This window comes from Anser brachyrhynchus (assembly GCF_964034855.1).
Source record: "Anser brachyrhynchus genome assembly, chromosome: 2".
Lineage (NCBI taxonomy): Eukaryota > Metazoa > Chordata > Aves > Anseriformes > Anatidae > Anser > Anser brachyrhynchus.
In genome coordinates this window covers 35674359-35818537 of record NC_137695.1, presented here as the reverse complement: position 1 = coordinate 35818537, position 144179 = coordinate 35674359, and the positions used below count along the sequence as shown (strand labels likewise).

General features: G+C 41.9%; 3 protein-coding genes and 3 long non-coding RNA genes across 30 annotated transcripts; 3 read left to right on the top strand and 3 right to left on the bottom strand.

The window, feature by feature from the left end:
• Positions 1–36535: 36535 nt before the first annotated feature.
• On the bottom strand, positions 36536–74560 carry SNX10 (sorting nexin 10). Of its 8 annotated transcripts, none has more exons than XM_080580977.1 (7): positions 74412–74560; positions 58502–58557; positions 50079–50165; positions 47978–48078; positions 47198–47296; positions 39199–39414; positions 36536–38753 (listed from the first exon to the last, which is right to left on the bottom strand). In XM_080580977.1, the coding sequence occupies exons 2-7, from the start codon at positions 58523–58525 to the stop codon at positions 38675–38677; spliced, it is 606 nt and encodes a 201-aa protein (XP_080437103.1). In that variant the 5' UTR covers positions 58526–58557; positions 74412–74560; the 3' UTR covers positions 36536–38674. The 8 variants fall into 8 exon arrangements, with proteins under 8 accessions (XP_080437103.1, XP_080437104.1, XP_080437105.1 ...); XM_080580978.1 differs by having other exon boundaries at positions 74417–74557; XM_080580979.1 differs by having other exon boundaries at positions 74462–74557.
• Positions 74561–74611: 51 nt separating this feature from the next.
• Positions 74612–89205, top strand: LOC308190067. 2 transcript variants are annotated; one of them, XR_013946829.1, is made up of 4 exons: positions 74612–74749; positions 81160–81546; positions 84571–84874; positions 85144–89205. It is a non-coding gene; the product is annotated as an uncharacterized lncRNA (long non-coding RNA). The 2 variants fall into 2 exon arrangements; XR_013946830.1 differs by having other exon boundaries at positions 84285–84874.
• Positions 88800–102555, bottom strand: CBX3 (chromobox 3). 5 transcript variants are annotated; one of them, XM_080580984.1, is made up of 7 exons: positions 101631–101724; positions 100212–100262; positions 99638–99706; positions 96212–96354; positions 94638–94803; positions 93149–93243; positions 88800–91516 (listed from the first exon to the last, which is right to left on the bottom strand). In XM_080580984.1, exons 2-7 carry the CDS (start codon positions 100233–100235, stop codon positions 91390–91392), a joined length of 624 nt encoding a protein of 207 aa, XP_080437110.1. In that variant the 5' UTR covers positions 100236–100262; positions 101631–101724; the 3' UTR covers positions 88800–91389. The 5 variants fall into 5 exon arrangements, with proteins under 5 accessions (XP_080437110.1, XP_080437112.1, XP_080437111.1 ...); XM_080580986.1 differs by lacking the exons at positions 99638–99706; positions 101631–101724 and adding an exon at positions 102244–102555; XM_080580985.1 differs by lacking the exon at positions 99638–99706 and having other exon boundaries at positions 101631–101738.
• On the top strand, positions 101795–116224 carry HNRNPA2B1 (heterogeneous nuclear ribonucleoprotein A2/B1). Of its 13 annotated transcripts, none has more exons than XR_013946826.1 (12): positions 101795–102055; positions 106580–106690; positions 107507–107653; positions 109144–109354; positions 109671–109772; positions 109863–109943; positions 110498–110560; positions 111043–111162; positions 111421–111543; positions 112268–112350; positions 113673–113803; positions 114649–116224. XR_013946826.1 is itself a non-coding variant. In XM_080580973.1 (11 exons), the coding sequence occupies exons 1-10, from the start codon at positions 102026–102028 to the stop codon at positions 112327–112329; spliced, it is 1050 nt and encodes a 349-aa protein (XP_080437099.1). In that variant the 5' UTR covers positions 101795–102025; the 3' UTR covers positions 112330–112350; positions 114649–116224. The 13 variants fall into 13 exon arrangements, 10 of the variants coding, with proteins under 10 accessions (XP_080437099.1, XP_080437097.1, XP_080437096.1 ...); XR_013946827.1 differs by having other exon boundaries at positions 109863–109952; XR_013946828.1 differs by lacking the exon at positions 101795–102055 and adding an exon at positions 102668–103048.
• On the top strand, positions 103055–105544 carry LOC308190069. Its single transcript, XR_013946832.1, has 2 exons — positions 103055–103308; positions 104091–105544. It is a non-coding gene; the product is annotated as an uncharacterized lncRNA (long non-coding RNA).
• Positions 112534–132442, bottom strand: LOC308190068. Its single transcript, XR_013946831.1, has 4 exons — positions 132342–132442; positions 132106–132214; positions 123109–124435; positions 112534–120880 (listed from the first exon to the last, which is right to left on the bottom strand). It is a non-coding gene; the product is annotated as an uncharacterized lncRNA (long non-coding RNA).
• Positions 132443–144179: the final 11737 nt, after the last annotated feature.

Below are 144179 nucleotides of genomic sequence, written 5' to 3'. Positions count from 1 at the left end.
CAGGGACAGTGTCACACAGGTAGCAGAGATGGTATGACAACTTCCTGCACAAGTTTTGCTTGTATTTGTTGTCCCATGGCTAATGGGAAGGGACAGGTCATTTGAGTGTTCTTTTTTTCCTGGCAGAAAGAACATGACCTAGGAGAAACCTGTCTCAATAGGCTGTTACAAGCAGATTGAAAATGGAGCTTGTGTACCTTGTCGACCATCCTTCTGTGTCAAGAGAATGGATTATATAATAGATAAAAATAAAGAGAATAGATTAGATAACAGATTAGAAGCAAATCCTGAGAAGTGCTGGACATGCCTAAAAAATAAAAATAATAAAAAAAAAAAATGGGCAAAACCTGCTCAGAAATGCTCCTGGGCTGAGAAAACCACACAACTCAAAGGTAAGTACAAGAGTACAAGGAAAGGCTGATAACGCTGGAGCTGACTACTCTAAAGAATCAAGTACCTAACTCCAAACCCCAGCCAATGCCCTCTGAATCATATTTCATTTTAGGAATCCCTTTGCTCTGGGGATTAGTCCAGTCACCTCACATGTCACAGCCCAAATCCATAGGGAACAACTACCAAAATAATTGTTTTGACCAGGTGTCATAGACTGTAAGCTTTTATCACAGTAGCCTGTGTACTTGTGGCATAATAGGAGATTAGGACTCACTTGAGAAAGAAATAGCTTGTCATTCCATCTATCAGAAGGTTGTACAAGAGACCAGCATTGCCATCATCATGGAATAGGAGAGAGTTTGAGAAGGGACAAGGAAATTACTGGAGCTATTGAAGAGACATAGATCACTCCCCTACTCACACCTGGCCAGCTACTTTGACCATCAAGTTAAGGCAGAAAACAGCATGACAGATTGAGGATATGTCTATGTCAAACTGTGAACTCCATTTGGTTCTATGAAACGTGTTTTGTGTCAGTGCCTCTCTACAGCGCTGTGACCTTCACTGAAGAATGTCACCCCATGTTGGACTGCAAACTCATTTGTAGATTACAGCATACATTTTACTGCAGACACAAACAAGCTGTCAGCCACGAAAAAAATCTTTCCTGTGGGAACAAATGTATTTTACTGGATTTTGTCTTTGAATTTTGTCTTTGAATACCTCTCCCAACAACACCTAAGGAGGAGTTTGATGGGAAAGCCTCAAAGAAGGAGCATATGAACAGAATAAAACAGAGCTCAAATGCAGAAAGGCTGGAAGAAAACTCACTGAATCTTGGGTTTGTGCTCGCCTCAGGATCAGACTGCAGGAGAGCCATGTTCAGGATTTGTACTGTTTCTGGAGTGATTTGTTAACACTGAAGTGTTTTGGATTAAGGACTTCATTCCCTCCTGATGCACAGCTCCTGGGATGCTGCTAGAGTTTCACTGCACATAGAGTCTAGGAAAAGGGATCCAAACAGCTGGGGAATCAGGAAAGCAGAGTAGTTAGTTTAGAGGTGAAAAGACCACGATGGTGAATGTGCTGCACTTAGAGGATCATACCCACAAGACCCAATACTAGGAAAAGATCCCAGTTTCTAGACATGTATCTTAGATCACAAGATATATCCCAAAAGTGTAAGTAGCCCTTCAGCCACTGTAGATGACTCTGACCATTGCCCCTCTACCTGTCTGCTGCTCATTTCTCAGACAGTACATCCAAAAGTGAAAGCTATGGCTTGAAAGTTGAACCAAGAACCTCACCTTGTCTTCACCTGAGGAGGGAAAGGGCATTTACATGCTGTTCAAATAAATAAGATGGATGTATGTCTAATTCATGGGGACTATTTGTAGAGTGCTCTGCTGGCCATAACAAGTCATGACTATCAGGAAACCTTTCCATGAAATGCTGTAGCACAATCAGTAAGCACTGCTCCTCATGATTTTCTTCTGCTGCTTGTTCTGCCTAAGAACCAGTGAGGTTTGTGAGCAAAATGTGTGAGGAAAAACTGAAGAACTGTTGCATTACATTAAAATGAAGTGAAACAGTCCCTTCTGCAGTAGGTTTCCTCTCCCTGGTGTCCCTGCTGGGACTCCAAGCCATTACCTGCAAGTTTGAGTTCAGATTAAAGAGCCAGCATTTCCCTGTTTTAAAAGTCCATTTTTGTCCTTTATTTCTCCTGTGTGGAGGAAGATGACAGAAAACTGCCTCCGAGCCAGAAGTGTACAGTACTGAGGCAGCTTACCCAGCACAGACAGCACACCAGGAATCCTTCTGTTCTTGTATCGTGTCTGATTTTGGTCTGAAGGATTTGCAGAAAAAAATCCTGGGAAGAAATAGCATAGTCATGGCAATTTATTTCCCCAATTTTAAAGACCCACTTCATAAACATAGAGATGGTAAAATCTAGCCCTTTATTTAGTCTCTCTCTGGACAGACATGTCTGTATGATGAAGGGAGGCATTCAGTGTCCACATCAGAAAGCTGCATGTGTCTTCTTCTTAGATGCCATGAGAGAGAAATGCCTTTCATTACCAGTCTAGTGCAAGGAACAAGAGGAATAAGATAGGGAGTGAAATATAAACAGATAAACTCACTGTGAGTCTGGATGTGTATTTTTTTTTGAAAAAATTCTTGGGTGGACTAGAGTATCCAGCAATGGGATGAAACAGACAGATTTATTTATTTTATTTTTTTGAAATCCACAACCACATTTCCAAACCAATACCGCCTTACCAGTAAGAAGGATGTGAGCTAGGACAAGTATTTACTGTCAGGTGTAATACAGTGAAACACATCACATTTTATCCTCCTTCACCTGATTATTTCCCCATTGTGTTGTTTATCCTTGTGCAATGCAGAGTTTAGGACTCTGAGCTGGAATGTGCTTTCGGTGGTATTCTTTAGAGTAGGAGAAATTTATTTGAGCCTATCTAGGTAATTTGAGGGTTTCGCTTCTTCCACTTGCACCCAAGGGCATGTTGCTGCTGAATGCATCCAGGGCAAGAGACAGTGAAGCATGACTTACGATGCCTGTTGTCAGGACAATCAGGTTTAGCCTAAAGGAATGGAAGGGCATAGGTTGAATAAAGGCAAAAGACGCTTACGGAAGTTCACTGGAGCAGAGTAGTTGTAACTGAGCAAAACTTCTCAGTGGAGCATAACAGCAGCCACCAGATTGCAGTTACTTTTAGGTTGAAATAGTGTGTAACAAACAGCACACATTTTTCAGTGCAGAAGAAATGATGGCATCAGTATGAACACTGTGTGAACAGCACATGTTTTACAAAATGGATATATGGAAAGGTACTTGAACTTACATACGACTTGTCACAGAAGGATGTGTTTGACAATTAATACGCACTTGTGACAACACTGACATGCTCCTGGTGTTGCATGTATGTTCTTCCCAAACAGGTTAAATCAACATTTATCAGAGGCATGTTCCAAACTTCAGGCACCTGAAAATATGGTGAGCCTAAATTATCTTTAAAACAAACAAAACACTAAATATACTTAAACATACGAGACGTGGGATTTATTATAAATAACAATGGTTATAGGTAATGTATATTAAAGCTTTTTCAATTTTTTATGCTGAACATATAGTATTTACGTATGTGCTGCTGCTGCTACCTCTTTAATACTAAGGTACACTGGGAGCCGCATAATGCCAAACCGTGAATGGACAGGACTAAAATGAAAACCGTCCTTCTCCCTCTTAGCATATTTGCTGAACAGCTGAACCTCACTGGACTGGATCCAGCCCTCACTGAAGGGAATGGAAAAGAACAGCACAGCCAGCTGGACCGCTTATCCCAAACCAGGCAGGGTTCGGCAGCCTGTGGATGGCCCCACAGGGCAGGACTCTGCAGCTGGGGAGCTGTGATCGGAGGACATACAGTGGTCTTTGTAGTACATGCATGTAATGCTGCTTCTGAGTTTATTCCTCGTGTCTCTGGAAGAACCAGCCTTTTATGTCCTTAAAATGCTACACTCCCACTTCTCCTCCCTTGCCACTGGGCCACAGGTTTTAAAAGTATAATTTGTCTGATAATACAGTAGCATTTGGTCCTCTTTTTCTTTAAGTGAAAAGTTTCTTTACAAAAGGGAAGAGAAAAGCACAGACTTATTCTTAAAGAATCCCAAGAACTTGTCAAAAACAACTACAAAGTTAGGGCATGGATTTAAACTTTACTTGTTTTTCTACAGCTTTTTGCAGAAAAGGTGAAGTGTCAACATTTGCTTTGAATATCCAGACTGTGAGTATTAAATGTTAACAATAAAACAGTCAGATGCTTCATGCTATTCAAACTAGGCTTGATTCTTCAGAGCTTTATTTTATGGAAGGCTTTTTGTGGATATATAGAGAGATGTATACGTGCATGCGGATGCTAAAAGACAGACAGACACACATTCACACAGGCAGCATTCATCCTGCAAAGACTGCACCTCATCGGGGCTATACGGACGTCAGTGGGCTGCCGACCACCCCTGGGCACGCAGCCAGCGCTGTCCCTCAGCGAGACCTCCAGGCTCACAAGCATCTTGTCAGCCAAGCGTCTTCCCAGAAAGATGGGTGATTGGCACAAGGTGTTGGATGCAGATTTGGGATCCTGGACCCCATCCCAGGAAAGCCATCAAGCTGGGAGTGTGGATGTGCCAGTTATGGGGGCTCATTTTTGGCGATGCAAGTGGTGAATGCGAACGACCCAAGGAGGCTGGGCTGCACACAGACGGTGCTAGGGTACCGCTTCCTTTGAGCGCTGCCGTAGCAGTGGTCTGACACAATACATCTTAAGGAACATTTATGCTGTGTTCACTGCGCATTCAACTGTGGCCACTTCAAAGGTTTAGCCAAGTATTTTATGGCCATGGTAAAGGCTTCTTATTGATTTAAATTGCAAGCCTGGCTCCCGTCAGCTTCACTTGAGGGCAAAAATGCAATAAAATATCCCACAGCAGAGAGACAGACGTATCGCATTGAAAATCTTGAGAGATCCTTTTTACTATAATCACCTTCAGCGGCATGCTGTTTTCCTTTTTTTTTTTTTTCCTTTCTCCTATAAGGACAAGGTTATCTTAGAGATGTGTCCATCTCTATAGATTTGGGAGGGGCCACACTTACAATCTGCTGGCGGGTCTGTCCAGTGACAGGCATGAACCAAATCCCGTGGGGTTTAGGTTTTTCCCTATTTGTCAGACACAGGCATGACATTGCCGGGATGACATTGATAGATTGGCAAATGCTACCGTGGAGTTACACAGTTTGGTCGTACGGTCATTTGCATATGCAGCGATCAAACCCCAAACGACTAGGAGATGTGCGAGGCAGGGGGGACCCTGAGTGTGGGGGACCCATGCCCCCCATTTGGGGACCCACTGTTGGGACCGGGGGACACCATCCCTGCTGCAGTGCCTGGGGAAGGAGAGATGTCCATATGAAGCATTGCTTGTCATGTTCTTGCCGTGGTGATGCTCTGGTGCAGCTGCAAAGGAGGTCTCCTCGTCGGGGGGCCGTGAGGAGACAGGCGATACTTGCTGTGTACTTCACAGGCAGTTTCTTTATAATAATTTACCTGAAATGCACCCGAGGTGAAGATAACCTCCGGACACATCCGGAAAATAGCAAATGACTGCTACGTATCTGACATTTGAAATAACATGTTTCTGGAGAGTTGACATTACAAGAGTCATTTCACTTCAAAATGTTATTCCTAATGTAATTTTTTCAAATTCATACAAGGCACTCGCTAGGATTCTAGCGCAGCACCGGAGTCGCTCGAAAGACAGAGGTCAAATTCATTTCATTTCTTTTATGTTTTCCTCTCCCCGCTAGATGAAACAAATGATTGAGCCGGGGACGCTTGGCAGGTCGGCGGCCGCGCTCGGCGGCGCCGTCGCGAGATCGATTTTTCCCCGTCCGGGGGGCGAGCTGCTTGGCTGACATCTGTCGCCGTTGTCATGGCAGCCCACGGCGCGGCCGGGGTCAGGCCTGACAGGGAGGCCTCCCCGCCTCCGCCCGCCGCGCTTCAAGGTTAACAGCCAATGGACCAAAGAAATAGGCAATTATAGCGCAGTCAATTCTGGTTAGGGAAATACCCGAGAAGTAAATATATCTGATAAGCGGATGGAAATGAAGCGGCCCGGCGTGGGTTATGGGGGCTGGCGGGGGCCTCACTGCCTCGTCCTGCCTCTGGCCCAGTGGCCTCCTTCGCCTGCCTCCAGCTCTGCCCCTCACAAAGGGTGGCTTTCCTCGCTTGCCCAAGGACAAGGACGGGCTCCATTTGCCAAGGGAGACAGGCAAAGGGGTGTCTCTCCCACCGCCCAGTCCTGGGGAGAGAAGACGGCTGAGGGGCCGCCGCCATTTTGCACCCTGCACTGAGGGCGAGGAGAGAGCTTTCATGCTGAGCACAGGGCATCCTAAAAACCTCCTGCGGCCGGCCCGCAACCTCACACTGGCTTTGATGAAACACCATTGCTGCTTATGATGGAGAATGCTGTATAATTTTTAATTGGTTTTCTTGAAGCAAGACCTGAAAGGTGAAATGTGCTGGAATAGGTTGCACAGAGAGGTTGTGGAATCCCCCTGTTTCGAGATCTTCAAAAGCCATCTGGACGTGGTCCTGGGCAACCTGCTGTAGGTGTCCCTGCTTGAGCAGGATGACCTCCAGACGTCCCTTCCAATCTCAGCCATTCTGTGATTCTGTGTGGAAATAAAGCATGGAAATTTCCAATTACAACAAGCATATCTCAGGAGTGCAGCTCCTGGCAATGTCTCCTCACAACACATTGAAGTTCATTATAGCAGTTATATTTCTGTCACCTGCCCTTGATGGCATCCCCTCGCTGCTAACCCCCTCCCAGCAAGCTGCAGCCAGGTTGTCTCACCCTTGGGCACTTTTAGTCACAAGGCAACCCACTCAGGTAGCCCCAGTGCAGGCAGGGACGGAACTGGATGGACTGGGGATTTGGACTGGCATGACAGTCCCCAAACGTGGGATTGCATAAAGACTGCAATCCCACAAAGAGGGAGAGCCATGATTCATATCTACATGGTGCAATTATACCTAAATACCATTAAATTATTACTCCATGTGACTATATAAATGTATAGCTGTACATATGTGTATGTCATAATGTGGGTGTCTGTTCTGTTGATGGCCTAGCCATCACAGATAGGCTGGAAACACTTTTCCTCTACCTCTCCACGCCTGGAGAAAGCACCAACCCCCCATCCCCAAGAGCTGCAGGGACTGCACTGTCAGAAATGCTTGCATTGGTTCTCGTACTGTGGGTGTAAGCCTGCCCAAGCCAGAGCCCCCTGTCAATCACCCCCAGCTCCCAGGGGGACCGGCGCAGCAGAATGGGGGCTTGTTTGTCTCGGCAGCTGCAGCTACTCCAGGAAGACCGTCTCCGAATCAATGAAAACATTCAGTTTTAATGACCGCAGAAAATAAATCCCGCAAGATCATGAGTTTGTTTCAAATGGTGCATCAAAAGCAATGCTGGCATTTCCTTCTGAAGAATTTTTCCCAGCATCTTGGTGTGGTAACCATCTTTCTCCCTAACCTTCTGACTTTAATCCAGAGCTGTAACTGGAACAAGATGAAACTTTCCATTTCTGACAAGAGTACGGCAAACAAGAGCTAATGTGAAATTTTCAGAATCAGACCCAGTTCTGAATGGCTTCCCTTTCTGCATGCATAGGCCAGGATCCCTTGTGTCTGCAACTCAGGTTGATTCATCATTTCTTCTGCCCATATATGTTTCTTGCTCTGTCACCTACAGGGCTCCTGTGTCGCCCCTCCTGTGCTCAGCCATGTGTGAATACAGGGGTCAGGGCAGGGAGCTGAGGTACAGATCACTCCTCTAGCCTTAGTGCAAAGGTCCAGCTGCCAGTGCTCTGCAGAAGTGGTGTACTCAGGGCCAGAAAGCTTCTTGCTGGCATTTATGAGACTAAACTCCTAACCTCTTTCCTATCACTTTTTGGATTTGCCTTGCACACAAAATAAATTACTTTTGTGTATGTTGTGTTTCTAAAGACATTAAAGTTTGGGAAGCCAAGCTTTGCTCCTTTTTTTTTTTTTTTTTCTTTCCTAAGGCTTTCTTCAGATTTGCCCTAAGCAGTCTTTTCCACCGAAAAATAGCTTACAGAGAACAAAATGCTGTTCACCAGACTTGTTATTGATGACAAAGGGAAGTACCAAATCCTGAAGATTTTTTATTTTAGTTATTAGTGTCTCAGCTGTCATCCTGGTCTGAGATTCTGCTGATCTTCTGTTGCCCTACTAGCTTTCTGTCAGTCTCCTCAGCATACTGCCTGGGTACCCAATTATTTGACATTGCCCCTCAGATGCCCTCTGGACTCATTACATGGCCATTAATGTCTCTACGTTACTGTCTCCATCTGCTAAGGAATTACTTTCAAAGTATACTGTGTTTTCCCTAAGATCTCCCTGTGGTACACTAAAAAAGAAATATTTATACCTAAGAAGGTCACCACCTCTATTTAGTCACCTGTTGAATGGATTCAAGATGCTTTGATTGCAAGCTTTCTGGGGCAGGGCTTGCCTTTGTGTCACTTGTAGATATTCAGTGCCTAGTGAAATGATCCTGTGCTTCAGAGGGTGTCTTCATCTACTGCTGAAGCAGAAATAATAAACACACAAAAAAAATATGCTTCCCAGATCTGGGGTCAGAGTGATACCATTTTTCCCCATTTTGGTCACATTTGTTGTCCCACAAAAAAATGATTCATGAAGTCATTTAATTTCTCAATCCTTTATGTGATCAACACAGTGAAATTTATAATGCCCATATACTCCGTGGAAGGCACCAGCATGTTGCAGCATTTTAACCTTTTAAATATTCTGTATTTCAGCTGGCTAGCCATCCTACCTCTTCTGCACAGTTCACTGCAGCTGTAAATAGTGGAGGAAAAAGAACAGACACCCAATCAAATTACAGAAAGCTGAAAAGGTCAAAACTGTACAATTTACTACTACCTTTTCCAAAATACATGAGGCTTTAAGATCCCATTATTTTCTCTTCAAATGCTTAATTAAAAGAACCAAAAATTGTTTAACAGAAGTACGTTTGTGGAAAAATTAGTAAGGCAGTCCTCGTATGAGAAGTGTCACCAGCGTAACTGTTTCTTTACAGTCTTAATGTCAACTACTCCTGGTCTTCCTTTGTTATTAAGAGATGACTTGATGCGTGCCAGGTCCTGCAGCTGCCTTCCCTGATTTTTGGTGGAGCATCACAGCAAGTGGCCAGACCTCAGCCCCTTACCCTTCCTCTGCCTATCTGTTCTTACATGCGATTTGGTGATAAACTGGCACCTTTCTTCAGGAAGAGAAATTTTGCAAACATGCAAAGTTTGCTGCACAGCTTGCATCATACTGGAGGACAGTAATAAGTAGGAAATGAAGAAAACAAGAAACTGCCTTGAGCTTTTGGGACACCTAGATAACACTACCAGCTGCGTTCACTTGAGTAATATGCGTGGAGCCTTCTTTTAGCCTCTGTAAGTGACATTGGAAAATAGCCTTCCATCCATGACTGCAACACGGCCATTTGTTTTGCAAGTCTGTTTGGTCTTTTTCCTGTCAGGATCAATGTCTATAGAATTGCAAGAGCCTCCTCATCCTCTCCCCCTAGCTGTCCTTCCATCCATTGTAAATAATTCAAATGATTCCTGTCGCAGACAGAAGGCAGCATCGCTGCTCTCCTCCTCAGTGCATAAAGAAATAGCTCAAAGATGACAAGCTGCCACAGCTCTGTCGCCCCCAGGTGTGGGCTGCTGTCCTGGGACTCCGTGAATTGCAGGCAGAAAAGTCATTTTTGCTCTGTGTAGCTTATTCAGCCATTTCAGCGTGTGGAAAAGAGACTTCTGCTACTTTGCCATTTTAGCTGACTGTTCTTTTCTGTGAAAACATTGGCAAATAATCGTTAGGATGTATTTGCTCTGAGACTTCGCACTTTTTTCTTTCTGTTGAAATCACATTTATGTCACGTTATGAATTTTCACATGGATATCTTTGACAGTAAGTTAAAGCAAAAATAGCAGAAAATGAACAGAAGATAGACACTGTATTTTTTACACCACATGTGAAATAGGGAAAGAGGACAAAAATAAATGTAAAAGGCGTAATGGAAATAACTTCTCTCCTATTTTTCCACACCTATCTAATGGAAAAGTAAGTTTAAAGAGTACAAGAATAGTATTCTTTCTGTCAGGCTCTAGGTATATTTTCCTACTAAGGAAAAAGAAGTAAAAGCATGTGGAAGTTTCCTCATTTGTTTTTTGGATTTTTTTTCTTTCTTTTTCTTTTTCTTTTTCTTTTTCTTTTTCTTTTTCTTTTTCTTTTTCTTTTTCTTTTTCTTTTTCTTTTTCTTTTTCTTTTTCTTTTTCTTTTTCTTTTTCTTTTTCTTTTTCTTTTTCTTTTTCTTTTTCTTTTTCTTTTTCTTTTTCTTTTTCTTTTTCTTTTTCTTTTTCTTTTTCTTTTTCTTTTTCTTTTTCTTTTCCTTTTCCTTTTCCTTTTCCTTTTCCTTTTCCTTTTCCTTTTCCTTTTCCTTTTCCTTTTCCTTTTCCTTTTCCTTTTCCTTTTCCTTTTCCTTTTCCTTTTCCTTTTCCTTTTCCTTTTCCTTTTCCTTTTCCTTTTCCTTTTCCTTTTCCTTTTCCTTTTCCTTTTCCTTCTTCTCCTTCTTCTCCTTCTTCTCCTTCTTCTCCTTCTTCTCCTTCTTCTCCTTCTTCTCCTTCTTCTTCTCCTTCTTCTTCTTCCTTCTTCTTCTTCTTCTTCTTCTTCTTCTTCTTCTTCTTCTTCTTCTTCTTCTTCTTCTTCTTCTTCTTCTTCTTCTTCTTCTTCTTCTTCTTCTTCTTCTTCTTCTTCTTCTTTCTTCTTCTTCTTCTTCTTCTTCTTCTTCTTCTTTCTTCTTTCTTCTTCTTCTTCTTCTTCTTCTTCTTCTTCTTCTTCTTCTTCTTCTTCTTCTTCCTTCTTTCCCTTTCCCTTTCCCTTTCCCTTTCCCTTTCCCTTTCCCTTTCCCTTTCCCTTTCCCTTTCCCTTTCCCTTTCCCTTTCCCTTTCCCTTTCCCTTTCCCTTTCCCTTTCCCTTTCCCTTTCCCTTTCCCTTTTCCTTTTCCTTTTCCTTTCTTTTTTTTTTTCTATTTGGCCCCAGACACATACATGGGGAGGATATAACCGTAATGGGGCTTGGATGGAGGGGGTCCTGCTTACATCAAGTTGACTGAAGCATTGTGGGGCTCTGTTTAGCCAAGAGGGACTGAACCCAGCACTGGTATGCATTTGTGCTATCACAAGACAGACGTTGGTCATACATGCCAGGGAGCAGACAGCAATGTGTGCAGTAGGCCAGTGGGCAGGGATTTTCCTGAGGTTACCTTCAGGCTGTGTACTGTATGAGGATTCACAAATATGACATGTAGAATAATATCATTGATATAAAGATACCGCTTCCAGATTTCTTGACATGCAAGCATACCAGCTTTCTATTCACTGAACTCAAACCATTGCAGACACAATTATCAGGTATGCTATTTTGTTTGAAAAACATCTAAACCTGGATTTAACATGCCTGGTAATGGAGAAGTGTCCCCAGCTTCCATTAAACCATTCTCAGGGTCAATTACTGTCTGTGCAAACACTGCAGTATTTACTTGATAAAAAAAAAGCTTTTGTCCTCAACTTTAACTTGTACCCATTTCTTCCTACTTCCTACTTCACTTCTTTGTGTCTCTTTTTGCTTCCTCATCTCCTTTTACTCTCAGCTATTGTTTTTCTTCTTCATCTCTGTCAGCTTCACTTCTTACCCAACTTTGATCGTGTCTGTCTTTTCAGCCTTTTTCTCCTTCTCCATTTCCTCTCACAACATCCCCACTTCTGAATTGATCTGCTTTGCAGAATTTCGTTGTGTCTGAGTACAACTGTGGCACACAGCCAGCTGTGATTTGGTCACCAGCAATTTGTTGCTTTACCATGATGAAATCCTGCCACAAACAGAATTCCATCATATGAGAAGAATTTCCTGTATGGAAATTATAGATTTGGATGAGAAGGATATTTCTACTGTGGTAACCCCTCCATCTCCACCCCATTCTTTGCAGAGACAAAAATTGCATTTACTTCAGTGTACGAGAATGCCAAACTGGTCCTTTTGGAGAGGGGAAGAAGTAGTGCAAACTACTGGTAATCAAGATAAATCAAGCCATGACGTAGAACATAAGCACTATGCTCCATTCAATTCAGCTAGGGAGCTCAACTTCTTCAGCACTGTAGGTTATTTTCCATTTGTAATTAGAGCAACAAAGAAACAGCCTTTCCCTGTTCTGCTCCATCAGCACAGCCCCAGCAAACATCCTCATTTTCAATAACTCTTCCCCTTTATCTCACTCTGCCTGATGCCTAATAAGCTGATTGCTATTTACTTTGGACCAACAGCTAATCTGTTAATGATTGATTTTAAATTTTTACAGCCATTTGTCTTTGGCAGGACTCGAGAGTGTGAGCAGCAGTCTTTCCTACCTGATGAATTGGCTTTTCCTTAAAAAAAAAAAAAAAGAAAAATAAGATTTAAGTCAAAAGTCTTCACTGTTATGTTTTGCTGACAAACAGCTGATATGCAGTGAGCAAAGCTTAGAAGAAACAGCAAATCTTCATACAAAATTCATCAGCCTTTGAAACCATCAGCAAATAATATAAGTGGACATTTTGTTAATAGTTGTAGAGGGGTAAAGACCTACTTATGAAGTAAAACATAATTGTACTATAAATTCACAGGGTTTAAAATTCTTAATTAACAAAATTGATGCTCGTAACCAGGACTAGGTAGGGGAATATGAACTAATACAGCTACTGTCCTCCAAAATGATCTAAATTGTATACCATATGATATATGTATTACCATGATATATGCCTAAAAGTGAATTTCATTTCCCATTAAAGGACTGCCAAATAGACAGTAGTTATTTTAATTGGTACAACACAGCAGTGCTGTGCAATTTAATCGTTGATTCTAAAAATGGAAAAGTGAATAATAACGGCTTAGCCTGTATATTCTGAAAAGAATAGGAAAAATTCTATACCAGGAAGCTATGCATATTTATAAATGTTGTTTCTTCAATGAGCCACTTAGGGATAGGCTCTGCAAGGAAATAAATCATGTTTAGAATGACTATAGCACGTCTCACCCGTAGATCTCAAAGCACTTTACAAAGCCAGGCAAGTTGCATGATTATAGTTTTGCAAAGGGGAGAAGCCAAATATCAAATGGGCGATTTCCCTAACATCCAGAAAGACCCAGATCCTGATTTTGGTTCAAGACCCACACTGGAACATAAACCTAATCCAGAACACCTGTGAAGCCACTTTATGCTAAACTATCAGTAAGTTTTAACAATAAATGTCTATTAATCAGTGAATGACCATTCTCTGTGTGTGCATATATATATATATATGCCTATTTTTAAAGCTTTACATGTGTGTATGTATACGTGCCCAGGATACAAGTACCTAATCAAGGATAATCTGCCAGAAACAAGAAGGCGAGGATCCAAGTACATAATGAAGGATAACCTGACAGAAACAAGGAGGCAAACTAACAGGTTGTGCAGCAGGTCTGACTCCTCACTGGCAATGAGATAGCAGAGGAAAAGAAGGTAGTTTGATTTTCTTCAGTCCCACAACGCAGCTGTGGTACCACAGGTAGCCTCAGACAGGCCAGAGTTAGGGAAGTCTAAGGACTACTCCCAGCTATCCCCAAAAACAGGCCAGTGCAGATGGAAGTTGTGATCCACTATTTCCATATATACATTCTGCATAATTTGGCTGGAATAAATGAGCTGTATCCAAACATAAACATCCCAAACCTCTCAGCTCCTGGGCTCAAAGGTTAATATCTAACACACAAACTTTGAACCTATGGCTGGCTTAAAATGAAAAGTAGCATTTTCTTGAAGAAAATAAACACAATTGTAATTAATACAACATTTTGGTAACAGCAGCACAGGGCACTGACCATCAGTATGAAGGTTTTGTGTTCCAGTGACTGGTTGCATAATTGCAAAGCACCAAAAAGGACACACTGAACTGCTTGAAGGATGGAAGTTCTAATCTCATTAGTATTTTAGATGCCACAAGACGTGGAAGCTCCATCTGCTGCCAGCAATGTCATGGATAGAATCGGGACGGCTTGGGAACAGGACTCATGGGCTTCCACAATGGTCTATTGACCTTCTGGTGAAGCAGATACCATGTGACAGAGATTGCCTATCTCAGCAGACAGGATGGAAACAGGAGAAAGTGTTAAATATAACCAGGTAGACAGTGATGAATTGACATGCTGAAAAATCGAACGCTTCAGTAATCAGCCTAAGGATCTGATATCAACAACATTTTTCAGTTTTGTCCGAATTCATTGAAAGGTGTAGTTTAGCAAGCTCACTTCTTGTTGGTAAGACCTTTCATCTTTATGCAGGTTTTCTGATTGGATTCTGAGACGTCACCACTGGGCTCCATGTCATTGCTGTTCTTTGCATAGAAAACAGACAAAACATTTGCATGGGAGTACAATGGCCTGCACAAATCCAGAAATGGCTTGACTTACAACATCCATTAAAAATTTATGACCTTTCCCTAGTTCCAGTGAGAAGTTAGGGCCAAATTTCATCCCAACATTTACAAATATGGTTGTGCAAAGCTTCCAAGTGATTTCCAAAACACATCTGTGGTCCTGATCTGACATCAAGTACACATCTCACCAAGAAAGAAGGAATCTGTCTTCAGGCTTTGCTGCAAGTTGGAGACAACATTTATTGAAGCAGGCTCCATGGCAGTTCCCCAAGAGAGGATTTCAGCAAACTGCAGGTGGCCTGGGGGAGCAATTTATCCATAAATATACTTTCACGGGTTTTTTGTCCAGTTTGAGGCGAGGTAATGTTGGGTACCCTCTTGCCAAGTTGGAGATGAGTTCCATCCTCACAGCTCTGAGTTCTTCCCTGGATGAAAGCTGTTTACTGAAAACTTGAAACAATGAAATATTGCAGGTATATTTAGCACAATGAAGGTTTTGTAACTATAACTCTAATTACAGAAGTCTAATGAATGTCTTTATGGCTTCATTAAATCTCTGGGATATTTATATTATCCAAAGAAATAATCTCCATCCATTAAGAGTGCATAAATCCTGAAGCAGAACTTTAAAAATTGCTATAGATATGCTTATTTCATTGCAAAACACGTATAGAGAATTTAAAGAAATCCATTAATAGGATTATATACCTTTCTTCTAAAATATATTTTGAGCATAATATTTTACTACAGAGGTCTGATTGCTAGCAAAGAAATGCAGGAGAAGACATTCTAAAGTAATTACTCAGATGGTCAAATGGACAAAAATTGTTCAAATAATGTTTGAAAGATCTTTCATAAGGGAGAATTTTAGTGTACTTTCTGTCTGTGTAAAGAAGCCAGGTTCCCTTCACCTCAAAATTAAATGCTAGGAGTGCAAATGTCAGAAATCTGGAAGTGTAAAAAAAGGAAAAGAAGGATTTTTTTTTTTCTCAGAGTATATTTATCTCGAGCGTGTGCACAGGCATTAAAGGTTCTTAGAACAGCTATAAATTGGATATGCAAAGCACCAGGTTTGCAACAAGATATGCAGTTTTTATGGAATTGATTCTGTCACCCAGACAAAGGGGCTGATGCCACCTGAGATGCCCTTGGGCAGCTGTGCTAGCCTTCATCTACCACTCCAGAAAGGCCTGGGTCTCCCAGGCAGCCAGAACAGCCCCCTCGAGTGGCCAAGGACATCTCCAATGGTACTAGACACCCCTGTGTGGATAACTGAACTTCACCCCACCTATCTTCAGACACATCTCATGCAGTGTTAGCCCAGAAGACATCACATAACTCAGTCCCTTGGAGCTCTTCAGGGCTCCGCTCTTCTTCAGATACCCACCAAAAAGTGGGTCTCACCAGCTGAAAAAAGCACTTCTGAGGTAGCCAGGGATTTCATGCTTTCCTTTCCCTTCCCCACTTCTGAGGAAAAGAAAGCCTCAGATCCTTACCTGCCCTGATTCTCTCTCAGATACAGTTAGATCCTGACTGCCAAAATGAAATGATACTTTCCCTTTTCTCTTCATTTCTCGGGAAGGGGAGATCATATATATGTATCCTGCCTCTCAAATCCTATATGGGCCACATCAGATCCATGTTAGGTTTTATACTATTGCATCATTTCCTACTAACATGGCAAATAAAAAACAAAGAGTATTCTCCCCAGACTGACTGGTGTAGCTAGGAACCTCCTCAGGAATTCATTGTAAAATTATATTTATATGCTAATCTCAAGTACAACCCAAAAGTGCATGAAGAGTACATGTCAGGTCCTCAGCACTGACTATTTTACTCTGCACATCTGCTTCTATTGGGCAGCACCATGTGCTTATGTAGGCATAGCACAGATAACTCTGCACAGCTCAACAAATAAACAAGCAAACAAATAAATAAATAAATAAACATTTAAAAAACATCAGATGTCTGGGGAGAAGGTAGAAATTTAGAGCTGTGTCTTCATGCTAACCATTCTCTTCATCTTCCTTAACAGAAAAACAAAAAAAAAAAGAAAAAAAAAAGATTTTTCTTGTGCCTCACCCCAGCCTTACTGAACTTAATAATAGTGACTCCTTGGATTTCAGACAGCTTGGGTCAGATCTTTAGTACATTTCTATATACACTAGGGACTGGCAAAAATGCCTTAGAGCAAGATATGTAAGTAGCTTGATCTGGTTAACTTATCAAAATGATTGCATAATTACTTTTTAATACGTAAACACTGGGCAGTGGAGGAGTTCTTGCCTATTTATGTCTTCAAAATGAGCCTATATACCTTTCTGGAGCATCCATTTTAACTAACTGTGGCTTAACACTTGGGGATACTTCCCTTTCTCTTAGCAGTAGTGAAAGGCTGCAAAGCTTTTCAGTGTTTGGTGTATGTGTTTTTTTCTTTTATATCTCAATTTCATGATGCACGTGGTTATGAGTGAAGGAGTGAAAAGGGCCGTTGGCTAAAAATGGTGCTAAGATTTGTGGGAGGGAAGTTCTTGAGCAGTAACAGTCTTCAAAATTATCAAGATAGGGTGAACTCATAGTATATATGCGTATGGAATGTGCTGGGAATGTTTGCAGTAGTAATAAAGATTGTCTCATACGGAGTTGGGTTGAGTAATTTCTACCTAAATGCAACAAGGACATCAGTTCTGATATTTGGGATCTCTGAACACTAGCATCATCTTTAATAGTCAGCTGAGATGGTCTGACCTAAACATTTGTTTGGAGGCATATTGTGAAGCAGCCAAAGACAGATTTTGTGAAGAGCTTTTCCAATGATTTTTTCCCATTTTGGAACACTTCCCACTTCATAGAGTCATAGAATGGCTAGGGTTTGAAGGGACCTTAAAGACCATCTAACTCCGACCCCCTGCCATGGTCAGGGATGCCACCCACTAGATCAGGTTGCCCAGGGCCCCATCCAACCTGGCCTTGAACACCTCCAGGGATGGGGCATCCACAGCTTCTCTGGGCAGCCTGTTCCAGAGCCTTACCACCCTCTGAGTGAAGAATTTTCTCCTGAAGTCTAATCTAAATCTATCCTTTTTTAATTTAAGACCATTCCCCCTTGTCCTATCATTATCCACCCGAGTAAAGAGTCCCTCTCTATCCTTTTTATAAGACCCTTCTAAGTATTGAAAGGCCACAATGAGGTCTTCCCGGAGCCTTCTGTTCTCCAGGCTGAACATCCCCAGCTCTCTTCTAGGAATGGGCAGGCTGGAGCAGATCACTCTTGAAAATCAATTAGTGAAATCCTGGGAAGGGAATACTCTTACCTCATGCATTAAGAAATATGGCAATTGATTAGACATTACTGATCCTTTTGAACGTGATTAAAGTAGTGTTATGTGCACTATAAATACGGTGATATCGTCCAATAAAATTGCAAACTTTATAAATTTTGTCATTCTAGGAATATAAGTAGAAATGGCTATTTTGGATTTAAGTTCCTGAATATTGTTGATGATCTCTGGATCTTCCTTAGTTTTCTTTGGATCTCAGCAGCATGCATTTTATCTCCAAAGATAAAATGAGGTCAGACTTTTCTGCCTGTGAAGGTAAAACTATGCAGAAAATGAAAATGCTCCTAATATTCTTAATACGCATCTTTCCTCTTGACTGTCAGAAGTCAAGGAATTTAAACTTTTTAGAAAATAGTATATTCTAATGGAATTTTTATAATGAACTTCAGTGGACCTGTGAAGCCAATATATTGCAACTTTAAACAGCCTTTCACCATAGGGTCCAATTGTCAATGTATAATGTATTAATTTAAGTTGTAATTGCAGTCAAAGACTTTCTCTCCTTTTCAATTAAACATACTCAGAGTATTATGAGTGTCTTCTGAGACAGCTCTGAGGAGGCTGATGGGCCTCCAATTTTAAATCTCTATTTAAAATTTTATGTTTTCTTTTCCGCTCATCTCTTGGAACCTTCAGTATCATCTTTATTTATTAAAAAAATCAAGCTCCCAACATATTTTCCTACTCTAAAGGCAAATCTACCTGCAATGATAAAAATGATCTGGCCCACTCTAAGTGCATTAACATTTACAAGTGCTCTGCACTTAGCAATTGCTGTTACACTATTACTTTCCATAGGTCCTCCTCTTACAGGAAAAGTGATAAGTGAATGACCACAGCTGGAAAAAAAGATGGTGTTGCACACATATGGGTAATTTTCTTTGGCAGTTGTTATCTGAGGCTCAATTTTAGAAATTTATGTTGAACCTGGTATGTTCTAGTGACTTCAGACACAGCTTCAGGCCACTTCAGTGGCCAGGCCAACTGAAACATTAAAAAGCTTGATCCACAAGTTGTGTTTCTAGATGGGCAGACATCTCATGAGTGTTTGTTTGAACATCATTCAAATTTTATTACTCAGAGCAAACATCAGTAGCGCTTATTTCTCCTTCATCCATAAAACACCCTTACTTTATTCTCTGTAAACAGTTCATCAACCTGCTCACTCTAATCCTAGATGCATTCACTGATGTTTATAATCCTGTCCTGTGCACACTTCAACCCATTTAATTTTGTACTATACCCCCTCTAATTTCATCCTAATATAGAAATCAGCTTAACTCTCGCAGAAACTCAGGAAAATTAGGAGAAATTATATAACACAGAAGTAATGTTCCACTAGGACATAAAGGTTGTCTTTCTTGTGGTTCACTAAAGCTACTCCTCTACAATGAAATTGGACCCCTATTTCTTTCTACAGAAACAACATTCACTGTAACTGCAGCTGCCATCTTCCAGACTTGCTCCTTTTTCATTTTCTGCTCCTGCTTCCATCTTGCGCACTGTGTTTCTCCTGGCCTTTTTCTATCAGTCTTCTGCGTCATTCCTTCTTTCAGAGAAGAAACAAGTCCATGATTTAAGATGTAACGCCAACTCAGAAATCTTCTCTGACACATCTGCTTTAGCAGTCAGAAGGGAAATTTCCAACATGAAGTGTGGTTTAGGCATCAGACTCCTTTTACCTGTCTGTGCAGGGGTTCTGCTGTCTGGATGGTATCAGGTAGAACCTGATAGCAGAGTAAATAGATAGCATGGCCCTGAAAGGACCTTTTTCTACCTTCAGACTATTGATTTTTTCTTTGACTGTGCCTCTCCTGGAGTTGGATTTACAACCTATTTTTTTGTCATCTTTTCCCCAGTCCTTGCAATTCTAAAGCCTGTGTAAGGACCAAGGCTGCTGCAAGCAAGAGACACTCTCTGGAGGATAAACACCAACACTGACTTCTTACCTGTTTCTGAAGGCTTTCCAGTCTTCTTCTGCATGGTCTTCATGGCTGTGGCACAGGAACTACTTATCCTAAACCTGTTAAACCATTGCTGTAAGGAATGCGACATATTAGAAAAGTATGCGTTCTGTCCTAGCTGCACATTGGTCATGGGTTTACCAAATCATTTCAGCTCTTTTTGTCCCAGTTTCCTCATCTGTTCAAGAGGAGGTTTACAAATATTGGAGAGGTATTTTTGGAGATGGAAGTCACAGAATAAATAGGCATTATTATGGCTTGGGTCTGCATCCCTTCTCATCCTGCTCTTCATCCCTTCCCATCCTGCTCTGTACGACAGAGAGTTTTTCTCTCTTGCATAAGAAGTTGATCTCTATCTGGAATGACTTTTCCTCACTTTGACTCTTGGCGCCCTAGATGACAGTGGCAAAACTTTGGTGTGACATCCTGCTGTTTTGTGAACACCGTATGGAGAAATATAAATGTGTATTTATCCACAGTTCATTTATACAGATCTGTATATGCATGTGCATACACAAATATAAGCTGTCCAGTCTACAGAACGGCACTGTTGAAGACATTCCTCAATTGGTAGAAAGGATGAGAAGAGTGTCCATGTTCCTGCAGCACCCAGAAAGGTAAATATGCCTGAAGTGGGCCAATTTGGGTTCTTCCACTAGGAACCACAACAACTCTGGTCTCAGTGGATCTGCGCAAGACACCGTCATTATCCCTGGATCATTGACACAATAGACCAAAACAGCTCCAGTCTATCGTGTCAATGTGCACTTAGGGAGTCCTTAATCCATGGATCATTGGCATACAATGCTGTAAAATCTCTGTAGGAGATGTTATGGTGTAGCGAGTCAATGCACACTTAGGGACTCCTCCATTTGTGAATCATTTACAGTGCATCGTGCCAATTTATACTCAGGGAGCCTTTAATCTGCAGGTTGGTGCATTTAGAGTAGCCCTGTATACTAAAAATACTTGTAGACTTGTTGTAGTGTAGACACAAAGTTCACTTTCTTAAATAAATTTCAGTGTGCTCAAAAAGGACCTCCTGAAGGCATACAGATTCCAGTGGCACAATGATGCATCATGTCATAAAAATCCATAGCTTGCTGGGTTCTAGGGAATCTTTCAAAATCTCATTGTAAGAACAAAGGCCAAAAAAAGCTGCAGCTGTAACCTGTGTGTTTCTGACCCTCCTGCAAGTTTTTAAAAAATGCTTGAGCCAGTCTTTTTAACATGCTGCTTACAAAATAAATTAATCCCGCGGGCCTTCTGTGCTAAAGGATCATTGATCATTTTCATAAGAGCACAGAAAGTATCCTTTTCTGCAAATAATGAATGAGTTGGTGATCCAAAAATGTGAAAATTGTGGTGGCTAAATACTTACCCAGGTGATGATTTTTATTTTTAAGTGGCCTTCAGTTTCACTGCCCACATTGGAGAACTTGCAGACGCCCAGCTACCTAATGACATCTGCTCTTCCAGTCAAAAAGCCATCATTTGCTCCTATGGTGTCGCAACCACAAGTGGATCCGGTTACTGAAAGCAGAAAAAAGACAGCTCTCCTTTTAAATATCCACCCTCCAGTCTTCAGCCTGGTATAAATCACTGTCATTCCATTGACTTCAGTGGGTTTATGCCAATTAACACCAGCTGACAGCCTAGCCCCATATTTAGTAAAAACTAGTTTCCAAGGCTAATGGGGTTGAATCAGACCTTTTGCTTACCAGGCAGCTTTGCCACAGGGAATTTTTTTTTTTTTTTTGTCTTTTCAAAAATTGACTTAAAAATTACTGAAGGCCAGTCTGACCTGCCTTGTTATTTACGATCCTGCGGTTTCTTTTATGAGGATGGAGTATGTCAGTGATGCCCCTTGCCACCGGTGAGCACCACTCGGCTGCTGCCTCCCTCCCAGCCGTGCACTCAGCAGGAGGGCACAGCACGCGCAAAACACGAACCTTCCTCACCTAGTAAGTCTACCTAAAGCCGAAGCCCTCCTCTTCCTTGAGACTATGACAAAATGCTGCGGGCTCTCAGCCTGGGATGAGAATGATGTTTTGGGGGGCTTTCCTTGCAAATCCAGCGTGGGAAAAGCGTGGCCACCCGGGTTGCTCACTGCTCACGACTCCCGTGATACCTGTGTGTATGTGGGCGCGGGTGGGCGTGCAGCAGCCTCAGCTGCGTGCTCCCCGGCTTGGAAACAAAAGCACTTGACAGGGGCAAGAGTGCAAGCGCAGCAGGAGCTGGGGAGCCAGCCAAGCAGTAATCCAGGGAGTCAGTAGATCAGCTGCGGGGCTGGGGGAGCGAGGGGGGCGGCGGGGAGGGAGGGGGAGAGCTGGCAGGTCTATTTGAATATCAGGCTCTGCCACACTCGGGGCTCCGCTGACAACTTCATTACCTCCGCGTATAAAAATGACTGCAGGGTAATGCAAATGGCTCGTGCGGCGCGCGCTCGCCCGCGTCCTGCGTGCCGGCTGCAGGCCGAGGAGAGCCGGCAATGACGGGGCCCGGAGGCAGACGAGCTTTTGTCCAATTTAATAGGATATCTCTTGGAGGCATGGTCCTCCCCTCCCGCTCCCCATGCATTATGGAGTCCAGTGACCCGGCTTTTCAGGCTCGGGGAGGGAGGGGGCTGTCTCCAGCTTGACCTCCTCTGTCAATCAGGGGAGAAAGAAAGCTGGGGGAGAGGGAGGGAGGGATGCCCATCTATGTATAAGAAATTTCTAATGAATGTTAAGCAAATTTCCTACAGCCTGACATGGTGATCTAATTAATATTATAGAAATGTCGACGGAATATCATTCCGCAGATAGGATTTATCACCTTGAACTGCTGCATAACTGATGGTGAAGGAATGGGCACCCCCGTCCCCCCTGATGCTGATTAAATTAGACATAAGCATCAATATGTTACTTATTGGAGACTAGAATTTCATGCTATTACTCTTCAGTTAATCAGAGAGCTGTATCTTTTTTTAAAAGATATCAGACTCCCAGTTCTGCTTGTCTGATAAAACAGATGAAGGGTTTGGCTATATGACACTCACTGTGGGGGGGAAAAAATCCCAAAGAAATGTGACCTCAAGCAGGCTGAGAGGTCCTGCGATGACCTTGAGGAAGCTCATCCTGAACGCATGGGACCCAAAATGCAGGGTGGCATTGATTCAGATGCAAGGAGCAGCAGCATCACCTTACTGCCCTTTTGCCGAGCATGAAAAGACCGGTGAGGAGGAGACCTGCCGTTCCTCTGCCCAAGATGTTTGGAGACAAGTACCCTCCTGCTGCACAGCATGCGGCCAGGTCCAATTCCCTTGGGCAAGGGCACCCAAGAGCTGCCTCTTTCTGCATCTTGCCCCTGCCAGCCACAGCCCACCAGGCTCCGTCATTCACCTGCCTGCCAAAGCCTACAGACCAAGCCGTAAGCTTTTCCCATGAGCAGTTTCATCCTAATCATTCATTATTAATGAATGTGAGTAGCAGATTCCTCTTTCCACGGCAGTATGTAACACCTCGGGTTGATTGTTTTCTTTCTCAACCTCCCTTTGTTTAGCCTCCGTCATCCTTCCTCAAAGGATGTGCGCAGGCAGCAGTTCCTCTCCCAGAAGCTTTGTTTGGTGCTGGGAGATCAGGGCACCTCGGTGCTGGAACAGCATCAACGCTGATACCAGCAGTGGAGATGACTGACTTTTCCTGTGTCTAATGCCTAACAGAATGATTATGCAAAAAAAAAAAGAATAAAATAAAATAGAATGCGTTAGCTGTCATTATATTTTGCAGCGCCGTGGCCATCAAAGAAGTCAGAGCTGCTCAAGAATGTGTAACTAGATGAAATGGGATGAGGCTGAGCATAGGAAAATTGTGACAGAATATCAGGAAACATTTCCTCACCGTGAGGCCTTCAATTGTGTAATGGTCACCCCAGGGAAGCGATAGAAGTCTTGGCACTTGAGTAATTTAAAATTAGACTGGGGAAAGCACAGGGGAATATCCTGTTGGGAGCAATCCTGTATTGATAGTTGAATAGGCAGAGTCACCTAATTGGTCTTTTCAGGCAGAAGTGGGAGGCTGTGATGACTGATCTGTCCCCTAGGCATTAGGTTGCAGAATGACCATTTTGCATCACTAAATGCCTGTTCCCGATTTTCTGGTTGGGCAGTTTAATGCATTTCTAAGCTTGACTAGCAGAGATGAATATTGTTGCATCTTACATGGGGCATAAAAATGTTCAGCTCGAAAGAAGCTCTTACGGCAGATAAGAGGATTTGTGATTCTGATCCCAAACGTTGTGATTAAAATCTAACAGTGTGATGCAAAATGTAATGAAGGGCTGTCAGTATCCTCTCGTTCATGGCTCGATTTCACAACCCACTTAATTTTGCAGGGCTACCAACAGCAGCGACCCTCCCAGCCCGCGACGCTTGCAAGCCCTACCTTCCCTTACAACCTTCTCCCTTGGGCCAGCACTAAGTGGTGGCGGGGCTGCATGGTCAGCTAGATCTCTAAAAATGCGAACTTACCCTGCGACACCCCCTGAAGACGTGCGCTCAGCCAAATCAGCTCTCAGAGCAGCTGCCTGCAGAGCTGCATGGATGCTGAGGCCAGCAGAAGAAGGGAGGGATACAGGAGAGCAGCTTCGGGTTGGGGGCTTTCGCTGACAGCCCAGACTGAGGCCAGCTTCTGCTGATCAGCAAGCCTGGTCCTCCTTATTTTAACGTTTTGGGAAAAAAAAATAAATAAAACGAGGCACAGCAAGCATAAGCACTTTGCTGTGTCCGTGTGGTCGGTCCCCAAGAGCTCTGGCTAACTCAGGACCAGAGTATGGTGCCCTCCCCTCTCATCTCCCCATGGAATTTGGGTCCAGCACAGATTTGCAGCGTGGCATTCAGCTCCTCTCCTGGAGCAGCCCAAGAGCTGGGCTTCCAGCCTGCGCTTTCTGCAGCCCAAGGAGATCCTGGGTGTCTCTGGAGGGCGCTTCACCTCCCGTGTCTTAGGCTTAGCCTCAAGCACCAGCTTTAGCACAGCATGGGTCTCAATGGCTGTGCAGGGAGCCCAGATGACTAATTCAGATGAGATACCTAATTTTCAACAGCTAAAGCAAGATGGGGTGAATGCCTGTCTTTGGATGTAGGGAATTAGCCCGTGAAGAGCTCGTGCTAATGATAAGCTTCAAAATGATCTTGAAATATTGTTTTAAATATACATTTAGCAATCAAATCTTCTTTTGGAGTGGGAGCTCTGAAAAATACCTTTTGGGACTGAGGAATGTTCTTCATGGTCCCACAATGGCAGTTCTCTCTCTCAAACAGGTGTTTCATCTATCTCACGCATCCCCCCAAGGTCCCAAGAGGCACAAACTCACAGATTAATTTTGCTTTGTTTTTTATTAACAAGGACTTTTTTTTTTTTCCCCTTAATCTGCAGAAAGCAGGAACAACTTGATGGCAAGCGAGGAGCGGGGAGGGCAACGTGGGCCACTGCCCGGTTGCCAAATCCAGCGGTTTGGCTCGTGCAGTCCTGACTCCAGGCAGCTCCTGGCTGTGGCCACCCACCTTGGGCAGCTCAGGAGGGTTCGTGATCACACCAAAAGTGCTCCTGTGTCCCAAGGGAAGTGAGAGCTGGGCCGTGCATTGGCTTGAAACGACATGCAGCTGCTGAAGAGCTCCGCGCTGAGGGCCGTCTGTTTGCAGGCTGACACCCAGCACACCTTCCCAGAGCAACTTAAAGACTCCTCTTATTACAGATATAAAGTGGCGACGAGGAGAACGGGTAGCGATTTACTAACACCCTTAAGTGATGAAATGCAGAGAGGGAGCAATGGTAACTTTCCTTCTCGGCGACTGCTCTAACCTACACTAATGAGTAGACTGTTAGGGATTTTCTTCACTTAGCATTTCTCATTATTAATAAATTTTGCACTGACAACTATAAAGTGAACACTTTGGATTTATGCACCTAACCTAATTACATATGCTGCATGTACGCATTTCATTATTTACTTGACAGATTCATTCCTTGATATCATAAATAATTAAAGAAGGATCAAATATTAACAATCAGATACACGTTAATTCTACTCAAATCTGGGGAAACAAACACATTTTATTTTCTGTTCAATAAAAACAAAATAAAATGCTTTCATTAGAAGGATTTAAAAAATAGGTAAAGTTCTCTACTGTCATTTTTATTTTGCATAGGGTGAAAATTAAAATGTCCAGCTGCTATCCAGTCCCTTTCCAGGAAAGCACACGGCAATTTTAATAAGCATAAAAGGTTAGTAATTCCTTTTTGACGGTTCCTAAATGAAACATTTTGCATTAGTGTTTGTCAGGAAACCTCAGAGGGATGTGACTTCAAATGTAAAGTCTGATCCCGTCCCCAGGAATGTCAACAGCAAATTCACACCGACTTCAGGCAGGACAGCATCCAGCCCATTATTTCCCACATGTTAGCAGTTCATTTTTTCAGCTTAAAACCCCAAATTCTCCCCCACCCACGGGGCTGCATCAGTTGCACGAGGGCCTGATCCTGCCCTGCACTGAGTGCCTGGGGGTGGAGAGGAGCCCTGCGTTCACAGCACCCCTGGGGTTCAGCCCCGCTGCAAACGCCAGGCGAAATTCAGCTCCTGCCCCTCCTGGTGCATCCCCCGTGCAGGAGCAGCCACCCAGGGCCTCCAGAGCCAGGTCCCTTCTCGGGATTGCTCCCACTTCAGCCCCGAGTTATAATTAAATCTTCAGGCGAATTATTTGTGACGGAAAGCTGCTCCCAGCCACAAACCCATACGAACTGTCTTGCTTGCTGCACAATTTAAATTGGTGCTTAAATATTTTTATACACGTTATTCAATATCTCCATTTGATCAAGAATATTCTCCAATTTGAACAAATTTACTTTTGGATATCACATCCCACGATTCCATCATTTTAAAGGTGTTAAAAATTCATAGATTGCCACATTATTCATCATGCAAGATTAATGCCAGCCTGACAGGTTTTGCAAAGACCCGTGTTTTTTCTGTTTTTTTTTTTCTTTTTTTTTTTTCCTAAGTGCATATAGCATATCTGCATGAGATGTACCTCAGTTGCTGAATATTGATTATTCACATCTCCTTTCTTATTTCTGATGCTAAAGAGAGAATATTAGGGTGTGATTGTCAGGGTTAGTGTCGCTCTGACCTACACGTGTACTATTAATAATTTATGAGTTGATTTGAAATAGATCTTGGTGAAATGAGCTGGCAATAAGCAGGGCTGTCTAAGATGACAAAGATTCAGAACAGGCCAACTCATGTACACCAGCATCTCAGTTTCAATCCGAAAACAAAATGAAACAAAAACTCCCTGTGCCTTATGCGGTAGTCGGGGATTTATTGCTCGAAAACACAAAAACAAAGCACTCTTCCACATTAAAAGTTACGTCTGGATGATGCAATAGACACGTTAGTCAAACTTCTTAAAGTGCTGAGCTTATTCAGCTACATAAATGCGTACAGGACGGATGGATGGGCAATAAAAGGCATGGCAAGCTGCTGGCCAGCCCCGCGTTGCCCGGCGAGCATCTGCTGACAGAGCCAGCTTGCAGCCTCCTGCCTCCAATCAAGGGTTGTCTCCCTGAACATGGAGATAAGAGCAGCGAAGGCCAAGCTCTGCAGGGGCAGCTGCTGGGCTGGGTCGAGGATGCCTGGCAGCTCACGGGATCAGCCCCACAAGCAGCACGGCGCCAGCTCGCCTGGGAGCAATGAGCCCCATCGGCTGCATTGGGTTTTTCTGTCTCTGCCTTCTCCTCTTCTCAGCTGCAGGGCTCAAAGTGTCCGTGACTCAACGAGGTGCATTTCTGGGTTCCTTGTCACAGCCACATCCCCTTAGCTGGGGTGGAAATATGCCACAGAATATTTTATGTTTTATTTTTTTACATGTTGTGATACAAAAACAAACGCGGAAAGCAAGCATATAACCGACCTTAACATTAAGGAGACTGCCACCTAAACCACAATCAGGGAACTGTTAGGCACAGGCAAACTAGTCACTACCTCACTCCAAACCTGAAATAAAGATGTTCAGCCACGGAAATTACATCCAGCAGCACAAGCTGCAGCGGCAGAGAGCGGCGCGTCAGCCCCACGCGGTGACACGTGGACAATGCGACGGGATGACACCGCTCCTCTCGGTGGGAGTGCTTTCTCTGCCAGTCTCCTGGGAGTTTTGTAGGAAACCTTCCCTCTGAAGGTGGCAGTGAGCCCTTTGGAGGCCTGATTAATATTTCCTCTCGGTGCTGCAGCCCGCAGGTGGCTGTTGTCTCGCAGCCAGCACTGTGCGCAGTAGCAGTGGGAGCAGGGGCTCAAGAAAATAAAAATCCTTTATCTGCCTGTGGGGTTTCTGCACGTGCACTGTGTCAATACCTGCCTCTGCAAGAGGGGAGCTTGAACTCCTCCGACCTGCCCAGGGAAACTGCAAAGCATCACACGATCCAGCAGTGGAAACAGGCAAGTGGCTCCCAGGACGGTGCCGCCTCTCAGCACTGCTCCCCGAGGAATTGCTGCTCGAAAAACCCCATCAAAGCAGCGCAAGGAGGGGACCAGCAGGAGCAGGTGACCCAGCCACAGGTCACATCCCCAGTACGACCCTCAACTGTGGAGGTGCCCAGGGATGTGGAGGACAGCGACACCCTGGGCTCCTCCTTGCCGTCTGGGAAGGACACAGAAGCGGAAAGCTGTGGAGGATATTCTCTAGGATCTACATTTCACTTCGGGAATCCATATCTTTGGGGCCTCCTTCTCACATTATCACCCCACACTGCAGCTGGGAACTAGGGCAATGGCTCCAAAGAAATTCCAGGTGCTGCGAAGGGTGATGGCCACAAGTGCAAGCACATCACCACCGACGCCGTGCACTGACTGCCCAAACCATTTTTCACTAAGTTTAGCAGCCAGGCCTACACTTTCTTGGGTTTCACCCAGGGAAATCCCAAGTACTCGGTTCACAGCCCAGCAAAATGCTTTGTAGGCTCGTAAGCCCAGAAATCTCATCTGCTAGCAGGATGCGGCACATCAGCGCACATCCAACTCATCAATCCCACATGTCAATGAATTTGCCATCCTCAGAAGGAAATGCGAGCCTCGCCTTTTCACAATGGCTCCAACATCATCCAGGAACAAGGAGGGACAAACTAAACCAAGGCATTTCCTAACGTGTCTCTTCTGTGGGAAAGAGGAAAGATAACATTGTACTTGGGGCTTTTGGAAAGGACGAGAGCTTGCTTATTTACAGGCAGTGGCCCGGGCTGATAAATGCGTTGTAGGAAGCCGTGGTGATTAGCAAGAAGCAGGGCAGGAGGGAAGAGCCCCTAAAGCTCCAGGCACAGCACAATGCTCTGGCCTTGGCACGGTCTTCGCCTCCTGCTCAGAAGTCACCGTCACTTGGTACAAACAACACAGAACTGGGCGCAAGCTCGCAGGGCCTTCTGGTGAAGCATCTCTGTCACCACCCAGAGAAAATAAAAAGCAAAATATGAAAGCAAAGTATGAACCTTATAAGATTCATCTTGGTTTTAATTAAACGGGTTGTTGCAATCTAGAAAATATATATATATATATTTCTAAATGTTTGGAGTCAATTTCTGAGACTTGCTTTTACAGTGGGATGGGAGGCCATGTCGTGCTTCCCATCGGCAAAACAAATCCGCCAGGTGTGAGGAGATCTGCACCAGCAGAACAGGGAACACAGCTTTTATACGGTGAGTTTAAAGCCCAGGTTTGCAGCTTTAGTTCACACAAACAGTCTTACCCCTGCCAGCAGTCCCAATTATTTTAATAAGTTCTCATGGATGGATGAGTAAAGACTGAAAGAGCAGGCCAAAATCAATCTGTCCTGTAGTTTTCAGCCAGTGTCAGCCCTTCTTCCTTCAGTCCAGTTCCAACGATAACACCAACATTAACGGGACTGCGGCACTGCTGTATGGGTCCCTCTGAGAAAATTCTGTCAGTGCAGCTTACTTAACCACCATAAACAAGGTGCCCTAATTGCCTCTTTCTTCTCACCTCTGTTTTTTACTTTATTTCTTTAATTAGCGAGCGGTACGAGTAACCCCCTGTTTTTCCAAACTGGGCATAAATCTCTGTCCGGAATGCTGCAACCTGAGGGATAATTAGGCCCAAGTTTCCAGATGCAACAGATGTCTGGGGGAGTTTGGTTTCCCAGCGCCGGAGTTCAGAGTGAAGCAAATTCCTTTCAGGTGTTTCAAGTCAAACATCAAAAACCAGGGCCCCGCCACTACCTCCTCCAAACGCTTCGTGCTGGTGGTGAGGGTGAGATTTTTCGGGAGGAGCTCAGCACTTGGTCCCTGCCGTCAGGGGAGAGGAAGGGTCCCGGCTCCTCCCTTGTCTGCAGCAGATCCCCCGGACATCCCCACGCGTCACCTCACCATTCCTCAGTTTCCCCAGCTGTAAAATAGCAGATCCTGTTTATGGCACGCAAGGCTGAATTAATCCCTCGTTGCAAGGGACTTTGAGAATTCAGGCAGGAAAGCTTTATCATAAACACAGAAGAATTAGTGACTTCCTATATCCAGCCATTGATATGCAGGCTGTGATGCCAAGGGGTTGCTTTGACTTCCTAACAAAATTCAAGCCATCCAAAAGTCAAACTTGCTTCAGAAGTCCCTTTTCTTGTGTGATTGTGTTTGCAGCATTTTGATGGATGGACAGACAGCCACACCCCACCTCCCTTCCCAGTGCCCTCGGCCTGTACAAACAGCAAGAGCTGTGGATCTTCTACAGAGGGGAAAACAATAAAGGAGAAGATTCATAGAAACAGCACATATAAGGATTTTTTTTTTTTTGCCGTATAATAGGAAGCCATCCTATTGCTATGTACAGTTTACTCTTCCACCAAAGAACTCTCTTGGGGCTAAGTACTGCTGTCCCAAGGTGGACATGCATAGAGTTGTTTTCCTGTTGGGGCACCCAAGGGCAGACATGTCAGGGGAGTGATGGTCTCCTTCAGAGGATGAGCCAAAGCAACAATATCTGGATAGACAGCCTCCCTATGCGAAATTTAGCCTTTGACAATAGCTCTCCCGACACCTTGGGTACCTCAGTCTCATAATATGAAATAATGGAGCCAGAATTTGGCAATCAAAAGCAAGAAATAGTCATGTATCCATGAAAACCCAGTGCAGGGAATGAGGGGCTAAAATATCTCAGGGGGTCCAGACCCAAGTGAGAGGTGTTGTGAGGAACTCAGGGCCTCATGGTCAAGTGTTTGACATCCTCACCTGACCCAGGCTTTTAAGAGACCTTACCTACATATGGCTGCTGGCAGAAAACCTTTTTTAGTGTGTATTGCTCACATAGAGCAATTGATCTTAGAGGTCTTTTCCAACCTAAATGGTTCTATAATTATTAACCATTATCATGCATTGAGGACTCAGGACTTAAAGTACACATAGGAACTCCAAAAACATGAATTTTTAGAATAGTAGGAAACAAATCTAGAACTTCATGCACCACTGGTTGTCTTTCAGAAACAGACATGCATTTTAATTGCAGTTGGAAATTACTGTTTGAAAATGTTCTTTAATTTAAAGCAGGTATTTTTCTGCTTTCAGGAAAAAAAACTAACCATAACACATTCACAAAGGCCACCTATTGGTTCAAACAAGAATATCATTTTTAATCTGAATGGCATTCAGAAGACAAAATTTTCTCAACTTCAGGGTAAGCAGCACAACGCTTTTTTTCCATTGACTTCAGCTGAACCAGCCACTGATACTTCTTAACCATTTCTACTCTGAAATTTCCATTTTGCATTTACACATAAACTGAACCAGGCCTTCTGTACTGGGATAAGGTACAAAATAGCCAAAGCAAAGATGGTTTTGTTCAGAAGGTGTAACTGTGGTGGGTTATTTGGTTGATAGTTTTCTGTACTCTGTTTCTGTACTCTGTTTTCACTCTGCGACTAACCATCAAAGAATAAACTTAGTGTAAGAGTCAGACCAACCACCCATCTCAGCTGATGACTGTTCTCTTACCTACAAGCAATAGAGGAGGGGAAGACACTGCTAGTAATGAATATTAACTATTTATTTTGCAAGCACCAAAGTCATGGGTGACACTGACAAGTTACACCGCTGTGGCGTATTTAAAATATACCCATGGAAAGAATCAGCCAAAGCACAAACACTTATAATCACAATACCCAGATGAGTTTTAAAATGCTTTGTTTGGTTCTTTTAAACAATGCTAAGCTCGGACATACGCCGGCACGTTTAATTTAACACGGAAATTAGTTCTGCCTGATCAACATTTTAACAGGAGGATTAGAGCTAAGTGTGTAGCTGCTGTAGAAGCCACGTGCTTTGCCGCTCCTGGTCACGAATAAACATGCAGAGACTGGGCTGACCAGGGCCCAGCCCGGCCATCGTCTGGTGGCTGCACGCAACGAGTGGGTGAGCTCGCCCTCCCGTCGGGGGGCAGCGTGGCACGAGCAGGTCCCCAGCACCAAGCACTCGACCCCAAGCTGTGGCTGGGTCCAATCGTCCCAGCACGATGGCAGGAAACAGCACCAAGGGGCCCAGGTGAGGCTGTCCAGGGGATTTGGGCCTCACAGCCCCGCTTGCTGCTTTCTGTCCTCAGCCGGCACCCGGCACCACTGCCTTGAATGGCCGTGGTTCTCCTGCCGGTCCCCCCTTCCTCGTTCGTGCTCTTCCCCCGGCTGTTATCCAGAAATGACCCACAGGCGGACGCGAGTGACCGCGGTGGGGTCACCGAAAAGCATCGAGCCAAGAAATGACCGGAAAAGGGAAAACGCCCCCGCCACCATCCAGTGGCAGCGGCCTGGGAGCGGGCACCCTCCTGCAGCAAGAACGCGCCGGTGCCTCCTGGAAGCCTGGGGGCCGCGTGCCCAGGGTCAGGCTGCCAGCAGAGGCCGCAGCACAGAGCCCAGGCCTCGCCCCAGGCCTCCCATGGGAGGACGGGAGCCCCAGGTGGAGCACAGCCCCCTGCCATCGCCTCCGGCCAGCACAGGACTGCCAGCGCTCGCCCTCCTCTCCCTCCCATGCTCCGCTCCATACACAAACACATTTCTCTTTTTCATTTTTTTTATTTATTTATTTTTCTCCTCTTTCCCATTCGCCCTGTAATGCCGAGCAGGGCTGCTGATTACAAAAGAGGCGGCTTGACTCCAGCAATAGGTCTTCTTCACTAATCCTCACTGTCACGGAAACTCCAGCTGCTGCAGGAATAAGAGGCTCAATCCATATTTGCCAGCTCTAATATGAAATCTGTCAGGGCCCAAATTAATGAGTTCCAAATTCCTTACATCACGATAACAGGTTAAGACTGGTCAATTAATTACACAAATCCTCCCCGACTCATTGTGCGTTTTCGGGCGGGATTGTGCCTTACGTAACGCGGCCACACCAGGCCCCCGACCCCCCCCGGTGCCATGGGGAGGCTCCGTCCTCCGGGAGGCCGTGGGGGTGCCCGGTGCCATGTCAGCCTCCCCAAAACCGCTCCTGTCCGAACGGGACCCGACATGATGCCGTACTCTGTGTAAATAGATACGTGCATGGGTAATGAAATAGGGTATGGCGAAATACATACGAAAAATGACATAACATTTCACAGAAATTTCACAGAATGTTAGGGAGTGGAAGGGGCCTTGGAAGATCATCTAGTCCAAGCCCCTGCCGGAGCGGGAACAGCTAGATCGGGTCACAGAAATAATAATAAAAGGATGAAAAATAAAGCAAAATAAAATAATGTAAAATAAAGTAAAATAAGATTAAAATAAAATAAAATAAAATAAAATAATAAAATAAAATAAAAATAAAAATAAAATAAAATAAATAAAATATAAAACAAAATAATAAAAAATAATAACAGAAAGGAAAAAGGAAAGGAAGGAAAGGAAAGGAAAGAGGAAAGGAAAGGAAAGGAAAGGAAAGGAAAGGAAAGGAAAGGAAAGGAAAGGAAAGGAAAGGAAAGGAAAGGAAAGGAAAGGAAAGGAAAGGAAAGGAAAGGAAAGGAAAGGAAAGGAAAGGAAAGGAAAGGAAAGGAAAGGAAAGGAAAAGGAAAGGAAAGGAAAGGAAAGGAGGCAATAAAAGAAAAAAGGGAAAAAGAAAAAAAGCAAAAAAGAAAAAAGGGAAAAAATGAGAAAAGGGGAAAAAAAAGGGAAAAAAAAAGAAAAAAGGGAAGAAAATGAGAAGATCCGATCAGATCGCGGCGGGGCTCAGCACCACAGCAGCCCACGGCCCCGCGCAGCGCCGCGTTCAGGGAGCGCGCATTGGGCGCGCGGCCCCGCCCCGCCCTTGCCGCTCCCGCTGCCCCACAGCGCCCCTGGCGGCGCGGCGGCGCGGGGCGGGGGCCCGGCGTCTCCGCCCCCTCCGTGCCCGCGCGGAGGCGCGCGCCCCCCCCCCGCGGTTGCCAGGGCAGCGGTTGCCACGGGTTACGGGAGCGGGGCCGCGCTCCTGCCTGCCCCCCCCCCGGGGGGGCCGCGGGCACACGCGTGGGGGGGGCGCGTGGGGGGGGGCACACGGGGACACGGGGGGGGGGGGGGCGGGGCGGGGCGGGAGCGCGGCGGCACCAGGTAGGGCCGGGCCGCGGGCACCGGGAGGGGGCTGGGGGGGGGGGGGGGGGGGGGGCACGACCCGGGGTGCTGCCTGCCGGGGCCGTCGTCGTCCTTGTGGTTTTTTTCCCTTTTTTCCATTTTTTTCCTTTTTTTTTTTCCATTTTCCTTTTTCTCCTCATTTTCCCCTTTCTCCCTTTTTTCCCCTTTTCCCATTTTTTTCTTTCCCTTTTCCCCTTTTCCCCCCTTTCTCCTTTCCTTTTTTCCCCTTTTATCCTTCTTCTCCCCTTTTTTCCCCCTTTCTCCCTTTCCCCCTTTTTTTCCTTTCCCCTCCCCTTCTCCCTTTTCCCCTTTCTCCCTTTCCCCTTTTTTCCTCTTTTCTCACTTTTCCCTACTTTTTCCTCCCTCTTTTATTCCCTCTTCCCCCCCCTTTTTCCCCTTTCCCCTCTTGTCCCTCTTCCCTTTTACCCCTTTTTATTCCTTCCCCCCTTTACTTTTCCTTTTTTTCCTTTTTTTTTTTTTGTTACTTCTCCTTTTTCCCTTTTTTCCCCTTTTTTTCTTTTCCCCCTTTTTCTTCCTCCATTTTTTTTTTTTTTTTTGTTCCTCCCCCCCTCCCCTTTTACGAAGCCCACCCTGCGGTGGGCACATCTCCAAGCAGCGATGCCAGGGTCCCAGCAGGGAGGTGTTATCCTGGCCGGGAAGGTTTGATCCCAGGTGTCGAGGCTTTATCCCAGGGCAGCACCGAGCAGCCGGAGCAGCAGAGAGGAGCTCAAGGAGCCGAGAGGTCTGTCTGGCCCGAGCCATGCCCTGGCTCTGCCCTCGTCTCTTCCCTCGAGCACCGCACCGGGGCCTTCCTCAGAGAGAACCAGCTTGGGGCTGGAAATCCTCATTTACGCTTGGGGCAGCACTGTAAAATCCAACGGGGAAAAACCCTCTGCAGTGACACCGCCACTGATCCTGATCCTTCAGCTACAAGGAAACATGCACGGCTTTATTCCAGTCACCGCCGGACACGCTGGCTGTATCTATACCCTATATTTTGACACGTCACAAATGCTGTGTACTTCTATCATTTAAATATCGTACCGAAAATAACCGCAACATATCACATGTCAAAAAAAAAAAAAAAGAACCTCAGGCACAAAGCATTGCAGTGTTACATAGTAGGATTTAAGAGTATAAACTTTCTTAATGCTTACAAAACTGCACCCTTCTTTAAATTAGGATTTTCTTTCCCTAGGACAGTTTCACATCTTCCTAGAGAGCATATTTCATGACCCCATATAAGTAACAGGTTGCTTAATACTAGCTCAGAATATCCTGAAGTTACACGTTACACAATTTGATAGTATAGATGATTGGAGTTATTTTTATTTTACCAAAAAAAAAAAAAAGGGCAACCAAAAGCAACTTACTACGTATGTACACATCACAAAAATAGCTGAAAAGTAATTATACAGGGTAAGTCATAAAGTGAATAGGATATTGATAGACGGAAAAAAAAAAAAAACCCTTAACGGCAGGTTTAAACACAGGATAAAAATGGTTACATGATTTAATTAATTAAAAATTTTCAAGAAATCATTCCATAAAATGAGAATATAACATCTACACAGAGATAAAGTGCAGCATTTGAGTGCAATTATTTGAGTACAGAATTATTGCCATTAGGTGAAATTGGCAACAGCAATGAGATGAAACTAGCAAACCAGAGCTTAGCCTGTTTGAAAAACTAGCAGGAAATAGCATTATTCACAACTAAGGAATAAGAATCGAAATACCGCTGCTGTTTTTCTAAAATCAAAGCACATGATGGTGTTGAAAAATCACCACATCACTCAAGTCACAAAAGACACTGAATGTTTTATATTTAAATATAAATTTATAATGCATTTAAATGTTCCCAATTAAGATGTCCTAAAGAATTTACATGCCCTTACATGCAGTTGATGCAAAAAGAAATACTAGAACATAGAATGCTTTTCCCTCCCCTTTAAAAGGAAAAATTCCAGTACTACTAGCTATACAAACAACATTCAAAAGATAAATATTTAAACAAATTTATGTCAAAGGCAGGAAGAAAGTTCTGCTACAGTACTCTCGTTTTTGAACAGTGACAAAGGAAATAACAGAATAACAACAGAGCTATTAGAAAACAAATATTTATTTCAGAAACATCTCCATTTGGAAAACATGTGCCAGCACACAAACACAGATCAGCTCCTGGAATGGCAAAAAAATAGCCACAGAGGCTGGCCAGTCCTTGCGTTTCTGCAACGTGTGTCAGATACTGAGGACATGGTAGCAGGGCAGAATTGTAAAGTGCATCGTTTAATTCAGTCTTTTAAAACAAAATAATAATTAAAAATTAATAATAATAAAAAAAAATACTACCCTACCCAAGTCCTGTGTTAAATAAAAGCATTAATATATTTCTCAGATACGATTCCAGGTTTTGGTTTTTATATTTTCCCCATCTTTTAAATACATTTTCTAAACGATTTTTTCTAGTAATTTACCACCTTAAAAAAAAATAATTGAGCAATCAAACCATCTCCATGTGGCAGTAATAGCAATTTTTAAGCTACTTTTAGTGATAACTTGTTGCTTTAATTAAATGTTATCACTTCTGCATTAAAATAGCTTTGCTGCTAACTTGCACACAAGCTGAGATGGTGAATAGATACATTTGTGCAATTCAATAAGACTAAGCAAAAAGAAACAGGGGTATTTATCTTATGAAAGTGCTACCATCAACAGAGAACAGTGGCTTAAAGCAGTTACCTAAGAGTTGTTATCCTCAGGCTATTAAAACATGTTTCTAAAATTACACAAATTCCCAGCTGGATGCTTTAAAAAACCATGCCCACACATGCCTATGCTACCCTTTATTAGGTGGCCATTTATTAATCTATTGTTGTTGTAATTCACGGGCTTAAAATGCTTCTTCTTTGAAAGTATCCACAGATTTCTTAAAAATGTACGTATTTCTTAAAAATAGACGTATTTCCATTTTTAGGCTGGGCGCTGAAGTATATGGGAGCTGCGCTGGGGCGATTGGACCCCCTAGCTCTTTTTAATAGCAGTTAAATGTCAAATATAAATACAACACCACGGCGAAACATACTCCTTTGACAGAGCCTGGGACAAGACACTGCGCAGCTGCTGTTAACAATAAAGAACAAAACTGACGTTTAATCAAAATGAGCGTTGGTGGTTACAACGTTGTGCTCGAGCCTGCCTTTTGTTTGTGGGGGGGGAAAAAAAGTCGGTAGTGCAACGTGCTAACTACAGCGACAATGAAAGCAGCAGCTCCAGTTATTCCCAAGGACTGGAGGCCCACGTTTGTGCAGCACGTTACAGCTGCGTGATGATCATCGCGTCGGGGTGGCAGATATCCTCCATTTAAGCTGCCGAACTAAAACATCCCTCCTGACATCTTCATGGAGGTGCCCGAAGTTAAAACACGTTGGGCGGAATCCTGGCCCTCGTGCAGCCAGTGGAAAATTCAGCCGCTGGTCTTAATGGACTTCATCCAAGATTTTTCACTGGGAATGAGTATCCATAATTTCCCTGGGAACTGAGAATCTTCAGCAACCCCAGAAATGATGTCATTTTTATTAACATTTCCAACTTCTAAGCAACCGTACTCAAGAATTTTGGCCTTCAGTTCTCATACGCGATAAAACTAGGCTTTCCATAAACATTACAGAAAGACCAGAGGAAGATATATTTATATCTCGAATTGTCAGCAGCATATAGTTTGTACAAATGTTGTTTTGCTGATGTTGCTGAGCTACTTGAAAAAGTTAATACCTTGTGGGGTATGTAATTTCATCACCAATGTCAAATGACTTCTGAAGATGAAACTTCTCTGTTGCAAATTACAAAAAGATGCTTTGAATATATTTGATATGACCAACTTTCAAGCTGAGGAATTAAGTTATCTTTATTTTTCCAGATCTAAGACATGCACTCACTACGAGAAATATTTTCACAGCCATGCCAGTCAATGGAACATGACTGACCCAATACTGAGATTTTAACAGTTACAGAAAACTAAATGTAATAGGTAACATGTAGACCTGAATCGATGCACATAATAAATCAAAGGAATAACATCAAGGTCTGTTTGGAAAATTCTGTAAGGACATGTGGTTGTATTGGCAACGAGTCCTTTAGGTACGTGTTACTAGCAAGTTGCATTTACGTGGTATACGTAACTAGGAAATACATCAGAAACTACTCTGTGCTGTCCTTGGGATAGGAATACAGAAATGATTTTTCATGATTCTTCAGAAGCTGGGCTTGCTTTACATCCACAAGAAATGCTGTCATCACTAGGTCCAAGCCCGGAGGATGAACTGCAGAAAAGGGGAGAGGGGAAAAAAAAAAAAAGAAAAGAAAAAAAAAAGGAGGAAATTGGTTTTCACAACACACTCAAAGCCTGAGTAACAGAGGAGAACTTTAATTATCTCCAGTCACAAAGAGAGACAGGAAATTTGGACTTTTAATTAGCCATTTGGAGTGCAGTTGGATATTTTTTTTAGCAAGATAATTTAAACGCGAATAATTCAAGTCTGACTAAATGAAATTCACATAATCAGAATGCAGATAATTGAATTTCTACTGCATTCATTAATTCAGTGTGGAGGTGTGTGTGAAGACTTCTATGATGAGCTGTCACAGCTCAATAAAATCTCAGTCAATTAATTTTTTCATTATCTTAGTATTACATCAACAAAAAAGTGAAGCATGCGCGTGTGTATGTATATATAATCTCAGAAAGTAAGGAAATACAGAAATCACCTCTCCGAATCAGAGTCTGCATCATTTTTTCCTTTTTTTCTCTCTTCATCTTCTATAGGAAAACGTCTGTTCAAAGAGGCAAACTTATGAATCGCATCAGCGACAGAATATTTGGTCTGTCCAGATACACAAGCTTCCATATCTTCTGGACTTAGCTGAGTCTGTAGGAAGAGGTGAAGCCTACTGTCTGAAAGCAATAATGCATTTTGTAGAATCCTGGAAAAAAGAAAAAGAAAAGCGAAATCTTTTTATAGAGATACACACACGCATTCCGAAGCGTTTTACCAGAACAAATTCTAAATGACGTCCTGCTTTTAAGTTTTTATATGAATCCTAAATCAGTTACAGAAGGTAATGAACATATTAAAATGATTAGGTGTGTGTTACTTACTTACTACATTATTTGGAGTTTTAGGTGAGTAAAAACACGAGGCTAATAGTTAAGCACATCTGCTATAAGAATAACTTCAAGGACATTTCTCCCATTTAACCATCTGTTATTACCACATGGATCAATTAATGATTTTTAGGCAGTTGGAGGTATATACTCTTATGAAAATTTGCTCTCTGATTGATAACTGTCTATATAAATTTTTAAATGGCTAAGCTTTTCTTTTTTCTTTGGTGGGGGAAAGAAATGTGTACAGAGACAGAGGACTTAAGACACACTCAATGCCAGGACTTTGAAATGCCTGTAAGCAGTAGAGCTGACACTCGCCAAAATCTGTTTACACTTTTACAGATACGTATGTTTAAGCTAGAGTGAAAATGCTGGTACTGAACAATATTTTAAATGCATCTATAAACTGTTTTCAGGGAACCTTAAATACTACTTCATTCTAGCTATGCTTTTCAAAAGCCCATTTTTATATTTGGCATATATATATTCCGAGTCAAGTCTTCAAATACATTTAGCACAGAGCATTTACTTACATACAGTATGAGTAAAGAAAGTACAACACATTCCAGTAACACAGAAAGTTGTAGAGGTACTTTTACAAGGAGTGAGAACTGCAGATTATTATCACTATTTTGAAAAAAAAAAATGCAACCTTCCTGCAGCATTTATCTACAGAAGGAATTCTTCAACACATATATCCTGGAATATATAACAAGAGACTTTTTGTTTACGTGTACATGTAATTTTTTTTTATTCATATGACTAAAGTCATCGGAGCCTATGACCATGCCAAATAATGCTCCATGAAAATTACTTAAATATCTTTAAGCAAACCATAACTATTAAAGTCATTATGTACCTATTTCTACCCACTTAGGTTACAAGTAGTTACCCAAGAAGTCATCACACCATGCAATAGGAAACAAGAAATGACATTAATGCAAGAAGTAGTAAAAGCAGTAAGAAATTGTGCATTTGATAGGTACTCCAACTAAAATGAAATGTATAAGTGATTAGTTCCTTCTATCAAACAAGATTAATGATGTGCTTGGACTGAAACATTTTAAAATACAAATACATTCTGAAATCCATGCTCTTAAGTAGCCAACATTACAACAACATTTAATTAATATACTAAAAAATGTCTGGCTTTATCTAAGCCTATAAAATTCTGTCAAATCAAAATAAATAATAAGAGATATCTAACTGAAAACGTAGGATATTTCTGTACTTGCATATTTCATTTGCCTAGGAAAACACACACACACTCCCAACCACATAATTCAAACTTTGTTATCTTCCAATGAGGAAATATCTCCAATGAGTCTAATGATCTACCAGGTGCGTACAAAATTCAGTCTCAGAAGGACCAGATTTTGCTAAAACTCGAACACATTTTCATTCCTCCATAGTCTTTTTAATCCTATATAAAGTCTTACAATTTTACTTAAAAATAAATATAGCAAATAGAGTATACCTCCGTGAAATCAATGCATGCAGTGTTTAAATACACTGAAAAACTTCTTAGCAGTCAAAGAAGCAACCAAACTCTGAGTAAAAATGATCCAAAACACAGAATTTACAAGTCTACACACCTTGACAGCAACAGCCTCATGAATAGTTTGAAAAGTCATCATTCACTGGCCACTAAAAGAGAATCTCAGCCTTGACTCTTGATAAACATAAATTCCAAAAGACGACAAACATTGCGACAAAAAGTAAAAGACAAAATATCATCCCACACAATAAATCCATGCTTACAGTTTATGCACTTGGAGGAGTAAATTTTCTCCTCCCTCTCTTCCTCCTCTTAAAAACAAAAAAAGTACAAAAAAAAAACAACATCTCAGAGCTTACTCTGAAGTAACTATGAGTTACTAGTTTTCCCAGGCTTGGGAGCACAATGAGGGGATGCACATTGCTGCAATTCTAACATTTGCGTGTCTAATACAAAGTAACACAGCAAAAGCCAAGATATTAAATTCTGCCCATGGCATTCAGTTTCACAGATTTTCCTCTTCCTCTACCTTCAAAAGTTTCCTGCCAACCAGCGAAAACACGAGTAACTAACTGCTCATGAGATTACACTACACTTACAGCTTTGTTGCTGTTTGAAATGTATTTTATTTTCTTTATAAAATAATGGGTAATCTTTAAAATTGATTTTAGACGGTTTGAGGCATTACACCAGAGAAGTAATGAGCACTAATGTCAATGATATTGGACACAAATTCATTTTAGCTTTATTTCATGTCCAGTACAATTCTGCTAAGCCTTGAACTGCTAAAGCCCTGTTATTAACTCAGCGGTAACCTAACACAGGGAACAGCAAACAAAAGTGATAAGAGTACAGACTGATCAGGACCTCAAGGCTACCGTCCTTTTTCTGCAGCTATAATTCAATTTCCAATTTTACTTTACATTGGACTCATTATTTCACAGTCATTTTCTTTTCTGCTTCACAGTGCCATCTGGAGGTGGAATGAGTGAAGGGAAACCAAGGGGAAGAAATAGAAATGTGGGCAAAGCTAATCCCACATGTACATTTGGGGGCGGACTGCAGGACACCAAACAAGCAATTCGTTTAAAACCCTCCTGCAAGCAAATATACCAACACCTTTCACCCAGTCATATACCCTTGAAACACTTCTTCCTCCTTTTAATTAAAAAATAACTTCTGCTTTCCCCCCTCACCTGAACCAACAGGTTAGATCGCTTTTTAATTGCATCCTTCAAGCAATCAAAATGAAAAATAAATGCTGTGCTATCCATAAGCATTACATTTTCCTGTTGGAAATGCTCCCGTTCCAAGGAAACAACCACACGTTTGTCACCAGATGTTGTAGTAACATTAAGTGCTGGTACAGCAGTTGCCTTTACGGGCCTTCACTGTCCTGGGGACACGTTGTGTGAGCTGTTGGGAAAAACAGATTTGGCTCCAAGGCCTTCAAAATCTAAACTTCAGAATGCAACATACAAATGAGAAAGGCAGGAGAAAAGGTCGAACACCCTGATGCTCGTACTCAGATACACGTGTGTGGGGTTTGAACGCAACCAGTAGCACTCGCGGTGTTTCTCGAGCAGTTTTATTGCAGCGAGTGTCAATGCCGAGCTGCAGTTACAGGGATGTGAGTCAGTTCTCTCTGCAGTCGTGCTAATGCAAGAGTCATGGCTCACTGTGCTAATTCCTATAAACTGACTGGACGCGTTCAAGAGAACAACAGACTTTCTATGCATGCCTAGAATAAGAATGCAAGGCTAAATCCTGCAAGTCTTTATCACATCAGTAGTCATTACTTGTCAGAGATCTCACTCCTCTCTGCCAGATTGCTCACATGCATAATGACTGCTTATGTGATTAAGGGGGCTGCAGGATAAGGTTCTACGTTTGAATTAGAGATAATAAAATCATTATTTATTCGTGGCCATGCGAATCTTTGTTTGTAAGCTTTCAGTAAATGCCCGTGATCTCTAGACCTTTAAAGAAGAAGGGCAGAAAATGCGACTTTCCAACCCGAAGAAATAAGGTCATTTTTGAGGAAACGCCGGGTAGTGTATGAGGAGCATTTCTCCTTCCCCATGTTACAGCAGAGCATTTACAAAAGACAAAACATGTGCTTTGTCTTATTTGGACAGGGTCCAAAATCTGGTTTTCTTCAACATGATTTTATTAGGTATATTATACACTGTTCTGCTGGAGGAGAGCAACATATGGCCGAACAGTACAACTTAATCCTAACTAAAGATTTCCTGTATCTACTGTAACCTAATACAATGACAGATGCACACTTGTATGTGTGTGGAAGGTTAACACTCCGATTTTGTTTTCAACAAATTTACTCTGCCCATTTACATCATATCATGAGGGAAAGGGGAAAATAAAACTTGAGAGACAACAGATCACAGCCTGGGCTGTGGTGCCCTCTATCGAACATCCGCTCAGCCTCTCGCAGCGAGCACTGGGCTCCACAGCCCGCAGTAAACAAAGCTTCATTTCCTCCTTTTAAAAAGCCTACTGCGCCTCCTCATTCATTTTTTATAACAGAGGAAATGTTACTGATAGCAAGCAACTGTGAAGCAACTGTTTAGGATCTGATAATGAATACATTTAGGAATTAACCGACACATGCCTGCAAAGCATTATTCGCCGCAATGGATTTGCTTCCCTTGCCAGAGAGGAAATAGTTTCAAGGTTTTGCTCCGAACAGCTCCACTGGAAAAAGGCAGCCACCATCCACTGGAGGAAATCCTACCTGCCCCATGGCCACCAGTGCTGCTGCCTGTTCTGCGCTGACAAAGGAGCCTCTGAGGCCCTGGGAGGCTGGGATCTATCCTCTTCAGAGCCAGTCTCCCACTTCCCACATCTGCCTGTCCCCATGGGGACTTCTCAACCCCTACACCACCTTGTGCTTGCGGGACCACAGGAAATCTAAATCCCAAAGTTAAACCTGTGCAGCTAAACAGGGATGAATGCAAAAGGGATCTTACAGAACCCAGTATTATAAGGTAGTGTTTTAATTTGACCTCCAATTTAAGAATAAGCTTTTCTAGTGAATCTACAGACATCGTCAAATCCATGAGGATACCTACCAGAAAAAAAAAAAACATACATCATTTTCCTTATTCTTACAAAGTAATTCATAATTGAAAATGGGCTGGCTGGCTTCCGTTAATGCAAATGGGCTTTTGAAATATTAAATTATGCCCAGACAAGAAGTAAGCCTTACAGCTCTTCATCATTCAGAGATAATAACCTATAAGACAAGCAGGTCCTACCCTGTATTTGTGTGGTAAAGCCAAAACAAAATGCGAAACCCACTTCCAGACTTCACCAAACTCTAAGGCTTCCGTTTAGTTTCCAGCTTTCGGCATGCTAAGCATGAAGAAGCTACAAAAAGGCCCTTTCTGAGTGCCTCACCATGCTACCTAGTTCCCTAGTGGCATGTGAAGAAGGACAGGAGAACTCTATAGCTGCCTACATACAGGTGATGCGAAGGTGCTCCCAGGTCACAGACAGGAACTGACTCCTCTGGCACGTGGCTACTGTCCTGGCAGAGGCTGCAGCAACCTTCTCACAGTGAGCAATGGGCAGAAACAGAAATGGTTTAAAATCTGAACTCCATTGTCGGGTATGGCTCGGATCCTGATGCTCTCAGAGTGTACTGAATATAGCTTGGGTTCCTGTATCACCTTGGCAGATACACATAGGTTAGGATCCAATTTCTTCCCTCTGTCACAAAGAAATATCAGCAAGGGCTGAGAGCTTGTGCACGACGACTGCTGCCATTGCTGGGGGGAATAAGGCACTCAGCTTTGTGGTTCTGAGTGACACCACGCAACACAACTGCGTCCTGGCTCCTTTCCCACTCCCTTCCCAACATACCAGGGATGTCCTCCCTTCCCTTGTCGCTGCCACACTAGAGAACTTGTAGCATCCAGACCCGGACCTTATGTAAAATCAACTCTGTCAATATATATATATATATGTATATATTTCTTCTGCCTTTGCATAGACTATATATATACACAACTCTATATATAAACTGCCAATACGTAAAGGCAGAAGAACTGGAATGGTGTCAGCAGTACTAGCTGGAGCAAGTCCAAAATCAGCAGTGATCACATGCAAGATTTAAAGATATTGCAATCGTCAACGAGTTCCACAAGAGAAAGAAATCATAACCTTTGGTTGAGACTTATTAAAAAAAAAAAAAAAAGCATCATGGCAGTCTAGTTCAGCCAATAAAAACATGCCTTCTATAAATAGCAGTACATCTGACATGCCAGCCAGCAGAGGGCAATGGTACGGCACATAATTTGCCAAGCCAATTCATCACAACACAACTGTATCTCTGCAAATTCCTTCCAACTATTCCCCCGGGCTGAGAGACAAGCCAACACCTTTCTAAATGGCATCCAAGTTCAAACATTTAAATCATCTCCTTACAACAGAGATGCCTCTTTTCTCACTCCTGGACTAACGGCAGCAAGGTAAAACGCTCAACACGCTGTCATTTTCTTCTGTCAGTACCCATTTAAGACACAGACATCCACAAAATTGGAGAGTGATGATCTGTTTTTAGAGAATCTACCTCTGCGCTTTGCCTTCTGAAGCACTGACAGCAGCTGTAAATATTTCTGATGCTGCAATATTGTACCGTGTTAACAGATGAGCCTCTTCGCTATTTTAAAATGTGAGTGATTTTGAGAACGCACTGCTCTGTGGGGCAGCACACCTAAGGCTGTGTAAGCACAGTTAAGAATTGCTCAGACACAGGGACCTGAACTACCATACTCTAGCTGACCATTAGTACTAACACCCCTAGAAGCACAGTCACTATTTCACTGTTTTTCTCTCGTGAGGTGAAGAAAAATAACTCTAATCCTTTTCTCCTTTCCTTTCCCCATCTTACATGCCCCCAACCAGTATGTAGTGACCACCCTTTTGGCACAGATCCTGTATATAACTGTACACAGAAATATTCCTGCAGCTCCTGCAATGGCTAGCTCCTCCTGCCTTCAGTTATTTAGCCTAACACACATACCTTAGGACCGATCATTTCTTGTCTGTTATGGAAACCTGTAACTATAACATACTGAGTGGAAAAACAATGGGTCCGCTATTCTTCTGCCCCCCTGACCACAAGGCCTAAAACCTACTAAAATGATTATTTTTTCCTTTGCTTACGCAGTTTTGATTCATGGGAACACTGATAATAAAAGAAGATGAATGTCTCTGTTCTGTTTTACCATGCCCTTAACCCAAACAGTGGCTAAAGACAACCTCCAAACTCGCTCACAGTTCCTGCCACAGCAACCCTGAACAGATCTGCACTCATAGCAGCAGTGGCAGGATATTAAGAGAACGGCAGAGAAAGCAGAAGATTACACCGACAGGGTCCCTGCCACTGCAGATGGTAAAGGGGTTACAGCATTGCAGTACTAAAACTAACACAGTGCCTCCTTGTAACTCAAGTCAGAGGCTAGCTAAGATTGCACTGCTCCTTTACACTACCCCTTTACATAACCGCACAGATGAATGATCTTACACAGACTGCAGCTGTAGTGAAAATTATCACAGCTGCTAGAGCTTGTTTATGTCAGTGGGACTGGTAAACACAGTAATTGGCATTATAGGAAATATATGTGTTAGGAGATCTCACTGTAGAATTTTCCCAAGCCCCCAGCGTTTTAGCGCACAGAGACGTTCACTTTCCATGAATATAAAGATGGCAAGAAGTCTATTTATTTTATAAGAACATCTAGCTCTTTCTTGGAAGCTATAAATAGACATCACTATGAAAGACCTTTCAACCTTAGTACTGAATCACAATGCAACATAAATCCAAAGCAATTAATTTTAATCAGTCAATGAAACACAATGGAAAAGCCCAAGTTGAGGTTTCCTTGTAACCAGCATTGCTGAAGGCACGTATGTGAAATATGACTTTGTGCAAATAAAGCAAAAAATAAAACCAAATGAGTTGCATATCTAGATGACCACAAGGTGGCTCTCACGTACCGGAGATGAGTTATGTTCAATCGGAAAATTGATGACATCATAAAAATGCCAACATCTCTATGATAAGCTGTACTTACTTTTCCAGGAATTCTTGCAGACCCTGCCGACGATGGTCCACGTGATGCGGATTGTTCATATTGAAAAAGGGAGATTTAGATGGCAGTTCGGGCACCTGTCTTTATAAACAACAAGCAAACACACAATTAAAACCAAACCCGAAACAGTGGAGAAAAATGCTGCAAGAAAATGCCAACCCCTCGCATTTGAAATTCATGAGCCAGGTTCTAGAAGCTCATGAAACTGAATTGGAGAATGCAAGGTTGAGAAACTGGAGGGCTTCTGACACACCTCAAAAGGAAAAATAACTCAGATCTTTCTGGTCCAGCTGTTAGGCCTGCAGTTGTGGCTGGCTGGGTAACTTATGGCCTTTGAAGAACCTAAGCACATGCTAAAGCACACAGAGGAGGTACACCTGTGCTGTTGTTACCAGTCAGTCTAAGCAGAAAAACCTCAGCTCAACACAGCCTAGTAGCCTGCCTTGGCCAGATTGTCCTTTCTGCTACCTGTATGTAGGAACAGGTAACACAGCTCAGATCTGTTAGAAATTAGACTGGGGCTCACCAAATAAAGGCCATCAGTACAAATCACTTTTTCTGGATTTAAAGCACAGAAAATGCCTTGTAAGGAATAAACTTGTATGGGTGCGAGGGTGCACTTCCAGAAAGCATCCTGCATTCGTACTTCTCATTTTTACAGTTCTCAGAATTAAGATAAAACAATGCTCCTCTTCCACGTCTTACTGTCAGATTATTTTGTAGATATCTACTGAAACAAACCAATCATAAAAAGTTGCTCACATGAGCACAGCGTTGCTCTGAAGCCTCTGCCGAAGCCAAACAAATTCTCGAAAGCGTCGTCTGACACAGGATGTTTTCCTTGTAAAGCACATACTGTTTGTCTGTTGAGAAATTAAAAAAGAAAAAATTACTTGTAAAGCAGATTAACCTGACATGCAGGCATGATACCAAAAAGCATCTGAGATTCTAAGCCTTGACACACCAATGGAAAGCTTGATAATGAATTCAGTTTAGGTTAAGGACTATGGTTTATCTCAGACAGTACTGATGACAGTTTCTATAGTTTCTCAGGGAAATATATTAATCTTTTTTTTTTTCCTTTTTAAAGGAAGAGATCAGGATAATGGCACAACTTGCAGTAACGAGAAAAAAAATCTCAGAAAAATTTTAGCAGACAATGCCAAACTTTGCTAGGAAAAAAAATATATATTTCGTTTTCTAGTTGAAATCCTGCGAACAGCTGTTCTGACAGTGTGCAATCCTCCTTAAATCAAAGGAACTGACATAACTCCTTTCTGCAAGCAGCAGCATTTGGAAACTTTCCCACAGAACACTACTACTCCACTAGAAAATGTCAATTCATCAAAAGAGAAACAATTCATGGAAATGAGATGCTTTTTCCAACTTTTCTGAAGGAGCATACATTTAAGTGAAACCCAGCCTCCCAGACAGGACTCCATTATAAAATTGCCTGCAGTCCAGCCAGCCCTCAATAGCCTGCCAGGAGCCACGGCTCTTACACAGGCACATAATTCAGATTGTGCAGGGCCCAAAGGTGCCAGCTTTCTAGAATAGATCCTGGCTACCTCACAGCTTAAGAAACCAAATACTCTAGGAGCTGGGCAGAAGGGGTATCCAGCTGTTCTAAGAATCTGGCAGATGCAAGACTTTAAATCCAGATAGTAACCTGGGAGTTAGGACTGACATAGACTTGGTCTCTGAAAGTCCCAACAATGTTCTGGTAGATGTTGCCTGTCAGCTTCTGAGATGCCCAGCACTGAGTCACATAACAGTATGTCTAAGTGACTTCACCCCAACTTAGCAGTTGCTGAGAAAGATGGTAATACGCTTCTATTGAGAAACACCAATGTCTACCCCACCCATCACCAAATCTGCAGAATGTCTCTTTAGCAGAAGTCAAAAATATAATTGCTTTCGTATCAGTACTTAAACCACACTGCAGAAGTTTAACAGCTGATTGCCGCACAGGGTGAAAGTACTTGTCTTGACAGATATTGAACAAGCAATCGTTTGACTGTTTGCTCACATTACGCTAAGTGTTTAGCTTTCCCACACAGAAGGGAAATGCTGTCTGCCTTGTGCCAAACCATCAACTATGTAACTTTGGTGCTCTCAAACACCTCGCTGGATAGTTGATGCACTTCAGAAAATTTATTTACATTGTAGTTAAAAACCCTGGATCTAGATTTAGGAAATTACGATAATTCCTTCCATATATCATCCATCAAATAAGAACAATCAACAAAATAAAATGATGTACAGGACAGATTTAAGACACAAAAAAAACATGACTCTAAGTGCACTCCCATTAACTAGACTACAGTTATGAACCTGAATGTACTTACTTGACATATACCATCACCACTAAGGTGGTATAATATGAATATCAAGGTATGATGAAAACAAACAGATTGGAGCACCAAGTAACTTGGCAAATAGAAGAGTTGAGGAGAATTTAAAGTAAAAATAACCAGATACTTACCTGAAAACAAAGTTGTTTTCAATGTGAACACCTGAACATCAAAATTCTTTTATAACGGTAAGATATCACTGACCATGACAGTCTTCTAGTTGATAAGTAAAGCTAAGAATAGCATCTGTTGCAATACACAGTGGAATGCAAGTGTGAATGCAACACCAGGTCCTACTCCCAGCTCTTTTATAGACTTTTCTGCATGGTCTTTCTGGCCACCCTACCCTTACCTGTTCCACTGCATCTCAGCTGTTAAAAGGAGAATAATAACCTGCAGTCTCCCATAAGTGTTGTAAAGAAATTCCATTAATACCCGAAGTGAGCCCCAGCTCAGACAGAAACAGCAGTATGAGTCCAAAGAATCTCTAGCGATATTTTTATACTCACGTGAATAAATATCTCGTAGTCTATGTAAGAATGCCATGAGTCTTCCTTCTGTGTCCTGGGGTCTCGCACCAAGACAGTAACAAATTCCTGCAAGTGCATAATAAAAATCAAGCAATTAATTTCAGAAGACAAAGGGAGCCTGAAAGACTCTCTTGATTGCTCTGCTGTTCCACAAACTACTGTGCTCAGATTAAAAGCTGAACTGCTGTTTTATTGAATTTTGCAAGCCTATAAAAGGAGAAGCAAAAAGCAATGAATCATCTGAGCTATACCACATGCCCAGGAAATTCCTTGCCAAACTGCTAGCTGAAGAGGAATATTTCAGATTAAGTAATACTGTGAAGTTATATACATGCTTCATGTGTGGGAGAGTTGGTTATCTCGGTAACTACAAACAAAAAATCTAATATTCAAGTCACACATCTGAGATAGAACTAGGCAGGTATTAAAACGGGCTTTTCCCATCCCTGCATTCAGCATTCACATAGCCTTTTATTTGACCCTAAACTTCTTCTGTCATTTTATCTACCTTCTTTTAAAATCAAGTATTTATACCAATCGATTTCAGGGATCTGAGGTAAGTGCTCAGTACCTCCACAAGGGGCTGAAGCCCTGCCTTTGTTCTGAACTTAAAATTTCTTGCTCCAGCCCACTGGAAAAGTATGGTATTTTCCATTTTCAGGGGACAATATAGAATATTTATCCTAGATATTGTCATATCTAGCTTATTTCCTTATAAATCATATGTTTACACAACAACCTAGAGCATTCCCAAACAACTTAAGAGTGATCCCAAAGGAGTGAGAGAGGCCTGTGGGTATTACTGGAACATAATTAGGCATCATTAATAGTAATTGGGAGCAGCTGAAGAATCACACGCCTCTGTGTATCACCAGCTAATAACAACGTGAAATCCTGTATCAAAAACAAACACGGTAAACCTATCTGTTCATACTAAGATGGAAAAGGTTTCTTTAAAATACGAAGGTTGGAAGTGTCTCTAATTACCTGTTATTTCCACAGGAAAAGACGAGGCTGCGCAAATTCAATTGTCTAAATAAGTGATTACCCCAAAGAGCTAAGCCAACGACTTAAATAATGACTTAAAGAAAAGCATATCATTTTAAGCTGTAGATATATTTTTCCTAAGAGGAAGGCACTGTGCTCCAAATCCAAGTACAGGAGTCGACTACAGGACAAAGGACAAAGTTTCTGATAAATAACATGCTTTTTTAGCAGCTCTCTTTTCATAAATGAAAAAATCTTAATTTTGAAAGCTCTCAAAATATGTCTCCTTGCCCAAAACACGGATGTCAGAAATAAAACCTTTACTCTTCAGCTAGGTCCCCCCCACCCTCTCTCCCCACCATGCACACCACCAGCAGCAAACGCGGAACAGACCGGCAGGAGCACAAGGACATCCTCAGCAGGAAAAGATGCATTTTTCCTGACCGGTCATTGCCCTCTGTACATGGCAGGGAGGTGTTTGTGGTCTCAATTCAATCATTTATCATGCAGGAGCAGCTGATTTCATGGCAGAACTGTTTCAGAGATGAGGAACCTGCGGCCTGATGGAGCCCCAAGTTTTATCTCACGTAGCCCGGCTCTTAGTCACAAGGGTGCTTTCTGCACTATTGCTGGGTACCATTTGGGGGCCTCTCAGGAGCTCCTTGCCAAATAAAGCCTGCTTGAAAGTCTCCCGTCACCTCTACTGCTTCTTTCCCCACTGAAGAGCCCGGAGGCCTGATTCTCCTCCGCTCTGCACTCTCTGCTGATGTTTAACTCCGAGCCAACCTGGTACAAAAGGAATCAAAGAACAGAGCTGTGACCATTTCTACCAGCTGAGGGTCCTGCCTTTGCTAACAGAACGACACCAGTGGGTTATTCCCCGTCCTGAGCAGATCCTGAGCAATGTACTAAACAAAGGATATACAATCATTATCAGTCCAGTTTTTCTTTTCCTCCTGCCTCAGTTTCCATCATAGCATACCTTCAGTCCCATTGCAACAACTTTTCATATCCATAATCTTATTTTCTCCTATTTTTTTTTGTTTTTCCCCAGCCTTCTCTTTCCCTGCGTCCCACTCTTCCCAGAGCTGCAAACACGTATAAACATTTTTCTTTTTTTTTTTTTTCTGAGCCCCAAGTGCATCAGTCCTGCAAGCCTGAAGAAGAGTAACTATGCCAGGAAGCTTCAAGCAGGACATTGCTCTCCTCTTCCCCTCAGCTACTGCAGCCCAGGAGTCAGAACTGTAAATAGCCTGTTGCAGCCCAGCCTCGGGTTCCCTTCCTGCCATCCATTGCCGTATCATCTTCCCGTTATGCTTGCTGTTGCCTAAATTCCTCAAATTATTTCATTTCCAAGCACCCTTCTCCTTTTCAAGGAGTCAAAATAAGTGAACTACTCCTTTAAAACCTCTATTATACCAAAATATTATGACAGAAAGCTACTATTGGATATGCCGTGGGATAGCAATGGGATACCTTGCAAATGATTCCGGGCCACGTGATTTCCACACGAAACCCTGTGCACTTTTAATTTCCAGTTAGATGGCCCCCAAGTATCAATACTACACAAGTCAAACACCTTTCAGGCTCCATCTATACAAGAAACAAGACCCACTGTGCTTGTTGCGGCAGTCAGGTGTCTGGGTAGCAAATCACTGCCCCAGGAGTACAAGTGTTTTACGGTTACAGCAGAGCACCTCAGTAAGCTGCCACGCTCAAATAAAGTCAGTGTGAGCTCCAGTTTAAACACCTTAATTTCAGCGGAATACTGGATGTCCCCTTCATTTACTGAAGGATACCAAGCCAAGGCTGAGGTCAGAATGAAGCAAGACAGACATTAAGCAATTAGAAAAGAAAGCTAAAATGTCCAGCCTTTCTCAAGACCTCCAGTACTTCCCTTCCAGCCATGGTGAATCCAGCAAGTTCTCCTTCCAGTTCTTGCTACACTTGCTGCTGCTCTGGAAAAGCCATATTACACACATGAACCACCCCTTTTCCTTTGAGCCTTCTGCTATATACAAAATCCCACTTGAATAACAACATTGGTTGAATCCAACCAGCCCAAACTGTTGACTGTGGACACCACAAAAGGCATTTACATGGCCACCAGCTTGTACAAGGCCAGTATTCACGCACAGGCTACGTTAGGGCTTAAGCAGAGTTAGGTGATGGCATATTCCCCTGGGAGATGGCTTTTGTAAGCTCAGTCCACTGGTCACAAACATTACACAGATAAAGCAGCTTGAAGTAATAACTACCTTTCTCTTTTGTATGTACTCTGCTCCCTCCCAGTCTTGCTACAAAAATTAGGATACCCTTAGTAGACATCTGTCTTCAAATAATCTGCTATTCACCTGGGACGGGTGAGGCTGAACTCTTCACCCACAGACCACATGAAGACCAGCTTCGTCTTCTCACAGGACTGCGTTGCAGGCCAGCCTTACGAATGGGGAAGCAGAACCCAAAAAGAACCAAAGTTTCAGGGAAGTTTTACTACAGTCAGCTGCAATCCTTTTCAAGGTGTCTTCTTCTCCTTCCCAGTTCAGTTTGTTTTTTCCAGAATTGCAGATCTAACTATGACACCACATTATATACGCTTTGCCTGTTTTTTTTTTTTTTTTTTTTCTGAGGGACACAATATATGGATATGTCTATTATACATGCAAGAACAATATGTTTTCTGCAATGCCTAATGCAGACCAGAATTTACTGCTGACAGCCCAAAGTGCCTAAACTTGGCAGTGGAAGCCTCCTGCATTGGGAACTATACAGACTCAACAGAAAGTTACTAGTGAGTGGCATCTCTGTTTATTCCTTCTCCCTGGAAATTGTGAAATTCGTAAGCAAAACATTTCCTATCCAAACTGCTAGCACTGTAACTTTCAGCTGGGTTCCAGCCATCACACTGGCCCAAATAGCCTCATGAACAACTTCACATCTGCCCCAAAACTGAATTCACAGGGAATTTTGTTGAGGATGACTGAGGAAACACAGAAAGCCACGTCTGTCTCTTGTGTAAAACAACTCTGCAGAGTTACTGTACGTGCAAGCAAAGCAAACACGAGTACAAAAAGTAGTCATCACTACTTAGCGAACAGGAATAAGCAGAGCAGCTTCTCTGGCTGGATGTGCCTCTTAATTCATGGCTAAAAGGGCTGTGATTTCTGTGCCTGCCAGCCTAGGCTTGGCACCATGGGCACTTCACTACTCTGTCGTTAAGAAGTGGAGCAGTCCAAGCTGTTAGGGTCAAATATAAATGACAAAATAGCCAAAGTGAGCCCGAGGTCTGGTGGGTACCTACCTCTCATAGTTACAGTCCCGTACAAAGAACGGGAGTGCTGGCAACAGAGGAAAAGGGCAGTACTAAGGTCATGTAGACACAAGCACTGAAGACTCAACTGCTCCTCTCCCAGAAGAGGAGTTTGCCATAAAAGCAGCTGAAGCAAACAGAAGACTTTTTCTTAAAAAATAAAAATCTCCTGTTGGAGATATTTTTCAACAATGCAAGGGATTGCTCAGAAATAAGGCATAAGCTAGAGGCTCCAATATGTAGAATTTGACCACAAGAACTATGTTTCTGAGAAGTCTATTTTTATTTTCCCGTTAGGAAAATAGGAAATCTGACATGGAAACATCTATTTTTAATATGGGAACAATCTACCACGACAGGGAGGAATAAAAATAATCTTGCATTGGATGATTATGTGCTTCATTCATTCCAGCCGCGTTTAATTCAAATCTGTGTGCTCAGGACAGCATCAGGTGATAACCTCATGCTCCATGGTGCCACTGTTACGTGTCAGATTAGTCAATAACCTCCAAAGAGTCATTTTCCATAAAACCTCCTAGAAAAAGAGTTTCCCATCAGGTTGTCTGTTAGTAAAAGGATCAATCACAAATGAAATGGGGCTTTTCATACTGGGTGTATTGGGATCTTCACGCATGCTGAATAGTAAGGCTGGTAAGAAACGAACAGCTGAGATAAAATGATTTGTTTAAACTTTGAGTTCACAGCAAAAGAGAATGTGCAACTATGATACTTGTGGTCCACATTCATCTGGAAATCAGAGCTCAAGCCCCAGTCAGATCATTATGTCTTAAAAAATACCTGATGACTGATGGAGAGAAGACTGAAATCCAAGTCCTTCCCTCCCACATGCGTGTCTGAATCACTTACGCAGAGTCATTTACTTTCTTCCTCTGTGATCCACTGAATATTGAAGGAACTGGCAGTGCATCACTCCACAATATTCTGGAGTTTGACAATTTAAGCATAAAGATGAAAACAAACATTTCCTGGCCTGTGTGAATGCCCTAAGACACTCTTTTGGTGGATAAAGAGAAAGAGAAGGTAAGAAAAGAGATACCCCCGGCATATTACACCAGGTGCAACAGGAGGTTTATTATATTTGTCCAGTATTGGCATGCAGGTGAGAGAGGCAGAAAGCATCTCCTTAATCAGCCCTGAAAGCTTCTCCTTTATCAGCCCTGAAAAAGCTCACAAGTCAAGCAATAAGTTACTCAGCAGTGTCCAGACCAGCCCATGCAGATTTACTGGTGCTCATTAAATCTTTATCCTGAAGAAGGCTTAGACACTTCTGGAAGGGAGCTATTGCCACAGGTATATGAAGCAACTGCTTGAGGGGTGCTGAGAGCTAAGTTTTGGATTTAACAGCACACAGCTAAACTAAAAGACATGTATATGCTAGTTTTCTGTGAATATTGACATTATTTCTGCTATTTAGAACATAAATACCCAACACAACCATATGACAGCCACAATATCAAAGGTGCAAATTGTCAGTTCTCCTGATTTCACTGATGGTAGCACTGGTAGAAGACTGACTCTCCAGAAGGTGCTGCTCCTGTAAAGCTCCAGTGGTCAGCTGCTTTTAACTCTTCTTGCAATGTGCTAACAACCTCGGGGCATGTCAGTTCAAGCACTACAATATCTGGTTCAAGTACGTGGGTTTCCTATGTGGCAATAATTAGATCATACAGAGATTCTCTGCTAAATCAGTAATCAGGAGTTAGACTGCTGTAACCACTGTATAACTAACTGAGTTGGGTTTGGGCTAAAACAAACCACAAAGAACAAGGGATCCCTGCGGGGTCAGCTGCAGCAGAAGCAGAGCCAGGGCTCCAGCTTGTTTCCTAAAATCCAACTCCATTATAAAAAAGAGCAGTACCTCCATGGAATATTTATACACTGTCTTCTCTCTGTGTGCCAGGTGAATCCAACTTCTCACACTCCTATGCATCCCCACATTGAATTCCAGGCCAGGATGCACACTAGCAATTAGCTGCAGCTGACAATTCTTAGTGTTCATTGGTTAGAAAGAGGCATTTTATTAGTGCCTTGCTAAAAACAAACCAGTCATGGAGCCTACTCAACAGCACTTGAAAAAGGAGGAAACAAAGCGTCACTGTGGTTCTTGAGGACATGAACCACAGCGGTGGAACAAGTAGCAGACGTGCATTTCAAAGGAATCCTTCCTCAAAACTGCCTGCAGGGTTTGTTCTTCAGTCCTATTAACCTGTTTTCCCTGTGGGCTGTGGATAAGGTCTGGCTCCAAACATTACTACAGAATACTAATGTTGATTCAATTTTGTCAGTAAATTCATCGCATTCGAAGACTCGTCCATATATATATTTTAATTGCAAAACAATTTGTATCCTTGAATGCTTCTGTAAACTCATTTTAAAGTATTATTTCAATGAAATGGTTTCTGACTTTAAATGGTTTGAACAGCAAAATATTACTATTTTCCATAAGAATTACTGTTTTCAGAAAACTTTTACCTACAGCTGTCCATTAGTATTGCCCCACCAGTGACAGCAGACATCAGTACTGCCACAAATGAAAAGCTTTTGTCTCTCATGGACTTGAGTGGTCTTTGAGGTCTCTTTTTCCTGTGTTTCTCCAGCACACTTAAGTCAATGGGACCTTGTTCACATCTTTGTTCTGCAGCACAAATTTTAAATAAATACAAATATCAAAAGAAATGGTAGTAAAATAGGTGAGTATTTGATAGACCCTTATTAGTTGTATCTGATTAAACCCACTTCATTTACTGGCATCGCTCAAACACATTGACCTGAGCCTGCAAAACAGGAATCACCATTTGCCATATATTACCTAGATCCATTTTAATTTCATTTAATTCAGGTCCTAAAATGAGATAACCACACTGGAAGTTACAAAACACCAATTATGTGTTTTCTCTTTCTACCCAGGCAGCACTGTCTGACAAAAAATTCTGCAGTGCTGCCTTTAGTGCAATTTCAGAGTAGGATCAGGTGGGGTTTAAATATCCTACCCGATTGTCTTCCTTTGGCTAACATCAGCCCTCATGCACACAAATTAAGAGGACTGGGGGGCAGGAAACTGCATTTCTCAGTTTAGGCAGAAAGTCGGTTTCACTTCTCACTCCTCTTGTTTTAATATGATACAAAGTTTAGGTTGCAAATTTTACCGAAAATAGTTTAAAATATTAACAGTAATGCTATTGCATCATCAGTCCTTAAGATAACTGTCTTGCTTGATTTTTTTTTAATAATTCTAAGAAATCTTGCATGTCTCTTCAATGAAGAAAGCAATATGGCAAATTTCATGAAACTGTCATTTGGTGTCAAAGGGTCCTCCTGAATAGGCTGGAACACCCTGACCTAGAAATGCCAAACGACAAGAACTACAGGATTTTCAGGATCTTCCTTAGGATGTTCATGGTAACTACTGAAGTCTGCACTGTATCATTCAGGTACCTAACTATTCCTAATCACATCAAAATGAAAGCAGCCAATGTTACGGTGGATTTGTGTAAGTAAAAGCAATCAGTCTCAAAGCCAATGGTGGAACTGAGGGCATATGAAAGTGTCGATTTAAAACTGCTTCAAGGAAGTCAGTTTCGAAGCAGCATGTAAGACAAACCAAATTCAGTCTGTTTAGCCCCAGAAACTTCTTTTCCTTTCCTTTCTATCTTGCAGTGCCCACAGACTACTCTGGGGACTGGGACACTGTCAGAAGTATAGCATGGCATAACTCTGAAATTCTTGGTGTTTACCCCAAGGTGGAGCATCATGCCATGGTTTGTTCCCAGCACTGCACCTCTTTTATATAGCACATCCTAATCACCAACATCCAAGAACTCCAGAGACTTCACTGCATTTTTAAGTGGAGATTCTCCAAAGAAAAGTTGTTCTGACTTCAGGTTTGGTCTGCTATATTGAAGAAATAGATGGCTTTCCTTGGAATTATGCAGTACACAGCTAGTGGTAAATGTTAAAAGAAAAAAAAATTGCCACGACCAATTATTTTACTTAATCTGTCAGATGACAAACGGTAAATCTCAATGAAATACACTCCACAACCATCAAAATAAAATTGTTTTTTATTAAAGGTTATGTCACTTACTTGTTTTTCATGTTTTGGTGTCATCTTCAATGTCTTGTATTACAGTAAAAATTGATCTGAAAAACAAAACAGAAATCAGCATGTCATTTAAGAGTTACTTAAAAGGTCATTATCGCTTTTGCTAGATGTCAGTAAACTGTAGGAAGAGCCAAACTCAGGTCTATATATGGCAAAAAATACGTTTGCACCAGAACTGAGAATGTGTTCATTAAAATATCCCATTTCCATGCCCTTTGGATTCGTGGTGGGCAGATTCTCTGCTTGGCTGTGGCAGAAGCACCGGCTTAGTCCCTTTCTGGGGCTGCTTGAAATATACCCGGCCATAACCCAGTGCTCATCATGGCACTGATGCTCTGCACCAAGCTCCCAACAGCTCCACACATCCAGCATCCACAGCGGACAGCCCTTGGCTTATCCTTTGTGAAAACACAGTGGAGGCAGCACTGCCCGTGCCTTGCTGGGTCTGCATGACTACAGCCGAGGTCTGGGATACGCTACAAGGCGGTGCCATCCACGTTAGCTGGGCTGTGGATGCTCCCTCGGGGAATACACGAAGTTGGCAGAATCAAAAAGCCTCTCTAAGTCGCTTCTCTGAAACAGAGAAAAGCAGGGAGACGAACCCTTCAGACTCTGCATGCATGCTAAAACTCTGGCTAAATTTCACAGCATTTGTGGTTTTAAAACCTCCGTGTGGGGAAAGTACATAATTAGACCAAATCCAAAAATCCTGTCATTAACTTGCATTTTAAATCCACTCTTTTACTGGAAATCCTGATAAGATCTTAACTACTTCTGCTATTGCACAAAGCAGCCAGTTTGCTCAGGATAGATACCACAGGGAAGATCAAGGCAAGATTTATTTAGTGCTGGCTTGCATACACACTGCCTGTGTGTACATACAATGGCCAGGGGGAAAAGGATTTGCATTTTGCCATTCCCCTTTACCTCTCCCACATGCCACCCAGTCACCCTCAGGTAACACATCCACTGACCCCCCCCCAGCTACAGAATTGTGCAATTTCCTCATCAGCTTTTAAATGCCAGCTTCCCCTTTCCAAACCAAACACAGCCAAAAGCTTCCCTCCTCCTCCTCCTGCACCACCAGGGCACAGCTCCCTGCTGGGAACGCACGGGGCAGGTAAACCTCAACCCAGGGAAGCTGAGCAAAACCCTCATATCGTAAAAAGTGAACTTGCAGCTTTCTTACACAAATGTCTACATGTGAAAAGGGGAGATACAGAAGGTTTAGGTTTAGCTGTACTGAACTTGGAGACGCACAAGTTATTGCATAATTACATATTTAGGCGAAGCCCAACTCAATACTTGCTCAATGCCTCTTACAAACACACCTAGCTGTCAAAATACAACTCTACCTATGTTAATAAAATACAAAGATATGCATGCTCAATTTCCTGGCCTTACAATTTATTTATTTTTTTGAAACAAACACATCTTTGTCAGATTCCTGTAGGCTCAGTTATAACAAAAAAAAAAAAAAGGATATTCTCACTCCAAATGTCCATACGCCAGGCTTCAGAGATGGTGCCACCAGAACAGCTCCCATCTCCATGAAGATGATGCCACCATTTTATTTCTGCTCTTTGAATTCTGTAGCTGGAACTTAACTGATAAAAACACGGGACCATACAAAACACTCCCACTAATTTTTTTTTCTCCATGGCTTTACGCTTAACTCATCTGCAGGGTGCTGGCAACAGGTTGCTGTCAGTGCCAAACAACGCAGTTAAGGGGCCTTCAGGAAGGCAAGCTAGTCAGATATTCAGCTATTTGGTGTGGTTGAAGTGGCACAAAATAGCCGAACCAGGCCGCAAGAATTTGGCTCATCATTTATTATTGTTATAAACACAGAGGTATGGCAGGTTTGGAGCTTTCCTTCAGCCCACAGCACAGAAAGCACTGTGCAGGCCTCAGGCTGTCACCAGAGGAAGGACTGCTTCTGCCTGATACCTAAACCAAAAACAAACAAACAAACAAACAAACAAAAAAAAAACACTGTTTTTGGTTCTAAACCCCCCAAAAATGTATTTTTTTAAAACAGAAACTCATGTTTTTCCAGTTATATATTTTTATTCTGTCAGATTCTGCAGCCTCTTTCTCTTCAGTCTCTTAACTGATTTAAGCAAGTAATTATGCAAGCCCAAAATAGCTCATTCCTGACACTGTTTGTAAATGACTGGGCTGAAATAACACATTGGGTTTTGTCTTCTCCTTTCTAATGACCAAGTTACGGGTTGGTGCAGGTTAGAAAGAAGAGCTTAAACTCCAGACAGCCACTGCAATTCTAAATATTTAATGACTAAAGTTAGCATTTCACCACCAAAAAGCTTCCTAAAATATTCAGAACACATCATTTTTTCATCAAGCAATCTGAAAAACGGAATTACAGAAGCAGAAGAATACCCTGGTACTTGGCTGTACACACGGATATGTTGTCTGAGCAGACAAGAACCTACGACAAACCAAGAAACTGGATGCAAAAGGGAATAAACTTTCTAAGCTGCTGCACTGCAAATATTATCCTTAGCTAATTTAATAGCAAAGGTTCTCTTGCTTTAGGAAAGAGATACAAAACCTCATTCACAGCTTTAAAAATTCACATATTGGAACAGCAAAATGCATCTTCCATCGCACACGCTACAGGCAGGCAGGCTGTCAGCACAGCAACTTCCACGGGGATTAACCTCAATGCAAGCCCACCAAAGCCACATTTTTCTAAATTACACTGACTTCAGCAAGTCCAAGATCACACCAATCACCCTGCAGGCAGTTTAAAACATACTGAATTAAGTATTTGGTTGTGTAGCAAGACCAGGACTTCTTTAGCATAAGTAGAAGTTGGTGGAGCAGAACAGTTCAACTGCCCGCTTAAGAAGATGTGTCTGCCTACAGAAAAACCCTACCCAAAATACCAGTGATGGAGAGAAGTAGTTTTCAAAAGACGAGCACAAGGTTGCCGGTCTTTTTACTCAAAAAAATTCGACTGGCAGAGAAATGAACCAGTGCTGAAAAAAAAAGAACCAAAAAAGTCAACGGTAGGTATGGTTTTGATAAACTGTTTTCTACTGTGACTGGAAAAAAACACATCACTGAGTAAGTTTTTCTTCTGTTTCTGATCTGTTTTTATTATTATTACTATTACTTAGTTTCATAGACTTAGTATAACACCTGTTCCTTTCAGTGCGTGTTTTTGACAGCTCTTAATTGCATAACCAAAGAAACCCCCAGGGAACGGCTTCACAACTGCCAACAACAACAACCCAAAAGCAAGAAGGTTAGGTAGGGTGGCTTGCCCGTAGGAGAAAGGAAAAAAAGAAACACTACACAAACACCAGGAACAAAACCAAACAAATACCTCAGTGTTTTTCTTAGGGATAATACATAAGTGCTATTAAGTATTATACTTTATGTCATATATTAGAGTTGCTTTTATATTTTAAAACCTAAATTAAAAGAAACTATGTTACTGGGGAACACCCTTTCATCTTCCTCCTCTCAAAGGAGGAAGTAACTTCTCACCTACATTCCCAGAATGAAATTACAACTAAAGCAAGAGGCAAAGTACATGGCGGCGAGCTATGAGACCTGCACAAACAAAGCCGAGCAAGGGGCACCTGCTGCTCTCGGCCTCGGGAGCTGATTCAGCCTGGGGTCCGGTGTCTCCAAGCCGGTACCTGAGCACAGCCCTCCCAGCTGCCTCGCTAGCAGCTGTGCTTCGTTGCACTGAGGTTTCACCACCAGCCCATTGCTAGGTAGTGGCACAGGCAGTACGTTTGTCTGCTCTGGGCTTGCTCGGCAATGGCACGTAGCCAGTGTTGATCTTCAGCTCAAGAACTACCCATCCATCCATCCATCCACTCACCCACCCACCTTTGGCTATCTCTGAAAACACAGCTAAATATCCACCGTCAAGCTTTAGGAGGGAAGAGTGATTTATTTTTAGGCTTTGGTCATGACTGAAAGTCTTATCCAATTGCAGGCAAAGTCCCCAGCTGCACTTCAAGGTTGTTCTGTCATCAGTATCAAATGAAACTTGCTTTCAAGGCTTCAGGTAACCAAGAGAGAGATCACAATTAAATCTTTAACTGCATAAAGATCTTTCCCACATTTTAGGTCTTGTTCCCAAAAGGTATGTCATCCATATGGATTTGTAAGGAAAATAAACATGCAGGGGGTGGGAAGAGGAAAGGGAAAGACATGAAGAATGGAGCTGTAATTAAAAAAAGGTGCTAGCTCTGGAGAGTTTATCAGTAACTGTACTAGACTGAAATACTTCCATGCTAAAATGTAAGTAGCACTTAGGCTCAGAAGAGAATAATGCAGATTTCTCCTGGGGAGCATGTGCTGGATTTGCAGAAGACTCAGTCATATAGAAGTGACCATGTAGAAGAAGGTCGCTATAGCTGTTTCAGGTGAAAGGATAACAAGCAGCAGAAAGCAATGTTGACTTGTTTACGGAACAAACTAACAACAGCCATACTGTATTTATTGACTGAAATGTCCTTCTAGTCCAGCAGCACCTTAGTTGGTGACTTGTAGTGGAGCCTCAGAGGGTAAGAAAAAGAAACTTTTGACTGCTTATTCCCTAGTTTTGGAGAAAATATTCTGAAAATGACGTAAAGGTAGCATATATTAACACATAAAAAATACACCGTTTTGTGATGACCGCATCATAACACAGCCTGGCATTTACAGGATTTCAGTACACAGTCACCATCACCACAGAACTACTGCTCTCGTGGATGGGAGTCAGCAACCGACCTCAAAAGTACAAACATTTCTCCAAGAGCAGTGGGCTCCATTTCAGAGTACGGGTGTGCATCAGTAAAGGACCACAAGTCGTATCAGCTGAAAACCCCAGCCCAGGACTAGTCCATTGCTCCAGACCGAACCGGATGGTTCACAGCCAAAATGCTGCGGAAGCCCAGGGATACAAGCTGTGGACAGGCAGCAGTGGCTCTGGTCACGGGCTGAAGTTAGCAATCTCAGCACGCCTAGCGAGGCAGCCCAGCTGACATATGCAAAAACATCATGCCACAAAACAGCAACCTTCAGTTTTCAGCACCATCACGTTGGCATTTTTTAGCTTTTAAGTGTATTACAAGAGGCAGTCGTGCCCACCACCAGCACCCCGTGTTGCAGCCAGTTTTACCTCCTCTGCATCTTACTCAAAAGCTGTTCCCCAAGTATCTGGGGTAACCTTGAGTAAGCAGACGCCTTCTAGTTCACCTGGTCCAGCTTAATACCCGGGGTCAATCTGACTGCATTCAGGAGAGGAGTCGCGAGCTCTCCTCTGCACAAAGTACATAAACAGGAGGGTGAGGACTGTAACCTTGGGTTGTCCAGGTCATGGCACATCCTTCCTCCCTTCATACATCCTGCCGGTTATCTGCTTCACCTTCCCCCTGCAAATCACTGTAAGGGTCTACTTGTTAGACGTAAAAAACATATGAAAATCGTAAGCATTTTTACGTTAACTCTGCACAGCGCTCAGATGTCTGCAGACTGCTTAGTGATGTCCACAAAAACAAAGCACCCCTCCAGCAAACCCACCTCACTTCCCAGGCTAAAAGTACCCTCTTCACTAGTGAAGTATCACAGAAGCAGCAGAGTCACTTCATTGCTGAGCAGGACGCAAGGACATCGTCTAAAGAGCTTTTAAAAGAGCAAGAGCTTTCCAAAATTCTGATCTCCAGCTGCCACTGTCAAGGTGCTTAGTTAACTGCTCTTCCCCTACAGGATTTCACTCCATCTGGTTGCATAATGCTCGTTTACGGCCACCAGGTAGAAGACAACTCCTCTTTAAATACTATGCTGCCATTTTCTTTTTTTTTTTTCTGATGCAATCTTCCCAGCCCTTAAGACCTGTTTTATCCAGAGAATGAATTTGATCCATTAAAAAAACAAATTATGAAAGAAATTTTCGTTCATTTCGGAAAAACTTGAGAATCAAGTAATCAGCCAAACGTGCCAATTTCCCCTTCACCCTCCACAATAAATACGCTATATGGATTACAGTGTCAGGTGTGGGTCACAGATATCCAGTTTCAGTAACATTAGAGCACACTTTGAATTGCATGAACTTAATAACATATTGCTGGACAGCAGAGTGACTCACATGTCAATCCTCTTTGAAGTTTCTAAGAGCTTAAAGATAAACAAGGAAGAAGTACCAAGAAAAACGTTCACAGTACAAGGAGGCACTGGGTTTTTTCACTCTCCTGTTCCTATTAGAGTCTCTAATTGCAGACGTAGCTCACCCAAAGGACTTCACATATATTCTGCAGCCTCAGTGGGTTGCTGATCCCAGGACAACTATTACATTGTTTTTCTCCCATTCGAAAATACTGATAAGGCTAACTCTGGCAGATTCGGATTTAGGCAATGACTAGAGAGGGGAAACTGTGGGGAAAGACCCTGACAGGACAGTGTGTGCCAGTCTTCATCTTGCTAACTAGTTATTGCTCAGGGCTGATGTTTGTTATGACTTCCACAAACTATGTGGGGACTGCACAAAATTCTCCTTCAGCTCAGGCTCCTGTGCTCTGCAGGCAGTGTATAAACCTGGTCTGCCATGTCGGCCTACCTCTGCAACTCTTTCCAAATATATGGGAAGTGTGTAATAAGTAGTGTGTAATAAAAAGCTTAAACTACACTACATGATTCTGCAGCGTGACAAATTGTAGGGTTTGTTGCTGGGGTGTTTTCAGACTGCCAGTAATAGACGAGGCAGTCTGAATGGAAGTGTTGGTGACCTTCAGGATAAATTCTTAATAAGCATCCTTGCTTTAGGGAATTTTGGAGATCCCTTTTCTACAAACTAAGAAAAACTGATAGATGCTGAAGTATCAGGACTCCAGAACACTGATTAAAATCCTGTCTCATAAGATCTTAAATGCTGCTTCTGGAAAAGGATCTCTGTTCAGAGAATGTATGTTTTGCTTCCTTCCAGAACTTCATGTTTCTTACAGGAATTAAATATTTTATTTCATCAAAGCAAATGAAACTACCCTAAAAATATCATCTTCCCCAAGTTATCTCTCTTTAATAACTAAGTTTTACTTACCACAGGAAAGATGGGTTGATAGCAGCTTTACTGCTGAATAAGCACAGCAGAAGTCAGCAAACGCAGCGAAGGCTTATTGCAACATTTCTTTTTGTCTCATAAATGCAAATGCTGACATCACCTGACCCTTTCTTTCCTGACTCACTCCCTGTAGCATTTTGAATCTCACGTGTCAGAAATTTCTCATTATTGCGTATTTCAAATGCTTTTAATTTATCATATGATTTTTCTCTGCTGTCAAGCTCTCTGCTGCTTAAATTGCTGATAGGTATCACAACATGTCTTATGTTGGCTTTCTTCCTGCTGGGGATTTCCTTAGTCTAACAAAACTGTTATTTTTGTGAAGCACAACCTGGTCACATATAGGAAGTGGCGGAACTTGCTCTTGTCCCTAAAGAAGAAAGTGAAGCACAAGTGACAGTCTTGGTTGCAACCACAGAATAAAAACTACCAGTCTAATCACATGCATCTGGAGAGACAGACGTGTGACAGAGCACAGACAGACAAAAATAAAATTATCAGTTAAGTAATTATGCCCCGAGACAAATCAATCCTAAACAGTCTCAATAACTGCAGCTCAAAGCAGCGGGGAAGATACATACTCAGCCAATACAGCAAGTTCACCAAGCATTTTGATCAGGTCTGTTCAAAGTGCTGTCTTTCTTAGGTCTTTAAGTTGACCAAGCCCATAAGAGATCATTACAATGATCCAGCTGGATGTCCTCCCTGTGACCAGTCCCTAACACAGGGGCAACTCACTCACGCTCTCTTCCACTGAAGAGCTCATCAGATGGCCTATCACTACTGCAAAAACTTAGTCGTGTTGCATTCGTGTTGCTGCACTCATACGTTGCACTTGTTTGTCAGCTAGATTTACTAACAGTTAACCATTTAATAACGTATTGACAGTGAATTCAGCTGGGCAGCTTGCTCGTTGATCAGGCTTTGTTCTCTTTCTCTAACTCTGCTAGCCCTTTGCAGCATGAAAACAATATTTTGGAAGCAAATAGCTTTTACATAATTTTACTCATTACTAAAGCAGACAGTTCTGAAGAACAAACAGCATTTGGCAGGAGGAGCTATTCATGAGAATGTCCAAGAAAGAAATTCAAACTGAAAATCGAAGATTCAGCCATTACCACTGGATTTTCTGCTTTTCATTTCTTTTGTGCCTAGTAAAAGTTAAGATGTCATTTGGGGTACATTCACCTAGGTTACAGTTCTTACCACTGTTGCACCGCAACCTCACAAGGTTGGCATCAGCACCTGGCCAACTATCAGCATAGGAAGAAGTCTTCTAGTGTGGAAAACTCCTTTCAGAAGCTAAGAGAGAACAGCAGGAGTCATGACAAACACAAACACAAATAACACAGTTATTACACCCATGCAGCTCTGCGATCAGTCTTGTTTGCATATATGGCCAGATTTCCCTCTGTGGATGGAAGAGGGTCTCTTAAACTGGAACGACAGCATCAATTTATATAATCACACCATTAGTTAAACAAGCTGTAGCCCGGTTTGTCATCTGGACACATCTGAAGTTCTAGTTTGTGGTCCTATGGGCAAATCCTCAATAAGTGTCTGTCTGGCAGCTGCTGGGAGCTGCCAACACCTACATGCTCCTCCCCAGCTCTGCTGCCGTGAAGAAAGGTGAGGATGCTGCAGGGACGGTGGCTTTCAGCTTGGGGTTAAACACACATCTCAAAATCAAAAAGCAACCGAAGCAACTCAGCTACAGGAAAGGTCCAAAATGGGCAGCAGCAGCCACACATCTGCTGTAGATTGAAAACAGTAGAGGAATCCTCTTTGGATGAGCGGGTATCCATTCTAACCCATCACCACCAGCAACTGTCCTGAAAAACTGATGCAATCAGGCTGCTATGGCCAACAGCCACAGAAATAACAGCGTTCCTCAGAATTAAACTTTGCTAAAAATCCGGCATCAGATCAGGTATCAGATACACCGAAACCAGTCATCATTTTGCACATTGCCTGCAGACTCACATCTCAGATGGTTAGGGCAAGCTGGTCAGCACCCAGGGTTAGAACTATGGAAGCTCTAGTGATCCTCGGTTGGTCAAAATAATTCTGCCATGTTCAGAAACACGCTAGTGATTGTCACTGTCATCATCTAAAAATGTTGGCAAGACAGTGCTGTAAGCAGAGGCAGGGTCTTTTATGAGAGGTCAGAAGTATACTTAGAGAAAAAGAACAAATAAATAAACTCTCAGTTTCATAGTCAGTTAAATTGCTGGGATTGTAAATGCCAAAGCTGCATTTTTTCCAAGCAGACTTGTTAGTCTAATAAAAAATATTTAACCCAAAAAACTTGCCTTGGATAAGAAGTTCCCTGGCTCTGAAGAGCCTGGAGAACATGGAAGAATCAATTTTGAAATAAAACCATTGCTTTTACCCATATACTATAGTATAATATATTAACATAGTTTTTCAAATCTTGTATTTAAACTCAAATATGTAATGGCAAAAAGGAAGAAGATATCTGCCTGCTGTCTGAAATCTGAAGACTTTAGACTTTCTTAAAGATAGTCTACAGTACTGCAAATACTCCTTTCAGTTGCATTGCACTACTTACACTGTTTGGTGTACTTACTGAAGGGTAGAGTTTTACTGAAAAACTCAAAATGCTTCCTTTGAAAGCTGACCTGAACTATTAGCACCTACTTGCCAGGGTATGCATTAAATCCCCGTGATTTAACTATGAAAAACTCACTGAGAAGACCTTCTCTGGGAGACAATCTTGCATCCCTACCTCAAGACGTTAGCTCGGACTACACGCTAGGGCTAGGCGCCCTCTTCCTGGCCAGCAGGCCAAAGAGATCTTCCTTCCAAATCCACCTGTGATTACTAGTGAAACGGCAGTCAGAAGGTTAGTCAGAAGGCTTAGTTTTTGCGCAACCATTTGTGTGTCAAGCAGTTCTCCATTAAATCCCCCAAGGGGGCATTTTGGCTATAAAACCCCTGATTCTTGGATCTTACTGCCCCGAACCAGTCACAGTCTGGGAGGAGGAGGGACCGTGTAAGCCAGCCACCTGGTTGCTTTCCCCATCATCTTCATGGCAGCCCCCACAAGGGCCTTCGATCTCACCATGAATTTCCCCTCCTGGCTGCCCAGCAGCCCTGCTGATTCAGCCCCTCATAGTTACACAGCGACCAGTCCTCGCAGTGACCCACCAAATGTAAGGAAGCCGTAAATTCTCAGGCAGCAGACCGACCCGTGTCACAGCCATCAAATGCAGGCCTCAGTATTTCACGCCTGAAGACACGTGAGGGCACTTTGGGCTGTGCTCCTCCACCAGAGACAAGGCTATTACGTTTGGCTGTTCTCAGCGCGAGTATGATCGCAATGACACCGCGCACTGATGTGACTATTTATATGTGTGAATGCCCAGTATGTCACGGGTTCTGGTATTATCAAAATGCTCCACAGCACACAAGGCTCACAGCTATGTGTTTCTCAGCTGTTTCCCTTCTCCCTGTAAACAAACCCTACCACACAATTTCTAACTTTGCTTTTGAATGCCTCATGAGTAGAATTTAATTTCTTCTGGGAAGAAGCACACCGCTCCTGGGAAAACAAAGCCTTCCCCTCTAGGAAGACAGCTGGGGATCTCATCAAACAGGTACCAAAGTCATGACTAACCAAAACCCCCACGGTCCCATTATGCAATTAAAATGGCAAGGCTATTAGAGTGCCCCAAGTTATAACCCTGTGACTGACGCAGCAAGGTAGGCCAGCAGCTAGGCCCCGGGGGAAAGGAGGGGCAGGAACGTGAACTCCAAGAGCCTGCTGACAGGAAGGTCAGGGTGTGCTGCTCTTCCCCGGCTCTGCAGCAAAATGGAGGCTTTGTTACGGGAAGGAGAAAAGCACCTGTTCTGCTCTGAAGTACAGAATACCTCCGTGTGAGCGTGCCCTCCGAGACAACTCTCCGGCAGAGAAGAAAGGGAGAGCGAGGAGTAATTTTCATAAGCCACAAAACCTTTAAATACCAGGGAACAGGAATTTCTTCACACCACTCGGCACAAAAAGCCAACACTGAAAGTAAACTGCATTCTCTTTCTAAATGCAACAGTTACTGTGACAAAATCATTCTTGGTTTATTTGTACTTAAACAAATGAAACTCGTCAACCTTCACCCTGCTGAAGCACTCTGTGGCAATCCATTGTGTCAGTCACCAATACTGCTTTCACAAAGATGCTGCAGCAAAAAGAAATGCCTTTCAAAATGACCAAGCCCATCCTCTTGGGCCAGACCCACAGGGTCATGCTGAGTAAAGGTGTGTGCAAGGTTCAGGCCTACCAATGAATGTACCCTCTCCTCTGGGGCACATTCTGAGGGACACATCTGAAATAACCTGTGCTGAAGTGCCAGCAAGAAAGCAAACCCTGCCAGCCTACAGACACCTACCTGCATGACACCAATCCCAAGACAAAACCTGTTCAAAGACAGGCTTTTGGTAGAAGAGAACAAGCAAGAGCATAGGATCTACATTATTTACACAACGATCCCCCAAGCAGTGAAGAAGCACGTAGAACTGGAGGTGAGCACAGAGCCAGCAGAGAGGTTGGCAGACAGAGCACGGGCTACTGGCTTCTTTAGCACACACTCTGTGGAGAACATGACCTGCAAAGGCCAAGAGGAAATTGCTTTCTGAGACCAGAAATCCTTCTCTGGGACCAGAAACCCTTCAGGCACTTAAGGTTTCTGTGAAGACTTACCACTAATTAGACCTCAAGAAGAGAAATATCATTTTGAATTTCTGTAAGCTGAACGAGAATCACCCAAGTAACATGGTGGGGACTGCAGGACCATTTGCAATGTTTTTCTTGCATTATGTTCTCTTAAGTCTCCCAACAATCCCCCTGCCCTTCAGAAACCCAGATAAGTAGAATTCAGATACCTAACCATAAGCGTTCTGTGTCTTTGTGGATGCTCACTAGGTACTGTACTTGCTCTTCAGGTGCTGCCCAAGAAAAAGGTGGACCAGCTGCTGGTCAAGTGTCATGACACCAGCCTCATGCAGACATCTGGGTCCCACTGGACAGCCCTCGAATGGCCCCAGTCACCTGTGTCAAGGCAATGTAGTGCCATCCCTACACACTGCAGCCTCTCCCACCACGAGGCTCGCTCTCTATGCTCGGACTGTCACAGGGGGTTTTGGCTCTGAGCTCTCTCTGCAGTCCCTCCTCTTGTTCCTCCCCTCCCACTGGGGCTTGACTTCAAAAGCCCAAAGAGCTGCTGACCACGGCTGTGAAAATGTTGGAGCTTCTGCTGAGGAGCAGAGCGTGGTGACAGCCTTCTTGCTCAAGTGCTGTGACCACTCATGCAGCCACTACTGAGATGACAAGCTTTTTATTTTTGCTTCCCTGTTTCCCAATGTCTCTCTGTATGCAAATCGTGAATGTTTCATAACCATATAAATTAATCAAGGGGGTGGTGGTTTTAGTTTTTTTTTTTTTTTCCAGGCTAGGGAAAGCTCATTAAAAGCATTTCTATTCTTAAACACTGTGCAGATTTAGCAAGTAATATTACAAATACACAGGCCTGGTGCCAAATAGCATGCATCGTACTTGTACATGTTCTCTTTAACTAAGTTCTCTTTAACTAAGGTTTTGTTTGTTTGTTTTTAAGAACAAGCAAATGTAGCATGATTTGCTGCTCCACCCCAAGAGTTATTCTGCCAACGAGTCAGAAAATTCCTAGAGGACACAAAGCTGTGCTTTCCTCTTAGTATTTTTAGTAACAGAAAAACAAAACAAGTTGCTCAGTTAGTTTCTTCAGATAATAAGAAGGTACAAAATGTCTAACAAGTGGAAAAAATAATCACAATATCCTAAATTAACCAGATCCTGCATTTATCTGTTTACAAAAAACAAAAGCCTATGCCTACTACACACCACATGCATGGAAGTAAGATCCATGTGATACATTGCAGAGACATGATGCACTGCATTTGTCACCTTTCCTATCCTACCTATCAACTCCCAGGAGGCAAGGAAAGCTTCCTCCAGCAGCCCGTGCTGCTGAGCAGATGCTCACTGACTTCTTTGGGATTAACTTTAAAAACAACCAAACAAACAAAAAATATCACCACCAAAACACACACACACACACACACACACAAAAAAAAAATGCCAGAGAAGTGTTTCCTTCTTTCATACGAATAAATTATAAAACCAAATGATAAAAGCAAAGGTTTCAGTTGCTTGAAATTATGGTAATGGGGAAAAGCACTGAGCAAAAATTGACTGAAATGGGGCTGCAATTATGATTCAGCTCTTTACTGTCAGAAGTGCCCAACTTTTATACCAATGCTCTTGACAGGAACGTTTTATTACCCAGGATCAGAGGAATAGCAGAATAACAGGTGAAGCAAGCATATTTGGCATGGGCAGGTGCAGCCCTTGGGTGAGAGGGAATGCTGCTCTGTGCAGGGGGAATAAGCAACAGGGGAAAGGAGGGAAGCAGCAAGAAGTGCTGCAGGGTTGCTCAGCTAGGAACAGGATGCAGGAAACCTCCAAGCAGCACCTGCCACAACCCTCTCTGGGTAGGAAAAGCTATTTTGTACGAGCGTCACGTGAAGCAGCAGCAGCATGAGCTCTGTAAAAATGTCTAAGAACCTCACCTTTGACCTTACTGTGATCTGGTCCTCACCCACACAGTGCTACTACCTTACACCATGTCACCGGTCCCCACTGGATGGTGACAGTTCTCCAAGAGCATTCACATCACGTTTTTATCAGCTGATGATTCAGTGCTCCATCCCTTCCCGTGCCTGAGAATCACTCCGTTTGACCCAACCGCCAAGAGGCTGTTGCTCTATACTGCACATTGCTTCGGAAGGGAGACCCCAGAGCACTCGGAGCCTGCAGCTGGGCACCGCTCTGCTGGTTTCGGACCCCAGCACCGCCTGTGTGCTGCAAGTGGATGTACAGAGCTGCGTACAGGTGCTGCCTTGAGAAGAGCTGCTCTTCATTAGCTAACGTGGAAACGCACAACTGAAAACAACTTCTAAGTGTATGAAAGGTCAAAGAGAGAGGCCTTGAAGAGTAAGGGCAATGTTTACCCAGCTCTGCCTGCGAATGAGGGAAAAACAGAAACCTGAAGGGCTGCTGAGATGGGATCCAGGCAACGTTTCGTCAAACACTGTAGTGGTTCTGCTGCAGCTTTACTACTGGGCTGTTCCTGACTGACTGAAGCATGAGCACATCTTTAAAGAGAAAAATAAGAAAAATGCAGCATGCAAATCAATTACCATCTTACGGAACTGTAAGAATTATTGCGGCAGGTTCTGTCGCAAAACAGCTGATTTTAGGAAGGAGTATCTGCTAGCTGGCAAATACTGTTTTCCAGTGGTGTAGGGGCATTAATCATTAACTCCAGTAGCCCAGCAGATAACCGCAGTTAAGCCATATATACAGACATAAATGAAATAGGAACTATTACCCATGTAATTTACAATGGATTTTGACTTGTATGAACATTTGGAGGTATTTCATTAAACAAATAATTTTTTGTCTATGTTTAAAGGCTGTTGTTTTCTTTTTATTTCATAAATTCTTTGGGACCAATGACTGCCTGTTTGCCTGTGTTTGTACAGCTTCTACCACAGGGCACAAGTAAATGAATAAGGCTTCTAGGTGCTACTCTCTTCTAATTACACTATAGCATTGGAGAGATTATGTTGTTAGTGCTTTAGTAATAATATTTGCAGAACATATTTCTCCTTTTAAAAAAAGGAAGCATTTTATTTCTGCAAATAAAATTTAGAATCATAATAGCCTATAATAAAGCTCACGTATACTACAAGCCCTTAGAAGTATGTTCATACAAGTACAGTACACCGATATAAGATCTTCAAATTGAAATTCATTAAAGATAAATCCTGCTTAGACTCCGAATAAAATATCCATGATAAACAACACACTTAAGGATTTGAAACCGTAAGTATTACTCTCATCTTCTACACCTAGAAGACATCAGTATTTCAGTTTTTTTATGGGACGGCGTGTTCAGCTTGAGTCACTCAGGCTTTTCCTGCATTACTTTTGGTTTCAGTTTCCCCTCGCAGGTATAGGAAAAACATCCTCTCTACTCCATCGAGTTCCTCTCAGTCTGACACACAACTGGAAGACGCAAACCCAGGCCGCTGCTCCCCTTGTGCGATGCCCAAGCAAGCCCACACGAGCAACGCAGCGTTATGCCACGTGGGACGAGACACGGGGTGATCGGCGACGTGGCCGTGGGCCAGGCGGGGATCCCGAGCATGGGCCAGACCCTAACCCTCCGTGGTGCCACTCTGCGCTCCGTGTGCCATCAGAATTTGGCAGCATGGCCCCAGACCTGTCACACACCAGAAGTGGCACACGCCTGAGGGGGCCGTGAGGATGCTGGGCCAGGCCGGCGGGTGCAGGACAAGAAGTGAGGAGGCAGCCAACCCTTCATCCCTCCATCCCTCCATCCGCAGGTCACCATGCCCAGCAAGAAGCCAGCAGCACGAAGCCTGCTGTTGGCACCTCCTTCCTTTTACAGGTTTTATGTTGTTTTAAACCTATTGCCACCAGCTCGCTTCCGACCTTCCCCCAAATCCTCAGCGCTTTAGGCAGCACACGATTAGGCGCAAAATAAGGCCGTCTCCAGATTAACAAAAAGATAAATACGATGCATTAAAAACACAGTATTATGCATTAATACATATAAATACACTATAAATTTATATATAACACACGTAATTATGTGCATAGCGTATATATATTACACAGCGACGAGCTGCCCGGCGCTGCCCGCTGCCGGCACCGACACCCACCTCACCTCGGGGCGCGGCGAGCCCCCCGCCAGCAAGCCTCGGTAACGCACCCTGTGTCGGTCGGTCTGTCGGTCTGTCCGTCCGTCTGTCCGTCTGTCTGCCCGTGTGTCCGTGTGTCCGTCTGCTCAGCAACCGCAGCCGGAGCCGCCCCTAAGCCGGGCGGTGCCTCGCACGTCAGCGGCACCGGGAGGGCCCGCCCGGCCCCGGCCCGTGTCCCCGTCCCCGTCCCCGTCCTTGTCCCCGCCCGGCCGCCGCCGTCACCTGGGGCCCGTCCCCTCGGCAGGAGGCAGGGACGGGGACACCTGCCCCGCTGGGAGGCGAAAATGAGCGAAAAAAAGGTAAAATTGGGACTGCCGGGGAGCTCCCTGCGCAGGCGTGGAGAGGGGGTCTGCGGGAGCTGCGGCGTGGGGCTGCTGAGGGGCTCGTAAAGAAAGGTGGCTTGGGGGCCTTTTAGCTAAGGGATTAAAAGAAATAGTAATTAGGACCGATAAACCCAATAAATTACATATATATATCTTTTAGAGGAGGAATGAAATCTCTCCTGAATGTTTATTCCCTCAGAAAATCAAAATACCAGTAATTTTGGTTGGTTTTCACTTTTTTTTTTTTTTTACCCCAATCACATCTTTGAGAGCTAGATGTTATCCTTTCAAGAGTTCTTTTTTTTTTTTTTTAAATAAAGGACTGATACTGCGTGAAATATTGGAGATGGGCCAGGAAACAGCGCTGTGACTTCGTGCCCCATCTCTGCAATAGCCCATCCGTGGGTAGTGCAATCAGGCTTCTAAAAAGTAACTAAAGGTACTGCAGTCTGGCTTCTAAAAACTGCCTTAATGAGCCTAGGGAAATCGTTTCCCTGTGAGAATGTTGGTCTCTTGCTGCTAACGATAAACGTCTTTTCTTTTTTTCCCCCAGTTCCTCCACCCGCTAAGGCAGGGAAGGCCGGGGCGCCTCGTGCCCTTGGAGCTCCCAGACGTGTTTCCCGACAGGGAAGGCAGATTTGCAGGCAGCATCTTCCTTGTGAATCGGGAGTCCTGGAAAATGCTTCTGGGTGCTGGAGCATTGCTGCGCACCTCTGGCCTATGCCAATTTCCAGGGACGTCTGGGGACTTAGCATGGCTCAGGAGCCGGTCCCAACGTACAGCTTCTTTGGACCGCTGCTCTGGAGCAGAACCAAGATTACTGGAATGGACAGGGGCAGTGTCAGAGCAGCTGCCCTCCGTTACCAGAGAATAGTTCAGCTCACATACAGTTTACTGCTATAGAGGGAAGCATAAACAAAGTACAAACAGGGCCTTTGAGCCCCTGTTACATGCAGACTTAACTTGTAGTCAGGCTTCACGTGTGAGGACCCAGCTAACTGTGTTATCTCTGGGAGTTCTCTTCATTTTTTGCTGACATTTATTCAGAGTAGAGGTGTATCTATTACAGTGATTTTAATTTTGCTTTAAGTGAATGGAATTACTTGAAGCAGCAGAAGGTTGTCAGGAGGAATTCTCTGAATGAATAGGCTAGGAAGGTAAAGCTAAGGTTCTTCCTGTGTGCTGAAATCATTTTAAGAGTAATAAATAAAAGCACCTTAGGGAATATACACTAATTTGAGTGGAAGGTATTACTTTTCTGTTACAACAAGTAGTAAGAGTTTCTACTTCCAAAGTGATGAAATACTCTTTTCTTATCTATGTACTGTTAAAAAATCACCAAAGAATCTGAGCAACTTCTCTGATTTTTAAAAAGGAGAAGTGATTTGAATATATGTTTACTTCATTCCTAAATATTGAAAAACGTACGATATTGTCTTAGTCTTTTAATGTAATCTGTGGGTTGATTTTTCCCATAAGATACGAAAATATGAAGCAAGTTCTGGGATTAAAAAAAAAAGAAAAAATATTAATTTGTTTTGCAGCAGAAAAGCCCAAAATTTTCATCGGATAGGAGCCATTACGCAAAACAGTACAGAAACATGTAGAGATCAATATGAACAACAACTTACTCATAATGATGAAGTACAGAGATTTCCAGGAGTGTTAGATAAAGGTGTCTGCATCAACCTTTTCGTTCTGAAACATTTGTCACTTTTGGTTCAACAATGATGGCATTGGAAACCTCCTGTAGTCTATACAGGGCTACAAGTGGCTGCTGGCATCTGTCTATCCTTTAAAGTTATTTACAGCCAATTTTTGTGAGAGGATGGTGAGAGTTCCAAGGTCGGCCATCAGATTTTGTGGCTGTTACTTACTGCCAGACAGTGTTCTGGTTCTGAGTCCGTTTTGGTTCTGAGAAATGATTGACAAAGAAAGGCCAGATAGAAAAGACAGAAATGAAAAAGGAAGACCAAGGCTAGCTGGCAATTAAATAGCTTTCTGCAGGATTGCTAGTGTAAACTAGTTTTCAGAAGGCGAGTTCTTTTTATACTTTAACATAATAAAGATAATTATCAATGAGATTTATAAATCTCTCCGTTATTTCAGCATATGTGTGAAATAATGCCGCCTCTAAACCACACAATTTTGCCAGGAAAAAATCGCAATTACATACAGTCACATTTAGCAAACAGAAGATGTACAAGCAAGTGTTCTTAATGAAAAAGAGAAAAAATCATTATGATAGGGAACACATGTCTCTTCCAGAGTCCTGTTCAAGCTTCCAAACTGTTTGTTTATACCATTTCAGTGCTCAATTCCTTTTTAAGGCTTTGTTGTTGTTGTTGTTGTGTCCCATTTCAGTGTCATACTGCATTACCTCTTTCTATAAGGGTGTGGTGTGCAGATATTTTCCAGGAAAGAAACGAGATAGGAAAACATCAGAACTTACCAAGATGGCTGTTTGCACTGAGCAGCAGAGCTTGCATATAAAAGGACCAGCTGCTGATCACGTAGCATCCACATTTCGTGGTTCTGAAGTGGAAGATCTGTCCAAGACCTCCTTGATGAGTTTCTTCAGAGAAGTGTGTTCTTTTGTGGGGGATCTATTTATTTATTTATTTTATAGCTTAATTCACCCACTTGTCACGTACAGAAAATTTTAGTAATCTGTCATCTGCACTGAAATTTCCTATTTTATGTTCGGTTCTCTACTCATACATGGATGACTGGGGCCATATGCTCCAACTCCTTTCCATTCTTCCTCTTGCCAGCAAAACAGGCTCTCGGTTTGCATTGAGCTATGTAATGCTGTCTGGTGAGAGATCCAGAGGGACCTGTTGGATATTGCTCAGAGCATCTACGCCTGTGCTACTGCAGGGGAAACAGCTATCAATTCAACAAGCAAAATTTGGGATAATTGCATCTGCTAAATAAAATATTTACAGGAAAGAATCTATTAGTATAAAACATAGCATCCTAGGAAAACATCAGGAAAGACTGAGAAAACAGGAGGAAAAATAGGAAAAAAAAGACCAAAAGAACAGGGAAAAGAGAATAAATATTCCGAGGAAAGGGATAGAAATGAGAGGTAAGTGGAGTCTTATAAAACTGGTGTAAACAAGGGAAAGTGATGACTTAGGCTAGTTCTGTTGCCCTAACTACATTTTCTGTGAAGTTCTCATACTATTTTTGCCCCGCTGTTTTCACACCAGTGGCGTTGTGCCATGACATGATGCTCAAGAATGCGTTTCCACCAAGGTTTCTCTGACAGCTTCCCAGGGATGCAGCTCTGGTGCTGGTGTGAACGGTGGAGGCTTGCTGCTGACATTATCTAACCCGCTGATCCGAGGGGATTTCTCTGTCTACACCTACAGCTTCTTCTTGACGCTGTAATAAATCAATTCCAGTTACTGAAGCATAAGATGTTTTCTCCCTGCTTCAGACAAACAAGGGGGACTTGATTCTACATGAGCTCTTAAAATGTGCACTGAAATAAAGTACTACCCTGCTATCATGACATCAGTTCAATTTATTTCAGATTAAAACTGCTACAGCTATGGCAATCCATTGCCTCGGAAGAGCAAACCTAAGTGCATCTATGTTAGCATTTTATTTCAGTTCTGTTACACAGTTTTGAAGCAAATTGGGTTGACATCTTCTCCTCTTTGTCCCGTTGGTGGAGCATCCCCACGACACGCAGAGGAAATGTTTCACCTGAAATGTAGCAGGAAGCTGTGCTCCAGCCACAAATGGAGTGCCCTAGAAATACAAACCCGACGAAGCAAGCACAGTGTGGAGGCTGGTCTTCCGCTCAAACTAGGGTGCAGTGCAGAGCTCTTCCTGTTGTGTCATCCCGCGTGCTGACACAGGCATCGCCTAAGTCACGCAGTGATTAAAACACCAGTGCTGCTGGCCCCATGTTTATGGCCTCAGCTATTTCACTAGGCTGGGATAAAGCTCAACATCCAGAAGATGCTGCAGGACTGCTTGGATCCAGACTGCCTGGTCACATTATGAAAAAAATAATTTCAGATACAAAAGAAAACTACTGAGTTCACAAGATACCCTTCCTTGAACTAGAGTTAGAAAACAAGCACGCAGGGAGCATTGTGGACATAAAAATAAACATGTTTTTAAAACTCCTGTAATCTCCTCTTCGTAGCCAAAAAGGGGAGGTGATCGTGCAACATTAGTCTGTGGTGGGATTCTTAAACATTGTACTTAGGAAGCCCAAATAAATAATGACAGTAGCTGTGTTACTGCTTGCAGTTTTAAAAGATGCTTGGTGCTTCGGTGCTGTGGGAGGTGTAAGGGTTAAGAAAAGAATGAGAAGAAAGAAAGGAGCTCTTCCAATATTTTTGTTTGTGTTCTATGGTGGAAAACAGTTTTCCCCTCAACAATGTTGTCATTTTGTATTTGGCAAGTATTGATTTATTTTATTTTATTTTATTGTAGCTTGTTTGCAGTAAAGCATGAAATGAACACATTTGCTGGTACTTGTAATTTTTAGCCCTTTTCTAGGTGCATGTATAACAGTAAGCAGTTGAATAGATTTAAATACTCATATCCATGAGCACAGCATTCCTTCAGGCAGGTTGGACAGATGTTCTGATACCTAAAGTTGCTGGAGGAATGAAACCCGTAGCCTTGGATTCTCCTTTTATGTGAGCATAGGTCAGGGAGGAGTTTTGATGAAAACAGAACAAGCAAGTTAGTAGTACACTGGAAATTTTAATGCCATTAATGTAGTAGCTTTAAACTTGATTTTGCAAATGCAGTGCTCTCAGCAACATCTGCTAAGTTTGCAGTCTCAAAGGTGCCTGCCATAGAAAAGCAAAGTCAAGCAAAATTGGGTCAGACGGAGGGAGTGAGGAAGGGAAAGAGGGAGGGAGGGAGGGAGAGAGAGAATTATTAGCATTCACATGGAACATGAAGGACTGTTTATTTTGTTTCAATTTTTCCCCCTTAAATAATTCCAATTTTCTGTATTATATCTCATGTGAAGACAAGCTAAAATGGAAGGCCTCTGTGTTTCTAGAGTGAGGAGGAAGAAAGGTATCAAATGAGAAGAACAATTAGTAAAAACTGCACGCTATCTTTTCAACTCCAGCAGAAACCAAATGCTTTATTAAAAACTGGAAACCATCAAAAAGAGCTACAATCCATTGCCATCCTTGCTGTTGCAGAGAGTTAGCTGGCCGAACTGCAAGTCTTGCATGATTTTCTGAAGTACAAATAAGCCAGCATGAAATAAACAAGAATATTTTTAAAGGGACTTCTCCTTTAAACATTTGATAGCAGCAAAGGAATACAGACTTCCTTTTCCCTTCTTCTTTCTAACTTTGTTTCCTACAAGGTGTTTGTTGATTCCTCACTTTATTTCTGGCCAATTTTGGTTCTGTTTACTTTTGTTTTTCTAGGTCAGGTTTAACAGATTAACAGAGAATCACTATGTTTATTTGCACAGATCCACCAGGCTGACAAAATCAGCACCCAGAGCAAATGCCTGAGCAACAAAATATACAGCCTTCAAATCCTGCTTGATACTTAGGACTATTTCAGAGCAGATGATAACGGTGTAAAACAGTGGTTTGCTGGAAGAGTCTCAGGTGCTGTTTTTCCATCGGTAGTTTCTTTCTGGTTCTTTGCCGGCTTCTTCTGAAATAGACGTGTACGGTGGTTGTTCTTGAATAGGAGGATTCCAGGTAAGTGTTGTATTTTCTTATTTCCCAGTTTTCCCTCCTACTTCTGGCTCTGCGTACTAGGATGCAAGGCCCCAAGGCCGAGTCACTGACTGCCCTATTTTCCCTGCCTCAACCAGGGGCTCAGTAGTCCCTCAGCCTCCGTGGTCAGGGCAGATACAAACATCTCCTTCAGACATTTCAGGCTGAATACAATTAAATTTGTCCTCTGAAAACACCTGGGCTCCAGTGTCTGTAAAGGCAGACGAGGACAATTTCATACCTCAAGAGGGAGGCATCTGGGTCAGACTGTCTGTAAATGATAGTTTTTTCTTTTGGCTTGGCCATGAGCCGTTGGCCATGTGGTTAGCACAGAAACTGCGTGGCACATGAAAGGTATACGGACTAGGGATGTGGGCTACTCTTCACTCCCCACCATTGTTCTGATACGTTCATAAAAAGAGGTAGAATAAGAAGAAACTTGCAATTTTGCCAATCCAAGGACTCTTGGTTAACATATCCTGTATTTATATTCTTTTTTTTTTTTGATGGAAAGAAAATTCCCATGCGCCATTCATTTATTTATTCCACATCTGAAAAACCATGACAACATTATCCATCCTTTGTCAGCCTTAGAGGGAGACCTGTTTTGAGCAGATTGTATATGTGTACTTCTAAATGAGCATCTGTTTCATTTGGCAGGTTAATTTTCACCACGCTGCGGAAGCCTGTGGAACATGTCTCTCCTACCAACCTCACCCAGAGCCAGAGGAACAGAGGTGGGGCTGACCCGCTGCCATGACTCCTGCAGTGGACTTCCAGGCAGTGTCCATGCAATGACTTGCTACGGCAACTTTTTGTTGCCCACAGGCAAAAGGAGTTGAGAGTAACTAGCGAGGGGAGCCAGGGGAAGCCTGAAGGGAAGCCAATAAAAAGGCCAGGAGGAATGAGTGGTTTTGAGAGGCATTTGGGTTGATGGTTTTTATCTGAGATGAGCACAGACACTGGGGACCAAGTTCGCAGAGAATATTTTAAGAGAAGCTGTAGCAAGGTGGTTACAAATGAAGTTGGAAGATTAAGGACAGCAAGGTGGGTAATTAGGAGAAGCAGGTTTGGAAACACAAAGACCTACTGGGCCTGGCATTACTGACAGAAGGGTGGTGTTACTGGGGAAGTGACCACTTTTCATAACAGCTGAAGCATGTACACTTGTTCTAATCACACACAGAGAAGAAAGAACGTTTCCCGCTGGTACTTTGACAGCAAAGGGTCAGGACTTAAATCTGTGTCAAAGACCCAGCAGCTGAACAAGTTACCACACATCAGCTGAGTTACAATAACCGGTGTTGGTTCATTGAAATGCCATATCGTACTATCTAATTTAGCAGGAAACAAGAAAGATTTAAGTGAATGCTATCATCTTGCATTCCCTTCTTTGAGATCGTGGTCTGTGGGCAGCTTCCACAGCTCAAGGAGCAGATTCCTGCTACTTTGCAGGAATTCTCGTGCCATTATCTTCCCTTAGCCCCATCGCATGGTCTACATGGATTTATGCTATTGTACCTGTCATTCGGGGGGCTAATCTTTTACCAGAATACATACACCAGTACAGTTCCTAGTACTAATGTATTATGCTGTTTTAAAGCTATTGCAAATAAGTATAACTTACCCTTTTCCTTAGCACGGACATAAGCTTATCTAGTGCCAATTTAATGAAGTCTTTGACAAGGTGGTATTATTTTAGACATACCTGCATAGTTAGAATGGTACAACTCTCATACAGGGGTACTACTCTCATCTGTAGACAAACTCCAGCCCAGCGTTTAACATGTCAATGGCTGTCACTTTCAATTATATCAATACCTCATTGCTGCAACAAAAAAATATCTCAAGTACATATGGGTGAAGCCTACTGAGCCAGCTGATGTTAACCAGAGGAGATGGCAAGCAAAAACGTCTGGTGCTTAGAATCCCCTCTTGACTCTATTTTAGGTTTGTCTCAAGGGGTCTTGTTTAGTCTCTCAGCGGTTAGTCAAGTGTATCAGATACCTGCTGCTGCTCAGCACAGCTACATCAGGCAGGTTTCGCCCTCCTTCTTGACCGTGTACTCTGCACATTTCGGAGGAGTGCATCCATTGCCTTAAAGGCACTGCACTGAATAAATTCATTTTTTTTTTCAAATCTGTATAGAATAAGCAGTTATACTCATGTAATATTTAAACTTGTGATAAAATTTACATCATATGCACTAGTATATTTGAAATGGCGTTTTGATTGTCCCATAAACAGACAGAAAACACATTCTAGGGTGCAAGTGGTGCCGAACTGCTGTTGCTTCTTGGCAATCAGCAGACTTAACTTTGTGAACTGCATGGTTGACTTGCAGCAATATCTCAGCACCCCAAGCAGCTTCTGGCTAGCTGTTACCTCATCATGAAGCCACGCATTCAATGGGTCGATTTCCTTCACTTTGTAAATTTACGATGAAGGAGCAGTGCACTTTGTGCTACTTTGCATTGATCTATATAAGGTGGTTACTGTGAAACGATCCAGAGTGGGGAATTCAAAGCCCAGCAGGCACTGTGCACCAGTTCCTCATGTAGATGCACTTGTTTTACATGAAGAATGCTTTTGTTTGCTTTTAACATATTTCACTTCTCATGTGTCTTAAGTTAAACCACACAAATGCATACTTATTGCAAAAAAAGTGCTCCCCCAGGGAGGTGTTGCAGAATAGATCCTCTGCTGTAGCTGGTCTGAGCTATTTCCTGTGCAGGCAAGTCCTAGGGTGTACATCGTTTCTTTGTCTGCCTTAATGACTTTAATGGGAGGTTTATTCATTATATTGTGTGGCCAAACAAGCTAAGGCCAAAGACTCTGTGACAGATGTGCTCCTTAATTAGATATGCTTTCAAGTAATTGAGGGACTCCTCAGTTTCTGCTTATGCCTAAATTACTTCTTTCTGATTCCAAATTCCAAAATATATATTTTTTAGTTTTTTAATTACCTTGTAATCACCAGTGTGGATATCAGGGGAACTTCTGTGGTGGAAAGAGTGGTAAGAATTTCCTAGTCAAATTGCTACAAAACCCTTTGGTCTGGCCTTAGGATTAGTTGGTGCAGTAATGTTAGTAAGGAGGATTGCAATGTGTCCTGTCTTCAATCAGCTTGCGACAGGGGATTCCCTCGTGCACTTGGTACAATTTCAAATAAATATTTCCATGCTGCTCTGTGCTGTTCTCACTTCATTAGCACAATTAAGCAAGTCTTGTTACATGGATTTTTTCCCCATAAAGTTGCTGCATTCAAAATAGACGCAGGCAGTGAGCAGTCTGTACCGCTGTAATTCAGCAGTTTCAGATAGCAAGTAATACAGAGGATGATAAGGAAGAGTAGGAAGCCTTCAATTGTTTGAATTTCATTTCTCCAGTACTACAAAGTATCTTTTAAGTTCGTAATTGTGTCTTTGAAATGTCCTCCAGTACTGCTGGATTTATGTACATACATTGTCCTCCACAAATTCAAGTTTTAGTACTGCCTTTAACTTCAGTTTTGCCTTTGCAATGCACTGCCTAACAAATCAAATTGCCTCTTAAAAAAAAAAGCATCTCTTATTTTAAGAGAAGTTAATATCTATCATTTGAAAGAGTGGGGGACTAGGAATTGAGCCTGCAATGGTCTCAGCATTGTAGGGTTTTTGCAATAACCATAAGACATGAGAAATGCCCCATATGTCTTCTTTCCACGTAACATCCCCAGTATATGCTACAATCATTCCATCCAAATGGGTAAAGCTCCCTCCGCTATTTGCATCATTTTTCTTCAGCCACCTTGCTGCATCCTCAGCCTTGCATCAGCAGGTCAGCTCTGTGAGTCCAGTCCAGTATTTACCAGTGGTATTGCAAAAGGATGGGGAATGTTTCAGTCAGAACTGTTTCAAGTGCTATTTTAGCACAAGAACTTTCTTGGAAAGAGAGCGATTTATCAACGTGTAATCTTTCAGCCAGTTTGGAATATCTGCATTTTACGGAGGCAACATTTCCAACTGCTAAGAAACTTTCCCAAATCTGCTTACCAGCATTTGCTGCGGTTGTTTTGTTGTTCTCGCACAGGAAGCAAATGGATTCTCCTAGTGCTCAGCATTGCTACAGAACAGCTACCCTGCAGTCCCCATGTTTGCTGTCTGCTGCTACTCCACAGCTGTCCCAGATGAAATTAAACAGCTCCGGTCTCCTGTGCAAAAGTTCAGTAAAGCCAGTTAGATGCCAAGGGAGCAAATAGTAAGTTGGATCTCCTAGGACATCACACCACCACCAATGTGAATACCAGCCATGAGACTGGCAGCAGGAATGTAGCCACGGCTGTCACAAAAACCATCTTGAGAAGCTGTTATTTCTCACAAGAATTATTGGTGGGGTAAGCTATTCCATTACAATATCTTCTCTCCGCTAAGGGTTTGTAATATTAATTAATGTTACCTTACGTATTTATTCAAGTTTCAAAATGCTGCCAGAACTTAAATGTTATCATTTAGTCATTGTTCATCCTAACAATACATTTGGAAACTTCAGCATGGATGTTGCATGTCTGCCATGGGATAAAGAAAACCAGTGTCTCTTTATTCCAACCTTGAACCATAGTTACGCAGCTAATATTGAACACGTAATACTACCTTTATTCCCCAGACCCAGTTACTTCCCTCTGAATGAACACAACATCCTCTTAATGGGGGCACAAATCTTCACGACAGGAGCTCCGACTGCTGATCTACTGGCAGCGAATTGACTAGTCTCTAGAAAGCAGCGAGCAGGATTAGATTCCTGAAGGATGGCCCAGAACCATCTTGAGGGAAGTCACTGTTCACCTCTGAAATCCCCAGGGCACTGCTTCCCATTCCGTTCTTGGTACTCTCTTGTCCCAAGAGGAGCATCACAAGGAGAAGGCCGTACAGAAATATCCACTTTCACGATCCCTCTTCTCCAACGGCTGTCCCCGTTACACCACAGTGGACAGGGTACTGGCATCTTCCACCCCTTCAAGGTTGTCCACCAAAACGAGGCCATGCACCTGAAGAACTTTTTGGTATTCATGGCTTTCAGAAAGATGGTGCGCAGCGCTTTGGGGACGGCACCGAGACTCTCAGCAGCAAATTCACTGTGGAGCACTGAAACTGGAGAACGGCTACTTGGTTCATTTGCCCCCAGTCTGGAATATTCCAGTAGGTTGGAAACTGCATCCTGTGGTGCTGTCAAAGGTACAACACCGCAACACAGCACACAGGCTATGAGTTCTTCGCAGTGGGAACAACAGGCAACTTCACCTCCCGGGCATCATCGCCCTTCTGAGAGGGGAGGAACAGAGTGGGGCAACCTGCTGGTAAAACGCACCAGCCGCGGGTCCCTTCGGCCGCGACACTTTGGGGGAGTCAGCAGTGGGATGGCCGCAGGGTGGCTGACTCCCTGCAAGGCTCCAGACACCTTACGGGTCATACACAAGCAGGTGTGCTTGCAGAGCTCCTCTGGTTCCCCATCACGGGTTCCTCAGGGTCTCCGCAGGCAGCACGGGTGCAGGCACCCCACCTGCTGGAGAGGACAGGGTGCAGGCAGATGCACGACTCAGCCTGGAGTGCCATCTGTTGAATCACCAGGCACGCTTACATGCTTAAACCCAGAAGCCGCATCTTGAATAACCCCACGAGCCAGTATCTCATTCAAAAAAGATATGCTTAACTATTCTTTTTTTCCTAATCTGAGGGGAAAGCATACATTTTCTGAGCAGTGATCTGCAGAATACTGACATCCTAGGGTCTGTGACAAAACAACAGAATTTCAAAGGGAAGCCCATGAATTCTGCAGATATGCAATCTCCCAAATATATATATATATTTAAATCTAAAATCTACAGCGTATTATTCTATTAAAGCAAAAGCTTTAAACACCTCCACCTGGCTTATTAATACTATAATTATTAACACTGGAGTGGCACTCAGGCGAATGGAAGTGTTTCATCTGGCTTTTGTTCAGAAATGGTGCATCTTCCCTACGTTACCTGGGCTCCATGATGGAAGAAGCAAATGGTTTCAGTTCTTTAGCTTCTCAATATATTTAGCGTAAGCAACATTTCGCGGTTCTAGGAAAACCGGCATCACAATTAATTCCCTGTCTTTTGATTGTTATTTTAAAAGGTGGGGTAGTAGTTCAAGCATTCTTTGTATTTCAGACATTAAAGAAAAAAAATTAGCAGTCTCATTCTGTCCGACTTTCAGTAATATGCCTTTTCAACACGAAGACAAAACTTTCTGATTGTTGACCAAGACTCAGAGCTTTTTGAGGAAGACTTTGAAGCAAAAATACATACACATCTCGACTCTGTGCATAACAGTGCACCTGAAGGAAACCATTTTGGGGAAGGAGGAATTCGATCTAGAAGCTAGCGATGCCTCCCCTGCTCCAGAAAATTGGAGTGATTGGTACATTCAATAAAGAAAAGAAAAGTAACCCTGCCTTCTAGTACAACACCCAGAAGGGCTATCCTTTCACCAGGTAAAAATTCTTTTTGCAGACAGTGCAATGAACGTAAGTACTTGACCACTTACTAAAACCATCATCTAATAAAAAATTTCATCGCAATAGGTTATTGCATTCTCCAACACCACACCATCAACACCAGTGTCTTTAGACTTCAGAATATGAGCTCCCAAATGGATGGTGCCATCTGGAGCACTGGGAATCACATCCAATTCTCTCACCATGTAAATGTTAATAAATCCCACAGCACCTTCCAAGGAAGAAAAGCACCCTTCCTTCTTGTACGGGGGTAGATAAATTGCAGGCTCTTTCTCTGGGAGAAATGCTTCAGTTTTGCTTTGCATGCACTGCTTTTAGCTTAAACCATTTACTGTTTGAAATAAGAGCTCAGAATGTTTCGATACAAGTCCCCGAAATGGATTTTGGGAGATGTTTTCCATTTGAACTTCAAAAAGCTCTGATGTTACCCAAGTTGACCGCTGGAATTGTCCTAACGGCGGCACGAGCACCGTAAAGCTCAAAGCTTCTGCAGCCTCCTGCCAGGTCCCGCTGAGACGCAGGTACCACCAAACACTTGTACATCATGTGCTGCCGCAACTGAAGTCTGGGAAAACAGCAGAACGCTATTAGACTGAAATTCCCTGTAAACAGCACACATTTGAGAAAGATAAAAACAAGTAGTCAGCATATTCGCTCTGCAAAATGAAGCGCTGTGGCACAGCTCCTCGAGCTACCAGAGATACATCTTCATAAACCAGCAGAAGCGCGGCTCTGCTTGGCCCTACGAAGTTTTGGTGCACTTTGGCTTGCAAGGTGCAGCCAGTCTGTGCAGCAGGGTGTTTCATGTGGGGGAGGCACCTCTCAAACTTGGGGGCATCTGGCTCGGCTGTTAGTCGGGGTTGAGAGGCCTCCCTCAGCAGAGCAGACATGTCTTAATGGAATCAGTTCAATGCAAAAGCTGAGTAAAAGGAGGTGGTGTTCGGTGAAGAAATTCCCAACTGAAAATATCAAAGGTAAGGAAAATGCTGAGGATGTTGCAGACAGCTTTTAGAACAGGGAAGGGGGACAATCTTTAAGAGTGCCAGAGCCTAATTTAGGTGAGTAAATAATAAGATAAATAATAACTTGCAGTTAAACAAAAAACGTTCTCTTTACACTTGAAATTACAGCAACTTACATTGAGTCCTAAATGTATATAATCCATTAAGAAGACTTCAAGCAGTTTTAAAGAGAACTGGATCATGAATCCAGAATTATCATGAAGCATATAAAATTGGTTTCTGCTGAACTGATAGAATTAACTTGCAATGCTGGTTGCTTATTTTGCATATACTAAGAACATTCATTTTATTCCATTTAACAGCAGTTCTGCAATTAGTTCATTAAGGAGCAAGCCAGTCAAAACTAAAAGATGATATTTTTTCCCAGTGAAGAAGAACTGGGTCGTGAGAGGTTGATGCCACAATTAATTACAGTTTAAATTTGGGAAAACCTAGCACTACCTATAAAGAACACATGCTGGTAAAACTCTTCAGCTGGAAAACTGATTGAAGTTAAAATTTCTCAACAAGAATAAATGTGGTTGTGTTTAAACAGAGTATTTTCTTCAGTCAGGGAGAGGAGTAGTATAGGAGCAGAGACAACTAAATACAACTTCTTGGGGGGTGTGGGGGATGCTTTGGGGGTGGGTTGTGGGGTTTTGTTTTGTTTTGGACAGTAGCATCAACACAGAAAGATCACGAAAAGACAGCCTGCAATCTTTGTTTCAGTATGAAGAAGGACAATGAGCAGAAACCTCCGCACAACTCACTAACTACAGAAGATATTTCATTTATTTAATCAGTTAATTTTAAATTAATAACATTTGATAATGTCTTTTTGCATATGTACCCAGCACATTCAGCATAATTTTACATAACTTGTAACTTTAAAGTGTTGCATTTCATTACCGTCAAAATGCAGTTTGACACAAATGGAGGGGAAATAAAAAGGAAACATACCAGTCAGCATTTCTACCATCATAATGTAAAAAATTAGATTTCTAAGTGTATAACAAGCCGTATAGTATTTCAACGTGAATACAGTGCATTTTTACAGATAGTCAGAAGGAAGAACCAAATATAATGTAAAAGCTGTATCTAGATGCAAAACCACATTTTAAAGGTTACAAATCATTGAGCATCAACCTTTCAACAAAAACCTTTACGTCTACCACTTACAATAACCAATAAATTGACTTTTTAACCTATATTGATTCAAATCAGCAACTTCTTATAAACTTGATATCCACACTTGAAACAATGTAAAGAAACGGCAAAGTTCAGACAATCAAACACAAACTTGAAAATGACTACCTTAAGACTCTGAACTGAAAACCACTTCATACTGAAGAAACAGGCAGGAAAATGCATGCTGCTTTAGGATTCTTGTTTAGTCTGTCTATTTCTCAGACAACTGGGTAAAAAAGCAATGATTTAAGAATCCTATACATGAGGTGTGTTAATATTCCTAATAGAGGCCCCAAAGAATTAAGCCATGAACTCTGTAGAAGACTTGCACATATGACAAATGCAGGGTAATTTGTCAAAGGAAGAGGCAAGAGAAGCTAGCTAAGCAGTGAAATTTATCATTAACTGGAGTAAGGGAACCCCTGCACTAACACAGATAGCAATTTTTTTTTTTCCCCACAGCCACAAACAGTGACTGAACTGTGCCCAAATCCAGTAAGTAAAAATCTTGACAAGGCAGTTACATATTAAAAAGGTAATTTAGCATCAGTTTAACCACCCATGTTTAACTGCAATTAAGTGTTTTACAAGTTTTAATTCACTACGTAAATGGCTTTTGAAACTACATGAGAACAAGTATTTTTAGTCATGATTTATGAAACTCTATCAAAAGAACATCAAGCATAGATTAAATTCCTTCATTTGCTCTTCAAAATACCATGTGAGGTTTCCAGGAATATTTTTATGCATTTTTTTAAAAAAACTTTCTAAGAAAGCATACTGAGGGAATCTTAACCATCTCTCCTAGGACTCTGCCAGTAGCACATTACACGATCATTTTAGTCAGAACTCTAAACTGAGAGGAATTCTGAAACAAGGATGGCCATTGAGAAACAAAGAGGCAAAGCTCAAGGCAAACTCTGCCATAGTAATCAGAACACAAATAAAAGAACAAGCACAGATGAAAGCAAGTGAAAAGTGGGAATGACAACTGGAAAAAGAGTGGAAAAAGGCAACTTTCTTCCTCCTGAGTTCCCCACCCCTTACCTTGGCCCTTCTGAGGGCATTCCCCAAGAAGCAGATAATAAACTCATTTTAAAATTTAATCAGGAAGAGAAACAAAGTCTCGTTTAAAGCATATGACTTAGAATCTTGATTAAAATATTAGACTTTAAAGGCAGAGGGCTATGTAAGTATTTTCAGGCCACTGCTTGAAGCATAATTCTACCTGAACCATTGCTAGTATAGCCCTGTATTAAGACCTGAAATTAGAGCAAAGGCTGACGCTGTCAACAGATCATTTTTTTCCCCCAATACAACCACAGAGGCCACTTGGCCTTGTGACCGACAGCCATACCCAGGCCGCATGGCTACCATCTGTGACTTAAACAAGTACCAAAACACATTCATTTCACAGCACAAAAAAGTTGGCCCTTCCTGACTGAAAAAAAATTATACCTCAGGCACTGTTCACCAAAAATACAGAGAACCAAAGCCTGGTACTAGTCTGGTATTGTCCTTACAGAGTAGCAGTGGAGTAATATTAATCAATCTACCCCCAAAAACAACTTACAGTTAAATACATTACGAATTGAGAGCTTAACATATCAAAAGTTCAGAAATATCATACCGCTTCAAAAGAGTCACAGCCTATCAGTATAAAGGAAGAATATAAAACTATTTTATTGACCACTGTTCACCAGTATTTACAATAAAGTAAACAATATACAGTCTGATAACATTCAAATTACTACAAAGTTAGTTTTCACCTGGTCTTCTTGGGACCAAGTGATCCCAAATACTAAAAAGAATGATTCTACAGGTTTTAAGGGCTAGGTTTGGGTAAAGAAGATACATGCACATCAATAGTATAGAAGACTACAAAACATCTGTGAGCTTGTTTAGACATTCATTATGATTCCGTAATAACTATGGAAGTTTATGAATGTTTTATAAAAGCTTTTACCTAATATGGAGGAAGTAGTAGTATCAAATGCTCTCTCATGATAAATGAAACAAGTTGCAGAAAGCTTTTATTTACTTGCTGTTGATGCAAAACACACTACTTCAAAAAAATATCAAATTTGAATCCTGTTAGAATGTATGTTTCTCACATTGCTAATAAATCAAATTTCAGGTTTTAATATTCATATATATAAAAAAGCAATGCAAACAATTATTGTGCTTCATCTTCTGGGCATGAATGCCAAGTTAGTCGCTCTTCATAAAAAGCGATTACGATCTGAGGACACTTCACGTTAGCTTCTTTGGCCAGCACCAGATCTGCCTCATCAGAGTCTTTCCTGATGTAGAAGAGAGGGGGATTTAAGAAAATGCATAATTATTAATTCAGTAACTTATTTTCATACCAGGGTGCTTTAAATTATTTTAACAACAATGGGTTTCAGGAAGCATACATATTCATAGAAACTTAGCAGCTCTTTACGCATCATAAAATTCTGAAGAGTATTGGCTAGAAATCAGTTTTCAGTATTTCTTTCACAACAGCTATCAATAATCTCCATGCTAATGGCGAGATTTCATAGCCATATCTTCTTCCCCTTCTCATGTTCTCCTATTTTAAGGAAAATGCTGTTCAAAGGCAACCATTCATACTGTTACCAATTGCAGTACGTAATGAAGTAAGTAAAACCTTGCTAATTTTACTTTTAAAGCATAATCAAAACTTCAAAGTGAAACTTTTAACACACAATAGCATCAGTCTTAAGAGGTGCTATTTACATCCAAATTGTATTAAATGTTTATGCAAGTAACTTGCTGCATTTTATACTGCTATTCCTGGTGCTGTCTTGGGGTAACAAAAAAAACATTCCAATCTGACATGCTTCAGGCTCCTTTTTAAAGTGTATGCTGATTTTACAAATCAGCTTTGTGCTTACGTACTTACATCTACACTCGTTGCTTACAATCAGTTATGGAAAAACTAACCAATTGCAAGTGGACTAGACAAAAATATGCTCCTTTTTAATGTTTTCTTTTGCGTTTTATTCTGCCAACTATCCCTACAGAAATTTGAAGTCATGATCCACATTTTCCAACTCTGAGTTCCACATACTAAAGAGAATTCGAAGAGTCAGAAGGGAAGCAGAATCTTCCCATGCACTGATCTTCAACAGTCCAGGTACACTGTATGACAAACTGATTCTCTGGAAACCACTCAGTTTGACACCATTCAAAAAACCATGTCTTTCTCAAAGGCTGTTGAAAACCATCATTCTTATCACCCCTACCACCTTAAGAAATCTGCCCCCCAGCAAATGCTAATTCAATCTCTTCTATTCTCAACACTGGAAAAAAAAATTACCCTACTTATTCACTGCAGAAAGACAAGTCTTCTGCCAACACACTAGCTAATGGCACTGTTTTCCCCCTACCCTCCCAACACCACGAACTCCCCCCATCACTTTTCCCCTGTTATAGGCCCATAATGGCAAACTCTTCCTTCACATTGTTTCTTCATCACAATTTCAGCTTCCTCCACTAGTTGCTTCCAACTTTCTATCCGGATGATTGCATGCAGAACAGTAGGCACTATGTTTGATTCAAAGGTTGGCTATCCAGCAGCTAGATTCTGCTTATGTAAAAGCGGAGTTCGGCCTGCCATTCCCTCAGCAAAAACACTACTGAGATCCATCTTTTCCATACAAATACCATTTTCCCCATATTTTATCTGAATTTCCCTTTCAAATTTCTATTTCTGTAAAACTGAACCAAGAGAACCTAAAGCCATTTTGGTTCTGGAAGAAAGGGGGAGTAAGTACTGAGTGATTGCACAAGTTTTGTTTTTTTCTAAGAACACAAGGTTAATAAGCAGACCACCAGCATCTGCCTGCTGAAATGAAGTTTTTTCACCAGCTAAGTGCAACTGCCTGCCCTCCTGTAATACAGACCCGAACTATGGATGGAAGACTTACCATTTCATGAGGAACATAAGCTCTCCGCTGCTATCCGTAGCCCCAATTATCCGCTCAGGATCAAGACCCCTCGCAAACCCTCTTGGCTTATCAACCTATTGAGCAAGTTAGAAGATCATTATCTACTTCAAGATAAAATTGTATTTTGGCTTTAGAGCTAGATACATGCATTTGTCTGCATGCGTAACAGAACAAAACAAAATACAGCCTTACATAATTACAAAAGCTATGATTACATATAATAATTGCCTGAAGATGACTTTTTTTTTTCCTCATGACTGGTCTTCAGATCAAATCGTTCAGATGCAGAGCAAGAATAAAGGAATTCTACATCAATGTTTCTAGCAGTTATTTCTGAACGCTCAATAGATGAAACAAGCAATCTAAAATCCTTATAGTAGACAAAAAGACAAGGATGGCTATGAAAAGCAACAAAACGAGCAAAGCCAAAATGCAGTCCTGGCAGCGGGAAGAACCTATCCCTTTCAGCAGAACAACAGACTTGGGGATTTAGCTTGGCTTAAGCCAACTGTGCAACTGCACCCACAGGGAATACCTCAACTCCTCTTGGCTCACTGAGATCACACCAGTGCTGCAGAATATTACAACTGTTTCCTTTATTATTTCCTCTAGTTTCACAACATCCTTTTTCAGTGACCACTACTGCACCAGGTCAAGCCACACAACTGACTTTAAATACTCCAAATAATATTTTGTTTTCTGTACGTCAGTATTCCTTCTGATGCCTTTGAACACCACCCATTTTTGACAGCACACATCCAACAGCTGTCTTCAGTAAACCACTGCCATTGCCAACCAGCTTCAATTCAAATTTCTACAGTTTGAAAGCTTAGAGAGGAAAATGGGAACTACTAAACACACTTTAATACGTGCATTATTTTGCACTTACTAGCACTAAACTTACCATGTTCATTCATTCAAACTGTAGGCGAAACCCAAACCTTTACATGTAAAGGTAGGTTTTCTTCAGTCACCCTTTCTACACTTTCTCCACCATCAAGTCCAGCATAATCTAAATAATTGCCTGGTCTTCACATTTTGCCATCTTCCCACTTACCCATTTAATCATGTGCTTAATCATACAAAAGCCAGAACAGAACTTCACCTTGTTGCATTCATGAGCACTTTGCTCCAATACAAACTGACCCACTTCCCACTGTTTGTCAGTAACTCTCAACCAGTCTTACTTTTAATTATTCAACAAGCATCAGGGGACAACATCAAAACTTCTGGTCATATAGAGGAATGTCAAGCACTCATCTTTTACCCACTATTTTGACAGTCTCATTGACCACTATATATCATTACAATTTCCAACAACTGTTCCAGATACTGTGCAATTTTCACAGTTTTAAACCCACGTTTGTTTCCAATTCTCCAAGTCATGATAGAATTTTGAGGGCAAGGGATTGGATAGATAGGAAGAGACACAGGAGAAACAAAGCTTAGCGCACAAACATATACTTACAGAATCACGTTTTTTCTTTGATTTACTATCATCAGATTCACTATCTGACAAAGATTTCCTTTTGGCACCATCTGTTTTTTCTTTACCAGCTTTCTGAGAGTTCAGAAAAGCTTCAATTAACTCTGGACAATCTAAGTTTTCTTCAGGTTCCCACGTGTTGTCAGCACTGAAACATACACACATTTATATAAAACTAGGAAAAGAAGAAAAACATAAAGCTAGCCACATGGCTCACCTTAAGCAAGTCATTTTTTTCTCATTACGTAAGTCATCTTTCTTAAACCTAAGGATGCCTCTCTCATCATCTTTCACAACCTTCACATATGCAACATTCGATGACTGAAAGAAGTAAGCTCTGCTAGTGTGAAGAATATTGTTCAACTCTTCTTAAACTCAAGGTACAGAATAAGCAGCTCTGTTAAGTCCTTTGATCTTGGCGGGAGCTCAGACATTCAACTCTCGACCTACCCATTGAATTAAACTGACTCCCCTCCTGGCTCCCCTAAAGACTGTCCCTTCTACGTACCAGAAATGCTCTCAAAAGCAGTCTCTGAGCACTGAGCTTAACTGTATCTCCCTTCTTTGCTTGACTACAGAGAGCAAAGCTCCAGGTCTAGGGCTGGCTATTGCAAATGCTCCAGTCAGCATGTACTCCATTAAATAATTGTTTAAGTTGCCCATGAACATTTCCTACAACAATTAAGCACTTCACCAGAAATCCTCATGTATAAATACTGACACAGTACTACAGCACAAACAAGGTATCAACACATTGTTTTCAGTTACTAAAACATATTTTTACAACTTTAAACCAGACCCCTGCATACTAAACACACTGCTGTTTATGCAGTCATCTTTGCACAGATTTCAGGTGACAGAATTGCAGAAAGTTGCAATGCAACTGCTTTGCGAGACACACAACAATAAGGTAGCTGCACATGTAACTACTTATGTTCAAACGCTAGGTTATATGAACATTCGGTGCATCCCCTTTTTTCAGCTGGTAAAGCACAGTTGTGCTTATACAAGGTCTGGGAAAGAGACTGACAGGTACCTTTTGGGTATGTCTAATTAAGGCAACCATGACAGAGAATTCCTTTTCTAAATTCATCTAATTCAAGAGAAGTTCAAAAAAGTAAACAATAAGCAAAATATCTGCCTTGAATGCACTACTTCAGAGCTGCCTACAGTTTGAATCCCTGCAAAATTTATTTCTCAGAAATAACATTCGTTCCATCCCATGTATAAGTGTACCTATATTATGACAACTGTCAGTCTAGCTTACCTTGATAGATATTGACACAAGCTAAATCAAAGAACAATGGCAAAAGAATGATCACCGAAGACTTAGTAGGAACCTTGGAGCATTTTTACGAAGCATGAACACTAGGCTAGATATCGTCTATTTTATTTTCATACTTGACTGCCCCACTTGAATACGTTTATGGATGCCCTCCCCTTTCCACTCTTTAAAACGCATCCCCCACCATCCAACCCCCCATCCACGCAGCTATTTCAAACAGATGGTTAGTATTTAGCATTGTATCAGAAAAAAATACTGTGGAATGCCTTACTCTGTAAAGCCTTTCCATTTCAAGTAGTATTCCACCTTTCCATTCACAACACGTCTGTCCAGGACTTTCTCCACAACAAATTCTTCAGGCTCCGCCTCTTCAACTTTTTTACCTTTGCCATTTTGTTTCTTTCCCATTTTGTGCTACAAAAGAAATTCAGATTGCCATTATTCATTCTCCCGCTTTACAGTTACTTCACTGGCCAAATCCAACTTTGGTCAACAAACAGCAAGGAGTGGTGTACTTATTCACAGTATAGCCAGAAGCTCAGACTCCTTTCACGTTAGTGCATGAGGTCGGGTAACCTGAGCAAGACATGTTAATATTTTGGGTTTTCTTCAGTCACTTAACAAGATACCCAACACTTAACAACAGTTTTTATAAAGGTGAAATATTTTTGTCCGTACAATCAGTGCCTCCACTCCCCTTATAAATTTCATTCCCAGTGCTACATGCTTGAAATTTTATAAAGCTTCTGTAAGTTAACTCTACGCCTGTGAAAGGGCAGAGGGCAAGAAACAGCGTAAGGCAGAGTAAAGAAAAGTAATAAGGGAATTGTGAAAATGCATAAAACAGAAAGGGGATGCTACTCAAAAAAAAAAGTGGTTACTACGTTTTCCAAAAAAGGAGAAGCTGATGGGAGCAAAGTTTATGATGTAGTGCTACTATAAACAAAGTATTCAATAATGAGTGATAATTATTGAACAGGGTGCATGCTCCAGGATGCATGCTAGGAGCATTCAACTACTGCAGTCCCTTCTCATTCTTAGCCACGCACCGATGTAACTTACATTCAGGTGTCACAAAGGTGCCAAACTTTAAGACAGCTACACTTAAAGTACAGCACTTAACATGTAAATGAAGTTTTGCTAACTTTTAAGTGTTTTAAGTTTACATTTGACACTTTAAATAATATTCTTCAAGTTCTTAAAATAAATATTACATCCACATCATCCTCAAGGCATTCCCAGTTTAATAAGGCACAATTTAATAGTTATAGAAGGACACATTTCAGAATTTCCTTGTTTGCAGTCTCGAAAAGGTTGGAACAGGTCTGTAACCTTGTCATATCACATTTCTGGAGCATTAACAGACCAAGAACAGTTTGGTTGCCATTTTGGATTGCTCCTTATAGGGAAATTGTTAAAATGGCAGCCAGAAATTAACGGGAAAATTATTAAGCTCCAAAAAACTATACAGTCATGCAGCACCCTAAATGAGAACTACTTCCTCACTAATGCACTTCCTACATATCAGAAACAAACAAGCAAAAATCATGGATCACTGATGTTTATGGCATTTTTCTAGCCTTCTCTAGAATTAACGTGGGTTAGTTTGCGAATACTGTGAAGCAATTTTGAAACTAATTTTTAGACTTTGCAGAATTTTGTCTTGATGTGGTGAAAGGCAGAAAAAAAATATCGGTTAGGCGCAAAGAAAACTGTCTTCTTTTTGCAAACTGAAGAAGCTGATTCTGTCTTTCCAAAGCCTACTCTTTGTGCTCTTCCTTTTTTTGTAATCAATTTTTCCTCTCCCTCCCCAAAATACCTTTACTCTGGTTAGCAACCCATAAACTGAAGGTGCAAACAACGAAGTAAGGCAAGGAAAAGGTTTGAGTTTCCCTTTCAAACAGCAATTTTCTGTATACAACTTGTGTGACGCTTGTTTTGATTTGGGAGTATAGAAGGGATTATTTAAAACAGAGCATGTACTTCCAATTAGATTTTAACTGCCTGCATACTCCAGGTGTATTTTGGAACACAGTATTCATGTCTGAGAAGCGTCAACTCAACCACACTGGCTTTTTTTTTTTTGCCTGCACATGAAAAAAGAACGCAAGACCGAAATTAAGTAAAAACATGAATATGCCCAACTCACCTAAGAAGGCTGCTTATTTTAAGAAATTAAAGTATTAAAAAGAGAAATGGGTAGAGATGAGGAAAACAGCAACAAAAAAAAAAGCAGGAAAAAAAGTGACACAGACTCACTATAGCATGGTATTATCATACTAAATACTGGCAATGAAGCAAGCAGGCTACAGGTAGAACATCTCGATCTGTGTTCCCTGTTGGACTGAATTTCTCTAATTCAGCGGAAGACCATTTTCTAATATTGTTTTCAGCTTCACTCATTCTTGTCACTTAAATGGTTTGGACCTCTGTATGAAAGTAACCTCTTTATTTCTGAAAATTTTAAAGACTTTAAGTATCTGTATAATCTTCCATAGAAGAAAATGAACATTACGGGATCTGCTTTTTTTTTTTTTTCCTTGAAGTTCAGTAAGCAAAAGCAACGTCAAGGGTACGTTGTTTTTTGTTTTATATATTAGGGGTTTAATTACATCTTCTGAACAGCACTACCTTCCAAACTCTTCTTGAGCCTTTCCAACCTAGTAAATAATATCTAACTGCAGTACCTGGAGAAATATTGAACGTTCATTAAAGAACTCTAAGTTCTGAGATTATACAAGCCCATGCAAATCTCAGCTTACAGGTGAGTGCAGCAGCTGACTCAAAAGGTAGAAATGTCCAATAGAGCCCCGAAAAGTCCCTTCTTTAGGGTGACCTGTTTTGAGAGTTAACTTGGGCATTTAACCACTGGATACTCATCTGTGGCGCATTTCCCACTCTGCATTCAGAAGCTACGTGTGCCAGATACAGATGTTCCTCAGTGGATAATCGCTCTTTCTCTGAGGGGCAATATTAGAACGCTGACATGACATTGTGGTGAAGTGTTTCAAGATACAAGAGGTAACAAAATCAGAATTACAGTTCCAGAGCTGAGCTATCCCCTAATATATGTAGGTTTCGCATAAACTACAAAATGAAGCAGAATTAGTTACGGTTCCCATGGGAACCATAACTGATTTTCCTGACCTGTGCAGCAAAACCCTGAACAACATCAAAATATTAAAAATACTGCATTCACAGACTCTTCCCCATCCCTGAGGCACCTCCTCCCTGGGCTGGCTAACCACTACACTTCCTCAAATTAGGGAAAAGCGGGCTATCAATTACTGACATAAAGTTCAGACATTCATCTTGATGAAATCCTTACAGCTGTTTTTTATCATATCATGTAAAGCAAGCACCGCGCTGCACTGTGAAGCCATGAGTTGATGCAAGTTTTTAACGTGCCTCAATCTGGGTCAATTAGCAACCATTTTAGGAAATTTAAGAACCGGCCTTTTGAGCGCATTGCAAGTCAGTTGTTCTGCCACCCAAATGGTGACTTGTGTATATGCATTCTTCCTTAGCTCCCTGCCTCAAGCATCCTTGGATGCATCTCATGCTCTATTTTTTCAGTTCTTTCACACACGTGTATCTATGCATATATATAAAATAACTAAATTAAATGGCAATTAAATCAACTTCTGCAACCAACTGCCCTTAAAAGTTCATATTTTAACATCAAGCAAAGCTTTACAGGACTTGAGATCCACGAATGCATCATTAAAATGGTCCAGGAGGGGTTTGCATCTGATAATCTCTGCTCCTATGAAATTCAAAGAAACTGTTATTTGTTAACAATCATTTTAGAGGGCATCTTAACTAAACCACATCATTTCCCAATAGTTATTTTTCTTCTGTAAGGACTGCCTTTTCTCAGACAATTAGTTTTTCCTGAATAAACTAGAAGAAATTAAACAAATACATTACTCTTGTTTCATTTTTACATATACGATAAATTACATGGTATCCTGAAAGGAGGCTAAAAAAATCCTTAATGTTTTCTACTGTAGGACACGTGAAATTGTGCAGAGCCTTTTTTTTTTTTTTTGGTCTTTTTCCCAATGCATCTCTGCAGAAATGGCAGATTTGTTAAAGCCAAAGATAATGTCCTTTCTAGTAGCCTTACTTTCTGGATCTGAATTTTTGGTCAGAACAATGCTGGGGAGGGGAGATGTGGATGTATCTTTTAAATGGAGATGCCAAGTTATAAGTTTGAAGAAAAATATGTTGATTAAATCCTTACATACTTTAGGTGTGCATGAACTTACCAATGTAGTTTTATTGGAGGCCATTTTTATTGCAGACTTGCAGAGCTTTTACTAGAAAAATGCATGACAATTAAAAGGAAGTTTACATTACTCAAAGAAAGGCATCCCAATACAAGCATGGTCCTTGTTCCAACCCCCATGTATTCATTGCATATAACATTTCTAACACGGATTAAATCCAGAACAAAAAGTAGATTACTACTTTGTCCGGCATAACCCAGCAACACACTTTTACCTAGCCAGGATAACTGACACTTACAAAGTGGTACATATGGTTGAAAAAAGGCTTTTCCCAAGGCCTACTAAGGCACAGAGATGTTTCTAGGGAAAAGGGGGAGGACCATCAGGGATGCTTATTTCCTTAAACCCAATGGAACAAGAGTTCAGATTCTAGCAGTTAATTAAAACACATACTTGGATGTGTTAACTGTGAATCTGGCGGGGAGCAGCTACACATCTGCAGTGTAACAGAGTCACCCATCACTCTTACGTGGTAGTGAGTCCTGATGAGCAAGTATTTATCTTAATGCAACTGTAACGTTGCCTTCTGATTCTCATTATTGCAAGAATTCAGGTCCTACGCCAAAATTAGCTCAGCTAAGGTGTACAGATTTCACCTGGGCAGATTTAACCTGTGTCGACCACAATCCATCCCCTTTTCCACGACATTTCTCATTACCGGCCACCTCTTTCAGCGTGCATTACCCCTGCCCCACTGCCAACTATTAAACTTAAGAATTCCACATAAGCCAGGGCAAGGCAAAAGAGAGAAGTCCTCCGAGGCCAGCCAAGCCCCCCGGGCTCCCCAATCCCGCCCCGTTCTCCTCCGGCAGGCCCGGGGCGGCGGGAGCAGGGCCCTCCGGGGGCCCCGGCGCAGCGGGGCTCGCCTCGTCCGCGTTTGAAAGGAAGGAGAGAAGGGGGGGGGGGGGGGGGGGAAGGGGAAGAGCCAACAGCGCTAACGGATAGGAAAATAAATAAATAATAACGATTAAAAAAAAAAGGGAAATAGTGTGTGTGGGGGGGTGCTGCACCCCGGGGGCCCCCCCACCCCACCGCACCCCACCCCGCCACGTTTCCCCCGGCCGGAGGCTGCTGGCGGAGGCCGGGCTGCGGAGGCCGCCCCTCGGCGCTGGCGGGCTCCGGCTTTGTCTGCCCGGCGCCCCCCTTCCTCCTCCTCCTCCTCCTCGTCCCCCCCCCCCCTTCCTGCCTCCCCCGCGGCACAGCCCGCGGGGCCGCCCCCCTGCCTCCCCCTCCCCGAGGCCTGCCGCGGATCCCGCCGAAAGGGAAAAAAAATATACATATATAAAAATAAATATCAAATTAAAAAAAAGGGGGGGGGGAGAGGGGAAAGCGGGGTGCCGGCCCCGAGGCGGGGGGCCGCGGGGGGGAGGGGAAGGGGGGGAGCTGAAGGATACAGACTTCAATGGTGCTCGGCCGCGCCGCTCCCCCGTCTCCTCGCGGCTCTCGCCCTGCGCGCACTGAGCGGCGGCGGCGGCAGCGACATCCGAGGGGGCTGGGGCGGGGGGCGGGGGGAAGGCGGGGGGGGGAAGGGAGGGCGGCAGCGGCAGCCCAGCAGCAGCAGCAGGAGGAGGAGGAGGAGGAGGGGAGCGACGGCGCAGGGCGGGCGCGGCGGCGGTCGGGGCTGGGCTGGGCGAGCAGTGCGCGCCGGCGGCTGACGGGGCAGAGCGCACGCCGCCGCCTCCGCGCCAGCTGCGAGCTCCTACCGTCGTCGCCGCCGGCACAGGAGGGGGGCCAAGACGTCTCTCCAACGGGGGGCGAGCGCAGGACCGCGCCAGGCGTCCAAAAGAAGGAAGATGCCTCGCGGCGACAGGGAGAGCGACTGGGTGAGCGGCGCGGGGCGGCCGCCGCCATTTTGGCCGGCGCCGTGAGGGAGGCGAGGAGGGCGGCGGGGCCCTGAGGAGCGGCCCGGGGGGCACCGGCGGCGGCTGCCGGGGGTCTGTTGGCTGAGGGAGGAGGAGGAGGAGGACGAGGAGGAAGCGGGGGGCGGCCGCAGCGCCGTGCCGGCACTCACCCTTTGTCGCGGGGCGCGTGGAGAGGCAGGGAGGGAGGCAGGGAGGGGAGGGAGCGGCCCGGCGGCGCGGTGCGCCCCCCCGCAGCGCTCTCCGGGGCCGGTACCGCTTCTTCCCGCCCGGCCGCGAGGGGAAGGGGCCGCGCTGCCGGCACTGGGGGGGTAAAACAGCGTGATAGCCCCCTGCGGCTAATTATAGCCCCCCGCCCTGAGGTGCAGCGCTTCGGTAATTTCCGGAGGGGGGGGGGGGGGGGGGGACGACGCGGTGCCGAGCCGGTTCGGAGCCGCTCGGGCGCGTCTCGCGGGTCCCTTCCGCCGTCGGAAATTGCCGAGCGGGCTGCGCGGTCTACGGGCGCTGCGGCGTTTTCTCTCCGGAAATTGCCGAGCGGCCGTTTGGCCCGCTTCGGAGAGTTCCGGAAATTGCCGAAGCGAGGCGAATGGTCTCCCGGCCGCGCTTCGGCTCTTTCCGGCGGGTGCCGAAGCGGATGAGCTCGGCGGCGACGGCTCCTTCGGCTCATTCCGGAGAGGGTCATTCCTAGCGGAGCCGATGAGTTTTTATTACGTGATAAAAACACAGAGGGGCGTTACGCAGAAACACTGCCCCTTCGGATTTATCTAAGCTCCGGATCCGAGCTTTTTTTTTTATTTATTTATTTTTTAAACCGAGCCATCGGAAGGCAGGAGGAGGAGGAGGAGGGCGCTAGCAGTGCGCGGAGCTCCATTTCAAATTACGTAACAGCTCGGGCGGCCATTTCTGACGGGTTGCGCGGCGCTCCCGGGCAGGAACGCCGACACCATGAAGAACATGGTACGTGGGCAGGGCGGCGAGCGGCTCCTCAGCAGGACGGCTCCTCAGGAGGGCACCGAGCGAACCTCCCCGGGCCGAGGGGGGGGCGCGGAGCGGAGCTCCCGCCGCGCGGGGAGCGTTAGCGGCGAGGAAGGTTCTGGAAGCAGCCGTTGGTGCTGCCGCGCAGCCCTCAGGGGAGGAGGAGGAGGCGGCGGTGGATCCGCGGGCGGGCGGCGGGCTCGGGAACTTGGCGGTGGCTCCCGGCCCGGCCGCGGGGGCTGGTCAGGGAGCGAGCGCTGCCGGGCCGCGGTGGCGCCGCTAAGAAATGGCGGCGCGAGGGGGAGGGGGAAAATGGCGGCGGGAGGCCGAGGGGGGGGGGGGGGGCTGCGGTGCTGGGGTGTTTGCGGGGCGGGGAGCGGCTCCTGCGGGCTCTCCCCCCCCATAGATCCGCAGCGGTGGGTTTCCCCGCCGCCCCAGGGGTTCAGCTGGGGTCGGCGTTTCCGCAGTCCCTCCCTTTTTCCCTGCTCGCCTTCCCAGCGCACCGCCGTGGCTGCGGGCGGCGGCAGCTGCCGGGCGCCATTTTGCTCGCCCCGCTGCGGGGCCCTGCCGGCCTGGGCGCCGCCACATGGCGGAGCCGCCGCCGGGGCTGCGGGGGGAGCCGGCCTGCGGGACCGCGGGGGTCTGCTCCCTGAAGGGGGGCAGCGGGGCTACTGCCTGGGCCGAAGAGAGGGGAGAGCCTTCCTGCTTAGGGCCTGCCGGCCTTTTGGCGGGCTTGGCCATTAGCTGTTGCGAGATCCCACCCACCGCTCGCCGTTAACCGTTTTGGTTACTCGAGCTCCCGACTCCGCAGAGCTCTGCGGACAGCTCGGCGTGTTTATGCATGCCTTACTACTACGTGAAATGCATCTTACTGCTCTGATGGTCAATTTTCCAGTTAAGGCTTCACGTTTTTCCAGTCCTGTGAAGCGTCGATTTAAGGCTACGAGAGAAGGTTTAACACAAACTCTAATGAAGATGCCAAGGAGTTCATAACATTTTCTCTCTCATTCTGTTCCTGCCACAGCATGTACTATGGAAACTTCTAAGGAGGTCTTTCTTCTAGCTTTTATACTGGGGGGTGTGGGAAATGGGTAATGGGTTGTGGTGGTTTTTTTTTTGTTTGTTTGTTTGGTTTTTTTAACCAATTGAGTGCTTTCATCAAGATTCTGAGAGGGACTGGCTTAATTATACTTTATATCAGGGATGTTACCGGTTCAGCGTAAATTTAGGATTATCAAAGATTGCTGGACCCTAGTGGGAGTTTAATCCCAGATTGTAGTCAGAGTCTCCTAAAACTGATACGGTTAAGACAGTCCCTCTCCATTGAGCGGCTGTGCGTGTGTATGAGCGGAACAGCATGTTTAGGATATTGTCGCACAGAGATTCCATTTAAGAAGCAGTGAATTTCCTTTTTGCCATGTTCAGATGTGTGTGTTTAGATGTTGCTTCAGGTACAGCATGTGCTCTATGACAGATGTATGAATTCTTTGAAACTTCCTGGTGTTTTGCTACTCTGTTTAATGTTTATGAGTAATGCATGGTATATATTTGCCTTTTAAAAAGTGAGTGTAGTTGTTACAGCCATCTCAAAGATGGCATTACTTTTTGAAACTATTGAATTACTATTTTTAAAAGTAAGTCTAATATTTATTGGAAGAATCACTATGCCTTCTAAATTTGCCTGATTTTCACGTTTTTGTATCCTAGTTTTGTTATTAGACATAAAGGAATGATTTTATAGGGAAAAGTGTCTCCTGTGGGCCTAGGAAACTAGAAAGTAGTCCCTAATCTTTAAGCAGTTGTACTGGAGCAATTTAAAGAGAGGTTTTCTGGCACTTAGTTGTGGGTTTTTTGGCATTTAAGCAATCATTGCTTAAAATTTCTCTGCTAGTCTACTCAAATGAGGAATGATGGTGTGACTTAAGTCCGAGTGTGGTATGTAGCATGCTTTCCTTTATTCCATTTAGGAGATGATATGAAAGCATGGGATTCTTGCTTTAAAACTCAATTCGATCTAATTTTAGTCATCTGCACAGTGAGGAGATACTACTAGCTTCCTGTGTGTTTCTTAGAAGAAAAAATACTTGGAATCTGCTGTTGGATGTCGTGCTTTTAAGTGATACTGAAATCAAATTTTCTCAAATGCCATAGTTAATTGGAGGGGGAAAAAATAGATTTTATAACAGTTGAGTTCCGTGTCAGCTGGTAGTAGGCCAATAACAAAAACTGATCGGATGTTGTTGTCTCTAGTAATTGTGTTGTTCCACGTTACATGTTTTTACATCATGCCTACCTTTGACAACCTCAGAAACCATGTTGGTCTTCCTGTGGACTGGCTTAATGCTTTTGAAAGCATTTGTACACTGCACTTTTTTTTGCTTTCTAGATGTTACTTTAAAAAAAAAGGGAAATGTTCTTCATTTTTAGAGTGACCAACCAGTATGAAGCTGACATAATTAAACCTGGCAGGACAGTTGACTCTATCAAACAAGATGATGAAATTATTACGTTCTGTGAAAGGGGGTTAATATTCAGTGCTTTTTTTTTTTAGTTTGGTATTTGACATGTGGACTAGTGAAATCTATGATACAGTGGTATTCTTGCTTACAGCGATGTGCTATCTTCTTAGGATAAGAATATTTTTTAGAGGGTTGGAAGGTTGACATTTTGTGTTACAATATTGCATACAAAATAGTAAACGTAATACCTTGTTATTGGTCTTGGGCTTTTTTAAATGACACAATTGTTTTGTAGATAGTTCTGCTGAATAAGTTCAATGAAAATTGCTCTGAAAAGTAATAGTCTTTTATTGAAAACATACTTTGTACCTAAAAGGGAAATGTGATGTTTCCACTTAGTTCTGATATCCCTGATGTTGAGAGGGGATGCGGTTAGCACTAGCTCTGGTTCAGAATGCAAAATAAATTTTACAGGTGGTCTAGCTTCCTTCATTTTAATAATTAATGAGGGGATATGAATCAGTGACCCATTTGAGAACATATTTAGCCATATTTATTTATATTTGTTAATGCTTTGGTTAAATAGTATCCATGTGCAATAATTTGAGCCATAATGATTTTTAAAAATGAATGCTATCTGGAATAAAAAGAGGCAGTTCAAATGGATTTATGTTATTTCTAATGAGGACGCTTTGGTACTTCGGAGCGTTTTTTTCTCCAGTGGGGTTTTAAAAGGTGTCTGATACCGGTCTTTGAGAGGACTTTTCTCCTGGAAATATTTAAATTTGGCCCTTTGCTTTTAATATTTGGAGGGAGAGATGGGAAGAGAAGCACGTTATTAAGATCTGTTTCATGAAGTTGGACCCAGAGAATTGTGTAAATTGCTTAATTTCTTGAATACTGGTAGAATGCTTTGAAGAGCCAAACCTAATATTGAGAAATGTCTCTTAGTGAAAGTTTTTGACTTCTAAGAAAGTCTTACTTACTGTCTGATTATGCTGGTGCAGGGCAAGTATTGTAAATTATATTAATGTAATCATTTTTTCTGTGATAGAGGGAAAAGGAGCAGTTCCGCAAGCTGTTCATTGGCGGCTTAAGCTTTGAAACAACAGAGGAAAGCTTGAGGAATTACTACGAGCAATGGGGCAAGCTTACAGATTGCGTGGTAAGTTTGGCATATTAATGCACAACAATGACATGGAATGTGTAGAAATTGTAAAAATGGGGAGTTGTTTTTTGAACAACTTAACAAAGAGAGCGTGCAGTTTTCTTCAGTGTACATACAGTTGGTTCATACGTAACAGCGTATCAAAGCTTTGTGCAGGTTTCCTCTTGCAAAGTCTGCTGGTAAAATTAGCAAGCATTCACAATCTGTTTTTTGTAAAATCTCTCATCTTCAACCACTTGTTACAACTGTTCAAAATGCACTTCAAGCGATGACACTGAAGTTAATTAGGGAGTACACAGAGCATGATTGCATCTGCAACAGTGTGATCTGTAACCTTTGGTAGAAAGCTGATACCATGGTAAGCAGCCCCATGAACCTGGGGAAGGATGGCTTTCTGCAGCCTGGGATCTTCTGTATGTTTATTTCTTCTATTGCAGGAGTCGTTCCACTGAATTTGTTCAGGAAGCTGTAAATCCATATTTCATGAGCCAATTTTTAAGTGTGCTCTTCAGGGAGATTGAAAGAAATGCTTGATTTTAGAGAAAGCAAATATAAATCTAAACATGCATTGCTGCTATGGGGTTTTTGTTGGCAGAGTTTGAGTTACTGGTAGAGAATTAGCGATGTTCTGAATTTCTGTGATGCTAAGCAGCAGTGCTGCTTGTGTCCTTGATAGCTTGCTGCTTTATATGTAATTGTATTTTGAAACCAAGAAATACTCAAATTAGGTTTGTATGTTTTCTCCAAATATTGTTACTGTTAAGCTTCACATGAGACATGTAGATGTGGTTTAAACTTGTTCATTGTTTTTAGGTAATGAGGGATCCTGCAAGCAAAAGATCAAGGGGGTTTGGTTTTGTAACATTCTCCTCAATGGCTGAAGTTGATGCAGCCATGGCTGCAAGACCTCACACGATTGATGGAAGGGTGGTGGAGCCTAAGAGAGCTGTGGCTAGAGAGGTAAATACGGTTTTGAAAGCAGATATTTGTGCTTTGAGAAATGAACCTCTGTTTTGGTCAGATTAGGTACGCTTCATTCTTACTAGAAATTGTCTGGGCTTATATACTCTTGGTTAAAGGGTGTGGCTGGGGCACCGTTCCCACACTTTTGGTCTGTTAATTTACTATATTACATAAATCTCTATTATTATAGTAAATTCTTAGTTATTTTGGTTATGAATCATGTCTGCAAGGGATGCAACTGAGGCCTGGAAAGTATTGTTAGCTGAAACGTGTTGAATGTAATTATGCAAATTCCAAACCAACTCTTCTCTGGAATGGTTACTGTTACTACATCTCAAATTAATGAGCTCCTGTCAGTCTTCTGGGTATTTTTCAAAGGTGACTGAAGTGACCAAAAATAGAGAGCATAGTGCAGAAATTATTTATTTTTTCCTTCCCCAGGGGTAGTGTTCAAAATCAACCTAGGGACTACTCACGTTTTTGCTTCAGGCATATTTGGTTTTAAACTCCAGGCTATAAGTTAGGTGGGTGCACGGGAAAGCAGCATAGCATACCTGTAGGCTTTTCAGCTGGGTTACTGGGGCACAGAGATACTTCAGGAGCAAGTACAGATTCTAGGTGACTTCTGTTCGCTGCCTTGTCAGAGCTCTGGGAGGATTTAACCAGTTCACGCATAATATTGGAACCATTTTTTTAATGTGTTTGGATTGATGAACTGGAATTGAATGAAGTGCCCCATAGGTCAGGGAAAATGGAAACAACCAGAACCGTTACTATTAGCGATTCCAGTTTTCTTTACATTCCCTGAAGAATGCAGGGTTAATTAGTATTTGGGAAATCATAATTAAAGCAGTGTATGTACATACTGTTCATACGCATAAAGCTGTTAACAAGCTTTAGGGCTGTCATACTTACCTACTGCAGTGGCTTGAACATCATGCTCAAAACAAAACCTTTTTTTCCTTTTTAATTCTATTGTTTTTTAAAGGAATGTGAGGAGTTGTGTATTTCTATTTTGAAGAGGCTAAAGAGCATGACTGTACTTGCTGTAGTTGAAGCTTTGTTGAGATGCGGAATGTGGGCTTCACTGCTGATGGAGAGGTGGACAGAGGAATCTGATGCACTTCTGTTTTAAGTAAACTAGAGCACGATTTTTAATTTTACGTTAGTGGATACCTTCAGTTCTTTCGAGCAGTTGGTCGCACATTTTTCTCTCAGTCTACTTAAAGGCTTTTTATTTACCTTTAGGCATTTAATAGCACTTGAACGTGTGTCTTCATCAGGGTGTTTAAAACTTCCATGCAGGTTGGGGGAGTAAAAGCATTGCCTTCCACCCTACAAAGAGGTTTTAGGGACATACACTGTAAGAGAGCTACCTCAGTGTCTGAAAGTTTTAGTTTATTAGTATTGCATGCGTGAAATCCTGGCAAAATAGCAGTTGAAAAAATGGCCTTTCTTTGTGGTAATTTGGAACATTTTTGTAACAGGAATCTGGAAAACCTGGTGCTCATGTCACTGTGAAAAAACTATTTGTTGGTGGTATTAAAGAGGACACCGAAGAGCACCACCTTCGTGACTACTTTGAGGAATATGGAAAAATTGACACTATTGAAATCATTACTGACAGACAGTCTGGTAAAAAGAGAGGGTTTGGATTTGTTACATTTGATGACCATGATCCTGTGGATAAAATCGTATGTGAGTAATCTTCATGTCACTGTTCCATCTGATAATACTAACGTTTACAGTCACGGTAATTGTGTGAAGCTAAGTTTTTAAGTGCATGAATATTTGCCGTGTCATAGCTCTCCTGAGTTGCGTGGGAACACGTATTTTAAATAATTAGTGGATTCTTTGTTTAAATATATTTTTGGTATTCAGGGGTTTTAAAACAATTAGATGAAAAGTGTATGGATTAATTTGGAAATTACTTCGTTTTTGGTAGTTGGCGATTCTTGTTTGTTTCCAGATGAGTACTTCAGTGCTCATCGTATTTTATTTCTTGTGGTTACAGTGCAGAAGTATCACACCATCAATGGCCATAATGCAGAAGTAAGGAAAGCTCTCTCTAGACAGGAAATGCAGGAAGTTCAGAACTCTAGGAGTGGGAGAGGAGGTATGTGCAAGTAATGCTTAGTGCTTTATAGTTCATTTTTGTGTTCGCTTCCTGTGATTTCACTGCATTAAAACTGTCAACTGTTAATAGGGAACTTTGGTTTTGGTGATGCACGTGGAGGTGGTGGCAACTTTGGTCCGGGGCCTGGCAGCAATTTCAGAGGGGGAGCCGGTAAGACAGGCATGTTTGTAGCACTTTTTTTCTCATTTACACCATCCTTCAGGTTTCGGGTAACTTTGTAAGCTACTTCTGTTTACTTTAAATGCAGCTATAACTGCTGAAGTGTTTTGGTTTTTTTTAATTTTTATTTTTTTAAATAACTTGCAGACCTCTTGCATAGTATGCAAATTGATGTAACTCAAGCGATCTAATTTTTAAAGAATTTTATTAAATGCCAAAATTAACGTAAACTCAATGATTCTGCTAAGGAATTTAGAGACTTCTTGTCTGTAATCATATGCAGCACTCATGAGCTTTATGGTGGAGGGGTTCTTTCTTGAACACGGAAATGATGTGAAAGCTAACTGGGTGTATACTATGTCCAAAATGAACTCAGTACTTTACAAATGCAAGAGGTAAAGGAAAGATTAGATGAGGTGTTTCACATGCATTTTTCTAAACCAAGTGCTTGTGAGATTTGGTTCTTAAGGTCATAGGGGTTGGATAACAAAAGAATTCACTTAAATTCACCTGTACCAAATGATCTTTTTTTCTTCCTCCAATAGATGGATATGGGAGTGGCCGTGGATTTGGTGATGGGTATAATGGATATGGTGGAGGACCTGGAGGTTAGTTTACTTCTGTTGTGGGGTTTTGTTTTTGCTTCTTTTTTTTTTCAATTTTACTCTTTTTCTTCATTCTGAAATGCTTATACATTCACTTACTATTCATATAAAACTTACTTCAATTGCCAAAGCTATTTTGTTGGCTTTAAGAAGCACACCTAGTTGTTGGCTCACACTATAACCATATGGTTTGCCATATAAAGGTGCATCTAGATGACTATGTATGCCCTTTTCTTTAGAATGGCAGCATTTCGTAAATTGTCTGGAAAAAAGAGATTCAAGTCTCTTCATTGATGCTTTTAGGCAGTCTGACTAGCGGGCTTTATTCACAATTCAGTTAGGGTGGGAGTTGGATATGTGCCTTCATAAAACTACTACCACCCTTTTCTTCCTCTGTAGACTTGTAAACAGAAACATATCCTCCATTTAGAGTTGGGTTGCCTTCTACACTGAAAAGTTTATTTTAAAGGATTGTATTGTCATAGGTGGCAACTTCGGTGGCAGTCCTGGTTACGGAGGAGGAAGAGGAGGATACGGTGGAGGAGGACCTGGATATGGCAACCAGGGTGGGGGCTATGGAGGTGGTTATGACAACTATGGAGGAGGTAACCTACTGGCTTGAAAGGATAGAGTGTTTCAGTTGTAAATCAGTGCAAGTCGCTTGAGATTTGGGAGGTGTGTGGGTGGGGTTAGCAAGAACAACTTTCCAAACAGTTTAAAAAAAAAAAAAAAAGCAGCTAATTTCATATGCTGCTGGAATCATTGTATGATCTTGTGTTTTATTTAAATGTATAATAATGAGATAATTCCATGCGTGTTTTAGCTTATCTGGGCATTTCTACTCTCTTGTGTTGATAATGCAGGCAATTACGGAAGTGGAAACTACAATGATTTTGGAAACTACAACCAGCAGCCATCCAATTACGGTCCAATGAAGAGTGGAAATTTTGGTGGCAGCAGGAACATGGGGGGACCATATGGTGGAGGTATTGTTTATGTCCTGACCTGCCTTCAAGCCAAACAGAGTGGGCAAGCTCTGGCTCTTTGGGGAGGTGGGAGGGAAGATTGGTGGGTAAAAATAGCTAGATTCTTCAACAACAAACAGATGCACAATACCTGTGTTTGTTCTGTGTAGTATGTGAGATGGCTACAATTTTTTATCGTTCTTTGGAGTGTAAAGCATGTACTGGGGAAAATGCATCCCTCTCCCTCCCCCCCCAACTATTACAACATGTCTTACAGATACCGATCTGTAAAGATCTGTAGGAAAACTTTCTTTGCTTTCATTGCATACTCTTCATGGTCTACTCTATACTCCAGTTAATGTCCACCAAACTTCCTGAGATTTTTCCCATTTCCCTTTTGTTTTAGTGCCACTTCTTTTCTGACACTTCCTGCTTTCAGTTGTCTAAATGTTATTTAATATGGTGTATAAAGCCTGTGAAACGGAAACTGAAAGACGAAACCCTTTCTTGGTCTCAAGACAGTATAGGGCATCAAATTACATGTGGCCCTGCTGAATCTTCTAAGATTACAGCATGTGGCAGTTTTTTGGTGTTAGTAAGATGCAGACAGTGAAATGTTAAAATCTGTGTTGGATATCTCTGGAAGTAAATTGGATGCTAGTCTCGATAGAGTGATCAGAAGCATTTTTGATTTGAGAAGTGTACAGATGTAACTCTTCTGTTGCTTGTTTTCCTGTAATTGCAGGAAACTATGGTCCAGGGGGCAGTGGAGGAAGTGGTGGATATGGAGGGAGGAGCCGTTATTGAGCTTCTGCAAGCTTGCCATGGGTAAGTATGTTTTTAAGTGCTAAAATTGCAGTGATTCGTGAGAGTAGCTGCAGGAGTTAAAAGCTTTTTAGGATATTATCTTTCCTTTAAAAAATGGTTAGATGAATAATTTCATAACCTATTTTTTTTACTCTTTACTTCTGTTGAAACAGGCTTCACTGTATAAATAGGAGAGGATGAGAGCCCAGAGGTAACAGAACAGCTTCAGGTTATCGAAATAACAATGTTAAGGAAACACTTATCTCAGTCATGCATAAATATGCAGTGATATGGCAGAAGACACCAGAGCAGATGCAGAGAGCCATTTTGTGAATGGATTTGGATTATTTAATAACATTACCTTACTGTGGAGGAAGGATTGTAAAAATGCCTTTGAGACAGTTTCTTAGCTTTTTAATTGTTGTTTCTTTCTAGTGGTCTTTGTAAGTGTAGAAGCATTCCTTTGATAATGTTAAATTTGTAAGTTTCAGGTGACATGTGAAACCTTTTTTAAGATTTTTCTCAAAGTTTTGAAAAGCTATTAGCCAGGATCATGGTGTAATAAGACATAACGTTTTCCTTTTAAAAATTTAAGTGCGTGTGTAGAGTTAAGAAGCTGTTGTACATTTATGATTTAATAAAATAATTCTAAAGGAAATATTGTGTAATTTTAGATTTTTTTTTTAATATTGTAAAATAAGGCAAGGAGTGGGTAGTATAAGGTCCCACAAATAATATAAAGCTATTGTTGTACATGTAAAATTAAATGCTGGTCAGAAAAAAAGTATGTTGTCTGTAAATGATCAGATTTAAATATCTAGATAACTTAAGGGATATCTCTGCAAGGAGAAACACGTTTTTAGATCTTTTAGATGCTGCTTCTTCAATGGCAAGGAAAGGAAATATCCCCAGCGAGGTACTCTTCCAGGGACACAGGTCTAGTACAAGAGAACTCTTGAAAACGTCACTAAGTTCAGCCAGTCTTAAAAAGCTGCGCTGTATTTCTGCAAAGCTTTAACTACGGTAGTGTTATAAGGATGCCAACGAAGGCTGAGGGTGTAGAGCAAACTAGTTCTAAGCATCAGTTAAACTTCTTTAGGTAAGATCTTATTTACTTTTTCCTTTCTTAATGTTCCAAAAATGAGAAACTAATTTTATATGACAGTATTCTTTCAGTATAGTGATTATCATTATGTAGTTTAACATAGCAATAAATTTGAGTTAACGATTACCAACTGAAAAGAAATTTGTGAATCCTGTTTTTCTTGTATTATTAAATTTTTTACAAACAAATTTTTGTTAATTTCAGCTACTTAACATATTTTTTTCCTACTGGAATCTAGCTATGATATGAACCCTGGACAAGCATAGACTGCTGCCACTGTACTCTGCTACAGTTGAACAAATGAGACCTGCAAGTGTCCATTAGTAAAGCTTTGCAAGGGTTCCATCCCTGGTGTTGGTAGTTAAAATGGTAGGTCACAAGTTAATTAAATCATACAACTTTATTTTTGCATCCTGCAACATTTTATTTTTCTTGGGAGTCTATGCATTATGGTGGTTGCAAGGTAATGCAATGAAGGTAGCTCTGTGCTGTTGAAAATGAACTATGTTGTTATGTGTCTTGTCTACTGCAATCTGTTTTATATAACACATTTCATCCTGAAGGTTCCCAAGTAACTTTAGACTGTTTACGTGTAAGGAAAAAAATTGCACCACAGAATACATCTGCCTCTGTGAAGGAATGTGTCGTCCATTCTTATAGCAACTGCATAAGCAGTTCTTTAGGAGGGGAAGTGAAAACTTCAAATGAAACTGCAGGTGGTATTTTATGAGTGTATAATGTAATTACTTAATCTGGAATTTGGCTAGAATGATGAGGTTTCCACCATTTTTTATAGTTCTTGCAGCTAATAAACCTTAGTGCCAAATTCAGTCAGCCTTACTCGCAATTGCATTCAATGTTTGCTCCTCAAATTAATGAAAACTCACCAACTAATGAGTTATTCAGAGTATGGGTGGCATACTCTACTAGATCTGTTTTTTAAATTAAAATCAACAAAACCCACCAAGAAAAAACAACAACAACAACAAAAAAATGCCCACACCCTAACTTCAAAGTTCCATTGCCTTTGACAGGCTACTACCTACTGAAGAACGTGGACTCAGCTAACAAAAGTCCTGTTCCTTTTGTGTTAGACACACCAGTGAACTGCTTATTACTTTTTTTTAAAAAAATGGCTGAAGTTCCCCTATTGGTAATTTGGTTTAGACATATGTGATAAACATCTTCAGATACACTTTTTTTTTCTTTGGCAGGAAGGTGCCATGCTGCAGGTAACTAATGAAGAAGTGGTCAACCACAGAAACGCTTCAAGAAATAAGAAATTCTGTATCATCAGAAAATAGTTGTTTTTGCTGCCTTCATTAAAAAACCTAGAGGTTAAATGAATACTGATAAAATATCACAATTAGTACAGCTCCCTGTAATGCTGGGTTTTTTAAATGATAGTAATAATTGTCTTGTAAACCTTTCGAATAAAATCCAGATTCGGTAGGAGAAACAAATTACTAATGTTAAAAATAGCAAACATTCTGTGAGTTGAAGGTTTAACTACATATTTTTATAACTTTCATAGCTTTAAAATAAAGTATTTTTATACCAAAATAGTTCTAGTGTAATGCTTAATAAAACTTAGTGTGTGTCTAACATTAAATAATGTTCATGTGCAGCTTTTAGACCTTCCATGATTTGAAACACGCCATTTTGAGGTGGGTTTAAAAACCACGTTAACTTGGCAAGTGTATGCACAGAACTTGTACCTCTGAACACAGGCACCTGTTCTCTGTTGGGAGAAACAGTGCTACACATGAAACATGCTGATTATTTTTTGCTTTTGGACAAAATTGCTTTAAAATAGCTATGTTTTTTATCATTTTTTTTAAAATATCTCCTCCTTTCCTGTTAATGAAACTAACCACAAGACAGTTCATCAAAATGTGTTAGGACAATAACTTTATCCTTCTTACCTATAAAGAGCTTTTAGCATCAATAGTGAAAGACGGAATGGAAAAAAGAGTTCCTGCTGTACCAGAACTGTATTACTGATAGCGGCATCTTCTGAAAAAAACAAGCATGAGCTTGGGAGAGCTCCGGTTGGGAATGTATTGCTTAAATAATTTATTCTAAACTTGAAATGTATATGCTTAATATTAGTAAAACCGTGATGTCTTTAACCTTCTTTATATAACTCAGACATACTACTTAATGATTCAAAAATATTTTTTTTGTATGTTTTTTAAGTTGAAATTTGAAATATTTGCATAGGTGACCAGTGGGCTGCAACGGAAGCAGAAAATGAAGACATTCAAAATCTGCTTTATTTTGCTCTTTCCAGCAGAATGAGTTGACCAGCTGATTAGGAATTTGCCTTCTTTCCTGGAACTTAGATGCTAGTTAATGGAAGTTTTCTTTACAGTTGACAAGTCCACATTCAGATCACATAACTGAAAAAGTACTTCAAAGGGGAATATTCTTTGTTTGATGTGTATGCTTTTTCAATAGCTTTGCAACAAGGTTCCAAAGTTCCTTAATTATGTATGTTACATTTTCCATGTGAATGTTTTAATTTCCATCTACTGGGAATGGGCATTATCTCTAGGGGGTAGTAGCATGCAAAAACTAAGTTACTGGATGTCTGAAGTCTTGAAAGCTTGGAGCATTTGAGTAAGTTTCCTGTTGTCTTACTGTTAAACTTCTTTGATTTCTTTTTCTTGGTGCATAACAGTTAAAGCAAATGAAAATTGGTGTTTTGCTGATGAGTTCAGTGAGACGTGTCATCATTGAGTCAACCTAATACAGCTAGCATTTCTGAATAAAAACTGAATTGGTCAATTACTGCTCCTTAATTTTTAGATAATGTGTGTTTTTTCTTTTTTAATTTACGTCCCTCTATGGACTCACCTTTACTTTGAAAATGGAAAGTAATGTTGCTGTTTGGTATGTTGAAATACTTGAAGAAAATCAGGTTGTCAGTTGTAGCAACAGCTTGCCAAAGCAAACCTTTGCCACAAATAAGTTGAACATGCAAGATAATATAACTTGTTGGTAACCATTGTTGGGGTGGGGGGGTTGATAAAAATGCAACATTACGTGATTGAAGCACGCTGGACTTGCATGTATAAAAAGTGATGGTGAAAAGAGGTTAATATTGGTTAATTCCAGCCATGCAGACTTTGTGATCTCAGTTATTTACAATGAAAACTGAATTTCATTCACAGTCCCTGCTACTTGAGTTTTAAGTGTTGTGTTGAAAATTGTTTAGAAAATGTGAGAAATTTTTCTTGATGCTGTAAAATTAGTAGGGATGGAACTCCGTCGTGTGTAGGGAAGAACACATTCTTTTAGTCTTGATTAACATACATCTTTTCTGGGGGATGAAATCATATTACTGGGGGCTGGGGGAGGGGTTGTGAAACCAAACCCCCAAAAACACACGTGAATTTTGAAGAGTGCCGTCAGCTGAGTTCATTTTTACAACTTGACCACATTAGGGAAAGAGGATGATTAGCAGGGAACATAATGAAGCAGTACATTCATTCTCTGTTACCTCAGTGTTTTGATTCGGTTTCAAAGCAGAATGCATGAGGCAAGTGAAATCCTTTAAGTGTTATTTTCTTTTTTTCCTTCTTTCTCTTGAAGGAGATGTCAGGTTCTCTTCTCATTCATACAGTGACACTGGTAGAAATGCAAGGAGCTTCCCTGGGACCCCCCTCATGTCCTGTTGACCTGTTTTGCCAGAAGCCACACTGTCCCTTTTAACAGTTGTCCTCTTGCTTAGTAGCTAGGAGTGCCCATTTGCATTGCAGCAGGAGTTTGTGTTCACAGAGGTTATTCAAATCTATGTAACCAAGAACTAGTTGATTTATCAGCAGCAAAAATGAACAGTTGAAAGTGACTTGTCTGACACTGCTATGAACATACTGGGTCAGTAGTGACTGGGGACTGTGTAGTTCACAAACATACTGTGTGACCTCCCATGCTGCTACCTTGTGTGAATAGGGTGACTTGTGGATAAGTTCTTTTAAAATTGCTCTTCTGCTGAAGTTTTCACAGATGCGTTTTTTTTCTTCTCCTTCGCTTGCTCGCTCTTGGTCAGTATCTAGACATTCTTGTATGAAAATGAGTGGCCGATACATTTGATGGATTTCCCATAGCTATACTACATCACTGAAGTTGCAGTGTGTTTACAAGGTATACTACAGTAATCGAAGGCTTCACACGGTTGTGTGTCGTCTTGGTCTTTGATTTATCTACAATAAATAGTTTTCTCATTACAAAGCAGTGCTGTGTGTCGTGTTGCCTCATTTATAGACCTCTACATACTCTGTCCTCAAGATTCTTGATACGGAAAACAAAGGAAGGCTCTGAGATAGGTCGTGTGTACTTTGGAACAAGTACCAAACTTTTCAAACTGACGAGCTGATATCGATGCATTGTCCTCTTTTTCCTCTCTGAAGTTTTTAACTCCTGTTTACCACACCTAAAACTAGATTGTAAGCTCTTTTGCAGAAACGGTCTTAATTTGTAAGATTCATCTTCTGTTTAAAAAAAAGGTTTATTGACTAAAACAAAGATGTGAAGCTAAAGCTGCACTTTGTTGCAGTACTGCTAGCAGTCTTTCAACATGTGTGCAATGTTGGAGCAGTAGGCTGTGTCCTGTGAAGGGACTGTTTGCAGTATTCCTCTGTGTAACTGTTCGGCCTGAGGTTTCATAACGCTGAGGGCATTGCATTCTAATAAAGTACTAAGCTTGTGTTGTTTTTTCTCTGACAAGTACTCTGTAGTGCCTGTAAGTGTTGCTACCAGCAGTAATGCAGAAAGTCATGTTTTTCCCACCATCTACTGTTTTTCTCTGTATTCTGATCTGACCTTTTCTAACTTTACTGCTTTTCATGATTAATTTAACAAAAAATTTTTAGCACTCAAGGATTATGGAGACTGCTTTACCATGGGAATGGTTTTAAAGAAACTCCCATGCTAGCGACAGGTCAGTTGCAGAAAGGTAAGATACTCAGAGATGTATTGGCAGCTTTTAAGTGAAATTAATGGCAGCTTGCTACTTGGAAGAAAAAAAAAAGAGCTTGTTCTGAATTCTGCCTATAATTTTGTCTTTTCTGGGGGGTAGGTACCTGAAGGTTTGGGAAAATTAAGTAGTACAGCCAGAGGTAATGTTGAAGGTATCATCAGCATTGTTACAACTTGCAGTCCACTCAGTAATGCACTTGAGAGCTTTTGTAGGGGTAGCATTGCTAGCTGAGTTCTCAGAAATTTATATTAGTAAACAACTTCATGAAGGTAATAGAGTTGTTGATCAATAATAGAAGTGGAATTAGCTAAGGTCAGTTCATGCTAATTTCCAGTTGCAAAATTGCAGGTATTTTTGGAACCAGTGGAACCGGGGCCTTATTTTATATTTATTTTTTACGTATGAGCTGTAGTACACTGCTTTTGATTAGTAGTATTGCTCTTTGTAAGAGTTCAATATGCTGCTTTATTTTCAGCATGTACCCAAATTTAACCGTGTAACTTACCCAGCTGGATGCATGCTTCATTTCGTTAGTGGCTGGCTTTGCTGAAGTTCTCAAGAGCCACTCTACTTCTGCTACTGAAGGAGGGGGCATCAGCATTTAGATTTTTTTTCCCTCCTTTTTTTTTTAATACTGGAAACTTGCTTTGTGAGGTCCTAGAAGTGAAATACTAGGTCTTCTGGTTTAATTAGTTATGGGACTAACTTAATACCCATCAGAATTTGTGCACGTGGGCATGAAGTCAACCTTAAGACCTGGTCCTGGAAAGGTTATGTGCATGGAGTCTAAAATGCCTCATATGTATGTCATTTGATTCAAAGATGACAACCTTGATGACTTGCACATATAAAACAAAAAAAATCTGGCTCTAGAAGTGAGGCTTACAATTAATACTATGTATCTGTTATCTGTTCTGGATTTTGGCAGAAGTTCATGAACTAGTGATCAAAGAAAGTCCTGGTAAGTACCAGCAAGCACAGATATGCTTCACCGTGGTCATTAACTAACATCAGGAAATTGCAGGGCCTTGCTGATGGAAAACTCCCCTATGAATTTCCCATATCAGTTTGAAGGTGTGGTAAAATTGAGCAATAAAAGAACAGATACACACATGCATGAATAAATTTTTAATATAAAATGCAAATTGTTCAAAGTGAACACTCTTGATAACTTAGTATATTTTGTACTCTGAGGCACTGCTTCCTTTTTAGAAAGTACCAGTTGACTGCTCTGCATCTGCTACTCAGTGTGAACAGCAGTGCAAACATTATTTAGATGCTAAAGGCATAGTTCAGTTATTTGAAAGATACCCTGTGACATTTAATTATATTACATACATGGTTAGTTTTTCTGATTTGTGGGTGCGAGTATTTTTTTAACATACCAGAGCATAAAGTTGCTATATTGCAGTCATACTATAACCAATGAGCTTTTCTTTTAATATCACTTTTATGGGTTTTGCTTATGAAAGGTATCAGAAGTATGCGTTGCTACCTAGTTCTTAACACTAACGATGATTTAAACATCTCAAAAACTAGTATCCCTCTAACATTCCTTTCTCAATATTACATGTCCAATTCTTTTTTAGGCCATCTTTTAGAAAAGGATAAGCTATTGTGAATAAGCATGTAAATGAATGTCTTTTTTGTAGCACAAATAAACATCAAACCAAAAGGCAGTAAATCTCTTGCATCAAAGTCATTATGGGAAGTGGAACCTCATTATTGTAAGTACAGATAAATGAATTAAATTCTAGTCAGTTGTTTAAAGATAGGTTTGGAAAAAGTGTTTCTCACCACCCATAAACTGAAAGGCACAAACTGGTGCTTACAAAATACCAGTTTTAGAAAGCTAAAGCGAAAACCTGAAGTACTTCTGTTGGGAAAGGTATCCAAAGGGAAGGGAAAAATTGAAGGCACGTAAGTATATGTCACAGACTAGGAAACACTATAGGAACTTACCACCACCCCCATCCACAAAAATCTTGGGAATGATACAATCGCAGGGGTAAGACAGTATTGAATCAGGTACTAATTACTCTTCAGAATCTATTTGCAGAATGACCACACTAGTTGTAATTTTATTTGGTACCTTATGTTTGCATGTAGCTATAACTAAGTATATGAGAAAAATGCAACAGTCTCCTAGGGTTCTCTCCTCAAAGGAAAAGCGGAACCTTTCTGAACAAAGGTAAAACACAGCATCTCTCTTAGAAATGTACATTTTCACTAAAAGTGAACTTAAGCTATGGTCTTTCATTGCTAAACAACAATAAAAAAAAATTAAGGTGATGTTGGATATTAAAAATCAAGTACTTGGGCCTAAGAACATTTTTCTTCTCTCTGTAATTTTGATCTGAAGCTTGGTGTCCTTGTTATCCCCCTCCCCCCAATATTCTTTTTACTTCGGTTTCTCAATCCACAGCGGTTGGTGATTCTCCAGTATCTTCCAGTAAACTGCCCTAAAAATGACAGGGGGGAAATGGGATCTTTTATACAATGAATGTACAAAACACAACCGGTGTTGGCAAGTGGCAAGAGAGAGTTGGAAGGGTGCTGAAGAAAAGTGAAGGGAGTTTGATTCTATGATCTTCATGGGTCCCTTCCAACTTGGGATATTTGAAGGTTCTACGTGAGAAAGAGGAGCGGCAAGGACAGTGTGGGACTGATAAAAGGGGAGAGGTAGAGATGGAATTGTTGCTCAAGGCACATCAAACTGCAGCCGACGTATTACATCTAATCTGAGCTATGAAAAGGTCACTCTAGGAGCGCTGTTGGTCCTGCCCCTTCCCTGGTAGTGGTATTGATGATCATCATTTCATTCCAGGGTGAGCTGGTTCAAGATGCCCAAGTGTTAGAAAGCTAATGTTGAAAAGAGGATAAATAGCTTCCCTGCAGAACTTAACCAGTGAGGATAGTGATGTAAGAGAGGGAAAGAGGGTAGGAACTTGATTTTAAGGTCGTGCTGACACGGTATCACTGCTTTTCTTCTCACAGGTTATAAAAGCTTTTGGGGCTGCTAAATACCACATTTGGCTGAGCTTCTTAACTCAGGTCTATCATCTTCAGATTTCAACTTCTTTACTAATCCGTTTGAAGGAAATAGCCCCCCAAATCCATATTATTCATACCTTCTGCACATGTCTTCTGACTGGAAATTACTATTCAGTTTTTGTTTACAAAAATAAAGCTGCTACATGACTCCTCAGCTTTGAAATCCAAACGATAAACAAATGCTGCGGTAGAATTAAGGTCCCCCATTTGCAGACCTGTGTTACAGTTTCTGGCTCCAAGAAGTACAAAACTACTGCACCAATTTACATCAGGACACTTGCTGACAAGCAGTCATAAAATACATGAATTTAAAAAAAAAAGCTAAGACTGTAAATACATCACATAAAAAGCATATATGATTCCTCCACAACTAAGCACCCCTACTGTTGTGCAGAAGAACGCTTTTCTGCCTGCAATATGCTGAACATTCATCATAAATCATACTTTCCACACGAAAGGAACAATGCACCGCAAATACCAGAATGTCTTAAGTTCTCTCCTAAGCTTACGGGGAGCTCAGGTAACAGAAGGAAGCTTTGCTGTATTTTTCCTAGGAATTTACTGTGTTCTAGGCCACCTGGTAAAAGCAAGCATTCAGTTTTCAACAGATAAATTGTCACAAGATGGCAGTGCACTGATAGTCTTAAATAAAATATGTAATCATATATTGTTATAACTGCATAAGGGTTACAGCCAAATTCCTTTTGAATTATGGAAAGAACAGAGAAAACTGTACCGACGAACTTTTGAACCCTGATAGCGTGGAATGCATTACCAAAGTTGAACAGAGGAGGCAGCTAATTTATGGGGCAGGAGGCACTATCCAACCTAGAGATTCCCAAGACCAGGTGTTCCAGCTGTGAGAAAGAAACTGTATGGAAAACACTAATGAACCTATAGGGCTCTTAGAACGGGAAGCATATGTAAGATGCCCTTGGAGTACTGCAAAAAAGCAATGTAGGGAGTAGCTTTGTGGCTAATGATTGCAGCTATGAGCTGTGGGAGAAGAGGGTACCTCCAATTAAGATAACTCTTTTTTTTGGTGAAGATGGGCATCCAGAAAGTAAACAATAGTATCAGAAGTCCAAAAGATAAACAAAGCAAACAAAATGGTTTTGCTGCTAATGTTGACTAACCTGACTTGCAATGAAGATAGGTTTGTTCTTGAACACACTTTCCTTGTCATAAATACTGGGTCAAGTACATAAAACTGTAACCTTTGGCTGCAAATGCTTACTAACTACTAGCATTGAATACCTTACTGTTGTTTTAGAGAAATACACTAAGAGCTGCTGTGTAAATATGAATTGGTATTAGGTTTCAGAAAGGAAATCATTAGCTGAATTAATTAAGCAAGCCATAGCAGTTCCATCCGACTTTGAACATTAGGTCACGTGAAAGACAGGACTTTGTAGTTTTCAAATCCCAAACAAGTTATTAAGGAAAATTTTCTAGTCAAGCCAATGACAGCTGCTATACAAGGTGGATACTAGCTTGTTTAAATTCTTCAGGATTTACTGTATTGATTTGCTCACATATTCCCTGTTTTTTAATTAGATAAAACAGAGTAAATCATTATCCAATAACCACTGAGTGTATTCCAATCCATTAGTTATACATGTGTTTACACATTTACCTCTAGCTCGTTTTCTGTCTGCTACGACAGAAGCTGGAAATAATCCTCTAAGGACAGAAGGGAATCTACATAGTTGCTGTTGCTCTGTGACAGAAAAAAAATAGAAACACTTTGTAAAGCATAGTTATCTTACACAAAAGAAAGTAAAACAAAACAAACAAATTAAAAAAACAAACACACAAAGTCCAGGAAAGAGCACAGCTGTGTATCACTGAACCACAGAATGGCTCAGGTTGAAAGAGACATTAAAGATCATCTAGTTGCAACATATCTGCCCTGGGCAGGGATGCCACCCACTAGATCAGGTTGCCCAGAGCCTCATCTAATCTGGTCTTGAACACCTCCAGATCACCTAGTTCCAGCCTCAATCAGCCGGTGTTTGGGATTTCACCAGCTGAAAACACAGCTGGTGACCCCACCATGAAGTCTTCATCCTGATGAGACACTGAGCAGAACAACTCCATGGCAATAGTGCCCTACTCCGCCCCAAAAAGCGGAACAGACCTTTCCTTCTCTTTGAGGCTGCACCACCCGCTACTGTGATGAAAAAAAGTCAAAGTGCCAGGGCAGTAGTGAACAGAGGGGCTGACAAGAAAACCAGATCTGATGTTCTCAACCCTCATAAGGACTCAATAAGAAAACACTTTGCATAGTAGCCTTCAGACAGAACAAAAGACAAAGGCCATCTGTTTTGGTTTAACACCATGAGATTCTTTTCTAACTTCTGGTTACAATACATACCTTCAGATCCAAACAATCAAGTCTCCCAAATGTCATTCTGTAACCAAGCATAAAGCTTCACATAAATGGTGAAAGCAGTGTAATTTAGCATTCACGTCTCAAGCATTTGCATATAAAAAAAAAACAACCCTTACTCAAACACAGCACCTTCATGATGGAAAAAAATAATAATTGAGTAATTACTTAGTTACAAGTAATTTCTGTAACCTTTAGAATATTTCATCTATATAAACTATACTGGAACAGGGGGATTTTCAGGACGGCGAACAAGGTCATCTTTTACAAAATATAGTCCTAGGTCAGTCTTGCCTTCCTGTCCTTGCAAAGGACACCTCCAAATCCTAAATGAGGAAATCAAATATTCCTTTCAAACCATTTACTCAGTTTCTTGCACTACTTTTACTTCACTGATAAAATCAACATTCTCCCTCACTTCCACTTTAGAGTTTTCCCTTCTTTCATTTTTTTCATCATTTACTTGATTTATGTTTTCTTCCTCCTCCTCCTCTTCCAGTTTCAACTGATTATTTTCTTGGTGTGGACAAGAGTTATCCAAAGCTTCCTGACATGCTTTCAAATCAACATCCTGAAGACAAAAATAAAAGTCCCATTAAGAAACACACTAACAAAACTAATCTTTAAGCACATATTTAATTTTTAAACAGCTACAGCATTTCAAGTAAAAAATACACTGAACAATTCATTCACAGAAATTAACTGAGTATACGCAGACTTTGGGGGCTGAACGAGGTCACAGTTCTCAACTGCAGACACCAGCTTTGCTTTAGGTACACAGGCACTGAACCCATCCATGGTAGAACTGGACATTCAAAACCACTGGCAATGAACTATTCTGAAACAGACACACCATGCTGTGATTTCAGGGAGAGTCTGGGCTTTCAGTATCATCTGGATGTCATTCCACAACAACATATCCAGACCAGTTACATACTAAGTGATGGAATTTTAAAATAGGCAATTAGAAACATGACCAGTTAACAAAATCCTCCTTTCAAGAAAAAATATATATATTTTTCATCTCCAAGGATGAATTTGTTCTGATTTAGTGTTCTCAGAAGCATTTTTCAAGTTATATCTGCAGTTGTATTGGCAGAGATTTTTTATTATTATTATTTTAAGGCTGGGGTATTGCTGGAGTGAGAAGGGATCACTGCTAAGCATTTTGCATATCTGAACTCAAAAAACAAGCAAAACCAAAACAAACAAACAAAACTGTCATATTCCAGCTTTAAAGAGTAAGTCTGAGCTATTAAAATGTGCGACTCTGCGGAACGGCAGCCAGGAAACCAGGTGGCTACACTGCGTTAGTTCCATACATTCCTAGGAAAATGCTATGGCCGTAGCAGAAAAGCTCTCAACAGCAGCAAATGTAATGACTTAATGTCCTCTTTTCTCACGATCAAAGCCTAAACTATACAAAAACTGCAGCTGTAACAGTCATCAAAATGTGTATGAGATTTTTTTCAATTATTTTCATACAAAACACATTCAAAAATGTAACACACGAGTCTAAAAATAAGACAGAGTAAAGTTAAATAACATTTGAGAATAAAGTAATATTCATTTTATTTTAATTCTATTACAAATATTTATTTTTAAAAACATTAACATTATTTTTCAACTATTTCAGTTTTTCTTAATTTCTTCTCATGGATTAGAAGGGACATTTAGTTTTATAAGCAGTCATTTCTAACAACAAATAGGGCATTCATCTCTCTCTGATGTTAGAGATACTTGCCTTCAACAAAGCCCAACACAATTTCTACCTACTAAAAATGTTATTCCAATATATCACTTCTTTGTGTTTTATCACATATATATACACACGTATCAATATATCACATCTTCTTTGCCATTTGAAATTAAAAATGACCAGATGAGTTATCATCAAATCTCAAAAAACAAATGTACTTTTCTACCACAATTGCACAAAAATGCAGGACTCCTCTATCTGGTAAAAGAGCAGGAGAGGGAACTCACTACAGAAGACGCTGCGGGCACAGTAACCAGCTACTTGCAAACATTTAAATGAGTCCAGAGGAGCTATTCGTAGGCATGAAATTATTCCTTCAACTGTGTTTGCAAGATCACGGCTAGTATTTAGTATTACAAAGCACCATCCTAATACTTGTTCAATTAATATACTCCATTATCATCCTAACTGATAAAATCCATCATCATCAAAAGCAAATAAGTCAAGGACAACAGCTATTAAAGACCTTAAACAGCTCCTCTTGAGCTGAGCAGTATGGAAAGCTGCTGCTGTAAGGTCGAGTATTCACCTCCTGAACACAGTAAATCCATCACCCTACTGGCTGATTAAGAGGTAAATGGAGGAAACAGAAACTTATTATCTATAACATGATGCCTCAAAAACTAATTGTAAGCACAGGTTTTGAACAAAGGAAGTATATGGATAACAACTTGATGGATCCTATTAAAATGACAAGGGGTACAAATCTATTCTAACACCAGGGAAAACAAAGACTTGCAGAAATTTGTAAAAAGCCCACAGTGTGCCCCACAGATCATTTAAAACCCTCAGAAATCAATTTGCTGAAGTACACAATGGAGACAGTCCTTCCCAGCACCATCACAAGGAAACCTGGATTTCTGAACTTCTGGGGCATTTCAGTGAAGTGCTCTACATGGAAATCATATAACACAACTGGAACCTTTTCCTCATTACTTAGTTTTGTTTTTTTAACAAAAATCTCCTGGATTATGCTGCTAAAGACTTACTCTTTGATGTTAGTCTTTCCCAGTGGAGGAAAAACAGCTGGAAAAAAAATACTGCTCAGCAACTGAATGCTTTTTTCCAAGCCTGTGTATCACTTGGGATGATTGCTGGTCTGCTGCTATGAGGAGAACAGAAAGACCTCCTCCAGAAACAGCCATGGCATGTTTTTAAGTACAGCATTTCTTTAAAGATAACTTAATTTTGCAGTCTGAATATACATCTAATGACAAAAAGGGATTACATGTAAATACTACTTACTTGGTGCTGCACTGCCACACCTAGTGTTTCTGTCCTGTTTCTTATTTCATATTAATGGTAGCAGAAGAAATGGAAATAGACTCATAATAATACCACCAGGAGCTCAAAATCTAGATCAGGATCACATCAGTCAGTCTCTGCACAGAAAAGACAACCAATTCTCTTCTCTCTTGATTGTGGAAGGCTTAATATTACAGCCAAGTACATTTATTGCAACAGCAGGTGTGGAAGTTCACACCTCACAGCAGGCTGTTTACAAACTAAAACAGTACCTGAAGACAGCCTCCTACTTACATTTGGAAAGATTTCTGCACAAGCAGAAGGCAGGAGACTTACAGTACATAAAACAAAACAAAACAAAAAATCCAAGTATCTCAAACTCTTATCTTACTTCTGCCATTTACTAGTTTGGTTGGGCTACAGAACACAATCTGAGATTAAGTCCGATTTAGTGAGTTATCTATCAGCCTCATGTGACAGAGGGCTGGGCTCTAGCTGTGCCCTTTTCCTGAGATATGACTTGCCACAAATCAACTATCAGCTTCAGTTTGTCAGTCTTTGAAACAAAAAATATTAATTTATATCAAAACCGCTACTTAAGGTGGCCCCAAAATCAATGCAGAGGTGAGAGAAACTGCAATTTTATGGGTAGCCCAACCTATGCTTTAATTGGAAGAACGCTGCCTGTTCCAGCAGTGGACTTGACTTTGTGGGACTTGACTTTTTAAACCCCTTGTACCTTCTGCAGCAAACCATAACAAAAATTAAGATCACAATCTTCAAGACACCGAATGCACAAAGTTCTTCTTTTAGCCTACTTCTCTTTGAAGCCACTCAGCCCTTCACAAACCCTCTTATTAAACTTAGTTAAGTTCTGGCTAATCCAGGAGCACAAACTAGTGCCGTTCAACTATTTGCAGGCATTCCTCCACTGAAATGTTGTTATATCCCAGTGCTTAAAATGTTAAAAATAACTAAATAAAACTGAAAAATACTCTGAGTGAAGCACACAGCTACAGTGTGACTGCTCTCAACCGGAGAAAAGTTTTCAGAAAAAATCCTACCTGGTTTCTACTTACTTAAAAAAAAAAAAAAAAAAAGTTTTGATACCTTCCAAGAAAACAAAACAGAACAACAACAGTGTATCTCAAAGTATTCTCAGTCAGTGTAAATATTTGAAATGATGCCCAAAAACCAGGACGGATTCACTGCATCCAATGCATTTTTAATACTGTGAAATTCTGATCTTTTGCGCAGTGTTCAAAAAGCTATGCTTGTAAGAGGTCTTAAATATCGTGCTCCAAAATGCCCTGCCAAAATACAAACATAGTGATTACAGTGCAAACAATAAGAATTATCCACCGTACATTTTCTTCCTTAACTTTTTTAGTTTATAAACAACAGCAATGTTACACTGTTAAGTATTGAATACAGCAGACAGTCTTTAACCTAGCACCGGAGTTCAGCCCTTATAAAGGGCTTCAGGATCTGTTGTACAGAATGTAATGCATCCACATACGACAAACATTTTTGGTTTGGATGGGGGCAGAGACTTCCTTCTCTGTCTCACCCCAAGTTGGAGCCTGCCCTACGTACTGCTCGATGACCCAGCACTGCAACTACTGCCCTCATTCAGACACTGGCTCATCTGCTGATATGGGCGGCATCAGTGTTTGGGGGGTTCATGCAATTTGGAAAATAAAAATGGTTTTCCTATGAGATTCAGGCCACGGATAGTGAAGAGCTCCACGGTCCATCCCTAGTAATCTAAATTATTCCCCGTGTGTATCCCCTGAGAGATAAAGAACTCATCCAAATTTTATCCAAATTTTATCCTCCCTTTTTCACATGTCATGTCTGCATAAATATACAGACATATTAATATACACATGAAGTGTCTATACACAGATTGATAGGGAAAATAAAAGCATTGAATCAAGCAGGGCAGCTCTTCACTCTTGCAAGGTCTTTGGCCAAGACGCTGTACTACAAGCTCCTTGAGACTTTCTATGGATTTGCTAATACTCTACCATTTACACTGGACCTATATCTGTGCTACACACATCTCGTAGCACCATGGCTTACTACTTCCACACGCACAGTTTTTAAGGTGCTCTGGAAAACCCGTCTTGTTCATTTTGCATACGGGCCTGTGGCTCAACCTGGCAGCTTCCAGAAGCGTTGTCAGGGCAGATTTACAGTGGGAAGCCTAAGGAAATCACAGCCTTCTTTTGGCACAGTGGGGTATGGACCGCATCCCAGGTTGCATGCCTGTGCGGTGGCTTATCTCTTTTTCCCATTGGTATCACACCTACATCCCGTGTCAGCTGCATGTCCTTTTTTTTTTTTCCTGTTTTATTGTTTTTATTATTTATTATTTTTATTTTATTATTGCTTTTATTGTTTTTTCCTGTTTTATTGCTTTTTTATACTTAAAACTTTAAAATGTACATCCCCACATAGTGTCTCAATTTAGTATTTTCATTAAAGCTCATTCCTTGAGCAATCCAATAATAATTTGCAAGCACACAGGAATGTCTGGTTATTTTTTCCCTACCTTTACCTGTATGAGTAGGTCAATAACCTACCCAATGTGATCTCCTTGTGTGAGCAGGCAACAGAAACAGGTTTTCAACAGTAGAATTCAGAGAGAATACACTGTCACCATTTAAGGAGCAAGCAGTTCCATATTAAATTCTCTCTTAAAAAAACAAGACCACAGCCTATTTTTTCAGCCAACTATGAAGAAGACGACTAAGTAATGAACACTGTTGTATCAGGAAAAAAGTACAATGAGAAGTAATCAGCACAGACATAAGGTTCATACCCACCCTTTTTAATCTACTTTCCTAGCAAACATGACCACTGGAACCTAAAATCATGGGCTGGGGCATTCTGCAAACGGTAGGACCTAGGTCAGCTTTCATTGCTACAGATGCTGTTCTTCCATTGCAAGATGCCTTGCATGAACCGATGCACGCTTTCCTGGCTTATTCAAATCAAGTTTACCACTTTTTTTTTCCCCCTGCAAGGATGTAACTCATGGCTCCCATGCAGGAACCCTGGTACCTTAGTCTCAATCTTACGCATCCGTGAGAATCAGATCTGTAAAATGGAACGCATGGAGCCACTAAACTAATACCCTGAGCCCTACGAGCACATCTACAAACCATGTGCTATGACCTGCAGTAATGTAGGACAGTGAATTAAGTACAGAATTCAGAATAAAAAACTGCTTTTAATTCTGTCTCAGCTTTGGTACAAACTCTCTTTCCTGATCCTGTTAAATACATCCATCTAAGAAAACAGGCAGCAAGACTCTGAGATCATATGTTTATTTTTCTGGTTAAAAGGTGTATTTCAGAAGAAATGTATTTTGTTATTTTTATTACCAAGGTAATAAAAAATATTGCAGAGTTTACATTTTATGAGCAAACTTCTATTACAGAAGTGGGCTGAATGAAATAGTTTGATTAAAACAGTTAATCCAAAGGTGAGAGCTGATCTCAGTCTGTTGGGCAGCAAGCCAAATGCAGAAACACACCTGTAAGCTTTACTCATTGTCAGACTAAGTGCTCAAACTTTTAGAACACTGTGTTAAGTTTTAGCACAGGAAAAAAAAAAAAAAAAGTAAAGCAATCCCACACACTTCAGCATGCCCAAACTACGTATTTCAGCCACTGAATTCATTTTCTTTTTCATCTGCGTTCATCTTCCAGAGTCATTTGAAATACCAGTTCCCTAAGGATGAGAATCACCAGTTCGCATGGTGTTGCCAACAACATTCTCAGGAGCCCAATGAATGAAATGAATCCGGGAGTGGATTAATCTGATTGTGTAAAGCTTTGATAAGTTAGCAATCACACAATAACAAGCAGAACAAAGCCATCACTTTGATCTGTTTACACATAGCCCTAAGTCTGGTCCTGATCTATTAGAGATAAAAGAAAGGCTAATAATACCTCTGATATATTTTTACAAAAGGCAAAATAAAGGTTATAAATCAGCAAGAACACTTTGAAATTCATTACTCTGTTGCAATAACATTTTGACAGCACAAGTAGACTTATTCAAACTTACAGAGGTCACCTTTAAAACTAAGATCAACTTTTCCCTTTGTATTTCTTTTTTTTTGGACCTGTCATGCACTTCAAAACAACTCTGGTGGGACAGACATGGTAGTTTTCACTTAAAAGTCCATTTATGTCTTAGCTTAACACTACCTTGCCTTGGTCCAATCACTCTTTCAACTTAAACAAAACATGCATTAAAAGAGGGGTCCAGACCTACATTTAGCAAAGAAATTCATCATCTCTCTATGGAAACAAGTGATCCCTTGCAGTTAGGGCGTGGAAACTAATTTTGCAACTACCGTTCAAAAAAACAGCCAAGTGAACACACGGGGAAATAGAAGAAGAAAAAAAAAAAAAAAAGAAAAAGAAAAAGAGAGGAAAAAGAAAAGGAAGGAAAATATGAAAACCTACTATACAAGACAAATTTAGCAAGTAGTAGTTGATGCAGGTCCTGTAATTCATAATGAGAACAGGTATTCATCATCATTCAAAATCAACTTGAAAAATCTCAGTAGCTCAACTTGGGCTTTCAAGACGTACTGATTATCCTTCTAAGTCACAAAACCACCATCTCGGCATTACTGCATATTTTCTATCTGCAGAGGGTATCACAAAAGTATCAGATCGTAAATTAGATCATAAATTATTCAGGCATAACGAAACTCTGTGCCTGCCAGTGACTCGATCCAGAAAAGCAGTCCCTGCAACTGAATGGCTCTGCTGATCTCCTTTAAAGTTACAGATGTGCACAACACTTCCACAGGCATGGGGTCTGAGTGGGGGCAAGCAGACAGAAGTGCAGTAAAGACTGCATCCTCTACTACTGAAACTGGCCATCACCACCAGGCATTCATCGCCTACCTTATTTTTTCAAGGTGCCACACTGATAATGCAGGCAGATGAAAAGAGACTAGAGTTTAGTCACAGCACCGTAATAAGCCTAGAGTGACACTGAGAAATGTTACTGGCAAGTGTAAATACAGGACTGTGACATACATGTGCCCTTCAAGAGGTGATCTGTGCGGTTAAGTCGATAGTTGTGACGCGCTGTGGAGAAGCCGTATTTCTGCAACTATTTTACATTCCTGAGCTGCCTGTATGCCCCACATGAAGAAAAGGAGGGCAATTCAGGAGGAAATGCCGAGTAAAAGCGAAAGTCCTCACCTTGCCATCCCGACCTGCCGATCACACACCGCACTCGGGACACGGGAGAGCTCTCACAAGGGGGGCTCGGAGCGAACCCTCGCTGCTCCTGCGCCTCGAAAACCACCCCCTGGGTTGGCAAAACGTGATACCGCGTTACTTCAGGGCACAAACCCGCTCCCTCTCCGTGGCAGCGACAGCACGTTGCTCCGGAGCCTTCCCGCGGGGCGCAGCCCCAGCCCCGCCGCCTCCCTTACCTCCGCCATGGGGCTGCCGCCTCCCTCCTCTTCCTCCCCCGGCCGCCCCACCACCGCTCCTGAGGGGGCGCAGAGCCCGGGGCCGCCCCCTCATGGCCGCCCCCCAACGGCCGCCCTCCAACGGCCGCCTCTAACGGTCGCTCCCCAACGGCTGCTCGCGGGCGCGGCGCCCTGAGGCGAGGGGAGCCGAGGGGGTCGCCGCCGCCTCAGCGCCCCCGGGGGGCTGTGGGGAGCCCCGGGACGACGAGTGGAGGAGACACGTTAGGAAGTTCGTTAGCTTGGGGGGGAAATAAAGATAAAAACGCATGAGAGGTTCTCCGTCTATTTCTGTAACTAAACTTTTTGTCTCCTCCATCCTCTGAAAAGGCCGTTTGCTGCTTCTTGCCATTTCAGATTACCGGGGCGTCTCACACTGGTTTTGGTGTTTGCAAGGTGTGAGGCTGTCTGGGCAGTGTCACTTCTTCGGCAACATCTGCAAGTATAACAGACGCAGTCCCTCAGTTTTCTGTCGTCACAGATGACATCTCGTCTTTTCATCTTACCCTATGTGATGCTATGCAATGGGTGTGTTACAATGCTCTTGGTGCTCTCTTGCACCTTATTTCTTGAATGCCAATAAAATAATTTTCTTTCAAGAATTGAAAGTAACTGGAATCTAATAGTCATATTCTGTTGTCACCTTCTTTTCCATGCCAAAGTGACATCTCTGGATTTTTAACTAGAAGTATAACCAAAGGGAACAATGCTTATTTTGCTATTGTAAAAATAAATTATGTGTCTCAACCCAAATACAGGGGACTTCACATTACGTTTCACAGGACAAATGCAAAGACAGACATTGCTAGAACCGGTGCTTACATTCCACAACTTTTTATTGGCAATATGCAGAATCTCCAGTACCACCTGAGGGTTATTTGTATCACAGCACATGGCACGCTTCTGCCTGGCCCAGCCCTCGGTGTGTGGTTCGGCACATCCCACCTCAAAGGAGACAAGGGCCTCTTTGGGGCCACCATAAACCAGTACAACGATGTACTTTACATTAGTAGGCCCATTTAATCACTTAATATTTTCCTTTAACAAAGTGGTGGATTTAAAATGGTTATCAGGGTACAGAAGCTCTGTACCGTTGTTTTTGGCTGGTAGTGTTTTATCTGAGCTGAGTTTTGAGTCCTAGTCCTCAGCAGTACACAGGAGTAACTGAAGAGGGACCAAAACCTCTGTTACGCTCTCCCAGTTAACTTTGGTTGGAAATAAACTTCACACAGAGAATATTGTATGGTAGATTTAGGGATGGTATTCAGGTTTCTTTGGCTCCCAAAATTCAGGACTCCAAAATCTTACACTCAAAATGCATCCCACAGAGGAGGTTTCAGCGTCAGAGATCTCATGTGTCCTGTCTTGGTCAGTGCCACAGCCATTCTGCATGGCAAACACTGGCCACAGAAAAGTCATCCCCCCTCATCCTGATTTGCAAAGTCAGTGTTATTTCTGTGCATGTTTGCTAATAAATCAATGCAAATCCCACTATATAGATGATATTGTAGCATGATTCTTTTAGCCCAAATCCCTTAAAAGATCCCCCCCAACCTCTTAATCAAGTTCAGCACAACAGCAAATGTGACAGCTGATAGCAGTTTGCTGTGGTCTGGCAGCTCATTTACCAGTGAGAAGAGACAAACAACTTTTGTAATCCTGACTAAAGGCTTGATCTGAATTAGTAAAAACGTTCTGAAGCAAAAATGAAGACCTCTTTCTTCAGGTTTGCAGTAGAGTAACTTCACAAGAGTTGCTCCTGAGTTACTCATGTGGAAAGGAGACTTGGTCCCTGTGGTATCTGGTCCCCCAGACTCATCCTTGCAGAAGGAGAAGCAGGGCATGCAGCCTGGGTGAGCACCAAGCTCTGAATCACCAAAAGCTGCAGGACTGGGAGCTGCAGGTGAGGCTAGGTTGTATTTCAGCCATTTACAGCTCTTAAATGCATTTGTAGTCGTTTATTCCAAAGGAGACTCTTAACAATTTCAAGTGTTCTGCTAGTCTTAAATACAGACAATCTAGTATATAGGTGTTTTTTTTTTTTTCTTTCCTTATTGCTAACTTTTGATAATAATTTGTTTTGTTTAATAACATATCAGGAAATTTTCTTCCATGTGACATTTCATGAACCGTTTTTGATTGTTTCAATTTATAAATACACTTCCTTTGAAACATACTTTTAATCAGGATAAGTAATTTATAGCAAATTGTCTCTCAGAAAAGCATTAGCATTAATAAGTATAGTACTTAATTTCTAGGTATTGATTCTGCTGCATTAGATGGGTGCATTACTCCCCAGCATGCCTTTTTGCTTCCTTCCAGTGTTGAAAAGGAGGAATGGCCTCTTCAGGGTAAGAGCGTTCACAACAGAGGCCAAGCAACTGAGTAGAAATCTTTTGCAGCAGCTATCTACAGTAATGCAAGTGTTAAGTTCAGGCTCTTATTCAGAGCAGGCAGGTACTGACAGTCACAAACATATGAATGTCAAGAATTTGTCTCCTGGTTTGACATTTGCTTGTCATTCTGACTGTGACCAAGTAGTAACATTTTTATTACTTTCCTAATGGGTGCCCCTCTTTTAATTTTACTTCATCCTTCTTTAAGGACAAGAGATTCTATAACTGGTACTATAACCACTCTCTTGAAAATCCTTCCAAGCTTAAAGGCATCGATTATCAGGCTTAACAGTGTTAGCTATCAAAACACATACATAGAAAAAATATATTCTTAGTTAATTTGTTGCCAATTTTTTGCTCCTTGCTTTGAGTAAGTTTAATTTCTTAAGGGTGTTTGCATGGATAGGAAGGAGAAAAAGAGAATGAATCTGCAGCGGCCAGACCTGGTGTATTCTGAATTAAATGACACAAGCTGATCATACACCTGGGACCCACCTTCCTACGTTTCACACTTTTACCCCATGACTTGATCCAGCTCTCATTTATGTTAGATACACAATTACTACACCAGTGAAATCATCACATAAGTACCTGGATGGATCATGTATCTTACTAAGCTCTTACTACAAATCCTTTGGCAGGAGCCTGAAATAGATGCATTAGTGCTTTGGAGGCCGCAGTTTATAGAGCTGGATGCAGATCATAAGGGAGGCTCGTTAAATTCTCTCATACCATACGGGTATGTAATGCACACACGCTTTGGTGCCTCATCCCCCAGTTTGTCCCCTTGCCATCTCTGGCAGGTAATCTCAATAGCAGAAACAGTTAAATGACTGATTGTTGGCTAGGATATATACAAATATCTATACTCAGGGGTGGGAAGTCAATTGTTTCTCAACATATACTGGCATAATTCCATATACTGAAAAAGTAAAATGCTTTGTCCCCTGGACATCAGGTCAGCCACTCAGATTCAACTAGTTAAGTGTGCAACAAGAAGTAACGCGAAGCTGTAACTCACTTTTTTTGCAGTTCATCCTGATAACTGAAGCCGTTGACTCTCTTTCTTCAAGTCCTTACCTGAACTCCCTCCCTTCCTCTGGCTCGCAACCTGTGAATGCACAGCAGGCTCCCACAAAGCGATGGACCCACGTTTTCTCTTTCAACTGATACCTTTGCCCACCTACTTTGTGTATTTCTCCCTATCATCCAGAAAAAAAGAAAATAAATGTGAATTCATTTTAAAACTAAGAAGGTATTGTGTTCCTTCCTTTACAAAAAGTGCAAAAACCAGCAGATCCAGCTCCCAATTCATCCTCTGTGAGGAAGGCCACTTGCCCTTGCCCAGTGTTCTTCATGCAGGAAAATACACCCTTTCTTCTTCTATGGGTATTTTTAATTTACATCGACTGATTTCGGTATAAGGACAGTTGGTGGCTCTTTACAGATCGACGTTAGGCACCTGCTTGCTTTTTTTGAATCCATGCCTTCATGCTTTCTTCCTTTTTCACATAGTAGTTGGGGGCCAGATGAGGCTGCAGCTCAGCGGGAATTCCTCCTGCCAATGCAGTCCCAATGGCATGTGTGAAGGAGACTGTGCACAGACACACTCGGAGTATAGAGCTAGTGGAAATAACAGCTGAGACCTGAGGAACACTTGCTGTCTTCCTAGGGAAGGTGATAAATGAGAAGTGACCAATTCTCCCATAAAATAAATAAATAAATACATTTAAGCCACCAAAACCCAGCAACATTAAACTCCCAGCAGGGACACTAGCTGAAAGCCAAGGAAAAGAAGATATACACACACACAAATCCAAGGAGGAAATCCTCAAAACAATCTCAACCAGAACAAAATACGACAAAATGCAGAAAATAAAATCCCTTGATAGAGGTAACAGGAATGGGTTGATTTTGTCTGGGAGTCGGGAGGGGGAGAAGACAAAAGGCATTGCTTCGTGTGGTTTGCACTCATAGGTAGAAATCAATACATTTCCATTTCTTTTGTTTCTTTTTCAGATGAAGCAGTTACTTTCATGGTAGCAACATCTGTGGGATCCAAGGATATTTAATGTGATAAGAGGTCTGGATATTTTTTGGAGGCAGTCAATGTCTCGATAATCTTGATAGCCTGAGGCACTGTCTTACTGTTGGTTACTAACTACCTACCAAAGTACAGGAAAATAAGAAAGACTTGATGCTTTCAAGGTCTGCTTGCTTTACATCTAAAGCTCTTGGAAGAAACAAGACTTTTTAATATATTTTTTCATTTTACGTATTGATGCAGTGGTATGCCAAGAACAATTTATCACCAAGACCGCAGAAACTCAGGACTGAAAGACAAGATGGTGCAGGGTTTAAGGGGGAGATTGGATTGTGTTTTGCAGCCACAGCAGTTAGAAAGACAGTATCCAGCTGGCAATCGTGTTCACAGCTAAATGACAAATACATTTTGACTCAAGTTGATTTGCTGGAACAAGAAGAGTTACATAGCTCTGAAAATTTCTTCAGTCTTAAATGAGTTAGCAATTTTAGGAGCTTAGTTTAGACTGAAGATTTCAACTGGAAAATGATGATTTCTCTTAGGCAGAGGCACACTCCTGGGTCTAAAGACTGATTCTTCAGCATTTAGGAATCCACACCTGTCAGAAAATATTTTGTTATGCCTGGAAAGAAGATTTCAGCTCTGACGTTTCTTACTTAAGCTGCAGTTATATTATTGTCAGCTGCTTGAACAATTCTTGAAACCTCCCTCCTGATTTTGCTTCCCTCTTCCAACTGTGTCTGATGCTGAACCACCTTATGAAACTGTTAATTTAATAATAATTCTTTCTTGCCTGCTGTATCTGCTGCTCAGGTCATTTAAATGATACCAGGGTGTTCTTGACTTCATTTTAAATAATATATAGTTTTTTATGCTACTCTTAGATGAGGAGAAAGGAATGAGACACCGTCTCCTAAATCACAGCCCCATGTAATTACAGCTAGGCTAAGCACTGAAGGCCATATTCTCTTTCATTTGCACTCACTGAAATCAAACCTATTGCAGTATTCAACTGCTGTAGATAAAAAAAAAAAATAATAATATTCCCTACCATTCCGGGTGTTACACTGTCATCTTCATAATGAAAAGCATTATTTTTCTGGCAGGGCATCCTCCAGCTAGGTTAATAACACTTTTGGTTCTGTTGTCCCTGAAACAGCACCTGGATTTCTGCATGACAAGAGCTCAGCTGCTCCCTGTGTTTTGACGTGTATGCTTTGGCTTTGCCCCTGAACTTTAGAAGGAAAGTCTCACAAAACTACTCAGTAAAAACATTTCTGCCTTACTCAAGGTGAGATGTCTGACTCAGAAACAAGGGAATTGTAGTCACTGCCTGTCTGCTACCTAAGTTTCTGCAGCCTGAAGTATGTAAAGGATTCCTAGGTTGGATGGGAACTATCAGTAATCCCACAATATTGCATCTGCTTTGTGCCCCAGCACAGGCACGGAGGTACCCTCTACTTCTTCTGCTCTGTGCTGCTCCAGCTACACGAAACAGATGGCAAATTGGAGGGAACCACACAGAATATACGTGTTATAATGGCTCTTTTGTGTTTAGGCACAAGTGTGACTTCTTCCTGCCCTGCACACCTCTGAATTAAACACCTACTCTGTACTGGAGACCAGCCTGGTGGCTGAAGTCCTATGAAGGAAAAACGGGGGTCGGGTTGGTTGTCATGTTTTTCTCCTGTTTCCTAACCTCTTCAGCATGGCTTTGATGCAGCCCAACCTCGGTGCTATTGCCTTCAGGACAGTCCCCGCAGGAGCCGTATTTGCTGTGCTGGACACCAGCAGACGGCTGTAACAATGGTCAGCCCCCAGCCACAGCTGGCTTGTCCAAAGAGGAAGCTTGGTAATGGACTTGTAGTGTTAGGTGGATGGTTGGAGTTGGTGATAATAAAGGTCTTTTCCAACCTAAATGATTCTATGAATCTCACACACTCTTTGCTAGAGGTAGCTTGTGCATTAACATTTTGTTTCCCTTATTCTTTATTTTTTAAATGGGTGTAAAGGCCAAAGAAATGCTGCGGATTTAAAAGAGGAAACAGTTCCAAGCCATCAGGCAGCTAAGGAGGCATATTTGCTCTGTGTTTGGCACTAACATAGATAGCTGTTACTTATGTTTCATATTCATCATGAGATATCTTTCATTACATCACTCACTAGAGTGATACAGAGCTGTTGGCCAAAGCATACATTCACAGGCGTGCTTACCAAAAATACTGACATGATGCATGCAGCCAAGTATTTCAGAAATAGTCCAAGTGGCTCTTCAACGCTTAACAAGGTCTTTGTCTTTCACGTCAGCTCTGTTTACCATATCATGCCACTTACTGCTTTTGACAAATGTCTCGAAAGATTTTAGGAATAGAGTTTGAGCATTACAGTGACATGAACCAAAAATTCAGACTTCCTATGCCAACAGTGAAAAACAAAATTTTAGCTTTGGCTGTAACGGAAGATAACACAAACCGCCAGCTTTGGGGGTCCCTGTAACCAACACCACATCAATATACATTGATGTATATTCTCAATGTGTACAGATATATACAACCGTATATTCTCTTATTCATGTTGAGTGCTTAGTATTTCTAAAAAAGTTAACTCTAGAAGTATATCCCAGGACACCAAACCACTGTTGGGTATCTCCCATGTTTTCTGGACCAGCAGTGGGAAAGGAGCCTGAATGCCACTGTGCATTCCCTACCTGCTTTTACCAAATGTGGACCCAAGCACTCCCACTGGAGTCAAATTCATTACTCACATTTGCTTTTTTCTTTAGACTTTTGAATCTGCCCCACAGCAGTCCTCCTATTTAGCAGCCATATATTTGTGGGTGTTTTTTGTTTGTTTGGTTGGTTGTTTTTTTTTTTCATTGACTATAAAGATCTGTAACTTGTTTACTCTTCTTCCAGTATTATCCATATTTTCTTGGCAAACTTGTAGAAGGAAATTAGGAAAAGGTTATGAGGAAATCAGAAGTTGCACTCTGATTCCCTCAGTGGAAGCAAGATGTCTGATTCTAGTAATTTGTTCTGACAAATTAAAATTTATTTTAATAACAAAATTATTCAGGATGGATAATAAGGTTATTTCAGAAAGATTTGCCACTTGTCTAGAACCCAGGCAATAGAGAAAATCAAATGGACTGAAAAACAGAGGTTACCAAGTTCAAAACCAACCTTTAATTTTATGGCTCACTTTTTACATTTAAAATTAACTGGATGTGCATTCTGGCAAGAATGATTACATTTAGATAAGAGCATGGAGGTCCAAATCTGAGGTCAGAAATCAAATGTGTATTTTCCACATAGGATGGCTAAGCATCTGAAGTGATCGTATCTGCCATTACCTGTAGTTCTGTGCCTACATTTAAAAACAAGGAGCTTTCCATTCTTGTTCCTGTTTCAAAATTTGGTTCACACAACTCATTTATTAGAACCTTCTCATCTGAGTATTCAGCTGCACATGATGACACCCAAAACCAAGGCTACACATGCATGACCAGCTGATGATACAAGAATAGTACATCAAAGAAAGTGTCTTGTAGATGACTGGTCAATAAATCTGCTTGACAATTTAATTGGTATAATTGATAAAATCCATATAACTACGAGGGAGGAAATTAAATTACTTTATACAAATCAGATTGGGATTTAGATTAAAATTTTCTGGGTCAATTCTGTTTCATGCAAATTATGTTATGGAAGACCCCCTGGTTTGGAACACATTTATTAAGCTTTCTCATAAAAAGTGTATTAATTCATGTAGAATGGCAGAGCCTTGTATCCCTACACACAATTTCCCATGCGGTCTTCAAATCTCCACATCTGTACACATAAAAATGCCGCAATAACCACAAGTAGCATTGCTGTTTTATTCTTACATGATCAGACTATGCCTTGGGAGACACAACAGGTTGTAGTAATGCTCTAACTAGAGAGTGTTAAAGCACCATTCATCTGTGTTATTCACAGAGCCTTTTACTATTAGTGGTGAAGAATTAGGACTTACTTCAGTCCCAAACCAAAGAGGAATGGAGGTCTGTGGCTTGCATAATACAGGTAAGGAGAATAAATAAGTACATCAGCTTCCTCTAGCCTTAAAACACATGGGAGGAAATATAGGTGTGCTGCTTTTTTGTTTTTGTTTTTGTTTTTGTTTTTGTTTTTTCTTCTGCTCTTCAGGCTTAACAGAGAGCAAAAGAATAGCTTGCCCTTTCTAGTATATAGTAGGAGTGGAATGATTTTTGCCAATCCTGTTGCTTCTGTGATGATGCGTCTGGACCTTCTCAGGTCCTGTGGGAGAGGTGTGATTGCTCCTGCTAGCTTTCAGAAACCTCTCTATATTTCTGATATGGGAGAGTTTAATGGAAGAAGGTCAGTAATCCTGGCATGCAGCCTTGGGAGTACTTGAATGCACATTCCCGTGGAAGCAGAGATACATACGAAGCCCCTGTACTCCTGAAGAGGAAGGACAGACAAAGCCCAGAGCCTGCTTCAGGGAGGTTGCAAGGCAGTGACTGAGCGAGGATGATGCTTTTCACGGGAACATAACACCATCTACCAGTTGTCAAGGAAAAGCAATGGTCGGAGGCCTGCTGCTTGTGTTTACATGACTGCATACCAGCTGTACAGTAATATTGTAATAAAAGCTGTTTGGGCAATCATTGTTATGCTGGTGCTGTTTAGCAGCTTGCTTCCAATATTGCATTAAAAAAATTACATATTTCATATAATCAGGTCTGTCTCTTACTTAATCATCCTACTCCACGTATAAATCTTTAAAATGGACAGGTCTATAAATCACATGCATTTTTCATTTACCGTTTATTCTAAGCCAGGCAGTTTCTTATTTAAATTGCCATATGAATAAATCTAATAATCCTTATTCACTTACATCATCTCAAACTTTAAATCTAGTTCTGACTGAGGTCATAAGTGAAATCAGTATTAAGGGCAAAACTAGCAGCTGTAACAACTATAATAGCTCACCAAATTATATTAACGGGCTGAAATAACATTAAAAATGAGGAAGAATTGAATTACATTATTAAAGCATGCTATGCTGAATCAGGCAAACATTTGGCCTAACCAGAGATCCTGAATGTGCATGTACTGAGTTTATCATCACACTAGTCCATATGCCCTAGATAAATGAGGAATAAAGACACTTTCCCAAATGTGGCTATTTATAATCTGCATTTGTATATGGTATTATACAGATTTTTGTTAATGCAATAGCTAAATTTGAAACAACTGTCCTGACAGCTAAAGCCAGAAATACTCTTATTCTTCTAGAATGGACTGTTTTGCTGGTCTTATATAGGGTGTGATTCTGATCCTTTTATTCAGCAATATAGGAGACCTCATGGAAATTGACCTCATCAAAATTATTCTTTCAATTTCTTAAAAAAAAATCACATTTTACTATTAAAAAAAAAAAGGACTGACTCAAGTAATCCATCTGTATTATAAACAACTTATGAAAAATTTATACGAAAATTCGTACACAAAGGAAAGTATTTCTTTAGTGGTGCAGGAAAGAGTTACATGTCTCAGAGAAGGACTGGAAAACATTCAGCATTGCTCCGAAGTGGTGATGAACTTCCCAGGCCTTGCTTGTAGCACTCGCCCAGGTGTCACAACACATGCCTCTGCATGGAGCTTCCTGCAGCAGGTTCTGCAGGGAAGTGTCTTTCTGGAGCTCTGTCAGAAAAAAAAAGCTCTAATTCACATTCTCACTACTATTTCTAATAATAAGAGGGCTTTCAGCTGCTGTTATTTAGTGTTTGGATGGCTGCAGCCTATAAACTGGAGCTATATCATTTATTACATCTATTTATTTCCAGCACTGTTGGAAAGAGTGTAAGGAGCCGGGCAGGATCCTTCCTCTGCTGAGCCCTTCCAGCTCTGGCAATGCAGAGCATAGGGTTTCCCATTGCCAAAAGCTGTGTCTGGGCCATCATGTTTATCAGCTGCTCATGGGTCTATTTCCTATGAATTTATTAAATTCTCTTTTCAACCCATTTGCGCTTTAGATCTCCACAATGTTCTCCCATACTGTTTGGGGCTGTCTGCTGCCTGATAATTTTATTAATTGTCCCTTATATCATATGATCTGAGTTATGACAAAGAGTAAGAAAACATTCCGTATTTGCTTTTGCTGTGGTTGTCATACTGCTATGGAGCTCTCAGCCCAAACCTTCAGACACCTACCCTGCTGAAATCAGGCGGTTGTAGGAGGGACAAAAATAAGTATTTGGGGATATACACAGACCTGAGGGATGTACACAAACCTGAGCTATTCACTAGTAAACGCTGCTGGGTTTTATGTGCCTTTATTTGGTCAGGTTACACTTCATTGCTAACAGGAGAGCTGACTACCAGGAATCTGGGAGGGTTCCTTCAACAGTAGTTACTGTTGTAGATTTCCCCAGTTTTGTGCACTGCTTTAGGACAAAGCCAGCTCAGTTTGCCTTCATGCATCCTTTTGCTGCAGTAATGGCTGTCAGAATTAGGCTAGTTTGCACAAGCGACAAAGAACTGCTGCAAATAATCTTTTTTCTTTTTTTTTTTCCTCACTGCAATTCAGAAAAAAAAATCAGGTGTAATTATTTTTTAGTATTTATGGAACGAGTCACTATAATAAAAGTCCATGGTCAGTGCACAGTAATTGCCAGGGTGCTGTGAGGGCCAGCGGGGTGGGATGGGCAGGACCCCATGGGCAGGATCTGTCCCATCGCCAGCCAGGGGAGAGCAGTGAGGGGAGCAGCCCCCGCCCGGGGCATCAGTCACCTCCCTGGGGACAGTGGCAGACGAGGCTGGTCATGGTACAGAGCATTGGCACAGCGGTGCAGGGAACTCCCAAAACTTGGCAGAATCCGAAATGAGTTCAAACCGCAAATGCTGGCACTGCTGACCACTGCGGGCCGTGATACCTTGTAATATATCTTGTAAAATAATTAATGTTTAGAAATGCAGGGCTTTGTGCTGTTGCCCAGTGCAATGTCTTCACTGGGAGATGGGCCATCTGCCAGCTGTTAGTGATGGTGACTGAAGGTGCAATTATTGCAGTATGAGTCAGCGAGGTCTTGCATACAGCAAAGGCATGATGACATCTTCCACTAGGCAGAAAACCATAACAGTGAGGCTTATTAAAATATTTGATAACCCTATGACTTAAGACAGCATTGAATACTTGCCATAATTTTGTTTGGTTTTAGCCGTATCATTATCGTGATATTCTGTTACGTTTTAATTGTATTTCTGCAGATTGGACATGAAGGACCTGCAGATGCTTCATGCTGAATCCCTGTGGAGAACACGGGGTCCTTCTAGATTTTAAATATACCTGATGAGC

What these genes read in the sequence shown, in the direction of transcription:
- SNX10 (XM_080580976.1), bottom strand. Translation starts at nt 50,796, where the DNA reads ATGACAATATCTAGGATAAATATTCTATATTGTCCCCTGAAAATGGAA. An exon ending in GGCTTCAGCCCCTTGTGGAG is followed by an intron (nt 50,166 to 50,670) that starts GTACTGAGCACT and finishes ATGCACTTGCAG; the next exon opens with GAATTTGTTACTGTCTTGGT. An exon ending in CAGAGCAACGCTGTGCTCAT is followed by an intron (nt 47,297 to 47,977) that starts GTGAGCAACTTT and finishes TTGTTTATAAAG; the next exon opens with ACAGGTGCCCGAACTGCCAT.
- CBX3 (XM_080580984.1), bottom strand. Translation starts at nt 100,235, where the DNA reads ATGGCCTCCAATAAAACTACATTG. An exon ending in CCTCCAATAAAACTACATTG is followed by an intron (nt 99,707 to 100,211) that starts GTAAGTTCATGC and finishes TGAATTTCATAG; the next exon opens with GAGCAGAGATTATCAGATGC. An exon ending in ATTCGTGGATCTCAAGTCCT is followed by an intron (nt 96,355 to 99,637) that starts GTAAAGCTTTGC and finishes TTTCTTTTGTAG; the next exon opens with CACAAAATGGGAAAGAAACA.
- HNRNPA2B1 (XM_080580971.1), top strand. Translation starts at nt 102,026, where the DNA reads ATGCCTCGCGGCGACAGGGAGAGCGACTGG. An exon ending in GCGACAGGGAGAGCGACTGG is followed by an intron (nt 102,056 to 106,579) that starts GTGAGCGGCGCG and finishes TTTCTGTGATAG; the next exon opens with AGGGAAAAGGAGCAGTTCCG. An exon ending in TTATGACAACTATGGAGGAG is followed by an intron (nt 111,163 to 111,420) that starts GTAACCTACTGG and finishes TTGATAATGCAG; the next exon opens with GCAATTACGGAAGTGGAAAC.